General features: G+C 45.4%; 3 protein-coding genes across 7 annotated transcripts; 1 reads left to right on the top strand and 2 right to left on the bottom strand.

Annotated features, from left to right (window-relative positions):
• Positions 1-8760: 8760 nt before the first annotated feature.
• CD99L2 (CD99 molecule like 2) lies at positions 8761-21329 on the top strand (the record flags this gene model as incomplete). The annotated part of the gene is given in 12 exon segments (XM_079541805.1): positions 8761-8867; positions 8869-9032; positions 14423-14479; positions 15305-15352; positions 16016-16111; positions 16233-16313; positions 16869-16961; positions 18331-18393; positions 19198-19224; positions 19301-19420; positions 20848-20913; positions 21265-21329. Coding segments are annotated over 12 exon segments (987 nt in total).
• A 6680-nt stretch (positions 21330-28009) lies between these two features.
• On the bottom strand, positions 28010-59536 carry MTMR1 (myotubularin related protein 1; the record flags this gene model as incomplete). Of its 5 annotated transcripts, none has more annotated exons than XM_079541796.1 (17): positions 28010-28174; positions 37623-37799; positions 39163-39276; positions 43275-43367; positions 43872-44078; positions 46509-46694; positions 47177-47365; positions 47977-48126; positions 48681-48764; positions 49355-49456; positions 49830-49937; positions 50130-50224; positions 51064-51139; positions 52218-52271; positions 54354-54377; positions 56763-56868; positions 59418-59536. In XM_079541796.1, the coding sequence occupies 17 exons, from the start codon at positions 59534-59536 to the stop codon at positions 28010-28012; spliced, it is 2049 nt and encodes a 682-aa protein (XP_079397922.1). The 5 variants fall into 5 exon arrangements, with proteins under 5 accessions (XP_079397922.1, XP_079397923.1, XP_079397924.1 ...); XM_079541797.1 differs by having other exon boundaries at positions 52221-52271; XM_079541798.1 differs by lacking the exon at positions 52218-52271.
• Positions 59537-62656: 3120 nt separating this feature from the next.
• MTM1 (myotubularin 1) lies at positions 62657-89055 on the bottom strand (the record flags this gene model as incomplete). The annotated part of the gene is made up of 14 exons (XM_079541708.1): positions 62657-62824; positions 64965-65141; positions 65481-65594; positions 66067-66159; positions 69479-69685; positions 70632-70817; positions 74910-75098; positions 76722-76871; positions 77974-78057; positions 84213-84314; positions 85279-85389; positions 86377-86471; positions 87990-88062; positions 88993-89055. 14 exons carry the CDS (start codon positions 89053-89055, stop codon positions 62657-62659), a joined length of 1812 nt encoding a protein of 603 aa, XP_079397834.1.
• Between the last annotated feature and the right edge of the window lie 55124 nt (positions 89056-144179).

Below are 144179 nucleotides of genomic sequence, written 5' to 3'. Positions count from 1 at the left end.
TCTTGTTCATCACTGGTGAAAATGTGCAACTAATGGTGGTGACTATGTTGAGTAACAGTGTTTTGTTGCTGAGAATTTGCTCTATCAAACAGTGTTATTGTGCACTTTGTGTCTGTTGTAGTTTCCATGGGAATAAATAGGAGGCATCACTTTCAGAGTGACCTACATACAACAGACAAACTCCTCCACTGGGAGGTTGCTAACCAGTGTCCCAGGAAATGCTTGTTCTGATTGATGAGTGCAGACGTGATGCTGCCCCATAAATCTCTGTCATCTCAGCTTCCTCTTCTCCATCACAGGAGGATCTCTCTCCTTTACTCCCTTCCTCCCATGTGGAGCAGAAACATAATATCACAGCTAAAGTGACCCCAGGTACATACTGAGTACAGGCAAGATGCAACTTTGAAAGTCACTGGTTAATTCATCTTTCAAAAGCAGACATTTTCTGATTTGCTCCCATCCCTCAGATAAGAAAGCTGGGGTTTATAAGCTGTTCCACATGGCTTTCCCTGAGAGTGACCAAAACATCTACATTGACACGTATGCCTGTGTTATAGGCAGAGTTAAAACATCTCTGTAATTACAGCTGATTATTGTATAACTATGTTTTTGTTGCTCATAACTTCATCTATAATTAATTGTTTGGGCTGAAAATTTACCCATCTGGGTTTGGCCTCAGGCTAAAGCTTTTCATTTCAGCTGAAATGGCTCAAGTCTTTCCCAAGAATATGACTGAGGAAAAAAATTCTTGTTTTTCTGTGCTAAAAGGGCTTTTTTTGTCATTTACTGAAATCCCCTCATACTCCACGCTTCTGGAAGCATTACCTTGAAACAGTGGCAGACTTGGCTGCTGTGAAATACATATCTTCCCATGTTCCCAAGGGAAAAGAAAAGATCAGAATTTGGCTGTTTTCAGCCTCGGACTCCTCTCTCTTTACATGTATGTTTTTATATACATATATAGACCCACATACACACACATCCATATAGATGGACCCGTGTTTGCTGTTAACGTGCAGAGCAGCGCAGCAGCTGCTGTGATGTCCTTGGTGCTGAGCAAGCTCCATGCCCGCTGTGCCAGGCACTCTGTGAAAACATGTGGCACCTGGCAGGGCCTGGGACACTCCTGTGGCAGCAAATGCTCCCTTCCACTGCAGGGCCTGCAGTACCTCGCCAGAAGAGAGCTAGGAGATTGTTAAGCTGAGTTCTCAGCACATATAACTAACCCTTGAACAAAGAGATGAAGCTGGCTGGACTTTATTGCAGAGAAAGCTAGATATGGCAGGAGGTCAGAGGAACGAGATGGTAATAGCAATGCACAGAGAGAATCTAAAGAGAGAGGAAAGTCTTTTAATTTAGGTGAACAAATCCTGCACTTAACTGCACTCTGCTGATCCCTTCCTTGCACTCCTCTGTGATGTATGGGGCACTTAGCCCAAGGCTTTCACTAATGCACTTTCAGTTCTGCTGAACATCCTCCTTCCTGCATAACCTTACCTCACGTGGGAAGCTACTTAGAGCTGAAGTCACTGAGAGCTGAGCTTGGAGCTGTGGCATCAGTATGGGAAGTGTCAACTCGCGGCACGAACCACTGATTGATCACCTGAGGCAAGGATTTGGTCAGCCCTGGCAGCACAGGCGAAGGCAATTCAGATGTGTGTCCAGAAGGGGTGGAGCTTGGCTGCACCTCTCCTAGACCCCATTTAAGGGCTGACTGCCCCTGGGGAAGGATCTCTTTCTGAAGATCCTTCCTTTTGGAGTTTTCTCCTGAAGCCTAGATCTTTGGATACATGTGAGCATTTCTTCTTTGGTTGTCTCTCTTCCATCATGATAATCTTTCCAACTGTAACACCTGTAAAGTATCATCTTAACTACTCTTCCATCTGTACATTTGCTGAGTGTACAGCATCTAACATCCTTCTACGGACTCCGAAAAGTGAAGTAAGGGTGTGAGCCTCGTGGGCTCTCCCTGTGCCCCACTGTGAGGATATGGATGCTGCACGTCGCTGAACAATGGGGCAGTAGCTACTCAAAGGAGCCTGCGATAAGCCTCCTGAGCAAGGTCTGAACAGTGCAATGAAGGTGACCCTGGGTGTACACAGAGCAGTGATAGCGAAATATCGAAGAGTTGTCACAAATCAGCTGCTGTCTACTCCTGCTAACCAAACAGAGAGAGGTGGAAGAAATGAGTTTGTGATCTTTCATTAAAAAGAGCGTGTCGTGACACAGCTCAAGGGGCCTGAGTGCAACCTGCACAAGCACCTTCACCAGGAGTCGCCTTCCTGGGGAATATCGGAAGCTGCAGTGTCACTGTGGGCAGAAGATGTTGCTGTGGCCCTGCAGAGCAGCACGCACGCAGACACCTCCTGTCACACAGGGAGCACGACAGTATCTCACTACAGAGCACATGCTTAAGCAACAAAGGAGAGGAAGCCTTGGAACACCAGAACAAAAGCCCACAAACTACATTCTTAAAACAGATACTGACTCAATGGAGTCCAGAGAAGCCATGAGGAAAAAAGAAAACTCGGAATTGAACTGCCTGGGAACTAACTTGAAAAGAGAAGTGTGCCCACTCCAACACTGAAATTAAGGCACTTGGTGACAACTCTCACTGCTCTGTGAGTGTGAGTCACTGCAAGTGAAAATGGTGCACAAATGAACACAGAGGCAACAGAAGTTCTGTGGTACTTACAAAGGAAAAAAACAGCCCTTCCCTCACGAGTGTAAATATTACACAGAATCCATCCCTTTGCAGCACAGACAGGGGCTTTGATGTAGCAAATGCTCCCACCAGGGACTGCGCCGGCTCTGGGGCAATGGGGACGGCAGGCTCTGCATCTGGAAAGCAGCAGGCTCAGTGCAGAGCTGTCCTAAGGAATCACAGCAGGCAGAAACCTATCAGGTAGCATGTTATAGTCCTGACGCAACCAACAGCGAGGGGCCCAGCACAGGCCAGGCTGCAGAAAGACGCCAAGGAGAGCAGAGCCGCAGGGAGCGCAGCTCCAACACCTGCATGGCACTGCCAGCCCCCCGCCTGGCTGAGCGGCCTCTGTGCTGTCAGCCATGGGGCAGCTCAGACACGTGGATCCGGGCTGGCAGCGCTCTGCACAGGGCCCAGGAGGTGGTATTCTGGGGTTCCTCCCTCCCTTGGAGCAGCAATAGCACGCAGTGTTGTTCTGCAGCCTCTCCCAGGCTGACCCATCAGCTCATGGCACAGCACAGCTGTCTGAGCAGGTCTTGTTTCTTCCCACCCACCTTCCCCTCACCTGTAAAACAGCACTAACAATATTTACTCTTCCACACAGTTGGCTCAGGACTGGGGAATGAGAACCCAATTATCACCAGTGCTGCCCCCCAAAGAGCAGCTTCATGTCCTGGCTGGGATGGAAACAGAACAAGGCCCCAACGACGGGCTCAGCTCCCAGAGCCCCGCTGCAGGAGATGGCACACATTTTGCCCTACAGTTGAAAGGTCTGAATGGGAGAGGAGCAGCTTCCTGACCACGTATCAGCTCACCCACAGTGAATTAGCACAACATTTCGTGCGTGGTTTCCAAGTGGGCCGACTGAAGGCACCTTCCTGTCCAGCTGCCGTGTGCCGCTGGCTCTGCAGCTCACGCATGCTTATGTGCAGCAGGAAAACCATTTCTAAACAATAAAATTGGCTTCCAGGACTTCTCCACTCCCCTGGGTCCCTCCAACAACGTTTGTGGGCTCTCACTACATTGTGTCACCCTCAGAGGGTTTTTTTTCCTGGTGTTGTGTGAAAGGCTGGAGCACAGCAGGAGAAAGTAATTAACTGAGCAGCCAGTAATTCCGCCATCAAATGAACAAAATGAAAGAGTAACAGAGACTTACACTTAGAGTCACCCCTAAGTGTTTCACATGACAACAGTAAGGAAAACACAGTCCAGACTGATGGCTTAATGTGCATAATATTCCAAAATCTGCAACACTCACTAACTTCTCAGTGGAAATAAAACCTTTGACATCAGAGGGAATACTGTCTGGGCACACAGTGAGGTTACTGACTGCTGGCAATGCAGGGCTGTGCTGATGGGCAGACCCCTGGCACCAAGATCACACCTGCCCAAGCAATGGCACAGTGGGGGAACAGGCACACGTGGGAGCTGATGATGCACAGAGGACAAAACTGAGGTCACACATCGCCAGACCCAGATACATCCATGCACACACAGGCATGCTGTGCAGCACAGGGGCTCTCCTTGCTGCCAGCACAGCTCACACCTGCAGTCACCTTGTGCCCGATGTGTCAGACGCTCTGTGGGGCGTGGATGCTCTTCTCATGTGCATTCCCAGGGCACACATCCTGCTCTCCTGCAAGTCTGTAACGTCGCACCTAAAGTCAGTGAAGTGTTAAAGGCTATGGGGGGCGGGGGCTGTAGAACAAGCATTATGATTGCAGCAACAGCGAGAGGGAAAGGAAAAGAGTTAAACTAAAGAAGGAAAAAAATTCAAAACTATATGAGCATAAAATGCAATCACTTCAAGCATGTGTCAAAACAGTGTCAGCTCTTTTTCTATTCATTAAGTCGGCATTTAAACACCCACCAGCTCCTCTTGCTGCTCAGCTGGGGCTCAGCTCCTCCCGGCCCGGCGTGCCGCAGGGCTCCATGCACACTGCCTGCAGGTGGGACAGCGGCAGCATGGGGAGCAGCTCCCATCGCTGTGGGGCCGGGGCTGGGAGACGGTCCTGTTTTCAGATGATGCATAATAGCAATCCTTGTATGCCCCCCACGGGCTTATAAAATGCAACGACCACCAAAGCTCAGAGTTAGAGCCATCACAGGTTCACAGAACCTATGCAGGTAACATGGGGTGTGCAGCCAGCACCGGACACCACCTCCAGCACTGGTTGGTTCTGCTAGTGGTGTTACAGCACCAGACACAGAAGTGCTTTTCCAGAGGGCTTTGAAGCTGTTACAAAATGTAATGTAAAATCACTGCCAAGTTGCAAAATGTTATGGCAGGTTAGGAAGAAAAAAACAAAATATAACTGTAAGAACGACCCCAAACTTTTTGGATTCAATATGCTTTGGTTTCCTTATTTAAAATAATCTCTATTCACTTTATGGAACTTTTCTATTAAAAGTAGAATGACTAGCAAGCAAGCAAATCCTTCCAGAAAAGAGGTGACACTGTACAAGATGGAGTGTGTATTAGGCTGAGAGCACAGTAATTTTCTAGTGACGTATGTACATGAAAGTCTGTCCATTTTCTTGAGGTTCTGGCCTCAAAGACCCTTCCCAGGGGAGGTGCGTGCCCAATTCAGCTACATTAAAGGTCTCCTTTAGGTTCAGGGACCAAGCAGACACAGCCTTCCTTCTTCCCAAGTGCCAGCGGTCAGGCTGTGCCAACAGAACCACCTTCCCCACCTTCCAGTGCCCTCTGCACCAACACGCTGACCTGCCACACAGGTCACCCTGTCCCACACAAGGGAAGGAACAAGTCAGCACCTCAGCTGCTGGCATTCCAGTCCTGCCCAAATGTTGCCACACTTCTTGGCCCAAATAAGGCTGCATTGTGCCCCATTTTATTGTGGCAAGTAATGCTGCATGCTCTCAGCAATAGGAACCAAGGTTTTGGTGAAAGGTAGTTTGTTTGTCTGAGGCTTTTTTTTTTTTCCTCCTTTATAAAATAAAATAAAATCTCACTGTTAGTAACTATGAGCATTCCTTGCCAGTCCTCAGTCAGCCAAAAAACACATGGGGTCCTTCTGAAAAAATCTCTGTTCTGTGCATGAAGTTATTAACTGCTGGGAAAGGCAGAGAGTTCTTTTGCAGCTGTTCACCAACCGCTGGACATCACCTCACACTCTGTCACCCCTCTGTGTTCTGCAGACTGCTGGAGTCTGAGAAAACGCGGAGAGCTTGGCCAGAGCAGTTACGCTGCTTCTCGAGACGTGTTTTCTTTGGGTTCGGCCCCAGGTTCTCAGGCAGCACTGTGAGTCCCTAGTGGAAAATTAAAAAAAAAAAAAAAGAAAGAGAGAAAACAGCAGGTTGTGCTGCTTTTCAGGAACCCGGAGAACAAACAGGAGTCTCTACTGCGCTGGCAGATGATGAGAGCTGACTGCAGCGCTGGACTGTTCCTCCACATGAGTCACTGAAGAAGCAAGACCCAGCCTTGCCACCAGCCTGCAGCCCCATGGCCCGGCCCCACACCCAGCTAGGGACAGGCTGTGGGCTGCAGGGTGCATCCTGTGTGCCCCACACAGAGACAGATCCATCTGGGCTGGGTCCCATTGGTGACACCCGGGTGCACCTGTGCCACAGCCTTGGTGGCTCCTGGGACCTTTTCATCAGGCCCACAGGCTGTCCCAGCAATCTGGTTACCAGAAGTGCATGCAGACTTGCACCAAGCAGCTGGTCTAACATCCCAGGTCAGGCCAGAATTATTTTTCTCCCTTTAATTTTATGATTCAACATTTTTATTCTAGAACCATGCCCCCATGCTCAGGGATCAGCAGGTACCTTCCATCAGCACACACCCCGTATCCAGCAGCCCTGGCCAGCCTCAGCACAGAACACCTCACACCACATCCCCCCAGCTGCCCTGCTCATTCCTTGACATGGGGCAGCGCCATCCCCCCGGCCCACCCCCGAGCAGGGGCAGCCAGGTTGGCAACCAGAGATGCATCTGATGCATCTGCAGAGTGCAGGTGCCCCAGGAGACTGTCCCAAATAAACACGCGCTCAGAGAATTGCCATCCCAGCACTACTCACACTTCTTTAAGAGTGTGGCTAAAGCATTTGGTTTACACAGGGTAAAGACATTTGCAGCAGCAGTTCCACACAATAGGGAATATTCATAACCACTCTGAGCACCTACTGGAAGTGCCTGGGGCCTCTGTACCATCAGGAGACTCCTTAGGGTGAGACTTAGAGCACTGCAGTTGCCAATCGCCTCTCACCTTTTGGTACAGCTGTAGTCTGTGCATCTCCTGCAGGCAGAGCAGTGACAAAACAAGCCAGTACCAACAGCCCCACACACCTGCTCTGCAGAGCCAGGCTGCAGGCTGTCAACCCCAAACTAGCAAAAGAAAGAGTTGTACTTCACAGGATCATAGAATTGTTTGAGTTGGAAGGGACCTTTAAAGGCCACCTCATTCAACTCCCCTACAACAAACAGGGACACCTAAGGCTCCATCAGGTGCTCAGAGCCCAGTTCAGCCCCATGTCTGATGAGGCACCACCATCTCTCTGGGTGAGAGTTGGCCTGTGCCAGCACCTCACCACACTTAGTGTAAAAGCCTTTATCCTTATATCCAATCTAAATCTCCCCTCTTTTAGTTCAAAACCATTTCCCCTGGTCCTGTCACAGCAGACATTTGTCACAGCTCCGTGTCTCTCCTGTGCTGAGCACTCCCCATCTGGACGCAGCGCTCCAGGTGAGGTCTCACAGCACGGAGCAGAAGGGCAGATCCCCTCCTCGCCCTGCTGGCTGTGCTGCTCTGGATGCTCCCAGGATCCATTTGGCTTTCTGGGTGTGAGGGCACAGTGCTGCTCATTCCAGCTGCCATCCACCAGCACCCCAGGTCCTCTTCAGCAGGGCTGTGCTCCATCCTTACACCCCCCAGCTTGCCCTGGTAGTGAGGGTTGCCATGACCCAGGTGCCAGACCTTGCACTTGACTTTGTTGAACCTCATAAGGTTATCCTGGGCCCACTGCTCAGCCTGTCTGAGTTTGTCTGCATGGCATCCTGTCCCTCAGGCATGTTGGCTGTGCTGCACAGCTTGGTGTCATCTGCAAACTTTCTGAGGGCACACCGTTGAGATATTAAAGAGTATCAGGCCCAGCACTGACCCCTGAGGGACACTACTCATCACTGATCTCCATCCAGATATTGAGCCATGGACCAGCACTCTTTAGGTCCAACCTCACAACCAGACCTTTGTCCATCAAACACTCCACCTGTCAAATCCATATCTTTCCAATTTGGAGAAAAAGATGTTACGGGGAACAAAGTCAAAGACCTTACTGAAGCCTGATAGGTGACATCAGTGGCTCTTCCCTTCTCCACTGATGCAGTTACTCCACTAGGTTGGCCAGGCAGGGTCTGACCTGGGAGAAGCCCCGTTAGCTGTCCTTTATCATGTCCCACTTTTCCATGTACCTCATTTGCAAACAGTATCCTAAAGCAACAGTGTTGCAGACAAAAGGTGGTTGCGGGTGGAAATGTGATTGTGGCTGTGAAATTGCTCGTGTAAAATTGTGTATGGTATTTTCACTTTCCATTACTGCTAACCGTGCAGCAGGGCTGTGCATTGCTACATGACAGCTCTGCTTTTAAAGCAGCAGTGAAATTGGTGCTTGTTATGTGTCCATCACTTACCAACGGCGACTGACTGGGGCCTGTGCGGGGCTCCCGCATCTAACAAGTTGCACATTTCACACCTCCTATTTTATCTGTGTACATTTTGCAAGGAACAGATCCTGAATCAGATTTTTACTTGCCCCAGAAGTTATTTTCCCTGCTGAGCATTTTCCCTTCCTTTTAAACACATTTTTGCTCAGAAACCAAAGCACGTTGAGATGACAGGACTTCCGAGGCAGCACGAAGAGCTGGGCAGCGCCCGTTAAGGCACCGTGGGACGGAGTACCGTCCCCCTGCGGGTCCTCCTGCTCGCTGCCAGCGCCCTCGCAAGGATCCCAGCTTCAAGCCAGTTCAGAAAGAAGCGAGGGCCCGAGGTTGGAGGAACGACCGCAGCGAGCCAACGACACGCGACGTTTGCACTGTAATGTCACTGCGGACGGTCACCCGCATCGGTGCGCGCTCCAGCTCTCGGGGCCGCGAGCCACCGCAGCCGCCGCCGGGCTCCCAACCCCGCTCCGAACGGCGCGGCCCCGCGCCCGGCACCACGCCAGCGGCCGGGATCGGCCCCGCCCCGCCCCGCCCCGCCCCGCCCGGCGGAGGCAGCGGCTGCGCCCCGCGGCAGACGCGCAGCGCCCCGAGCCATGGCCGTCCGCCGCCTGCTGGGGCTGCTGGCCGCCGCCGCACTGCTGGGCGCAGGTAGGGCGCGGCGGGATCGGGCGGCGCGGGGCTCCGCGGCGCGGTCGGAGCGCGGTGGCGGCCGCTCCCGGCCCGGGGGCCGTGGCCGCGCCGGGCCTGGGCCGGAATGGGGGCCGGACGCCCGCCTTCCCGCTGTCGGGGCCCGGTGGGACGCGAGAAAGCCGGAGCCGGAGGCTTCGCGGCAGCCTGCGGGGCCGCGGGGAGCCGGGGTGGTGCCGCCGGGCAGCGCGATCTGCGCGGGGGAACCCGCGTCCTTTTTTTGGGGATAGATATCAATGCAAAGCTTACCGCAACTCTCGTTTCCTTATTCCAGAGACAAGTTATTCTAAAAGGCTTTTTTTTTGTTTTTGTTTTTACATTGTTCTTTTAAATAGAAAGAAAAAAAAAAAAGAGCCCTTTTAAAGGCTGTGCCGATAAGACAGCCGGCGGCGATGTGCGAGGCCGCAGAAGAGAGGGCCCTGCGCTCCGCCCAGCCCCGACGTGCTGCGGGACGCGGGGCTGCAGCCGGCAGGGAGCTGGCAGTGGCGGCCCGCCGCCTGTCTGCTCGCCGCGCTGTCCGTGCGCCGTAGCGCAGCGCTCGGTGCCGGTGTGACACAGCGCTGCGGGGCCGGGCCTCGCGTCCCGTTTTGAGATTAAAGCGGCAAACCCGCGATTAGTCAGCAGTGAGGCTGCCGGCGTTCCGCGCTGCCCGCGGCCCGGCCGAACGAAAATGCCTCTCTGTGCCACCCCCAGGTGCTAGGCTGCAGGTCCGGCTCCTAAACGTTTCCGGGCCGCTGCGCATCAGCACGATCTCCGCTGCGAGGTTCCCCAGCCGCCGTCGGCGCCCGGCTCCGCGTGGACAAAGCAGCGCTCACGGCTGCCGGGGCTCCGCGGCCCCGACCCTCGCCTGGGGCTGGCGGCGGCCGAGGGGAGGGCGAGGGCGGCGGTGCGGGGCGGTGCCGTTCTGCGGGGCTCCGGCCCGGCACTGCGGGTTCTCGCTTTCTCGTCCCGCCTTTCCGGGGCAGCGCCGGAATCCCAGCGCCCGGCTGCGGGATCGCGGACAGAGCTATGGGCTGAAAAGCAGCTGGACGGGTTCTGCTCTGCAGAGCTTTACCAGAGCCAGGGCTTTGCTGGCGCGGTGCTTTAGTGCAGAGATCCGTGGCTTTTCCAGAAAGCAGGGAGGCTTGAGCTGTTCAGGTTTGGCCTAGTGCTTGTCTAGGTGTTGCAGAACGCAGCTGAACAGAGGCTGCCCGCACTGCTGGGCCTCTTCTAAGTCTCCTGTCCATAAGCCTGCATGGATAGCACTGACGTGCTGTCATGGAAAGGTGGCACATCTGATCGCTGAGGTCACTGCACCCACGGAGAGCACGAGGTTATCCCTGGCAGACCTGTCAGAAAGGACATGCACAGATAAGAAAAACCTGGAGAGAATCTGATTGCAGGTGAGCGGTGGCTTGGCACATCAGTGGAGCTGCAGCACGGGCTGGCGGTGTTCTGCATCCCACCCTGCATCTCACACAGCCTTCAGTGCCCCCTCACGGCCCCAGAGCTGGTGATCATGGCTAAAGTGTTGCACCCACCTGTGGGGACAGTCGGGGTGGGAGCGTGGCGCAGCGTGGCTCCGCTGTCGTGCAAAGTGTTTACGTTTGCAAACAGCATTGGTTATAAGACGTGGTTATGTTACTGAATTTATCATTGGTAGATATCGGTAGCATTGCGTTTAAGGAATAATTTTTACCTTGATGGTCTTTGGCAAAGTGGGAGAAGCTTTTGTTAGAAGTTATCTCTGATCTTGGAACAAATCTGTGTTAATTAAATGTGCTGTGCCCAGATATTTGTGAGCGGAGCTTTGGACGCAGTTGATTTCCGTACCCCTGTCTGCAATTTTAGAGCTTTTCTTCTCTGAGCCCAGTGACAGCGTGCTCAGAAGTGGCCATCTAACTTTTGGTTAGTTTCTCTATACAAAATTGTCATTTTTTCCCTGGCATCTGTTGCCCGAGTGGACAGCAGCACTGAGCTGAAGGAACTGTCAGCCGTGCTCTGCTTGAAGACCAGTTTGTTTCTTCTTAGAAAAATATCTCCTGGAGGTTTGAGACTCCAGTGTTGTGGTTAGCTCGGGGAAACCAGGCCTTGGTCGTGCTCTTTGCTTCCACAGTTCAGGCTGAGAGAGGTGAGAGGCTCAGTGCTGCACTTCTTGTGGCTCAGTGAGCCTGTTTGCATATAGCTCAATCATTTCCTGCCCCATGAATAGCAAACCGCTCTGGTTACGTAGGTGGCGTCTGTGGCAGTAGGTGACTAAACCAGGTCCTCCACATTTCCTCATCTAGAGAAGTAGTTCATGTCAGGCTTAAACAACTGCATTCTGTTCCCTTAAAACCATGGAAGACGGAGCAGCAGCAGGACAGAGGGGATGCTGTGGAGGGAGGCAGATGGAATTAGGGGGCAGGAAGGCAGTGGGAGAGACTGGGTCTGGAATAACACCTGCCATGTCCCCAGCACTGAGGCAGGGACGTGTCTCACAGGTGCAAGAGCAGGCTCATTGCTCTCTACAGCTCCCTGGAAGGAGAGTGTGATGAGGTAGGGGTTGGCCTCTGCTCCCAGTATCAGTGATAGGATGATTGGGAATGGCCTCAAGTTGTGCCAGGGGAGATTGATGTTGTACTGAGGGACGTGGTTTAGTGGGAAATACTGGTGGTAGATGGACAGTTGGACTGGACAACCTTGTAGGTCTTTTCTGACCTTGGTGATTCTGTGATTCTGTGATGCTGAAGGCTGTGCCCCTCTCTCTGTGTCCCATCTGCCAGCATCATCCGAATCAGTTTCCAGAAGCAATCCACTTCCCCCGGCACAACAAGGCAGGAGCAGTTCCATGTGAGGGACTGGCTTGTTCTCCACGTAATTCCCTGTTTACCTACTTTAACTACAGCACCTCCTCTTGGTCTCTATCTGATGAGAGCAGTCTCCCAGCAGGGAATCAGGTGTTGTTTAATATCCTGCTTTGGTTTTATTCGGGCTCCTGCATCCCTGGCTTTGCCATCCCTTATTCTGTGTCAGACTAGGAATGAACAACTCTGGTGCCACAATTTGTCATCTGGTTGGTGAGCAGGCACCTCTGCCCCTGGGCAAACCTGGAGTCATTGCTGTGTGTGTAAGCAGAAATCAGATCGGTGATCTGAGCACTGAGCACAGCCTGTGGTGACCCACTGTGCCAGGGGAAATGTGTGGGCAGCCCTGTGGTTTGTGCCCTGTGTGCAGAGGAAGAGGAACTCTCTGTGTTTCCTGAGCATCACTAGGAATGGCAAATGCCTGAGCTGGGTCCGTGCTTCCTGCAGGTGCTGGGGTGATGATTCCTGCTGCCTCTGCCCTGGGAGGCAGGTTTGGGAATGGGCAAAGCACAGCGTGTGTCAGGAGCCCCACGCCACTGGCTTCAGAGCGATGAGCCTGAATCGGCACGGACAGCTTGCTGTCCACTCACAGTGTGGTGATGGCAGGGAGCCCTGGGGCTGTCTGACCTTAAGCGTGGGCTGGGTGCTGCAGCTCCCATGGGGTCTGCAGGTCCCGCTGCCCCTATGGGTGCTGGTGGTGCACCAGCAGGTGGGACGCAGCCTCTATCAGCCTCTCTGCAAAGAGAAAGTCTTCATTATGCAAATTCTCATCTTAAAGCTTTATTCATGTGCTTCCTGTCAGGCTTTCCTTTAATCTCAAGAGCAAGATTGCTTGGAATTACCATACTCTTGTTAATTGCATGAAAAAAAAAAAAAATTACAGCAGAGGTTGTTTTTGCCTCAATCAGTAGTGATTCTGATTAGTACTTCTGGAAATCAGAATGCTTCCCTGGGTGCGGAGGCTCGGCCGCAGCAGGCACGGGGCAGCGGGGCAGCAGGGCAGCAGGGCACATCTCCCCTCAGCCCCCTCCGTGGGCTCCCGGCTCCTCGGGCGGCCGCAGGGCCGGTGCTGCACGGGGCGGTGCTGAGCCGCGCTGGGAGCGGAGGGCGGCACGCTTCTTGTGGCGCAGCCGGTGCGCTGCGCGTGAGCTGCGGTGCTGTGCGCTGAGCTCTGCCAGGCTGCGAGGCTTAATTAGATCGTATGTAATCGTATGGACGAAAAGGCTGACGAGCACAGCCGTACGCTCGAGCTGCCTGCCGCAGAAACAATGAAGGAGGACACACGGGGGTGCGATGCTCTCTGCCCCCAGCCTGCAGCCGGCTGTGATGGAAGCACCCGGCCCAGCTCGGGACACCGCAGTGCCCGGCCCTGCCCGGCCCGGCAGCGCTGCCCTTTGGGAGCTGATGTTTCGGGTCGCCGCATGGAAGGAAAGTACGGCAAACAGGCCCTGTGCCCGCTTTCCCTGCCGGCCAGCAGCCGCGGGATGCCCGGGCGGGTCGTGACAACGACACAGAGCCCGCGCACGGGGCTGGGGCTGCGGTGCACCGAGTGCGCCGCGTCCCGTGGGGAGGCTCACGGCAGCACGGGGACGCTCGTCGGGGCGGGCCTTGCCCTGCTGCCGCCTGGGATTCCCTGGAGCACGGCTCGGCTCCCGGAGCTGCCGGGCCGCACGCAGGGCATCGCGTCGCAGCTCAGGCGCCGCTTTCCGTGAAAGTTTTCGGCCGACTCGCGGCTGGCAGCCTTCTGGTGGGCGCTGCCTCGCGGCTGCCATTGTCCTTGTCGGGAGGGCCGTAAATGTATTCATGAAGCGCGCCGGAGCTCAGGTGGCGGCAGCTAAATCCATTTAGTGATAGGAATGAGAGGAAAGCCATTTTAATGTTCTCTCGCAGCGCCGCAGCGCTTAGCAAACCCAAAGGATATTAATTACTCAGCATGCTCCGAGATGTAAAAGCATGAATTTATCAAGACAAATACATTCAGAACGAGGGTAAGTCAACAGTAATTAACGCGGTGCAGGAAGAGGAGGAGCGGCAGGGCAGGCCGGGCTGGGCGCTGGCGGAGCTGCGTGCCCCTCTCGGGGGCGTCGAGGCAGCGGCGTTCCCACATCGCGTCCCGCTGCCGTGGGGCTGCCTGGCGCAGCTCTGCCTGTTCACCGAGTTTGTTTGCACCGAGTCTGAAGTCTGCACAGTGCTCAGCAAACGCACAACTGCAGCTGTGGGTGAGTGGCAGCCAGAGAGATGAATTGGTGGGCGCCGCTTGACAAGTTTAAGCGTGGCGTGTGTTTTTATACCGTATCCATTAGGGCAGACAAATGGAAAATCCAAAGCTGACTGCTCTGCAATCCAACAGTCACGGGTTTGGGTTTGGGTTGCTGATGTCTTCCTCGTCGCTGGTGATGGGTCACATTTAGCAAAAAGCCCTCTAAAACCAAAGCACTTTGAGCACAGGCACCTGGCCAGGCTGCGTGTGGAGGTGACTGACGTCGTGTGCAGTGAGTAACTCCTGTGCTGCTTCTTTGTCCGCAGGTTGTGGGGATGACCCAGGGGAATTCAGCCTAGAAGATGCCCTCGGCCCCGTATGGCGTAAGTCAAATTCATTCACCCCTTACAAAATAAGGGAAAAATAAGAAGTAATAGGTGCAACGTGTCCACTGGGATCTCTCGGCAAGGTGGCAGAGGATGCAGTCTGGCCCCAGTCCCCTGGCAGAGCTGCCTGCGCCCACGGGAGCCGCTTGTGAGCCCCGTGCCTGCTGCTCTGTCCCAGGGCGCAGATCGCAGGGGCTTGGCAGCACATGGGTGCAGCAGAAGCACTCCAGCATTCAGATGGAAATTAATAGGAATGGAGCGGCCACAACTCTTGCTCATAATTTATTCATATACTTCATAAAGCTAACCACTGTTAATGGATAATGGTTTGCGGGGAAAATAAAAATTACAACAAAATAAATAAAACCACCTCCCGAAGCCGATGGCAGCTTGTTTTGCCCTGCGAGCAGTCAGGCCCTGAGCACTGGGGCGTCTGCAGAACTGCTCCAACAGATGGGGAGCTCCGGTATGCGGCACAGTGCTGGGAGCTGCTGTCAGTGCAGTGGCTGGTGGGCAGGGGCTAGCCAAGCATCAGCAGCTTGCTGCTGCTTCCTCTCTGCTCTGTCTCCTGGAGTTGTCCCCTGGAGGAGTTCTCTGCTTGGCATCTGCCCCAGCCAAGCTCTGGGCTGGACCTGCATGGGGCTCCCCTGGGCTCCCACTCTGTGCAGTTGCAGCTGTGTCACAGGGACAAAGGCAGGACACAGAGCTCTGGCTGTGATGCTGGTGGACTCATCCACCAACTCCTAGCCTTGTGTTCTCGGGGCAGAGGTAGTGTTTCTGGTGATGCCCATGGCTAACATGTTACTCCTCTTTCTATCACAGCCACACCTAAGAGACCCAGTAAACCGGCCGGTGGGACAGGAGGGAGAGGTGAGATGTTCTTGGCACGTGTTGTTTCAGCGAGTGTCGGCCGTGTACTATTGGCAGCAGCTTGGGTGCCAGAATCTTGGTTGGCGGTGAACCACCTTTTGGTTGGCAATAGGCTGTGCTGCAGTGGCTGCTTTTGCTGCCTGAGCTTCCCCTGCCTGCACTGCTTGATGGTGCTTTCTCCACCATCACAGTGCAGCCGCTGTGTCCCTTGTGTCTTCTCTCTCCATTGGCAATGCTGCACACCTGTAAATGCACTATTGAGGTTTCTGTCTGTTTTGAAGGCAGCCAACATGAGAACATTTATGGCCACAGCTGAGTTCTGCACGCTTTGCAGTATTGTAATGGATTTGACACAGGTCACGGCCGAGCTGCACCGGCTGGCTTTGATCCTGGGGAAGAGCTTTTGCTCCAGGACGTCCCTGGCTTTCACCAAACAGTGCCAGGCATTTTCCCATCCAGGGAAAACCACCTCCGATGGTGGGGGGTCGGATCCCTGGCTGCGCGGATCCCTGGCTGCCTGGATCCAAGCTCCGGCCGCACTGGAGGATGCTCATGCCCGGCCCTGGCCACGTATCCCTGCTCACACGCCGAGCAGTGCCATGTCCCGGGGGCTGCCCACACAGAGCCCCAGCACTCAGGCTCACCTGTCTGCTCTCTCTACAGACTTTGACCTAGCTGATTACTTCGACAACCCAGTGGAGCCCACCAACAAGCCTGCCAGGCCCACTGCCAGGCCCTTCCCACGGCCGGGGAAGCCAGGTGTGTCTCCCGGCCCGTGGCTGCTCTGTGGGAGCTGGGGCTGCGTACAGCCGGGCCCTTGTTGGGTGCACCTTTGGGAGGGTAACAGCATTTTGTTCTCTCCCCTCCGTGGCACTTTCAGACAATGGCTTTTGGGATGTCATCCGCACCACCACCACCAAGCGGCCAAAAACAACGCAGACCCCCCGCAAACAGAACCCAGGTGAGTGCAGCTGCCCAGCCACGCTGTGTCCAGCCCCACTTTGTTCAGGTGAGAGCTGCAGAGGCCCCAGAGTAACCGTGCCATGCAGGAGCGCAGACATACCTGTGGTGGTGGGCTGTGCTTTGTCAAAAAAGTGCTCCCAGGCTCAGCATCAACTTCAGGTGAGATGAAACTTATTTATGAGATAGCAAGCGGGTTGAGATGGTCAGGCTGGCTCCGTTCCACATTTTTAGCTGTTTTTTAGCAAAAGCAGTCTGAAGCTGTTCTGTTTGAGCTGAGCTCCTGACCTACTGCACTCCTGAGGGTGCCAGCTGCGTTCTGCAGAGACAGACACCTGCTGCAGGGCAGGGCAGTGCGGGACAGCCTGACTGCCAGTGGGCCCGTCCTGCTGCCTGCTCTCCCATCTGATCTGTCTGTTGTCAAGCACATGAGCCACTACACAGGGCGATTCCTGCATCTGCTGCAGCAGCAGCACTGGACAGGAGCGTTTCCTGGACTGATTACTTGTCAGCATCAAGGAGATTGCTAGAGCTGCTAACCCATCTTGTTTTACAGGGAAGAATCCTTTGGATCTGGACTTGGCTGATGCCCTTGGAGATAGGGACGATGCGAGGGATGGCAGGCAGCCGGCTGTGAGGCCGGAGGAAGGTACATAGGTTTCCCTCTCCCTGCTGTTCTCACTACTGTGTGTTTCTGGGCCCTGTGGGAGCCCCCCAGCACTGGAGGCTCACTGCGGGGCACCCCCCCCATTAAACGGTAGATCGCTGCCAGAAGCTGGGGGTGAGCAGAAGCGGATCATGCCTTGTCTGGGGCTGAGGGGGTTCTATTGCGTTCCCCTCGTCCCCGTGCCCAACGGCTGTTTTACTGAGTGCTGTTGGGGTTTGCAGTCATAGCCAAGATGTGAACCCAGGGCAGGCTCGGTCCTGGCACAGCACGTGCCGAGGGCCAGGGACTTTTTTTCCATCTCTGAAATGCTCCGGTGAATGCGTCATTTGTCTGCAAGGATTGCTCCCTTGAGCACTGCTGCTAGAAAACAGACTTTGCACGGGTAGTTTATGGATGTCGAGATGGCTGTATGCCCTCCTCACACTTGTAATTAATAGCCAGGTACTTTATTAGGCTGTACTAACTAGGTGACTTGTCTGCACTTTTGGGGTCTACACTCCGACTGGAAGGCAGGAGCTGTTGGGTGCTGGAATGCAGCACCGTGGCCAGCTGGCTCTGTGGCACATGGCCACACACTGCCCCAGCATCGCAGAGGGTTTCATCTCTGCAGGTTCTGTTCTTGCTTTTGTTTTGTTTCTTTAAAGTTTACACTCATTACTAAGCCCATAAACCACTTTTTTTTTTTTTTTTTTGGTGAGCTGGTGAGTGTCTCCCAGGCTGGAAGGGCAAAAGTTCAATGGCTCCATTAATGCCACTGCCGGCTCCCACTCCATGTTCCTCTTTTCTTTCAGGCAAGATGTAGTCAGTTATTACCTCTTTTATGAGCTTAAAAGAAGGTAATTTGGGGTTGAAGATTCTGCTAACTCTGTCATTGTGAGGGAGGGGATCTGCCCATTGACCCTGATCTGTTCTTGCTCATGGAGCAGCTGGAGCCACTGGTGGGAACATGCTGGGCCATGGTGCAGCTGCTCCTGCTGCACAAAATGCCCAGCAGAGCCCCTCAGAAAATCCACAGGGTTTGTAGGGGACACCGAGGGGAACACGGCAGCCTCAGCCTTCCTGTGGGCAGTACTGCTGGCAGCTGCTCTGCCAGCCACATGGTGCTTGGGAGGGTTCAGAACCCCCACAGCCCTATTCCCAGCCCCCCACGCTCCCTGGAAGCACCCATAGATGCTGTGACAGGGAGAGAAACCAGGCTCTCTGGCCCCTTGCACCCTGAGCAGACCTGCACTCTTTTTACTTCCCATTCCACTCGTTGCTTTCTGGTGGCTGCAGCACTCACCCCTTGGAGGGCAGCAGTAGGGATGATTTCTTTTTGCTCTCCAATCACAGTTTGTTGTTATTTTTCAAGGATTTTCGGACAGTGACCTGGAAGGCATTGTGGATGATGGCTACAGCCCTGACAAGAAGAAAGGTAGGGAGGGCCCACGGGCGGGTTGGTGCTGCCAGCATGGGGCAGAGATGGCCATGCTGCAGGGACCCTTGAGGGCATCTCCCCATGGCAGGGAGACCCCACAGTGGGTCTGAGGGGATTGGCAGGGACGCTTGCTGTCCTGGTAGCAGTGGTTGGCACTGGTGGCCCTGGGCCAGCCAGCCCACGCTACAGCTACCAGCAGATGCCAGGTTGTCCCTCAGCACCTGGCAGAAGGAGTACGGCTGTGGGGTTGGAATGGTGCTTCTTGGCCCTCATCCCCTGCTGTGCTGACCCCGTGGGGCTGTCACCCCGCTCCTCATGGACACTGTCCCTCCTCTCAGGATGCGACCGCTGGTTTCAGGAACAGGAAACAAGCTGCGCTTGGCTCAGCCTGCACAGAGAGCCATGGTATTAAATATTAAAGGCAGTCGAGTTAGAAATGGCGAACACCACCAGCCCGGTCGACATTTAATGAATCACCGTGCCAAGGACAAACCGCACTGAAGGCATTAATACAGTGCTGACCTGCTTCTGTAATGCGGGATTTAAGCAGCTAGCTCAGAGCTGCAGCTTCCAGCAGCAGCCATTTCTCCCAGCTCCAGCTGTGCGCAGTTGTCCCAGCGTCACATGCAGCTGCTCCGGTGTCACATATACACACCCCCATGTCACGTACAGGTATGGCAGCTCGCAGCTCAGGCAGCTGCCCCCTCTGATGGCACAAGGATGCCACACTGCGATGAGGAGCTCAGAGCGGGGTGGGGGTTGTGTGAGGGCCGGGCTGCTGACGGGTCTTTTCTCTCGCAGGATCTGGAGGCAACACTGACAGCCAAGGTAGGGCCATGGGGGCTGCGGGGGGAGCGGGGCCTGGGAACCTCCCCACCACTCAGCGCCTTTCTGTGCCCTGCAGACAACCGGGTGGAAACGGGCACCATCGCCGGCATTGCCAGTGCCCTGGCCATGGCACTTGTGGGGGCTGTCTCCAGCTACATATCCTACCAGCAGAAGAAGTTCTGCTTCAGCATCCAGCGTAAGGAGCCCCGGGTGGGGGTGGGAGAGCTGCCGGGTGGAGGATTGCAGAGTGGGACTTGGTGTGTGGGGACAGCCCTCCAAGTGAAGGCAAACCATGCATTGTCTGCCAGAGGGACTGAGAACGCATTGGCAGCGTTGGTTGTGGCATCCCACCCGGCTGCCCTCGATTCCAGTTTGTACTGAAGTTCTAGCACACCCGGCATGGCAGCACTCAGCAGCAGCTTTCAGACCACACTGTCTGCTGTCAGCCTCCAGCCTCCATCAGACTGCTCTGGCCATATGGGACTGGTGAAGGGTGAAGGAGTTATGCTTGGCTTTCCAGTTGATGAATCGATTGAGGCATGGGAACTAAGGAGTGTTGGTGGGTGTGATGTTGCTGCAGTTGCAGTGCTGTGGTGATCAGCACCTGCTCTTCTGCTCTGGGCCAGCCCCCAGCAGAAGTGTTCCCTGAGAGCCCCGGTGAGGTAACAGCTGTTTCGTACCCTCTCTGCGCCTGGCCTTTGGGAAGGGTCAGTGGGGAGGGCTGTGCACAGCGCTGTGGGGGACTTACAGGGGCACGTAGCCCTGCTGTGGATAAGGGTGGGTGCAGCCAAAGGGCAGAAGTGCAGGCAGCTGGGAAAGGCTGCCTTCAAAGAAATCCCATGAATTCTCGTGAGAACCTCGTGTGCTCTGGGGAAGGGTGTCTGGGGGCTGGAAATTTGGGTGGGAATCATGTTATTTTCCCAGTTGTGTCTCAACAAACAGGAGTGTTTTGGTAAATTAGATCAGCGGGGAGAGTCAAGTGAATGTGATGGAATGAAACTCCCTTGTATATTCCCTCCACTTAAATGATATTTTGGTAAGAATAAATAATTTTAAGAAAAGAGAGTAAAGGCTTTGATGAGGGGAAAGCTGAGATGCACAAAGTCCCAGAAAGGCAGCAGGAAATTAAAGTTAATTATAAAGGAGGATTAATTTAAGCCATCAGACACGGCATGCTGAGCTAATGTCAGGCCTTAGACTCCTTGCAATGCATGACAGCAATCTGCAAGCCGTCAGCCACTGCAGAAATGGCTTTTCTCTGAAGAAGCAGAATGGCACTGGGTGTTATCCCAGCAGCATGCGTGCCTGGGGACAGCAGTGGGCCCACTGTGTGCCCTTGCCTCACGGCCATGCCCTCCTTCCTGGGGCTGATGCAGGAGATTTGGCTGGAGCTCGCCCATCTGAGCCAACCTCTGTGGTGGCTCGAGAACACAGCACAGCTTTCTCAGCACCAGTCATGGTTTACCAATGTTGCTATTGCTGCTGTTAATGCAGAGGAGTTTGCAAAATTGTAGTCTTAGCTTTCAAAACAGACAGGCTCGTTACCACAGGTTTTAAGGCATCAAAGCAAACAATTTCTGCTTTCTAACCTCCCATCTCACTCTCTTTATTGTTGCTTCTCAGAGGGACTTAATGCCGAATACGTGAAAGGGGAGAACATGGAAGCTGTCGTAAGCGAGGAGCCGCAAGGTGAGGCCTGGCCACAAGGGCCATGGGGAGCTCTGGGAGCCGCCCGGTGGCTCTGGGAAGGCTCCGCTCGGGTTGTGCTGCAGCTTTTTGTGTAACAGCCACCGTGATGCTTTTCCTGCTTTATTACACACCAAGGGTGAGACACCAAGGCTCTCATCCTGCAAATGGCAGCAGTCGATGTTGAGCTCTGATGTTTTCAGCCACCAGAAGCGTGCTCCTTCCTTCAGCCGCAGATAAGGGAGGCTGCTGTAAAGGCTGAGGTTGGGTACAGCCGGGCGGCGTTTGGCACCTGTTGCTCGCACTCACTCAGCTGGGTGCTGTCGCACTAACGGCTTTGATTTTCCTCCCCAGTTAAGTACTCAGTGCTGGAAACGCAGTCGGCAGAACCGCCGAAACACGACGGTGCGAAGGCGTGAGGGCACGGCCCCCAGCCGCTCTGCTGGGAGGAACCCGCGGCAGCAAACACTGAGATCTCGCCTGCCTGTAATTTAGCTATTTATTTCATTTGAATCCAAAGCTGTTTGACGTGTCCTTAGGCTTGAACTGGCTTCTTACTGCTCTAGGCTTTAGGGTTAGGATGGCAGTATGTGTTTGTTTTTTGTAATATGTTTACATGGAAGGAATACTGCAGGTTTGACTGCAAGTTGTATTCAAACCAACAGCAGGTGCTTCAGCAGCAATCGCTGTGGGTAAAGGACGAGGTCTTTTGCAAGGACTGCTTACAGGTGTGAGGACAGCAAAGTGCCTGTTATTTGCAACCCAAAGCAAACCAGCCACCTCCCTCGTCAGTCTCCTGTGCCACAGTGCTGCTGCCAAGGCCTGCCCTCGCCGCCTTGGTGCTGCTTCCTCCTCCCTCCCCAGCCCTCTCGTACTGATGCCAAGATGTGGGGACAGGCACTTCGTGATGCGTTTTGCCAAAGCAATGGGAAGCAAAGTGGCTGCCTAGCGCAGAAGGAACTCCCAGTTTAGATGTAGCCCTGAAATACTTGCATTTTTTAAAATGTTTTGCAAATCCCAGATTGTGCAAATGTGCGTGGACTGCCAAAGCACTTCCTTTGATTCAGAGCTGTCAGGCAGATGTGACTGCCACAAGGCCTTGCCATGATCCAGGAGGTCCCTCTGGCTCCAGCCATTCTGACCTTGTATCCCACAGCAACCTTCGAAAGGAAACGGCCCAGCCACGTTTTAAGTACTTTGTAACAGCTACGCAGTTCTTTGTGCTCTTCTCAACACTTGCATTTTTAAAGCCTTACTCTAGCTCTAGCAGAACAACTGCAGCATTTTGTAAGGGAGACGAGTTCTAACGATACGTGGTGCCTCGCGTATCCAGAGCACTAATAGCAGTATTGTAGACTAACTGTCACTACTTCATTGTACAAAAGTGAGTGGGTTAGAAAAAATAGTTCTCAGCTGTTCTGAGACTGTAAGTCTCTGCTCCTGTGTAATGAGCAATAGCAAGAGAGAGAATGGCCTCATGCTGTGGCGGGGGAGGGTGAGGTTGGATGTTAGGAAATACTTCTCTGAGAGAGTGCTCAGGTGCTGGGTGGGCTGCCCAGGGAGTGGTGGAGTCACCGTCCCTGGCCGTGTTCAAGAAACGCGTAGATGCTGTACTGAGGGACATGGTTTAGTGGTGGTAGGTGGATGGTTGGACTGGGTGATCCTAGAGGTTTTCCAACCTTGGTGATTCTGTGATTCTAAGACAGATGCAGAACACACTCCCTGCATTTGTGTACTCAAAGTGTCAGATATTTTGGGGAAATGATGGTTGGAGAATTCTGCTGGGCACAGGCAGGAGCTCTGATGCTAGGAAAGCCATGTTCCCAGGCTCAGGCTGTGCTTGTCCCTTTCCCACACCATCACCTGGCTTTCCTCTCTTAGCTGAATGGGTTTGAAAGCTGTAGCATGAAAAATGCTTTTACAAAATGATTGTACAGGAGGTGTCACAACACTGTATTGATGAGCACTAGGAGTCATTTTAGATTAGATCAGGCAAATATAACCCCATTTCTCTTAGCTGCAGACTGTCTGCATGTTTCCATGACGCTCTGCACACCCAGTGGATGGGACAGGGGGTGCTTAGGATTGCTTACAGGCCATAACCTTTAGGAAGTGGTTACAGCAGGACACAGAAGAAACACACACGTAACTCACAAGTACTTCCTCAGTTTAACTGAGGAAAAACAGCCCTTTTAGAATCCAGAAGCAGACAGCACTTAAAAGTGCTTCTTTCCCTCAGGCCTTTCATACGACTTCAGTGAAAACGTACGCCTTAATGCAACTTCAAGGTTTGGGGTAGGTGGAAAAATGTAAACACGCAGTGAAAGGGATGACATTGTCAGAAGTTTACAGTAAGAGAATTAAAAATCTCTCTCTGGGACTTAGGATGGGAAAATACTGACAATACTGCAGATAAGAAAATCTTGTCCCCAAAGCCGTGATGTGCTGAGCGCCAGCTGAGGCTCCCCTGGCTTCATGCAGTCTGCTTCCTCCTCTGTCTGCCTGGCAGATGGGTGGGAGATGGGGGGAGCTCAGACCTCGCCCCTTACTTCAGGCATTACAGCGATGTAACGCCCAGCTGTATTTTCCTGGCAGTGAAGCAAGTGCTGAAAGAAGGGACGCAGCGCTCGCCTCTGTAGCCATCTTCATTTCACTGGTACCCATTCACTTTAATTCTGTGAACGTGGCATTTGTAAAATTCTTGCACTTTAATTCTGTGAACATGGCATGAACTTTCTTGTCCTGTACTTAAAGAGGCAGTGAAACAAGTGGAATACCAGGACATTATTTGTTTCCCCAAGTCCCAAAGCGTACACAGAGCTGACTTGAGAGCTCATGGGAGGTTTGCTGTGGGCTCTTTGCTCATGACATCTCACATCTCCAGCTTTGCTAAAGCTCTTTCTCACAGCATGGTTCAGAAAAGCTTTCACAATTACATAGAAAGCAGAACTGAAGGGACTTAACCAGCTCCTATCCCACTGTTTACCAATTGCTTGCATTTTCCTTTGGCTGTACCATAGCAGGTTCTTCATTTTAGAATACTGTGCCATTGACTCCTTCAGTTCAGAATACCCTGTTGTGAGTTTCAGATTCTTTGTGGTGCTTTAATAAACTCAGTCATTTTCTCGCGGCCTCATTAAGGAATCCCAGCAAAGTGCTGCTCTGCCCTTGTTCACTACTCATTTGTTGTAGCAGTGGAATTTCTCCACTGTACCATTTCAGATCCTGAAAAAGCAAAACGATGAGACAGGGTAAGGCCTTCACATTTGGTTCTGTAGTAAAAGTGAACAAATGAAGTTCAGAAACAAAATTCTTGTGAAAGTAGAGAGTTATATCTTGTGAGTGAAATCCTTATCCAAAAGCAAAGCATATTGCTGACTGCTGCAGAAGCAGTGTATAGCAAATGAAGGCTGAATGTTCTGCTGTGAGAAGACTTAATTCTGCCAACACTGACGTATGCATGTAAGGGTCAGCGGGGGGAAAAGATGAGAATCTGACTTTTGGAAAACATTAAAACAAACTGTCTACTAAGGCATTTTGGACATTGTTTTCTGTGTTGCAAGTCAACTGCAAATGGCACACCATAGCTTTCTATGCGTAACCTCTTCTACAACGACACTGGAGACTTCAGTAAGAAAACAGTGGAAGGAACACCCCTCCCAATGCATCCCAAAATGTCTTTGTGGGGAAACACGCATCATTAAGGGACCGTAATGCGATGGCAAAAGTTAAAGGACGTAAGCACACACGTGGTCATCCCTCTCCTCCTCAGGCCCCTGAGCTCAGGCACTGCAGTGCTCTGCTGACTGCACTCACTGCTGTCAGCCTGTTGCACCACTGCAGGTTTACATTTTCACAACCAGTGAACGGATCTCCAATGCAATGTAAACGAAGGTTCTGTGTAACAATGCGTTGCTTAGCCTGACAGGTTTCAAACCACCTCCTTCTCCCAACTCCTGGTAGAAATAAAATCCCTTCTTCCCAACTGCACATGGTTGGCCTGGCAGTCAAGAGCTGCCTGAGGTAGGATATCCAGATGGGATCTCTCAGCACAAGAGCAGCACTCCTTTTTGCATCTTCTGCTACGAGGTATCCTCAGCTGGGCAATATTCTGAATCGCCCGCTTTACCCTGTCCTCAAACCACCCAACTGCGAGCTGCTGATGGCTTATTTATTTCCAGTCCCGAGGAACCAGCCATTCCTGGCACTGCTAAATACAGCACGTGGCTTAATACAGCTTTTCTTTCAAACCAGGGGAGAAGTCACTTTCCTTGTTTCAAGCACTAACTGCTTGCAGGGGCTGCCTGTGCGGGGAACAAGAAGGGGTGGATAAGGCTGCTCACCAGCTTCAAAAGCCGCCTTCCATCTTTCTGACACCGAAACACTGACACTTATCTACAGAGGAGGAGGAAGTGTAATTAAGCCCTGAAACAGGACTAAAGTGGCAAAGTGTCTGATGCTGATGATGCACAGTTAACTTCACAAGCAAAAATTGTTTCAACTGTTTCACATGGCTTCAGTCTATTCTGGTATACCAGGCTGACATCGTTGGCTCTCTCAAGTGTGAAACTGAACTGCTTGCTGTCCTTCTGCACGTCCCCTTTACGAGGAGTCAAAAACAAACAAAGCAAAAGAAAATGCGGCCACTGAATTAGAGTTAGCAGTATGGGTGCATCAAGCAGGAAGCAGCATTCTGCTCTTACTGCAAACAGTCCAATGCTGCCTTATTGAAGATTAAAAAAAAAGATGGACACTGTTAAATCAATAGGAAAAAACATCTGAATATTGGGAAACAGACTGAGTACAGCCTACCGACCACCTCTGTGGTACAAAACCATGCTTTAGCTACCATGTCACCTATACAGAATTTCTGCAAATCACCACATTAAGTGTGTGCAAAACCACCTGTGCCATGTCCACATTACAGCAGGATCCTTGCCCACCCCTGCAGTCAGGCAGATGCCCCGAGCTGCACTGGGACCCACAGATGAACTGGCAGCAGCAGAGGTACGAGGGAGCCTTTGTGGCACAGCACAGTTCTCACACTGCAGTTCTAGGAACCCAAGCTTTTAAAATCTCACAATGCCTAAGCTAATCCGGTCAGCACTTCCACAATAATTACAGAGGAAACACTGTGACTACGAGCACCAATAAAGAGGAAAACTTCAAAAGATTTTCCTTAGTGCTGCATTTCAGAGATAAAATGCTTTGCTTTAATGTACAGTTAAAGCGTCAGGGAAATCTGAAGCATGGTAGTTCTGTTCAATCCCAGCTCAACATATCTTGGCAATGTAAAACTCACTGCTGCCATCACTTTAGCAGAACTTTTTTTTCTTTTCTTTTAAAAACAGAGAAACATTACTCACCTATTCATAAAAAGCATGAGGCTCGTTAGGAGATGCCACCTTGCAGCAGCCTGTACTCAGTTCCTGCAGGCAAATAGCTATTATAAAGTGCTGCATCACAGAAGGCACACCCAGCCCTGCATGGGAAACTTGGAGTACAGACAGTGCATCTGCCTTGCAGGTGGAGCTGCAGGCACTCACAGCTCACCGCCCTCATTTACTGCACGCTGCACATCTTAATGGCGAGAAACAGAGAAGTGCTGCCTCACATTAAGGGCAGAAGCACAACAGCACACAGCTATCACAGAGTAAAGCATTCCATTCCCATACAGAACGTCACATTCTTAACAGGGCTCAATTCCCAGCGGCAGAACTTGAAGCACAAATTGGAAAGCACACCTGCAGCGCTTCAGCACGTCAAGGAGAGGAACCAGAATCTCCCAAAACAGTGAGGAAAAGGAACAGGAAGATTTTCAGCATGCACCACTTCTGTGCCTTTCTACAGAGGCCATCTGTACACCTGTTAACGAGGCCACGGCACCGCTGTCTTGAAAAGCTGGATGTTACAGCTATCAAGTACCTGTACAAGTATTAATGCCTTTGGGTATTGCTGTTGGGAATCTGTATTTTAAATGAAGATTGAGATGCATTATTCACTTTACAGAAAAAAAATGCTAGCAAGAGTTTAAAAAACAGCCAGCTGGCTTTATTCCAAGCAAACCAATTAAGCTCATCTTATTTAAAAAACTTTGTCAAACAAAGTCATTACGAGTTAAGGTCTTTGAATGCGTTTGGGTAGGCAGGATCCGTTTTCTCAGAGCCTAAGAACATCAGCTGAACATCACACACACATATATGAACAGACATGCCTCTGCATTTTGTGTGTACAGTTTACAATAAAACACTGCTAACAACACGTGGAGCTATACAGATATACAATTTGCACAGCTGAGTGTCATTTCAACCCCCAGTGCTATTATTTGCTAGAAAACAAACCCGTACTTTGAACAAGACCTTGATGTGATTAAGTCCACCCCTCACTCAGGAGGCTGAAGCTGAACAATAAACTAAACCATCAAAAGACTTTATTGCAACTGGTACAAAAGGCATTAAAAAAACTAAAATACATGCTTCACCAAATATATTACATCATACACGTCAGCACGGTGTATTGGACGAACCCAGTTTATCTTCATCCACTTTTAATGGCATATTTAGTTGAAATGCAAAACTGACTACACTGGAAAACATTACTTTAAAATCCATTTCCAAGTGCATCAATTTCCTTAAAAAACACAATTGCTCTACCAAAAAAATATATATATTGTATTACCGTGTGAAATACAGAGCTCCCATTCAGAAAAACGTCCTCAGTATTCTGTGTAAGCATCGTGTCCATTTCATCTGATTCTCTCAAGCAGGCATGGTACCCTAGGCAGTGTGAGAGGCATCTTTCTGTCTGCTTAGCAGATGGATTCCCTTTTGAGGATGGTTAAATTGTTAGTTGCTCGAAATGAAGTTTAATTTCACAATTGACGATTTAAGTAGAGATGTCAAAACATGTGGGGACTGCCAACAATACAAGACATCACATCTACTGAAGCTCTTTTTGGCCTCATTGTAGTAATATCAGACACAGTAAGGCATGTAGATCACAGCTGTCACAAGCCACTCAATCCCTGCGTGGTGGGAAAACGTTCTGCCCCCCTTTGTATTACCTGGCTTGAACTGTTTCACACAGCTTTAGTTACACATCACACAGAAGTGTGCACTGGTGTGGCTGAATGGGACGGAGATGAACCTCTGTCAGAGGAGGAGGACAGGGACCGTGTAGCTGCTTCCCGCTGCAAATCTTCAACCTTCTTCTGCAGCTCAGTGCGGATGGCGAGCAGCTCCTTAAGGTTCTGATGGATTGGAACCTGTGGGTGAAGAAAGAAAGGTTTACTCTGATCCATAATAACAAATTATCTTCTCAAGTAATGCTTCCACTGTCCCCCATGGTAACACCACGGATGCAGCAGCTATGAATTTCAGTGTGTCAATATCTAGGGACAGTGGTTAGCCATCTGAAAGGGAACATTTTTGACAACTGTTCCTTCCTAACACCACACACCGTTGGCAGGAAGCCTGTTCAAAACACTGTTTGCAAACCGAGTGGTTGGGATACTAAAAAACACTCTGGTAAGTGTATCCCTATCCCTTACCACCACCACTTTCAGTTGAGCTTAACAATGCCTTCACAGAGAACTACTTCCCATGCCTGCTGGGACAGAACTCGCTAAGCAGAACTCACAAAGCTGGCTCCATAGGGAGCATCTCATTACTGTTCTAACCAGGCACCTTTCCAGGAGCCTGACCCCTCCAGCACGTTGGTGAGAAAAGCACAGCAGCCACGTGGATTGTGCTTGTGCTGGATCTCCTAAGTCACACACCAATACTCCTTTTGTACACGTGGCTCACATGGGTTTCTGCCTCTGCTTCTGACAGTGGCATCAAGAACACTGGAGACTCTGGCATCTGCAGCAGAGTTCTGTGTGGTTGTCAGGTTTCTCCAGTACATTAAAATCTGTTGCAGACAAAGGAAGACTCGAGTCATGTTGCTTTTTAACCAGCTGGATCTTTTTTCCTCAGACAAGCAGAGAGAGGCTTTCCCTCATTTCAAATGCCACAGAAAGGCCAAAAAAGTTTGTCCGTTGCTTTCAATTTCTCTTATCCTCCATCATCTCTGAATTGTTTACAGCTTTTGGAAGGCACAATATGGGAAAACAAATTCATTGGGCTGACAAGGTAATCATGGGAAGACGTAGCATTGGGAAACTTGCAGATTGCTAGACATAGCAGGTAAGTGACACGTCAGGTTTCTGGAACACCTTCACCCAACAGCAGGGCTGGCATGCACACCCCAGCAGGACATTCTCACACAGTGTTATGTGAAGAAAATCACAGAGGGTTTCTCACTATCAACACACAACTGAGTCACAACTCACAAGCCTTCCTTCCTCCTGCAAGCCTTGCCTACACTGCCCACAAGTTCTTTAGCCAGAGAGGCCACAAGTCCAAAGATGACAGCCTCCTTCACTAAGCAAACACAAAGCACCTCCTGGAGAAAGGCAATCTCATTCTTCTAAGGTGCTCTACAAAAAAACAAATACACCTGAAAATGTGACAACACCGAGCCCAGCTGTGAAGCTTCTCAAGATGCTGTGAAATGCACTACAGAGAAGACAAATAAGGGGTCTGGATAACAGCAGGGTCACCAGAGCTTTCCACTGCACAGTGCCCAGGCTCCCACAGAAGCATCTCCATACAGCTGCCTTTTGGGAACCAAAGCCACTGCAGAGCATGGCATGCTATGTACGTGCTCAGGGAGGCTCCGAGTGCCTGCACTGCTCGATCCTCCTGTGCTCCCCCACGACTTGATTCACATCTTCTGCCTCAGCTGAAGTGCTGCTCTCCCCAGGCTTACATCTCAAAGCGTGTGATCTTCAAGTAAGTTCTCTAAATAACAATAATGTTTTTAAAAGGCAGCACATATTTGAGTCACACAGGAAACCCTTCCATGCACAGGCTGAAAAATTATGCACTCAAAAAACTGAGTGTCAGAAAGAAGATTATTTTTCTGCACTTAATTCAGCTTCTCTGTACAGTTATATAAAATTGTTGCTTAGATAACATTAAAATACTATTTTCCTTCTTGTGTTCCTGCTTTATTCAGTGCAGAGTTTGATGCTGCTCCACCAGAGAGCAGCTCTTCAATGTTCAGGGTTTTTTGGTTTTTTGGTTTTTTTTTTTCTTTTTTTTTTTCTTTTTTTTTTTTTCCAGTTTCTGACCCCATCCTTTATTTATTCTTCTGAAATTAAAATGCCCTCTTCTCCTAATGGACTTTCCTGTCCTTTCATCTCGCAGTGAGAAACAAACAGTGCCCAGCAGGTCCACACACACCAGCATCCTTCGTGACACAGCCTAGGCTGCCCCAAAGAAAACTGTTCCACAGAATGCGTCAGATGGGCTGTGCAGAACATAATGTACCATCGTGACTTCACATACAGCATCTCTACCAAGAGTCAAGCTGAATGCTGTCACTTTCTCTTTTTCAAGTGGAGAAGTCTAGCTCTGGTTAGACTCCATACAGACTGCTTTGACTGCATACAGATTTCATACAGAAACTTCTATTTTCTCAGATGACGTTCCAGAAGCAGAACAGAAAGCAGAGAGCTTCACCTTGCTGAGCATCACCACTACTCATTCCTGCTCCCCATCAGTTGTAGCTCACTCACGTTTGTATCAAATCCATCTCCTCCTTTCTAACTGCATTTACTCTCGGCGCTTAAGAACGGACTGCGATGGCTGCAGCCTCAGCCCTCCACATCAGATGAATGTCTTTGAGGATACAATCAGCCACATTTCTGAAAGATTCTCCCTCTCAATTAAATCTCCTGCTTGCCCTAGAGATGGAGCATTTACAGAACAGCCCTTCGCCCCAACAAAAGGAAACCTGCCATACCAATATTTTCACATTTTTCTGAGCTGTACTCCCCTAAGAAACAAAGCCTTTGTGGATGAAGTTTACCAAGCAATTCAGGCAGACGCACATAGTTGATGACTCAGTACAAATCGTTTAAGTCTGGCAAAGCTGTAAGCAAGACAGAGTAGAGTCTGGAGGGGAAAAAAGGTCAGCTTGAAATATGGTCATATTTTAGGAAGAGCACGTTAGATTCAAACACTGCAAAATATGTCCACATAAACATCACCATGCCATTTCATGTGCTAGTACAAACACAAATCTTTTTCTCATGATTTCCAGAAAAAGATGTTGCTTTGCATTTAACAGCCTCACATGCACACTGCAACGCCATGTGGATGCACAGCCGCAGAACACAGTAAGATTTTACCCACTAAAATTCAGATACTTACCTCAATGTCTTGGAATAACATTTCAAATTCAGCGTAAAGAACCTTTCACACTTTCAGAGCATTTCTCAACAGCTAGCAATAACTTACTCATTAGCGATAGGGGTCCATGCTCGAATCACATATGCACGGGGTTAGAAAAGCGATACAGGCAGCCAAAGGACAGAAAACAGAAAATACACAAGTTGTGTACTGTGCTGCTTTTCAGTGGGTTTTTTTGTTTGTTTTTAAATAAGGAGCTGCATATTCTCCCAGATGTCTTTATGTCTGCTCCTGTAATTTCCCTTTCTTGAGAGAAAAAAAAGTTTACTTCCTTCCCACTGTTCCTCCAGTCTTACTCCCAAGCAAACCTGTTACTGCCGGCGTTTCCTCACCCCACCTTGTGCAAGTCCTTGTAGATAACTAACTCCCCACCTACAGCTTTGCCATCTCACACCATTCTATTACCGCACAGTTCCTCTTAAAGAAAGCTTTCTTCAGAAGGCAGCGGGTCCAAACATCTTCTCAATAATACCCTAATGGTCTGCAGGAACAAAGTTCATCTTTGCTAAAAGGGAGAGCAGCAGATTCTGCAAGACCAAGAGGCTCGGAGAAGGCTGCTTATTAGGCCTTATTATAAGGCCTTGTTATCACCTGATCTCTACAAACACATCCTCACACAGCACACGTCCTGCCTCCACGACAAGCTTTTATTACAGTCTTGTTAAGAAATCACGTCGCTGATTTGACAGATGGATTTGTTGGCAGTCTGAGAGCAGATTCACTGCATCCTCTTTCACTGTGCCTCTCAAATTAGGAGAGGGAGCTCCAAAGATGACCCTGGGCCCAGTACCCAGGTTTTGTGCTTTACTCTGTGGTATCTATGCTAGGCTTTCAGAAAGGCATGCAACCATTCCTTTGCAGCCTGTCCCCTCAGTAATGCTGCTAGGCAACAGCAGGCCACAAGGGCTGGCACCTAACCATCTGAGTTCCACTCCAGGTAAAAGAGCTGTTTCTGCAGAGCAGACGTTGTGAAAAGCAACACTGCCATTCACATCTAACACAGCAAGAAAAATCAACCAGGCAGGGACAACGGAGTGGACTTCAACATCCCTAAGCAGCGGGGAGAAGGGATGGATCCTCAGCAAGTCTGACCTTGCTCCACACATTTACCAAAACGCTGGTTCTGTAAAAGTCAGAGAGGTTACCTGCAGCACCTCAGGAAGACTTCATGCTGTTAGGGTTTTTTTTTTTTTTTAAATTATTATTTACTGCTGTAATACTGACTCAGGAACTAAAAAGAACACGACTGAGACTTTATGTTGTCCCCTTCCCTATCTCATTATCAACTTATATAATAAAAAAAGGAAAACAACTTATTTTCTTCAGCAAAGTTCTCAGCATTCCCTCACTTTTAGACAATTCACGTTCTTGCCCATTTCCACACTCTTCAAGTTCCCAGTTCCACTTTTCTGTACCAAGCCGTGACCAAGCTTTGGAGCTGACCCTGCTCCTCGCACGACCTGCTCACTTCTACCTACCTTCTGCTCTTGCACTCCTTCCTTGCCACTTAGTTCCTCTCCCTCCCCTTCCTCATCCAGGCCTGTTCTGGAGGTGCCTTCTCCCTGGCATGAGCATTCTCTTTCCCTGCTAAGCCCACACGTGATTCTCTCTCTGCAAGTGATACTTGCAGTACGTGGCATCCTCCACCCAAGCCAATGAAAACCAGCAAAACGCTGCAAAACAGAGTGAGCCAAGCAGAGCCCTTGACTCAGGAAGAACAGATTGTAGGTTCCCACTGACGTATGTTACTGGTATGAACTGGTTAAATGGGTGGATGTTTATTTTCCTCATTAGCTACAGTTTTATTGCTTGTTTCATACAAAACCAGATAGCTGCCTCTCCTACATCACACAGATAAGGTGCCTACTGCCTATCATGAGCTGAAAAATACTTAGACCAATACTGAGGAAACATCCTTTATTGCTTAAAACACCGCTGATATGAAACCATTTTTAATTGACCTGTGCACACTGAAGGCAGGCGTAGTGCTCAGAACACACCACTCTACATTTACAATAAATTACTCTGCCAGACAAGGTCTTGAAGGAAAGTGATTTGTGCTTTTTACATTTTTAAAATAATTATAGTCACACAGAAGTTACAATTACACTACACAATATACATGCTACAACACAACAACTGCCTATAGACACAGGGCAGCTTTATTTCCTAGTAGTTCCAAACCTTTTTCTTCATAGAATTACACAGTTCACTTTCAGTACTGGTTCTCAGGTTTTCATCTCCAAGTAACCCTTCAAGATCATGAAGTGCTTCTGGATAACAAAATTTGTCAACAGAAGGAGAAATACAAAAGAAATTATAATAGCTACTCACTTACTGTACTGCTAAGTCTTAATTGGATATCTACTGCATATCACTGCACTAGCTCAAGGACAGACATTCACATGAAAATTGTTCAACGTGAATGCATTTTGTCTTGTTCAGCGAGTATACTTTATCCATTTTAGCAACAGGGAAGAAAGGCTGCAGAGGAAAATGGTTACTTTAAATTCATTGCTTTTCTTGAGACTGTCAGTTTTTCCAAAAACCTACTCTGTGCACTGCACAGACAACAGCATCTTTCACTCAAGCTTTCAGTTCCTCTTCCTGACGAGCTGGAATTCTGACTTTCTTTTAAAACCTACTTAACAGTATACTCACAGGAAAAGTCAATCTCAAACAATGAAAACAGCAGTTTTCTATAATAATCAATACTTCCCTGCTTACTGTAAAGGTATGCTCCTGGGAGGCCAACCAAACTCCCAGGCCTCCTGGAAAAGCAATGACTAGTAAATAGAAATTACAAAGCCTACCATGCAAGAACAGGAAAGCACACTTGTCAAACTGTATAGATTTACAGGCACAGGAAACATGACACGCTATGGACTGATGCCATTATTTGTTTTAACCTACACCTCATTTAGCTTTGACATCTGAAGGATTAGAGTGATGTTTTAAGGACCTGCTCTTCAGAGCACGTTGGAAACTCCCCAGAATTAAGTTATTCATACCATGTTAATTTCTCCATCTCTGTGCATAACCTGATGCAGGACTCATTACAAAATAGCAGGTTTTTTTCCCCTCAAATAACTACAGATTCTTTCAGAACATAGGAAAGGCAGTTAAGTCTGTATTTTACTCTTATCAATTGAATGTGGAGGGCTCTACCTGCTGATCCAAGTTATGCACACAAATCAGCCTTGGCAAACCTTGGCTTGGACACGCAGATAGTGAGAAATGATCAGCACCAAGAGACACTTGTCTCATCAGAAGAAACTCTGTAGTAAATGCTGGCTTGAAATCCAGTTCCCCGGGGGGCTCTCAGCTAACTGACCCACGCAGCACCTCCTCTTCCTGCCATCTCCTGCCTCACTCTTCCATGCAAAGACAACAGGCTCAGAACCATGGGCTGTGGGCCAGCAATGCACTTCCAGAGCCGTAGGGTGGCTTTGTCCTGCCACCAAATTATCTTACAGACGTGTGTGAACTCTGCAAGTATTACAAGTGATGTCAACAACGTCAGCAGAGAGACCTGCAGGAAATATGTGTGAAGGCAGGTGGAACTGCTACAGACACTCTGGGGCCACGCTGTACGTCCTGTCCCTAAGTAGCAACACAAAGCACTTCATAATTATGTCTTCCATTTCAGTCTAAACTGATTTTCCAGTAACGCTCTGCATGTGCTAAAGAGCAAATAAGAGGCTAACGTTGTGCTTACTGACAGGTTCAGCTGACGTTTAATCACTTGAATGCTTAACAAAACTGATTCTTTTGCAATTCCTACATAGCATAAAGAAGGCAGCTATCACTGTAACCCATCTGCACGCTTTCCAGATCATTTCTGAATACACCACGCAAACTGTTATTCCTTTTTTTTTTTTTGAAGCCAGCCTTTAAGTAGGAACAGACCTCCCCTGGCAGCTGCAGGAAGCTCCAAGGCCTGCCCACAGCAGACAGGCCTATGTCACCAGCCAACCTGAGTTTCCAGTGCCCATCTTCAGTTAAGGATGGAACTCCACAGGCACAAAAAAAGAATGTATTTGAAAAACTGGGAAGCACTCCTAAAACATTCTCTCTAGCACAGAGGCCCCATTTCCAGGAGAACAGAACAGAACTTCAAGAAAAAACTGCAGGTGTAGAAAAACTAAAACAAAAAAATTAAAGCACGTTTAAGCTCCCTATTCCAAGGATTAAAATGCCATTTGCCAGAAGCCATACAAACAACTACACATGACTTAATGGGTGATGCAAATTGATGAACTAGAGTACAATCTTGTCCTCCCACCTTCCATAGCAAGACACAGCTTGAACTGAAAGGAACAGAACATTTACTCATGCACTGCACATAGGAATGGCAAAGAGCATACTAGCTTGCAATGCCACCCTTGCAGAACCTCCCTGAATTGCCCAGACAGACAACTAACTGACAGCTAGCAGCCTGAACTTCTCAGACTACAGTAAAGAGGTCTGAACAACCACATGGGAAAAGAAAGAGAAATAAATGGCACCAGTTGAAAAAATTCAAAAGCATCATACTATGTTATGGCCTGTAGAGTCACCTGTAAACCCAGCAATATGCACCCACAGAGCACTCAACTCTGTGTACAAAGATTGAAAGAGCTTATCCTCCCCGTCACACAGAAATACTCACTTCTCCAACCCAAGGAAAGGGCAAAGAAGAAAAAAACAAAGGAAAAAAAAACCCACTCATGCCTCTTCCCAGTCAATGAATTCAAATGCAACAGGACTAAAATCTAATTTTCTTGGGACAAGAAGTCAATAATGATGCAACACCTCCAAACTGAAACTGAGGAACACTTTATTTCACTTAGGAATTAGAATGACCTTGTTGAAGCAGAGTTTAGCATAAAAAGGAATCTGCAAAACCCACCCACATTTAACTTCAGATTTTCTAGGTGACTCAGTGCTCAGAACCCTCTGCAAGGAGGCTGTGTGCCACCTCATCGCAGAGCACCTCCTGCAACACAGCCATAGTCCTAACCTGGGGCTCTTCATGCAAGCAAGTACCATCAATAGTACCAATTAAGCCACCCGTACAACTCAGAAACGAGTATCACTCCATGCCATCTCTTTACCGAGCCGCTGACTGAGAGGCAGTGGGCACTGAGGCACACACGGCAGCAAGGCAGTTCTGGTATTTTCTTGTTATGTCCACTCTTCCCCACCACTTATCTCTTCTGCAGTTACTGACTTCCACGCGTGTTTACAAAGCCTGCTTTGCTCTCAGGACCTGAAGATCCCAATTAAATACAACTGACATCGCTGAAGGTCAATTCTACTAAAACGTGCGCAAACCACGCCAATGTTTTCCAGCAAACAGGTTCAGGGAAGGTGACGTTTTGCTAAAAAGCAGATGGCAATTTGACTTCAAAACTACAAAAACAAAAACAAAAGTTTCACATTGCTATAAATGGATACCTAACCAAGGGTTACATCAAGAAAACAGAGCAAGTGTGGGCAACAGGGAAGTGCAAAGGAAATACCTCAGTGAGGAAGCAAGCAACACATATTTCTCCAGTACCTCACAGGGTACTGCTCAGATGCTTGGATCTCTAACCGCGTGCTGTCCTTGAAACACGTCTTTTCAAACAGGCTCTGACTTGTGGGTGTCTAATAAATCTGAACCTCACATCTCTTGCTAACTGTGAGAAGATGAAAGCAGCTTTCAAACAGTCACTCATTGCAGGTAATTTATCATTAAGTCACTTGGGGATACCTTGAAATGTTACCTTAATAAAGAGACAGAGTAACATCCTCAGATACATTATGGTTGTGAAACAAACCTAATGTACACTCTCAGAATTCTGAAGATAAAACACAGCATTTTTCTGATGAGATTTAGAGATTTGTCTGAATAGGAGACATTACTTATAAGAACAAATACTGATGATTCAAGGAGTACATTTCAGGAGCATTTAATCTTTAGCATGCCAGCTTGAAAACAGGAAGGTCAGTGGAAAACAAATACCTGTAGGAAAGCTTAGAGTCTGCAAATGAGTTGGTATGTAGATCAATTCCTTTCAGAAATCACTGCTGCATTTTATAACGTAATTGCCAAACAGCAAAACATAATGAAACTACACAAGAAGGTTAATGCAACAGAAGCATTAAAAGTGCTGTAAAATATTACAGTAATCTTCTGACAAGAAAGAGCGCTTATGTCACCTTTCACAAGTCAGTGAAGTGGTACCACAACTATATTCTACTGGTAGCCTTAATGAACACTGAACATTTTACACAGTTTTAACATACCTGATGCCTTGTTTTAGAAAAAACATCTTTTTCCCCACCACCAACAGTCAAAGAATACTTTTCTTGAATGAAATGGACCTTACAAAAACCAGTAATTTTATCTCTGTACTTTCAGGGAAACACAAAAGTGGAACCTCATACCTGAGGCCGCATCCTCGGGTTCCATCTGACATAGTAGTTGACCCACAGTTCCAAATGGTTCAGACTGGCAACAGGATACAGGACGTGGTTCTCATAGTTTACATAGAAAGGATTTGTGAATTCATCTAACTGACTGTTTATGTAGGACCACAGCGATACAGTCTTAGTGCTCAACTCCTGAATTAAAAAAAATACAGAAAAATAAGTACATGGATTGCAAGGTGTTAAAATGTGAGGTCATTATCTAGACATCCCTATCTTTGTGAAGATTACCTGATATACTGCAATACTGCCCTCTGAGAACACTTGCTGGCCACTAAGTGTTAAAGCTTTATCAAAACTTTTGATATCCTGTTCCCTTCCAAGGCGAACTGAGAAGGGAGATTGAGGCATAATATTTCCAAAGACAATGAGTTCTGGCTGAGGAAGAGAAAGCTGTACTGGTCGTAACTTACTGCAGTGTCTGCAGCTCCTTAGATCTACAGTTATGTGTACATGTGACCGCTTCAAAAAGATTTACAAATAAGTCAGCTTTGAAAAGAAAATCAGTGAGGAGAGAACGCGATTTGAAAGATCCAAAATAGCACCTGTGGAAAACAGCACCTTCCTTCTCCCACTCAAACTATCTGCTCCCAGTATCTATTGGCACTGTGATTTAAAATTACTAGCTTTATTTGCACTTCTGAAAGTTCTATTATACTAAACATAATCAGCATAAACATGGTTAGATCAAGGTTTCAGAATGTGAGCCTCAGATTCATCTTGCAATTTTACACTTGTACAACGTAGTTAAGCATGTGCTTCTGCTACCTCTGTGTCTTAAGCTGCATTTCTTCATTGAGAACTGCACACAACTGATTTACTGAGAACGCCGTTGGGAAGTTCTGCATTCTCTGAGAATGTTATTCAGCTCCACCTTGTGGAGTCTGCGTGCAACTTTCTCCTCTATGGAAGCAGAGACAAACCTGAAAAACAACAGGTCTAACTGCCAAGGAAGAGCTACTTGTTCTGACACAAACATGAAGTGCCTCAAACGAAAAAAAGCCAGAAGTGTAGTTGGAATACTGAAAAAAGCTTTCTTTTTTTTAAAAAAAAAGAAAAAACCACAGCATGTTTTCCAAACTCAAAGCATTTCATGATGTCCTAACTCCATTCATTCTGGCATTTTAAACTCCCCCAGTCTCCAAGCACAGGATCCATACAATTATGTCCTGAAGTGACTAAAGCCATGCACAGGAGTTGCTCTGAAAATAGCAAAGAAATGTTAATAGCACTCGATAATAACTACATAAAACTGAACGCTGGCTAGAAATATGTGAAAGTCAATTTTTTAAAATCCTCAGAACTGCCAAGAGGTAACAGCCAAAGAAAAGTGGATGGGATCTCACTTAATAGGGCATTCATTATGTGTTCCATGGAATTACATCTGTAATGCCCTCAAAGACTATGCAGCAAATTTACCAAAAAACAGCTAAAGTGTTCTCAGGTCATATGTCCGAAGCATTTCCTACAAAACCAACATATGAAATTGATTATTTACCTCTTTTAACCTTTCTTTTTCGCAGTTGCATAAGAAAGTCCCAAATAGGCAGCTATAAAGGTGATCCAGAATGGTGATCAAAAACAACTCGTTGAATTCAAAGGCTGCAGGAAACTTAAATTTAAAAAAAAGAAAGGTAAAATTACTCTAAGCTGTATTTTAAGCATCATGGTAAGGAAGCAATTAACAAATAAGAAATAACTAAAAGATTCAGGTAAGATTATTTTCCTGTTTAGTGATTCTATTCAGGAAAACTAAGAGATTTCTTTAACTTCCACTGCAGTAATAAACTTCACCTGCAAACTTCTTCATATCCTCAGAGACAAACCCTACATTCATTATGCAAGTGCACAAGGATGCAAGCACAGAAGCATTAGCTAGTGTGAAACTGGGGACACAAAGCAACTCATTGTGAGGAGCCCTATCTAACAGCACGTGCTTTATTCCTCTATGATATTTAAGAGCTTTAGTTCTGCTTCTAACATGCAGTGAGCTGGATAATAAACACAAATGTACATAAAATACACTGGATATATATTTTAAACGTTTCTTACATTTTTTACCCAAATTATGTCATTTTTCTTCATCTCACACCTCAACTTTAGCATCAGCTACATATAATAATCTTTTAATCTCTCTTCTTTCTATATCAGAAAGTAAATTCTGGATATCCAAATTGAAAGAAGCGTTATTCCTGTGACACCACTGAACATTATATTCACAAGCAGAGGTTACCTGACACACTCTAGAACAAGCATATGGAAAATCTGAAAGCACAGTTTACTTAGAATGCATCTTAATCCGTAGTGCTTCAAAAGTCAGGAAGAAATCAGTACAGAAGTGCACGGGCTGCTATCTATTCAGATGGAAAACATCCTTCAATCACTTTATGATAGGACTGCATATGGCAACTGCTTCATATGTCAAAATAACTTTTTCTTCAGAATGACAAAGGTCTCAAATACAGACATGGAATGATGAACATTTAAGAGAACAAACAAACAAATTTAGACAACTCAAAAACAATTTTATAAGCATTTCTCCCCTTGCCATGAGAACGAGCATCTTAGGAGACTGATTTTTAGGAAAAACAAAAACATTTCTTTATTTCCACTAAAGGAGTGAATATTTTCACAAGTCTAGAATGCAACATTCACCACGAAGAACGTCCTCCTCTATGCAAAACTATCTAGCCAGAAATTCAGATGTGAAGAAGGCAGCAGCCTGGGTTCAGTCACGTGCCACTGAGCAACACCACTGCCTTGGCATCAGTTTGAGAACTACTTCTAAAAGAAAAGCATAACTAGGAGGAATAACCTAGCAGTCAGGACTGCGGATGGACTGGCTGATCCAGAAACTCCTCTTCAGTGCCACCTGTGATTTGCAACATGATATTCATGTTGAAAGTAAGGAGTTGAATAATGCACAACAATTGTGCTTGTATTTAAACCAGAAAGATCGATGTTTTAAGCAGTATTATTTTAAAATAAGATTGTTATTGCAGTGTTTGACTTAAATCCTTCTCCTTCTAAGGCTTCTCAAGCTAAGAGATACCAACTTTCAATTGAGTAAGGAAACCACCAATATGGTGACTTACAGAATAAACAGAGCCTTCTTTCTGACCCTGCTATGGATAAGGCACAGCTCAGCAGCGTGCAGTGCTCACAGCAGAGCTTCCTGTACAAACCAGCAGTTTGCTTGACTTTTTTTTTTTTTTTTTTTTTTTTTTTTAAATAAAACATACAGGATGTTAAATAAGATGCAATTTAAAATGATCAAATTCTCTTCTTCAGTCGCGTGCAGAAGTTATCACTAATACCCTCTCTTTCAAGAAATGCCGCTCTAACTCTTCTACAGTACAACAACATTAACAACACAGCTATCATTTAAACAAAACCTAGGAGTGCAACCTGCTAAGCAGATCTGCTGGACATAGCCAGCACCGCTCGGATCTCAACCTCCCACACCCAGAGCAGTGAGCACATACGTAACCCAAAAGTCACTGGCAAACGATCAAAATGACATTTGGAAGTAACTTTGAAGACAAGGCCTCTCCTAGAGGAGCTCTCCTTAACCAAAAGCACTTAATGAGCCTCGTCACATTAGTGCTCTGCCATGGCTCTGCCTGGACTAATCAGAGGCCGCCGACACGGCCGCTATTCCGACCCAGCGAAGCATATTCAGAATCCCATACATCAGTGGCTGCGCTCCAACTAATTTATTAATAAGTGATAGCACTTATTGAAACTCTGTCTTTGAATACAAGAGTTGCACTGTTGGAGCTGATGTTTCAAGACTGCAGAGCTTCTGTTACTGCCGCTGAAAAATCACTGACCTAAAAATTCTTTCCTCTGTAGTTCCAAGCCCATTAGCGTCTGTTTGAAGATTCAGGTGGAAAAATTCCCCAAATGAAAATTTACTTCTTGTCAAATCCACTAATTGAGAGAGAACATATGGGTCATTAAAATCTCCCACTTGATGCTTCTGGAAGGTTTGTTGTTCATTTTTCTCTTTTTATAAAGGAGGTACTTAAGAGAAGAATTCCGTTGCATAAAACGCCTGATGATGCCAAGTGATACCTGACTCAAAGAGATGCAAAACAAACGTGCTTTTCCATTCTGTGATCGATAAGCCAGTTCTGTACCACGGCTTTTAAACAAAGTTTAAATATTTTGCTGAACACGCTTATGACTGTGGAATTGGGCTGAACCAGGTTGACCGGGCAGGACACCATCAAGTGTATTACTGAAATGAATGCAAGAAGAACCTCCAGAAGCCGGTGGCATCTGATAACGAACACAATGCACCTTTTTAATCAACCTGAGATGTACCTTTCTTTTACGTGGGTACCATGCATTAAAGGTAGGAAGGTAATTGAGCTGCATTACTACCTGCCAATCTTGCAGGTGTTTTTCATTTTCATTAGGTAACACAGCCATTCCAACTTGAAATCATCTTTTTTTTTTTCTTTTCAATCTGCTATCAATGTATTTCTCTCAAACTCCCTAATAATGTATTAGTTGTCACGAAGATTGTAAAAATCTGGGAAAATATTAGGCTGTGAAAGACTAAGTTCCATTGTCTGAAGCTATCCAGAGGTCTGTATCCAAGCCCAAGTTAGAGATTCTCATGCTATGTTAAGTTGAATGTTTTAAGAACAAAATACTCAGAGCACAAAAGTAAATTTGCTTGCTTAGAGCCCATACCCAAGCATGAACCTGAACACACACCCCCACTGACACTTATTAGAGCTTTGGAACATGTCACATATGTTTGCCATGGATTCTGAAGCAAGAAACTTAACACCATGTCATAAGCAAGCAAGCTACACGAGGATGAAATAGAATCCTGGTTTTCCCAGGTGTATGTCAAGGCAATTGCAATCTTCACACATGTTCTCTAGGTGCTGAAGTCAACTAAAAAACAAATGGCACAAAACTTCCAAAGAATGATGCTTTCTATTTTGTTGTGCTGTAACTTCAATGACTTTCCAGTGTCACTGTTGTTCATGAACTTCCCAACAGTTTTTGGATCCAGGTTTTGAACAGATGTGGTATTGGCTAAGTGTTCCATAGCTTCCCCATTATTATTTTATCTCAACAAGAGGCAACCGAGCTGTAAATAGCAAGAAACGGAGGCAGAAAGGGAGAATACAAAAGCAGAGGTGGTGATCTTAATTACGCATCTCCCCAGGAGATTTCTGCTCTTACCAGGTGTTTAGAAGTCTCTCTTTTTGTAATTGTCATTAGCCTTTCTCCGAGAGAGGGGCAGAATTCCTCACTTATTTTTCTCTAGCCTTAATAAACAGCACATTAATGCTGAAATACAGATATAGAGAAAGTCTTCAAGCAACTCTGAACAAGGGCCCAGTACTGCAGCAGGAAGCTTTCCTAACGCACATCAAATACACCCTTTGGAAAGCACAGTGCACCATTTTCAAAGACCACGTTCACAAGAGCAACACTGAGGTGTTGTGGGAGTGCTCGCATTGTGTGGAACCAGACACTTATCTTCCTTGCCTCAAAACAATTCACGTGCTATGCAAACTTCAATACAATGTCTTTTACCGTAACACTAGTAAGACCTCAGAAATACATTCCTAAACACCTTACCTGCTTTGTCATTTGCCAAACACAGTCAATGAACTGAAGGAAAATGGGAGATCTGTCTGCATCGGCATGATCGTCACCTCCGTGCCCTACTCGCTGAAAGACAGAACGAATTTTCATTTCTGCCCAGTGTATTTACGGTGTTGTTTAAAGATGATACATTACAAAGATGAACAAGACAAACAAATTTTCCATAACGCCAACCTATGTTTTTCAACTGCTAAAAATACTGCCCAGTGTTTGCTTATGGACATGCTGCTGCTGTTCAGAGCTCTCCCAGTCGTTTCCTCCATCTTCCAAAGTGAAGCTGTTTATGGGATCAAACTGATAGGTATTCAGTGCAACTGAATCAGTGATGAAACTTCCATATCCACTTGCTTAAGTATGTATCACGTCTCCTGAAACACTCTCAGATGCCAGAAGTGTCACTACATTATGCTTCTAAAAAAAATTACAATCGAGATATTGTGCCCTAATTCCCTGCTAGCCCTTGAGTCGAATGAATACTGCAGAAACTGAAGAGCAAAGTGATGAGAAAACATACTACTCCAAATTAAAGAGCTGAAGGTGACAAATAACATGTGAACTCTTTCACCTTACCATTGCAAATCGGTGTCCAAAGCTTATCCATTCCTTTTCTATAAGAATTTCAAAGCCCTTGATAGTTCTGTAATAGCTGTCCAGCATAAGCATAGCAAGTGCAGTAAGCTGTGCTGTTCGATCCCAGCCATCGCTGCAATGTACCACCACAGAAGTTTTACCAGATTCAATTTTATCTGCAATTCTTACTGCTCCGGCAAGAAGCATCTTAAAGAAATGAAAACAGGCATATCAAATGTAAACCAAAACTCCACCGAAAAGCATGATTTTATATTTTTAAACATCACATATTTGAAATCCACAGATTAATTACACAGTTATCTGGACAACACTGTGTTACATCAGAGACTTTCAAACAGCAAGACACATACACCTGGAGGGACAAAAGCCAGCTCCCAAGCACAGGCACGCTGCTGTCCAGCACAGAGTTCTCCATTATCAGCAGCACATGGCAAGAGAAGTTAGCAACCCCTTTCACTAAATGAAAATTGAAATTCTTTATCAGTAGGAAAATAGACACAAACCCTGTAATCTACCCCAAAGACAAAAGGTTCAATGTGATCAAAGTTCATCTTCACAGGAAAGAATCACTCCTGTGTTCCTCAGCTTTCAGTTCTTAACTGCTGGCACCAGAGGAAGGGACAAACCACTGAGCTGATCTCAATCAAAACACAGCCCAAACAAAACCAGGGACCGCTGGCTGGGAGCCTGCCCTGATCTGCTGGTGCATGAAGCACACACAGCATGAGACCCACAAGCCATGAATAAGGCCATGAATAACCTGGGCTCAGAAGCACGCTGGGGGAACAAAGGAAGAGATGGCAGAGAACTGAAATTCACTTGTGTGAACTCTGTGTTTCTGTCTCCCACACAAATCCTTCCCTTGGTTGTCTGCTGCTGCTCTCCTGTTGTTTTTTCTTGTTTTTTTTTCCCTCTAACATACTTGAATAATCTCTCTCCTATGAAGGTTTGTCCCTAAAACACAGCCTATCATGGCACTGATAAATATGTGGGGAAGAGAAGCACCAGAATAGGACCCCAGAAAAATTCTCTGCATTCCAATGTGAGAAAACAGAAAATTGCTAAACATTTGCATTCTTCCCTTCCTGAGCACATGAAACATCTTCTGGGAAGAAGGAAAGCTAAGTTCAGTGCACAAGTGCACAAGGCCAGTCTTCAAAGCAATTGCAAGACCACGCTACACAGACAATCATCTTTTAAGGGAAAGGATGCCTGGTTGGAAATATCACAAAGCGCTACAAAAGCTTGTACAAGAGAACAGAGCTTGTAGACTGAACTAGTTAATTGCCATTTACTTCAACCATGAAGCTATGGAGATGTTAAAAGAGTTTGGTCTTCAACATAAGCAGGAAAATTATCTATAAAATATGCAGGTATGCAAGAGTTTGCTCTGTTATCCTTATATTACATAGGTGGTAAAGCTGTGGATCTGTTAATTGTTACAAGTCAAATGAATCAGGAAGAGAAGGTAAGCACCCACACCCACTTACTGCAGCAATGGCAGCTTTCAGGAAATCAGGTTGCAATTTATGCTGCCCACACGGTAACATGAAGTACTGTATAAGGGGCAAAGGCATGAAGACTGCCTCATGTTTACCTAATCTTCTAAGTAATGTAAGTTTTAAACTGCTAATGTCATCAGTGAAATGATGGTATCAAGGTTCATCTCTGATGCCATGCAAGCCCAGAGACCCCACTGAAAGCAGTAATAATGAAAGGTGATCAGTGCATAAAAATCCTCTTTTAAAACTTGATGATCACATTTAAAGCCAGGCTGATTATTAAAAAAATCTTTCCAGATACTCGAGATTCCCAAATCCCCTTGAAATAGTCACCTTCAAGCCAACAGTGGTCCAAAAAGAACATAAATTTGTTTAAATCTTGTACAATAATGTAAGCATTTGCTCCCTCTACTGGTTCTCCTGCAGCAGTTAGCAAGTACTAGCTACTGAATAACTGATTAATTCAAAGCATGTTTGCCATGAGTGACATTTGAGGCAACTGGTAAATGAGACAAATTCCACTCCACCCATATTCATCATAAACAGAGGAGTGAGTATGATAATGAAATCATCTATTCTAAAAGCATTTCAGAGGTTAATGAATCAGACTGTAGAACTGTGTGATTTATTTTAGTATTACATTAACTAATAGAGCAGATTATAGCTCAGTGCAACACAGACTGTGAACAGCCCAGGAAAATGTAGGTGTTCAACACACGAACACCAACACTACACTGAAGGAGGGAAGGATGAGCAAAGACTGCTGCATCTGTGTTTGAATTACTGCCAAGAGGACTTCACTGTAATCTGAAGTTCCCAGGGCAGTTTTCCAAGAAGAAGGGATAACCCTGGACTGCTCACAAACATTTTTTCTCAGGAAAATAAAACCCTGCCCAACACCAAATATGATACTGAGCCACAAGGAGTTAACTCACTACCTACCAATACACAGAGCCAGTTACTATGGAATGGATCAACTTCAGCTCAAATGCCAGGCTTTAAGTGACTCTTCAAAAAAATTACACTGATCAAAGATTGGAGACACTGTTCTAATAACATTTTCAGAAATGCAAGTAAATAACACCATTTAAAAACAATTTTTTCACACTTTTACCCTTATATATTCCAGCCAATGCGTGGAGTCCACGTTTGATAACCACCGAGTCTCGTCGATAGTAGGGTAAACTATTTCTTTAAGCTTACGCAGGGATTCCCTCATTACGTGTATGTTATGAATTTCCAGAAAGACCAACTCTGCGTTTGGGTAGGCACTTTCACTCTCATATCCTCCGCCTTTTGCCTGTCATACAAAAAGTAAAAGCAGACAAAGAAAAGAACATGCACAGGACTTCAGTATAAGGCTGAAAGAGTTGCTTCAGTTAGGTCTTCTTTGGAGAGAAAGGATAGTTCTAGCACTATTAAAAACACCTTCTTGCTTTTGCTTTCTCTGAGAAGTGCTAGGAGTATACTTTTTAGACTGAAGAAATCCTGCATTGTAGTGGGCTACATTTGCTAATACAGCTATGCAGTTTCCTCTTGTTATCACTGAAACCTTCGTCCTTCTGCTGGTGTTACTGCATCATTTCTCAGGAACATGCTCATGCTGCCTTCAACTCCAACATACTCCAAACCACTTACCTCCCTTCCCATGGTTCTAAATAAAGATCCCTGTTTAAATTTCTTTTCACATCGAATTCTCTGTACCTTCATATCCTTTGCTCAATCTTCAGCAATCTCTGGAATAAAGACTGAACACCACTACTGTTTATGGTACCAACCTACCTTGTTTGTATCTGCAACACTATTTTGTCTGGCATCAAAGATGATAAGTTTATGTGATTGAGCATTGGCATCCATAATTGTCTGCAAGTATTTTTCATCCTCTTTACAATGCTTATCATTCGGGCCTACCAATGGCTGGCTGCATCGTGTTATTGTTGCTTGGCTCTCCGGATGAATCCAGGATAACACCTGGGATAAAGCAAAACTCTTTAAGCTTACTGTACTAATGTAACAGCAGCGAGCCAGAGTGAATTAGACAACCACTGCCTGCATGGCAAGGAAGCTTCCTATGGGACATTAAGAAAAATTTCTTTACTGTGACAGTGGTGAAACACCAGAACAGGTTTTCACTGGGAGTCTACAGACCTGTACAGCACTTTGCAAAGTAGACCCACAGCATGAACACTGTCACCCCCTCACATATTTAAGAAGGACTTTTTCACTACCTGCAAAATGTATTTATTCTCAAGAAAACTGCCATGGCTGCAACACATTCCATACCAAATCAGAACACAAGTTAATAAACAAATTAGCTTCAAATAGTACTCCAGCCTAGAAGCATTAACTCCAAACAAAAACAGCACATTAAACAGCACAATAACCAAGCAAACTAAGACTCACATTTCAACTGCTTTCTTCAGCTCTAAACTCATGAATCCTAATTCTTCATTCTTTGCTCCCTTTTTAGAAAGGAAGCGGGCCAACTGATGTTAAATAAAAACACTGAAGAACTCTGATCATTTCTTAGAAGCTAGACAATACACAGAGCACTTCCATTTCCTTGTGCAAGTTTCACTTACTGGCACTCTGCCTTTTGCTCGAAATGCTGCCACTTTTGAGAGGTCATCATCTTTTACACTGGTTGGCACAACAAGAACAGAAGGATATGTATCACAAAGCTCATAGGTGCTGTTAATTTTTGATATTTTCCAACTCTCATTGGGCAAGCCCTGTAAGAAAGCAAAACATTTTTTCTATTTTTCAGGCTAGGTCTGTACTTACTTGTGCTCTGTAAGGAAAATGTTGACGTGCTACACTTAAAAAGAAAAGCATGCCTACATTTTTATCTAAAATGAGCTATAAATTTTAGGCCCTCAGATTTTATCATAAGTCAATACAATGAAAGACTTCCCTTTTTATTATCTTTAAAACTGCTATGCAAAACAACCATTTCAACAGACATTTCAATTTCAGGTAAAAGGTGATCATACAATGAAATATTAATGTTGCAACTGGGAAACCAGATTTACAGTGACAAAGTCAGGTTACTCCTTTGTTTAACCCTGCCTACTCACAAGCAAATCTTCACAGAGCCTGCATTTTCATAAAACATCACTTGGAAAACGTAGACCTAGCAATGCATGTTAACACAGATCAATGTGCTCTTTCTCTTTAGCAGGTGGTCAGCACTGTCAAAGTCAGGCCACTTGCTTTTACGATCTTAACATGAGACTGAGATAGTCTCTAGAGGTAGCAAAGATGAAAACTCTCCTATACAACTTACCTGCCTTTTGTATTCTGACATTGGATCGTATACTTTCCAACCATTGGCAGCAAACTTTTCTTTATAGCTGAATGCAAAAAGAGGCTAAAAATAACAAAACAGAGGTATAAATTACTATCTGATGGGCTGTAAGTACAATAAGCTCCAAAACACACAATCCTATTTCAAATGTCACATTTCTAGAACTCTTTGACAGCAGGTACAAACTTTACTGTCAAGAATGGACATTTTGCTAGAAAGTTAAAGACAGTTATTTCTTTCAGCACGTGCCACGTCATCAATAAAATCAAGAAAGAAAAGAGAATTAGTTACTTGCCTGTAATCATACAACAGACCAATGGCAAAGCCAGGGTGAGAAAACTCTTTTCCTACCTTCTAACCAGTTCCTTACCCACACAAGCAAACAGAAGTACATTCAACAGATAGCTAATAATTAAGCTAATAGTATTTTTTTTCCAAAAAGAGCTTTCATATTGAACTATCTACTGCAGAAAACAGGACTCCCTATATTCTTAATCACATTATTAGGAAAATCTAGAGAGTTTTTGTACAAATCTGTGTAGCTTGCCTGCTCTGTAACCGATGTTATAAATCAACACCCAGCACTTCCAGTTTTCCCACCTACACGTTTCAGAGAACAGAGCAGACACCTTTCTGTGCACCTTAAGACGTACCAGTCCATTAGAAACAGGGAACGCACGCGTTACAAGGTTTTCAAAAATCTCCAATCTGTTCTGCTCCTCCTGTTTATAGGCAAGCCGCAAGTTTCGCATATCCTGTCAAAAATAAGTCATGTCACTTTACCCTGTGGTAAATTTAAAAAGGTCACAAAATTATAAGTAACGCTCACTGACATCATTTGACCCGTGTCACAATGGAGTTTCATAACTGGATGACTACGGCTCTTGCGTTCTCTAGCGACTCCAATAGGAACAGCCATTTTTCCTTTGAATTCACTCTCAGGACAAAAGGCAGAAGTGTTGAAGGCTGCACAGTATCACAAGAGGAACTGAAATGTCTTATCTAAATGAAGCCAAGTTCAAATACAGGGAACTGAGCAGGCAGAAAGAGCACCTGTATGCTGATTCCTCTCTCAAGAAAACGAAATGAAAATACTTTCAAAATGAACGTATCTGTACCATGTCATACCTTGCATACTATTTCTATACCACATGAGTTGTCTCCATGGCTTTGTACTCCAATTTTTTCAACTCTACTTATCACTCCAAGAGGAACATCAACAACAAAAGGTGGATCCTGAAAGACACACGGAGCAAGTGAATTGTGTTACATTTGGTTTGGAACACAGTCTTGTATCATTCACGTATTTCATTAGGATCAACTACAATTCCTGTTCAATAGATCACTTAAAACAAATTCATCACTTTGAAATCTACTTCAGAAACACTTCCACCCAAAAGAAAATGCAGATAGACAGTGGACTCTTACCCTTTCAACACTTTTGATATACATCCTGAAGTCCGTCACCGTCAGCGTACCACTGACTGCTCCCATAAATGGACAGATGTACATAACGTCTTTAGCTGGAAAACAGACCAATTGAAGCTTTGTCTTACTATGACAGGCATTTACTCCATAAAAATCTATTTCTGTTGAAGAACAGCAAGATTTCTGTAATTCCACAATAAAGTAAGATTCAGATACTCGAATCGTAAGAAAGAGGAAAGCCTGCTCTACAAACGCTACCAGGACTAGAAGAACCTTGCTGTTCTCAACAAGGAAAAGAACTCCTCACTGCTTCCCAGCACCTCAGTGTTGTGTGTGTGTGGGGGGGGCTGGCAGGTAACAAAGTCTGGCATCATGCTGCTATGCTGAGCTGCAGGCAGCTCTGGTCCCTGCCTTGCGGTTAAAGTACCCCCACTCACCTCACAGCCTGCAAATGGTAGTTATTGAGAAGTATGAGACTTTACCTGAAAGACTGCACACAGTTTCCTAGGTAAGTACTGTACTATTAACACAGAGCTTGCCATCATCAGCCAAAGGGAAATAAATCTGACGTACAGCTGGAAATGAAGCTTTATGGAACTTTCTGTTCTTTGTTATCACGATTTAAAACTTTTCAACCTATGAAGTATTCTCAGCAGCTCCAAGCAGAAACACAACCTGTGTACCCAATTTGGAACAAAGTCACCCTTGAAACAGAATGATATCTCTAAATGGACAAAGTCATCTTCTTGAACTGATTACTTTCATGTTTACATTTGGATTTAAAAAACAAAGAAAAGGGATCTACACCGCGTCTCCTAATCCAAAATGGCAAGACATTAAAAGAACAAAACTCAAAGGGAAACAATATTCTATTTTTAAGTAAACAAACCAGTGGATTAATAGCATTCAGTGTGGCACTTGGTAGTGTGCTTACCAATAACTTTGATTGATTCGCCAGGAAAAAGCGGAGCCTCTTCCATCTGTGCCAGTTTGTTTCCATCTCGCAGCGCCTGGCAGAAACCCAAAACTGTGAGTAAATCTCTCTTTCCATCTGCACTGCATCGATATATTTTGATGCAAAGTGCTTTAACTACTAGATTACTGGAACACAAATAGTGCATCTTTTTTCACCAGGCACAATTGTATTAAACAGTACCGTATTAAGAGAGGCAATGTGTGCTGCTATAAATATTACACAGACATACGTTAGCAATACATTACTAACACAGCATTTATGCAGCGATTAGTTTCACGTGCTGGCTACATATAGCACAGGAAAATATGAACAACAGCAGCCCAAATTTGCAGCTAGCAATTTGTTAGTCTTTTGCTAAAAGCAGCTATTATTTTCTAATAGCAGTCAGAAACACCCTGACGTGCTCTTTTATGGAAGAGACCCACTAAGGGAGTTGCGGATCCAGAAAGTCAGATTAAGAAGTAAAAGTGAAATACAGAAGAACAATTAGTGATTTTAAAATAAGGGCTAGTTTACAGATTTATACAGTTTACAGGTAAGTGGCTTCATTGCTGAATGACACAAGATTGATCCTCTGGGTCCTTTGTTGGTAGCTAAGATTTACTACATTTTAATTAACAACACAGTGGTTTGTGGGACTCAAAGGGCTGCGTGAGAAAAGGAGCTCTTTCTTGTCAACATGATGAAACATCAAGGTTTAATTTTGTACATCTTGAGTGAGAATAAATATAATGGTAGCATTGGCCTGCCTCCAAACTAAACCAAAAAACTGCTGCAAGCCTGTATTAAGTAACTTCCAAAAACATTTAAATTGATGTTGGGTTTTTCATTTGCTGTTACTACCAGAGTTTTACGTGTGGCACCCAATCACAGGGACGACGACACGCAGACAAGGAGCTGACACCAACTCAGAGGTCAGCGTGCTGTCAGACGGGGCCTTAGGTGCAATGCTGGACCACATGCCATCAGATGAAGACCCTCCCTAGCACACACCAGACACACTGGTACTTTCTACAAATCCTCTGAAAACAAGAAATACGAGGTCTCAATGTACTGCACCAGCACACAGTACCTGGCTACACAGTTAATAATGAAAGATGAGTAAAACTTGCCACCTGATCAGCTTCTGCTTCAGAATGATAGCCATTGTGTCCATCCTGAATCTCCTGCATTGCATGAGGCAGCAGTAGGGCAAGAGAGAAGTAACAGGAAAAATCATGCACACAACAGGTGAAAGGACAGAATCTTTTCTAGTTTCCCCCTTTTTCCCCCTTTTTTCTTTCCTTAAAGAGACAGCATATACTTTAACCCCAGCTTTGATCTCCAGAGCTCCCCACTCCTGACACAAAACTCTTTCCACGCGACAATACGCATTCCAAGCTCCTGGGGCCACCCATTTACTATTACTTGGCACAACAGAATTCAGAGTTCACCCTCTTTTTCACTTAAGAAACCGGACTGGTACTCAAAAAAGTAAAGTATGTACTGTCTTTTTAAGACAAGCAACTTCACAGTGAAGAAAATGAAATCAAGGTATGCCACGTGCTTATAAATAGAAGAAATTGAGCACAGCTTGCAAGACTAGCATTAGGACAAAAGTCATGCAGCCTTTCGAGGAAAAAATAGTTCAAATAGAATTATTCAGTCAATGTTAGCAATACAATACTGTGTAAGCCATGTTTTCATTAACTTTCAGTTTCATGGTTTCACATTTATCCCCCAACTTCTGCACTGCTGTGAAGGTGACTCAGTAACTTTAAAGTTACAATTACTCCTCAGAGCAAAATAATGCAAACGAGTCACTTTTGTACATGAATGTACATACATTTCGCATCACACTGGCAGCAAAGCCTGAACACTACTTAGATCTCTTTAATAAACATCACGTCCCCCCGCGCTCCAGGCAGCAGCACAGATGTTACTGGGTCAAATGAAGGAATTGCTCTGACACGTTCTGCCAGAACTGTTCTTCCACGTCCTTTCAGCATCAACTAAGACAAGCTGTGTCTGTGCCATCCCAGTATTCCCAGCCCACGCGCAAACTCCTCACTTGTAAGACTGGAAATCCAGACTCAGTCTAAAGTTACAGAAGAAAAATCAAATTTTTCTTTTTACCAAAATATCTTCTGATAATCTGGACACTACAAGTGCTTAAAATGTTTTCACTAGTAAAAAAAAAACTTTGTAAGAGAAGAATTCCTGGCATCTAAGCATCGACCGAATTCTGGTAAATGGAAATTGCTTACATTCAACCATACAAACCTTGCCTCTGAAACTAAAGTAGGCAGAGGGATCCCTGAGAGAAAACTAGGAAAAGGACCAACAAAACACACCAACAGACTGTCAAGCAGTGAAGGACAGAGAAGCACAGCAGACCACTCCAGGATCAAAGCCCTTACAAAGGGCTACGAAAAACCAATGGAAAACAGTCCATTTTTGTTACTCATCCCACACCAATTATTTCAAGAGCCATCATTAAAAAAAAAAAATCAACTTGTGAGCTTTGACTAAACACATCATTTTCAATATGTAAACAAGGAATAAGACATCATTCAGACTTCATCTGTTGGTGCGAGACCAAACAAGAGCTCTTTGTCTGAATAAAAGCATAGACACATCTCATGAACAATGTCAGAACGCGGTCCAGATCATCCCTCACTCCATACACGCTACTGAGAGGGACAGGAAAACAATGAAGAATAGGCAAGACCTACAGAATCGTCATTAAAAAGATGCAGGTCGGTGCACCCGCATCCAACTTCCAACCCAACCTCCCACTCTACAACAGGACTGAGGCACTGAGGTAGCACACGTACAAAAGTATGAATGTGAATCTTCCTTAAGCAGGCTGGACAGAGATGCAACGCTTTCATCCACTAACACTCTGTAATGCAGACACTACCCCAGGGATGCTCATACTGCACTCAGCAGTCAGAAGCACGTAAGCCTCAGCTGCAAGCATCCGTTTTGTCACAATTAATGCGATAAAAATAAAGTTAGTGTTGCACGTTTGTAACGTAAATTAAATACGCTGCTTTCCCACACGTTGACTTTTATTGCTCATGGAAGCACAGCAACGGATATGAAGCATTTCAGTGGCAAAGCTGCTGCACTGCACAGAAACACGGCCTGAGTGATTCATAAAAACCATCAACGAAGTAAAGAGCACTCGACACACCAGGATGTCACACAGCACAAAGGACAAACAGGCAGGAGGCCGTTTTACTACTTGCCACAGGTAACCTTACCCGAATATCAGGCCTCCTGTACACCTGTTAGTTAAAATATAACATGTTATCCAACAAAAGCACAGCTTTGATTCATTAAAGATATTACAGTGTTCGACAGATTTTCAAGAGAACTCTACTTGCAAGCATATTCATTACAGTTGAATTTAAAAGCAAAACGAAAGAACCCTATGTACATATAGCAGCTCCAACTTTGCAGAATTATTTTGCTCTGAAAGTATGCCAGCCACTTCCATTGAGTGCTGAAACAAACGCCAAATTCTTATGAAAAATTTACTCCTAATCACTCTTTTAGTCAGTGCTACTGCGACAAGAGAAGAGCGAGCCCAGTAATCCTCCAAGGTGCAAATAACAAGCCTGCAGTAACAATGACGAAATACAATCCCCACATCTTTTGGATTCTAACGGCAAAACAGCTGCAGCTCTTCATTAGAAATCACAGAATGCCTTGGGTTGGAAGGGACCTCAAGGATCACGAAGCTCCAACCCCCCAGCCACACGCCGGGCCACCAACCTCCACATTTCACAGCAGCCCAGGCTGCCCAGGGCCCCATCCAACCTGGCCTTGAACACCTCCAGGGATGGACGGGCATCACAGCCTCTCTGGGCAGCTGTTCCAGCACCTCACCACTCTCACAGTCAGCTTATTTCTGAAGGCAGCTGCACCCAGCTGCTGCTACCTGTGTGACTTCCAAGCACAGCAGTGCCTCCTGCAGCAGCAGTGCCAGGCAGAGCCCCACACCACCCTGCAGCTCCCAGCTCACTCAGCACTCACCAGGTGGGACCGTTTCTTACTGTTGAACCAATGTCACCCACTTTTTTCCTAAAGATGAGAACTCTGTGCTCATTTTTTAACGCTGAATGTACAGCACCAGTTCTTCTGGATCGATGCTACCCACAGAGGTGTTAGCAGTGTTGACAAAGCACCTGCAGCACCACTGAACCTCCACAAATACTAAACACAAAGAAAAGCCTTTCCTAACGCACGGACAAGATTCAGGTCCTGAATTTAAACAAATAAATTCTAGGACAAAAAATTATAGGGGATTATGCACGAATAAGAGAGCTCAAATCACAGCAATGCAATAATGGCAAATACTTTTTTCTTTTTTTTTTCCCCTCCCACAGAAATTCTAAATACCAGAAGGCTTATTATTTTTTGTTCCTTTGTTTCAAGAAACAGTGATAAACACATCTAATCAGGCCTCAAAAGACTCAGTCCACTTAAGGTGAATTTGTAACAGAGAATGAAGCTACTCAGAACACAAAAGCACTCCTTACTCCAGAGGAATGCCATATAACTCAGAGATAAACTGAGCACCAAGCTTACACACTTGCATTTTACTACAAAGTCCTTCATCTGCATGGCACAGACAACTCTGCCAGCTGTAATGCAGTGTCCCACGGTGTTCTGCCCAAGATTTTACCCTTGACCTGAGAGCTGCCCATCCCTCATAAGGCTAAGGAGCTGACAGTGCCAGTGACACCAAGCCCTCTGAAGGGAGTTTTTAAACAGACTATGGTCAGAAATATCGTGGAATTCATCTTCAAGAGTGGGCAGATTCTCATCTGCAGTCACAGAATCTAAAATATACTGGTGCTGGACAGCAAACTTTTAAGCACAGAGTTTATTAGCAAATGACTTCAAATCTAGTTAAAAACAAGAACAGTAACATTTTCATCTGGTCATTTTACACCGATATCAAATTCTTCTAAATCTAGGACAAAAGCAAGAAGAACACTACACCAGATAGCAGCAGCCTGTCTTTGTTCACACAGGTGACTCGTCACATTCTCAAACAAGCTCAATTAACTGCCTCCATACTGGAAACAGCAAATGAGCACAAAAGAACAGGTGTAAAAAGCATAACGGAACCCATCAGGTAAGGTATGCTCTGCAATCATTAATGACAAAAACACTGCCAGGAAGGAAAAAAAAAAAAGGTGCTGTTTAGTTTCACATTAATTTCTCTCTCTTCGGTCAAATCCAATGAAAAATGATAATATTAATGTTCTTCGAACAGTAATGAAGACATATGCATTTATTTATTTCTGGTGAAATCCAGTGAGATCAGTTTGGTACTCCAAATGACACAAAGCAATTTCAGCCTACAAATTAATTCACTTTAGCTGTTTTTGTTGTTTTGTTTAATGTAGTAATCAAAAAGAAAGCCAAGTCATTCTTTGCGTTTCATTCAGAACAACTTTTTGTTCTCCTGCACGCTTCAATGCCACTGCTCCAACTATGGAGGAAGACATAGAACAGATTCAAAAGATTCCTATGCACAAACGAGACACTTCTAGTTGTGAAACATTCCGAGATCACAGAAGCACTCACCACCCAGCAAGGGCTTTCCTGACCACCCACTCTTATCCAGAACAAACGAACGCTGCTCAGGGCTCACTTACCCGGTAGTCTCTGGACACACCTTCCGAAGGGACAGCCCCAGAGATCTGACTGGAAATGGTTGCAGCTATCAGCTGTTTGCACCATTCAACGTGCGATCCCGTAGGGCTACAGAAACAGAACATTTCATGCTGTTTAACAATTACTCTGTTACAATCAAAAAGGTCAGCACAGTGGCAAGGCAGTACAGGAGCGGAACAGCAAAGGACCGGGGCAGATAAAATGGTGCTACAAAAGAAAAGTGCTCACTCAAAAGTGCTCACCCATCTCTGAAGATCTAGGCTCACACGACAGACTCCCCAAAGGAAGAATCTCCAACCAGAGAACCTTCTCCCAAGTGAGGTGCAGCCAGGCTCCACCCCTTCCTGCTGCACAGCTGAACTGCCTTCAACTGTGCTCCCAGGGCCGACCAGGTCCTCTCCCCAAGTGCTCCATCAGTGCTTCAGGCCGTGACTCAACACTTATCATACACATTCAAAATGTATATTGAGAATAGCAAGGCACAGCAATACAAAGCAAGGCCATACATGAGTGTTAACACTATACAAATCAGGTTTCTGTGTGGGCAGAACGCAATTATTTCAGCAAACAAAGGAGGTAAAAGAATGTCACTGGATGTTATCAGAGATGTAAAGCTGTCAGAGAGCCAAAAGCATGCATATGGGCCTCGGCCTTATAAAAACGTTGGCTTCCTTACCCAAGTACAGTTCTTTTTCCAACATCCACGCTTTTTTTTCTCAGAGCCATCCATGGAATGAATTGGATAACTAACAGGAAACTCCTCATACTCACCTTTACTGCTATTTCCCGATTGTTTAGTAAATCCTACTGAAAATGAAACCACTCTATGCTAGCATTTAAAACTGCAGACTACTGCAGTGTTGCATTCTATACTAACAGCGGACATAGAAAATACATGTTTCCTAAAGAGCAGTTTCTAATTTAGCCACATTTTTATATATTCATATAATAATCTCTAAATAATGTTAAAGACTGGCTTTCCCACTCTCAGATGTCTACAAGAACCCTACAGACAATGCATCTGAACAGTAGAACTGCACTGAACCTGAGATGATGCATTTGGAGAGCAGCTGCTGGAACCAGCGTGGCTTACAAGTTTCAGAATGCCAGCAGCAGGGAGCAGCTGCCAGCCATGGAGAGGTGCAGCAGCACTGCCCCAAAGCGGGCCTGCCCCACAGGAAGCCGGGGAGGCCGGGGAACCTGCATGCCACTGCAGGCTCAGCTCGTACAGGAGATAATTGCCACTCCTCCACACAGGTTCGCTAGGCACTTGTGCAGATACAAAGCTCATTCCCAAGTCAAACGTAAACCGAAATTTTAGATTCATTTTTGAAATTAATTCACAGTCTGAGCATTGTGTGACACAGAAGCAACCACTCTATACACATACCCAGCAGAACACACACACAGCTGGGATGTTTGGCAGGTGGGATGACAGCACAAGATTACAAAACCCTGCACAGCCAGAGGCCTTTCCTCACACTATCTGCTAGGGCAGGCAGGTGCATATAGCCAGAAATTAAAGATCTTTAAGAGCTTTTCTGACAAATCTTAGGAGCTGAGCTTCTTTATTTCACCTTCCTTCCCACCTCTTGATTTCTGCTATACCTCTTTAGGGTTAGCCTAAGCTTGTTTCCAAAGGAGCGTTTACTTGTTACTTCAGAAGATTTCTCAATGGCAGATCTGTGGCAGGCCCCGCTACGTCCGTGCTGGCAGAGCAGGTGTGCAGGTGCCCGGCTCTGGTGCGGCACAGCCCGGCAGTGCGGCTCAGTGCTGTGGGCAGAGCAGTGCCAGGTCACATCGTGCCTCACTGCGGTACGGCCATAGCCGCACTGAGACTGGTCCAGGGCTCAACAAGGGGGAGAGGAAAATCACAGAATGGCCCAGGTTGGAAGGGACCTCAAGGATCACAAATCTCCAACCCCCCGCCACAGGCAGGGCCACCAACCTCCACATTTCACAGCAGCCCAGGCTGCCCAGGGCCCCATCCAACCTGGCTTTGAACACCTCCAGGGATGGGGCATCCACAGCCCTTCTGGGCAGATAAAAAGAGTTGAGATAAGAAACATGAAAGCAAGGAACAACGGATGTGTACTTGAGTGACAGACTTCTTAGCAAGGATTTCCAGCTTTCCTAGAATGTCGAGGTTTCTCCTAAAAGAAAAGCAACGGAACACAGAGATGGAACCTCGGCACAATTCCTAACTTTTCTCTCCCTCATCCCGGGAATTCCATTTAGTCCCGCTCTGTTTCAGCCGAGCTCCGCGCCTACCCGCCCACCCACCGTGAAACAACGGCTGCCAAAGGAAAACCGCCTCAGGAAAGTTCCGCAGGTTCCCCAAATCCCAGCCAAAATCCCGCAGGCAGCCCCAGCCTTTCCGGCCCGATGACGCTGATCGCGACCAGCACCCAGCCGCGGGCACGGAACTTTGAGCGGGCCGGCGCGCGGAGGATGCGTTTGTTAGCGCGGAGACACGAACGTGAAGGCGCAGACTGGAAGCGCCGTCCGAGCGCCGGTCCCAGGCCCGGCGGCAGGAGAAGGGCCGGGAGGCCGCGGCCCGCGCACCGCATCGCACGGCACGGCAGGCCGCGGTGCCGGGGCTCGGAGTCGCAGCGCGCCGCCCGCCCGCCGCTCACCTGTCCAGCGTCTCGCCGCTGGCCTGCCGCGATGCGGCCCCCGCCGCCGCCCCCGCCCGCGCGGCCCGCCGGCTCGCGACTCCGCTCTCGGCCGCCGGCCCGGCCGCCGCCCGCTCCATAGTTCCGGCCGCCGGCGGGACGCCCCGCGCCGCCGGGATGGCGGCCTCCCTCCCGGCCCCGCCGCCTCAGCCCGGGCCCCGGCCGAGAGCTGTCACCCGGCGGCCGGGCTTACCCATAGGCCTCCGCGGCGCCGCGAGGGCGGGCGGCGGCCCCGCGCGGAGCGGGAAGGCGGCGCCGGGCGGAGCGGGGCAGGCTGGGCCGAGGAGGCGAGCGGGCGGAAAGAGAAACCCTTATTGCTTTTCTTCTCCGCGCACGTACGGAGCAGACGGAGCCCAGGATCTCCTCCCGCCCCGCCGCGGCTCCGTCGGCGCCTAGGATCAAAAGCGTGACGTGAAGGCAGAGTGAAGGAACAACAGCGCACGAAGCGAGCCGAAGGCAGAGCTCAGACGTACTTCCAGCGGAGGTAGTGGGCAAATTGTCCGCAGGTTCACTCATAACGGCGATGCTGCGATGGACGAGGCACGCAGCAAAGCAAGAAAGCATTCTGCAGTGACTTCCAGTACAAACCAGGGTGACAAAAAGTAGAACAAAAACAAGGACCAGAGCTCAGAGCGGCATTTCACAGAGCTGGGATCGTAGCTGCTGCCCCTTTACAGCCCAGCTCTCCTCCCCAGCAGGCAGTCGTTGCCCAGCTCCTGTCCTCAGGAGCTTCCCGCTGCCCGGCCCAGGCTCGCACAGCTGCAGCAGGAAGGTAACAGGCAGCTGCCTCGCAAAGCCGAGCAGCACGCAGCCGTACACACAGGTGGATCTGCTGGCGTCACTCGGCAGAATGACAGCCCGTTCAGCTCGTTTAAATGGAAAGGAGCTTCCTGTTAGCACTGATCCATTTCTGAGCTTACATTCACCACAGTTCTCGAGTAGTATTTTCCAGAAGGTATTGGATTAAAAACATCCTTATGTTTGTGTAATTAATGTTACCATGACAAAACAGAATTAAGTAGCAGTATCTTATCTGCAAACTTAAAATAAAAAAGCCCAAATACAGCTATGCTAGAGATCTTCTAAAAATGGCATTCAACCAAACCAGTCATGTGAATAATCGAATATATGTAATGAACAAAGTGCATAAAGATCCCTTCCGTTGTATCACACTTCCCCACAGGCAACAGGTTATCATGTAGTGTTTACACAGTAAAATTGTATTTTCCAAACTTACCCACACTGCTCAGAGATGTCACCAACATATTCAACTCAAGTACAGAAACATTAAACATTCTAATAAAATTAGCTTTATCTATATGTATCTGAGTACATACACAAACTACAAGTAAAAGGCAAAGATACCAGAGTATGCATAGCTTTCAAAAGTGTATCTCAACTGAGTATCTTCCTTCATCTGAAATAAACGTATCGCGTCCATCTCAACAAGCCAAGCTTTGGGATCATGGCATTTCATGTTATTTTGGAAACACAGTGAAAGATACGGAAGGGAGAATGAAATTTAGAGGACAAAAATCATCATATGCATTTAGAACACACACATGCAGTATGCTCTGAGATTCCCTGAACAAAAAGTGCAACTCAGTGTATATACTGAAGCAAATCAAGAGGCAGTACACCTTTATTCCTTTGAAAAAATACTGTTCCTAAAAATACTCAGATGTCCTCTAAAGTTTGACTCTATGGAATTATCGCTTTAAACTTACTCTTCATATGCAAAATATTTACACATTATAATCTCGCAGAATTTCTAATAAACTATATTATGTATACTTACACAAAACTTAATTTATATATAATACTATTATATCCTGCTGATCAAAACCCACCGCATGTACAATAATTTACAGTGACAGAAGCCTCAAGCATCAGGACATCTCATTTAAAACAACAATATCAGAGTCCTCCACAAATTCAGAATTGCAAAATTTCCTGGATTGCTTGAATATCATTAAACTTATGAGAATATGCAAAATCCTAATTAAATATCAAGTAGCAAGGTCTGTCTGTCATAAGAAATGCTTGCAACTATTAAAAAATACCTGAAAAGAACAAGTTAAAGGTTTACAAAATGCCTCTGAAATGAAGACCAAAAACTAGAACTCAGGGGAAGGTTCAGTGTAAGGGCACGCACTATATGCAAATCTCGTATACTGAAGTCCTTTAAATATTTAAGAATAAATTCATTAAACAAAAGTTAAATATACACTGAACGGCAAACTATACATTTACAAGTTTTCAACAGTATTCAGAACTGATGTATTTTCTTTTTTTTGCCTACTTTGGTATAAAAGCTCCTCTGAACAGGCACATTTATTTTTATAAGACGTACTCAAGCTTCAACACGATGGCTGTTGCTGGATATTTAAGTAATGTCCCTGTGGATCTGTTTTTAATTATATAAACCTTATTTAGAAATGTTTTGTCCTGTATTAATCCAAAAAGCCAATACAGCCAACAGTGATAATTTGTAATATACTGCAATGCTCAGCAGTTAACCCAAACAGGACCTCTCAGAATCCAGAGCAACTGTCATCTGTTAAAAAAATACAATAAAAAAATAATTTCTTTTAATACCTACGGGGCTATCTGCACTGTTTAATTAAAAGTATATCCTTCCATCTTTTCATTTATTTTGAGGCAGGAAAATCTGGATTTCTCACACAGCCAGAGCATTTTAAACTTTAACTTCTCTCTGAAATCTTGCCACGTAATTTATTTCTGGCTCACGAAGTCCTCAGCCGTATTCCTCGCAGGAATGGACACATGGCTGCTTCCACACGGTGTGAATATTCCTCTTTGTGTTAGTGTGCTTTATTCACAATATCCAAGACTGAGCATGAATTCCCTTGCAGGAAGAACAGACCTACAGCATAATAAATTAAAGCATTCTTACGAAAACAATAAATCAATTTCATTTCAAACTGTACCAGGCTTTCCAGAATAACTCTAAAGTACTCCATAACTACAAGTTGATTATTCCTGTTCCCAGCTTACAGGTTCCGAAAGGCACGTAATGGAAGAGCTGCTTTTGTTTTGAAGTCCTCCTCAAATGAAGACAGTCTAAAATACTTTGTTAGGACAATCTAACGTAAGGCATTAAAATACTCTTCTTTATACTCTAGATCTATGTTAAGCACCACTTGCTGTTACAATATAGAAAGAAGCCAGCGTTTTCTTCAGAACTGTGTTTGTACTTGGGACATCATTTGTGAGGGAGACGTTGATGAGGCCGATGAGTTGGATATCTTAGAGTTATTTGTGATCTGTAGTTCTTCAAGTCTCCTCATATAATCATCTCGCAATGCAAGGAGCTCCATGTAACGCTGCTCCACTGGATTCGGCTGCTAGGAAGAGATCTGTGTTAGCCCTTTATCACTGTAGTCCAAGTACATCTACACAAGATGCTCTAATATTTGTCTTCTTGGATTACCAACCTATTTTATTTCTATAACACAAGAGCCCTCTGGGTTCAAACTGTTTTCATCCAAAGGAAAAATCTAGCTCTTCCTCAATAAAAATTGGTCAGAATTTCCCAGCAATTACTATCTAATAGGGTGTGTTTATATGGACATGATTATCCTCTCCACAGCTTTTCCCTTCTTGACTTAAAAGGTTTTAGATTGCAGAGTTTAAATGTTTTGTCTTCCCCAAAAAAAATAGTTAGCCAGACTGAAGATCTTTGGCTCTGCTGATCAGATGAAGATGAAATCTTCAGTTTATGTAATTACCCTCACTGTTAAAGTTTACTTCAGTGCTTAAATAGTAACTTTGCAACTGTGTGTAAATGAATAAAGGCATAACTTTGTGACTTCTCAGAGCACACCACACTGCTCACAGCCAGAGTACCTTAACGATACCTATTTTAGCTTAGCTTACTTCACACAATGCTCAAAGCAGATACAGGGCCTGAGCTTACTTTGTTCTAGCTACCAGTGAAGGGGTTGCAACCGTTTCTCAATTAACCTCTCAGAGTAATTAACAACAAAGTTGCAGAAGCAAATTTAAATATACTACCAGTTCAAAATCAGCTGAATCACTGAGTCTCACACACAGCATTCCCATGGCCCTCAGATAAGGGAGGTTATAAATACTGAAGCAGATGTGGAAGTATGATCAATGACTGAATCTAGCTAGTAGCAGGATGAGAGACGTAGGATTAATGATGCTGCTTGTGGCAGACCAGACTCTTCAAAGACACAAGTCTGATCCCCCAGCACGCTTCTGTCACAGCACTAACACGGTCATCTCAAAAACTGATTTATGCCACACATCCACTACTCAAGATACTTAACATGAAGCATAAGTTTCACGTGCAAAAGAATCATAGAGGTCTGCATTTCTACCAGGAAGCTACTTCCAAAAGCCATTCCTGAATAAAGGCAGAGAATTTCAAAGTAGATTTAGAAAGTAGATTTACAGCTAATTTGCACGCCCCATAATTCTTCACATTCTAAATTTGATCTCTGGATTCACTTTTTACAAAATGCCTTCATCCTCTGCAGCAAGCAACAGAAGGTTTAAATGAGAACTTGAAATTAAAACTGGCGACATACTTATAACAAAATATAGCATACTGTCTGGCTCTCTTATAGCCTCTGGAGTGCAGTAAATAATACAGATCAGCTGCAGAAGAGGAACTGCATTGCTTGAAAACTCCTGATTCATTTCAGAATCTGGATAGTGAACTCTGCTTCTGTCAAAGAAATTGCCCATCTATCTTCTCCTGCTCAAAACTATGCAGCTTGTTGAGCAAGACAACTAAGTCTCTGTATGCTATCTTTATATGCCACACTGCCTAGATTTTTAGTGAGATTGTAACAAAGATTGAGCATTCATATATCAAGAACAAACTTACACATAATTTGATAAAAGTGTTCCTAATCTGATTCCCTTGTAAAATTATCAATAATAGCTTTTCTTCTGTGTTTACACAGTGTGGTTGATGTTGGGTGAAAGTTTCAGCAAAAGATAAACCAAAACTTATCGAAGTCATTAATACAGGCAGCAGTTTTAGAAGACTAACTGAAAAGGTCATCTTACTCTGTAAAAGGCTCCGTATGCTCTGCCAGAAAAGGGAGAAAGAATTGGCAAATGCAATGAAGCATACTTGAGATGCCAACACTTCTACTCCCCAGGGTTCAGTAAGCCCTAGGTCTTGTCATTCACCCTCCAGTAACATCTAATGCCATTAAGAATGTACTCCCCAAGGAAAGGGGACAGGAAGAATTTGAAGATGACTTGATACTAAGCAGTGAAATCAGCTCCATGTTCTGAGACGAGTTGGGTGATTAAAAAAACAACAAAAAACCCCACCACTTAAATCAGCATTTTCATCTTTTTTCCTCCTCCTGCCCTTACAAATAGCATGTTAGGAAAAAAAAAAAGAAGAGCAGATAACAGATACTATTCTACATATCAATTTTAGCACAAAAATCTACTTCCAGAGTCTTCAAACATTTTGTATTTTTCAGACAATTTGCTTACTTGTTGCCGGATCCTTGGGTTCCACCTGATGTAGTAACTGACCCAGAGCTCCAGGTGACGCATGCTGGCTACTGGATAGAGGGCTCGATTTAGCTCTTTGCTATAAAAAGGATTGGTGTACTTAGATTTTTCACTATTTATCAAAGACCATAATGATAACGTTTTCTCAGTCACTTTCTGAAAAGAAATCGAAATAAGAATTGTAAACATTTGCACAGAATCAGGAAAACCAAAAGAAGCCACAGTTACAGCCTAAAAATAACATTTATGATTTACTTAGAGGCACAGTAAGGTAAGAATATTTCTAATACAATAGAACAGTTTTTCACAAGTATTACAGTGACAGCATTTGAGCTACCAAAGCCAAGGCATTTACCATGCAACTATTCTGCAATGGGAAAAAGGCCACTTCAAGAACACTAACATACAAGGAATATAACAAAATACAGTCAGCATTTTTGTCATCGTCTAGAGACAATGCAGCAATGCAATGAAACAATCAGTGGTACGACTGACCTCTTTTTCTCTAACAGACTCACTGTTGTACAAGAAAGTCCCAAAGCGGCAGCTGTACAAGTGATCCAGGATTGTAATCAGCAACTGTTCATTGAATTCAAAGGCTGTAGGAAACTAATAACAGAAAAAGCCAATTTATTCTTTTGTTGCAAAAGCAGAGAATGTTAAGAAACTAAAGAAGGCATTTAGAAGTCTGAATACATTTAAGAAAAATTAAAGATAATGCTTTCATTACTACATAGCAGAATAAGTGTTCAGAAGTGGTGAACCTGCTTAAGCTAGCCATTAAGACCTATGCACTCAAAGTTCTAGTTGCTGTTGTTTTCCAAAAAGAATACCAGTATCTCCAGTAGCACTCCTTGCATGCGTGGACAGTGCCTGATATCAAGCAGCACAAGCACAGCTTATATAACCACTTGTAGAAATAGGCAAGAGAGGTGGCCTGGCTTAAAAGCAAATATGCTATTTCTAATAGGGCAGAGAGGTACGCTGTCCTCTTGAAATACTTTTTGATCGTATAAAGATCTGAGTTTTGAATTCAGGAATCACTTAACAGCCTCACCACCTGCAGAATGGCATAACATACCTGCTTAGACATCTGCCACACACAGTCAATAAACTGCAGAAAGATGGGCGATCTGTCTGCATCAGCATGGTTTTTATCCCCGTGTCCTATTCTCTGAAATGAAGCAATGGAGCCTCTTGTTAACCAAAACAGCACATTTTATGGCCGATACACAATTGTTTCTTATTTTACAACAGAATAGAACCACTTCTGTAACAGAGCAACCTGTTTTCAGCATTAGTTATCATATCATGGAGGAGAGACTGGGGGAACTACTGCAAAGTTATTGCAAAGATGTCCTGTTGTTAAAAAACAAAGTGCTAGTTAATGGAAAAACAGGATTATTCATCCTTAAAGCATTCTCTGGAGAACCTGTATCATAGGAACTATCTACACTATCTTCCCTGCCCATCTCCACACTTGAATCTGATGATAAAACCTGAGACAGATAGGGAACAGAACGGAGCTCAAAAAAATGTTCATATTCTTGACAGAAATTAATGCACATTTTACAAATTTGGATAAGCCACCTTATTCTGAGAAAGCATCCAGTGTAACAATCAAAGGAATTCTCCTCACAGACAAAAAATAGTAAGTTTTGTAAAAGCTATTTCCTTTCTTTTCACATTTAATAGTTGAAAACGGATTGGGATTCAAGGGAAACAGATTCTGCAACTCCTCTAATTCTACTTGAGCACACTTGCCTGGAGAATACCAAGGAAGAGCATGTGTGTTGAACTACGATGCAGTCAATCTGCCTGTAAGATAGCAGGCAGAATATGTCCTGAGGGCACAAATTGTAATGGTTTCATCACTTTTCTCTGTAACATCTAATGATGTGCAAGACAACTTGAAATAACAGAGCTGAATGGCTGGAAATGGAGGGAAACCGAGAGATTGCGGCCAGAGTTAGTCAAGAGTAGTAAGTTACCAGAATAGCACTATAGGCAAACACACAGACAGGTCCTCCTTGCCCTCCAGTTTTCACAGTTTAAATTAAGTGGTATCTATTAGCAGTCTTACATGTTCAGTAAGGAAAGTCCACGTCAGTGGGAAGTTTGAGGATCTTGCTAAGGATTGGTATGGGCCTGAGTACCTTGTTTGTAATTTATTTCATATCTCATAATTCTTGTAATAGAATTCATAATTAGAACAATGTCGTTCCAGTTTGCAAGTTACGTTGCAAGCTGGATCCTGCAGTACATTCACTATACACAGGAAAGCTGCAGTAGGGGATCCTTTTCCCACAGCACAACTACTTATGTGATAGAAAATATCATCAGGAATTAAGTAGTCAGCATCCAAACTGCAACTCTGGTAACAGGAAACCTTCTATCAGCTAACTTGTTTTAGTCACTGAAATACCCAGTTCTCACTATTGATCTCAGTTCTAACAACTACTGAACAATGCACAGCATGCATAAACAAAGTATCTCCTGTTTGCATTATGAGTCTATTCCACAGACACTCCAAAAAAGAAACACATACATAGTAGCCAAATAGAAGTTTATAAGCTATTATTAACGATAAGCCTAATGTCTCAAAATATATAATATACCAAATATATATCAAAATACATACCAAATCAAAATATGCAGTACTGCCACAAAACAGCACATGGGTAGGGGAGTTGCTTTAACCATTTCCAAAGAGTACTACTTCAGTCAGCAAGTTGAGAAAAGAAACCAATTCGATTACTGTTAGCAGAGCCAGGCTATTGAAACCACCCTCGTTCTGCCAGTTAGTCAGACATGAAGCAGAAGACTGAGCTAGTTACTTGGAAGGAGTCTAAGAGTCCTACTTAAGCAGTAGAAGAAAAACATTTTCTGTTGAGAGACAGACTGCTCTGATTACCCAAACTAAAATTAACACCTTAATACAGAATCCTAGGTGATTCAAGTTTACCCATAATGGTGAAATACACTTTTTTAAGCTTAGCATTAAATCATAACAATATGCACTAAGCTACAAATCCCCTAGTGACACAGTGTAACTTTATCTGCATTATGGCTAATATTTTACAGCGATAAAACATAACTAGAATAAAAAAACAGGCCAGTGCTTCCTGAGGCTACACCAAAGCAGAACACTTCAAAGGTTTACCTAACATCACCAGAAGATGCAGGTAAGTAGGTACAAAACTGGATTACAGCTGATACTCACAATAACCAAAATGCAAGTTTCCTAAAGCCTCGAGTTTCTAAAGCACCTTTAGAACAACAGATCAAAAACAGCTGCAACTTTTAAGCGTGCTTAGATGCTTGAAGTGATTCATGCTCAGTAGCAATACGTGAATTTTCAAATGACTGAGACACTCCTGTAAGCGTAAAGTGGGCATGAAACGTACCCAGACGTATATTTTTCCATTTCTTGATTTTTATTTTTTTTTTTTTAAGATTGCCCATTTTCCTCATTTTAGCCACAATAAGTAATACCTGTAGAATATCCCACAGGACAAAATCATTTGTGTAAACCAATTCTACCGAGGGTGTGGAAACTTCTCACTTGGAATTACAAGGCTCAGAACCACCAAGTTACACCTACCAACTCATGCTTCCTGTCTGTGTAACACGGCACATTTCCCCTGGCCAGCCATTTTGCTTCTCCAGCTCCCTCATAAAGATCTCCTGCTGATAAGGTTAGCAGCCAAATTTCAGAAGTTCTGCTAAGAGGCTGAAGAGTTTCCTAGCACACTGGTGCCCCAGACTTTGCATTACACACAGGCTGAATTCCTGCAGCTACAATTCCCCCGTATCTTTTAAATACCCAGAAAAAGACAGAACAGAACTAGAGTTGACATACCCAGTGACAACCTTTTAAGATCTATTATGACAACTGCTAGAACATTTGAGAAGTATTGAAAACATCACCCAATGCATTGCTCAGAGTTGTTCATCTGCCTCCCACGACATTTACGGTAGTCCACATATGGGAGAAGCAGGGGTAGCGAAAGGAAAAGAGCCTCGAATCCCAACCCAATTTTATTTTTTTCTGAAATGGCTGGGAGGCCACCATAGAATCATAATATCTCCAGCCGGAGGGGACCCACAGGGATCATCAAGTTTAACTCCTGGCCTAACCCAAAATTCAAACCCTATGTCTGAGAGTGTCATCCAGACTTTGTGAACTCCAGGAGGTTTGCCAAACATTGCTCTGGGGAACCCACTCCATTTATCTGCATTCTAGTTTTCTCTGCTCGATGAACACAGTAACACGAGCAATTCTGCATTTTTCAAAGGCTGCACGTGAATGATTAGAACCAAACAGGTCCAAACAAAAAAAGCTCTGTTCATTTTTACTTAGATACATTTTAAGTCAGAACCTCCCAAAATGAGAAGAGTTATCCAACCTTGCCACGAGGAGTAGTCTAACATTGGAAACATCATATAATGTTAATGTAGCACGGCCCTTGCAATCATATTCCAGTTCTTACCGATGCGAATTTGTGTCCAAAGCTTATCCACTCCTTCTGCACCAGAACTTCAAAGCCTTCAATTGTTCTGTAGTAGCTGTCTAACATCAACATGGCCAGCGATGTCAGCTGTGCTGTTCGGTCCCAGCCATCACTGCAGTGAACCAGCACAGAGCTCCTTCCTGAGGATACCTTGTCTGCCACTTGAATAGCTCCTGTCAAGACGAGCTAACAAAGAGGAACAGGCGCCAAACAATAAAGGAGATCAGCGTTATCATTCTAACAAAAGCAAATTGATTTCTTTTTATCTGCAGAGTATCTACATTGATACTGTTTCCATTGAAAGACCTACAGAGCATGGTGTAATTAACTGGAAAAGAATCTTCTAGGAGATAAAGTAAATTTATTATATAAAAATAGAGGAACAAATTGGTTCCCTAATGCCTTAGTAAGATCTAATTTATCTCACAGGAAATTCTTAAGAAATGGGACAGAAAACAGTAACCTTGATAAACTGAAGAACATAAGCTTCTTTTTTAAAAGAAGGAGAGGATTTTCCATTGGAATTATTCTCTAAAAATTTTGTATTTCATTTGGCTCTTCCCTTTGAACTAAATCACTGAAGTATCTCAATTGTTAGAAAAAGGCACTTCTACCCTTCTAATAGGCTTATTTTCCAAATATTAACTTAAAATGAAAATGTTAAGTAGGATTCATTACATAATGCTCTAATAATTCTGCACAGCTGTACTTGATGTAAAAAGTTCAAAGTTCAATTAGTAACTGAGTACTTCATTTAGCTAAAAGAATACAGAAGATTTCCAAATAAATTCAGTTAGTTTTATCCTTTATTACCAACAAAATAAATCAGTTCTCACTTGCACAGACAATCAGACTGACAATGCATTCTTTTAATTATTAAAGACTAACGTCTGACATGAGGCTGATAAAAGTTAATCTTCCCTTACCGTTGGTAAGTTATTAGACCACGTAACATACTTTAAGACGAAGTGGGCCAAAATGATACAAAATTCAATAGCAAGCCAAAATTGAGTAATGCTGGTTTTTGTAGTTCAAGTAGTCTTGGTAGAAAACACACACTATTTCAAGATTTAATACCAAGACAGATACATTGTGTTTGGACAAGCATTTCAAAGAAACAGCTAACAATCACCTTTATATGTTCTAACCAGTGGGTTGATTCCAGACTTGACAACCAGTGTGACTCTTCCACATTAGGATAAACAATGTCTTTCAACTTCTTCAGAGATTCCCTCATGACATGAATATTATGAATGTCCAAGAAGAAAAGCTCCGCGTTGGGATATGCATCTTCACTTTCGTATCCCCCCCCTGTCGCCTAAAAACAAGAGATGTTAAATTAACTTCAGTCATACACACACTGTTGTAGCTGTATTTTAACAGAGGAACTATGGATGGATACTTTGTTGCCTAACTAGAAAATGAAGTATAATTTCACTTAGTTGCTTGCTTGCTTAAAACATCAGTCTCAGTTGAAAGTCCTGGAGGAAGAAATGCTGCAGAAAACATAATGCTTCCATTCCTGCAAAAGGACAAAATGTAAGCATACAGTAGATGACCAGAAGGGCATTCAAACTACCCTCAATCCCTTCAAAACCTCAGGGAGTAACCCTGAAAAGGGAAGCTGTTCATACCATTGGGCCTGGAAGCCTCTGAATAAGATTGAACTGGGCAGGTTAAGTACAGTGGGCTGGTGTTGCATCAGCCATGACTCAGAGAGCTTTCAGAATAAAAGGCATCTGTACCTTCCTTATTACTTTTAAGACTCACTGTGGTAAACAGGTTCTCCTTGACAAACATTACAACGTCAATAGTTTTTCTTCATTTCTGTTTACTTTTCCCACAAGAGATTAAGCAAACTTATGATTCTGAATACAAAAGAAATCAACTTTCTTCCCTGGCAAATTATAAAGGTTAAATTAAAATGTAGAGTACATCACACAAAGCTGCAGTTACTTGTAACATACCACATCAGCACTTCCTGGGAATAAAAGTGCTGATATCTTTGTTTCTATGCTAAATAGACAGAAATTCAACCAAAAGGATTTTTCTACTTCTGTATACCAGTAATTTAAACAAGAGCAAATCTTACATGTTGCAGTGCAAATTTGCTATAAAAAAAATAAACCTTCATTGTGCTTACACTGTCTAGTTATTAAATACTGAAGTTGAACTGATACTGAAATACATGAAAACAGTAAGAAGTTTGGCCAAGTAGAATTTTAGAGTTTACTTGAGATTAAGTATAAGTTAAATTTAAGAATTAAGTTTAAGAATATTAGCATCAGCCTTTAAGAAGTAAAAATGTTGAGGTTTACTTTAAAGTAACTTTCCTAGCATCATTTTCTATTACTACATGTTACATCGTTAGGAAACTGAAGAATCACAAAATCAAAAAGAAGTCTATTATACTGCTGCTTTCTCAAAGCATTTCTTCACCACCATAGCAGAGGATGCACGTGGTGACAAAGGAAGGACAAAAACCACACTTATTTTAGGACAATACCACAGATGAGATCTTCTGAGGGTAGCTGCAAAATCAAAGTGTTTCCTACAGGCAGGAAACACATGCCATGCCATTAATTGTGGTAAATAATTACTGTGTTTATAAGCCATTACTGCCTCCAATTTCACATCAGACAACAACCTAAAGTACAGTGCAGCCTTTTCCCATTAGTACCACCTACATTTCTATTCAGTCACATCACCCTCTCTTCAACACTCTCTATCTCCTTCCTCAGGTGCATGGCTATTCTCAGAGTTACCAGGCTCTTGCTAAAGGAAGCGATAACTATTTATCTCTTTCCTTTGAGCATCCTGAAGCACAAGTATAGAACGACTGTAATTTTAGCATTAGGACTGCAGCAATTCCTCCTTACTATTCAATTCTGACTAGCAATGTACTGAGAAGACAAATGCATAAATACTGCACAGCAAGATTTTGCTGAGACTAATGTTCACAGCTAATGAAAGAGATGGCTTTTTTCCAGTCCAGATCAACACAGCCTTACACTTTAAGTCATTGTCTCTCAGATCCAGAAATGCACCCTACAAATTTTAGCGCTAATATATAATGTTTCATACTCAGCTATATCAGGAGTTTTAGTTAAAACACATGGGTGAAATATACAGACCACTTTGAAAAGCTGAAAACTACGCACAAATCTTCAATAAGAAGCATAAATGTAGAAAGCTTGGCCATAAAACGTCTTTGAAGCAACCAGAGTAAGCGTTTAAGTTTCTCTAAGAACTGGAGAAAGAAAAGTTAATTACAAGAAGTGACATTCCTTCCACAAGGCAAACGGTTACCAGGCTCTAACCAGAAGGGTGATGCTTTGTTCAACCCCAAAAATTCACTATTCAGAACACAATGCCATTTGTTGAGTAAAACACAAGCAACTGACACACCCTCAAAACATAACCTATCAATTTAAAATCTGGCTAACAACCCTAGGAAAGAACATATCATACATTCTTTCAGAAGAAAAACAAGCCTCATTAGTTACTGAAGGAACCGTATCCTCAATTACAGAGGAGAGAGCTGTAAAAGTATATATTTGTGTTTGAGTAATAGAGCAAAATCTAAAATTATTGTTCTTCTATAATTGTAAGCAAGTTAACATTTACTGCATACAAGCCTCCTAGAAACAAACAAGTTCCCTTCCTAATATTCTGAGTACAGACACTGAAGATTCATTCCACTTCATTAATATTTATTTTGTGCTGGAAAAAAAACCTATTCAGAAGCTAGAATTCCTTCTCTCCCAAATAAGCAAACTCACTGTTTCACTGAGATCTCAAGCCTTCCTGAGCTCACCTGTCTCATGCTTTTGCTGCACAGAATCACAGTTCACTAGTAAGTACCAGAGCTTGTTCTCTTCACTTGCAACTGAAGCTTATTGGGTAACAGACTACTGTAGAATCATAGAACAGCTTGGGTTGGAAGGGACAAAGATGATCCATTTCCGGCTTCCTGCAGACGGAGTTGCAGACCACTCATCCAGGCACCAGCTCAGGCAGCCCAGGGCTCACCTGGCCTTGGACACCTCCAGGGATGGGCACCCACAGCTCTGGGTAGCAGTGCCAGGGATCTGCCACCCTCTGAGTAGAGAATTTCCTCCTAGTACCTAATTTAAATTCCCTTCTTTTAGCTTAAACCCATTCCTCCATGTCCTAATACTATCAGACTGTGTAAAAAGTCACTTTCTCTCTCCTGTTTATAAGCTTTTTAAGTACTGGAAAACTGTGAGGAGGTCTCCCTGGAGCCCTCTCTTCTCCATCATGAACAAGCCCAGCTCCTGCAGCCTGCCCTCACAAAAGAGGTGCACCTGCCCTCTGAGCACCTTTGTGGCCTTCCTCTGGGCCCTCTCCAAGAGCTAAAGCTGGCCTGGACACAGTGCTGCAGACGGCCTCAGGAGTGCAGAGAAGAGGGGACCATCACCTCCCTTGCCCTGCTGCTGCCTCTCTGCTGCTGCAGACTAGGGTACTACTGGCATTCTGGGCTGCAGGCACACATTGCTGGATCTTGCTGAGTCTTGCACCCAGTAGGACACCTAAGTTATAGTCAAGGACTTCAAGAAGTCCTTCAAGACTATCACAGTACCTGAGAGAAAAGCAGGTGCATCGACATACAAAGAAAGAGAAATAAATCTGTGCCTTTCACTTCCACAGCTTAACTATAGTTTCTATATAAACACGGAGCACGATTATGCCTGCAGTGCTTTATGGCAAATACAACACTGACTGGCATTATCTGATCATGCCTGAACAATCCAGACCTCACCAGGGTGGGGTAGGAGGGCTGGAGAAAATAAGTTACAGGTTAAATAAGTTTAATTCTGATCCCATTTAGGATTTGATTACAGATTTGAACAGACAATCATTTTGTCAAATGGAAGTACTTTTTGTAATTGCACTTATCAACAGGTACCAGGTACCTATAAAAGAATCCAAGTGCTCAGGATGGGCTCAGGATTATGCCCATCTTTACAATCTTTAGATTGTAAACCAAACGTTAATGATCATTTTCTCTTTATTTGCTGCATGCTTGGGTAAGTCTGAAGTGGTTTGTGCAATGGTTAAGAAGAACCAAACAAAAGGATGCCTACCAATGAAATTTGCTTTACATACAGCTTTTTCAGGATAGAATTTACTCAGACGATACAAGGCTATGCTTGACTAATAGCACAGGGTAGAGCATCCTGAAATCCATATATGGTCTTAAAACCCTACTCATGACCTACTTTAGGCACTCACGTTCTTTTGTGGTCTCAAGCCTCATTATTTTGATTATGTAAATTTATCTACAGTAAGATTTCCGCTGTTTTGAAAAACCTCTCCAAAGAAAACTTGAAACTAAGTCCCCACTGCATCCTCCTTCACAAGTAAGGCTACTGCGCAATCTGATTACCTTGTTTGCAACTGCATTGACATTGGGTCTAGCATCATAGATGGTCAGCTTTGAGATCTGCCCGTTAGCCTCTCTGATGATATCAAGGTACCTTTCGTCGTCTTTATTTCGCTTCCCACTCATTCCAACCAGGGGTTGACTGCAGCGCATGATAACAGCTTGATTCTCTGGATGAATCCATGATAGAACCTAGTTACATCCCCAGAAACATATTAGAAGAAATAAATTTCACTACAAGCTCTAACTTAAAAATCACATTCCTTAAATATAGGTAATATAAAAGTTAACTGGTCGTATTTTGTTTCTTCAAAAGTTAGTTCCCAAACATCTCTAATTTCCCCAACTTTCATAAAATTTAATACAATCTAAAAGAGCTCATTCTTCTACATATTTAACTTTTACTGAAGTTAAATGCATTAGATTTTACAAGCACATTTTTCCTATGCGTTTTAACTTGTGCAATTAATTCTGAGGCCTTCTGGCAGTAGTTTGAATGTTTCCCATTGTCCTTGAGGTGTATTTTGTTCCTCAGCCCCCTTTACAAAGAGGAGATTCTGAGGCACAGTGCCTGCTGCCTTCACTGCTTTGCAGCCCTACGAACAGATTCTAACCATGCAAGAAATTAAAGATGGGCATTCTAAGAAGTGGGCAACAGTTTACCTTCATGAGCTATGAAGAAAGAATATTCTCACCCAATCTGACCAAGTTTAAAGGGTAAAAGAACATGAGAGGAAAAAAAAAAAAAATCTTTCAGAAGCATTCACTCCTGAAATAATCTTCAGTTACACGTCTAGAAACAAAATGTGTGAGGATTAACATGATTGTAGACTTCCTGACAAGAGTAAAATTATTACTAGCAAGGAAATTATTCTGACTGTAAGTGCTAAAAGCCCTGACATGCATTTGAGATAGAGATGATCAACAGCTAGGTTTTAAGAACTATATACATATACCATATACACATACACAAAATTAAATAGTGTACTTTACCATCTATAATCCGTGTATATGTGTAACATATATGCACATATATACAGTAAAAATGTATTATAATCCTAGCTTGTCAGCAAATACAATCCAATAAGTATTCACTATTTTTGTTTTGTTTGATATTAACTGAGATTCAAGACAGCTTTCTGGTAGCGGGAACTTAAAGCCTCTTGCATGTTTGTCAAATTGAAACATTAGATAGAAGAGACTGTAAAAAAAAAAAAAAATAGAATATTGTCTACAGTTCTGTAAAAAGCTGCTGTAAAAAATTCTTGTTTCTCAAAGTATTTTAGAACAGAAACATACCTAAAGAGTCAAATGGGTTTACCTTACATTCTACAGCCCACATTAAAATTAGACAGGACTAAGAAGCCCAAGAACTCACTACAGAGACTATGCATGAGGTTTTGTTTTAGGGCTGACCACTGGAACTTTAAATGCCATGCACTGCTTATCCATGGGAAGGATAACATTTGCTGTCCAAGAGCATCCAACAATAGCAATAAGCAGTACAGATGACTATCCTAGGCTCACAGCTCATTAAGAAAAAGGAATCTGCAACACCGGCAGCTGTTACTGGACAAGTCAAGTGAAAACCAATGAAGGTGGAATGCATGACTGTCGTGGGGGATAACAGAAATGGGTCTTGGCCATCACATCAGCTCCAAGTAGTAAAAACCAAACCATCAGCCAATCAAAGCTACTTTACTGTAATCATTTCCAAAGAAACATTCTCTGCGTCGTGTTCAGCCAAATGCTGTTTGGCTGCGTGCTTACAACTAGCTATGCTGCAGACAGTTTCATCATGCAATTAATACTCACCGGAATTCTATTTCGGGATCTAAACGCGGCAACTTTCTTGAGGTCATCATCCGTTGCATTGTACGGCACCACGAGGAGGGATGGATATGTGTCACACAGCCCATAATGTTCGTTAATAAAGGTTACCCGCCATCGTTCATTAGGGAGTCCCTAGAAGGGAACAAAGCTCTTCAACATGTATTCGACTGCACAACTAACGATCTGTCCTCGAACTTCATGATGTTCCTGCAGCCACATGGTGGCAACAAGCTCCCAGTGTAACCCAACTATGGCACTGCTTCAAAACAATACATGGGGCTAGGGAAAGAAAATTACTTTCTCTTCTCCCTCAAAGTACTGGCTTTCTATTTCGGCTGCTGAAAAGAGATTATGGCCCTGAAAAGAGGGAGGGAAGAAGTCTGATCTCAGTCCTTTCTTCCTTGTAGTCTGACACTACCCTCAATTAAAAAAAACAAAGAACAGTAGGAAGGCTGCCCTGAATGTAAGAAATAACAACATTTAGTCAGTCTGCTCAGTAAGCAGACTGCAAACAGCACTCAGGAAATTGAGAAAGACTGATCAGCTCACCTCATATGCACATATAATGGAGTTTGGGCAGGCATTTGTATTTTCACTTTGAGATTTTGGGCCTCTACCTTGAACCAAATAGATCACATGAAAGCTTGGATATGCCTTATCCCATTAAAAATCGTAGAGAAAAATGAAAAGAAAGGACATCCTTACTGTAGTATTTAAAGCAAAAAAAAAAAAAAGATCCAATAGTAAGACTACTGCACGAGTTAAACAAAATTAAATGTCATCCTGTTTTGCTAATGTTTTTCCACAACCATTTTAAGAGCAAGGCAGAATACTCACAGGCATAAATCACTTATTTAAGCAACGCTATTTCTGTAAAGATTTTTTAAAATTATTATTATTATACTCTGGAAGAATCAGATAAAAATCAAACTTCTACTCAGGACACTTCAGCTGCATACTTTCACTTTCACCCCCCACTCCCCCTCCAACATGCTTAACAGAGGCACACTGTAAGTAGTATTAATGCAACTTCTTTCCAAGAGCAAACCCTGATCTTCCTATGAGATTCTAATTTCATTTTAATCCTAACTCTTCCAGCATTTTGTTTCTTGCATTTCTACTTTCTCCAATTCTCAGCTCCCCCTGCTCCAGAAGAGCAATCCAGAAAAAATAACTCTTCTATGCTAGGTTTCTGATATGAAAGGACCAGGCAAACGTGGCTTAAATAACTCACTTGTCTCCTGTATTCAGACATCGGATTGTACACCATCCATCCATTTTCAGAGAACTTTTCTTCATTTGCAAAGGCAAAAAAAAGCTGCAGGATGCAAAAGAAGCTTATTACACCAAACTGACTGAAGATGACAAAGGCTCATCATCAGTTACACTCTAATGTCCACCATGAAACATGACCAACTTCCTTACCAACCTCACTCTACCCCACTTGAATTTGAAACAAAAGACCACAAAGCCAAAAGCAAGAAATAAGAAAGAATGCAAACACATTAATGAAATACGAGTTAGTCTCTTCCTCATATTTCATATCCTCTGTAAATAAAACGCCATCTTCTCATCAAGATTTCTCCAACAGGCACAGATGCAATTACTAATGAAAGTATTAGGTACTAACTTGAAAGCAGCAAGCATTTTACACTCCATCTCCAAGCGACTCTTACTATCTGAAATCTCATTTGCTGTAACACTCCATGAAGATTAAAAAGGTGCCAGTGAAACTGAAACCAAGTATGTTGGTGGTTCCACCTACTTTCACTTTTCTCTTGCTGTTGCCACTCTCCAGTCTCTTTATAAAGCACAGCATCGTTACTCAGGATTCTAACAACTTCCTCATAACTTGGAGCTCATTTCTCCTTCTCCCAAGCAGGCTGCACTATCTAACTAATCCTTTTTTGCTTGGCTTGTTTTTACAGCTTATCATGAAAACCAAAGCAGTGTTTATTCTAGGAATCTCCCTCACTGGAAAAAAAAATATTTTCATAGCTTATGAATTCTTTGGATGCCAACTGGAGCATGAAACTAAGATGTTGCACAACACAGCAGAAAAGCATTTGCTGTCCCGAGCTAACAGAGAAACACACAAAGCATTCAAGAGCCCCTCATAATTTGCACCCACACAGCTGAAAGTCTCCTGGCTACTCAAAGACATTAACAGAAGGAACTGAATGCTGAACATCCCAGAACTCTATCATTTGCACAGCAGCTGACCTGAACAGACAAGAAGTACAAGAAACATAGCAAAAAGAAGCAGAAAGAGCCAAGTGGTTTTAAGGTGCCATGATCACATCTTCATGCAAAGCTTCACAAATGCACCACAGGTGCACATGCAGGTTTCTTTAGATTTTATGAAGGCAGTAGCAATGGCTTACAGCAATTCTCATTAGCCTACTGTTTAAACAGTACACAGTTTTAATCCAAACATAAAACAATCCCTCTGAAGTAAGTTTTCCCCTTGTATTGCAAGCCAGCAAGCATTTTAACAGGAAATTACTGTGAACAAGAGAGTTTATCCTGCTAAAATTCTAAAATAAACCACTGTTTTATAGCAAATGCACTCCCTGGCAAGTTTCTAAAAGTGAACACAGCATTCTGAATTTGAGTCTTCTCTGATTTAAAGATTGTTTGTAAGTGAATATTAGATCCCTCTGGTTAACTACCCTGTTATCAAGTGGGCTGGAAGCAGAGATAAAGAAAGGAAAAGAGTAGACATTGATTGCATCAGAGAAAATACTTCATTAAAAGAAAGCAAACAGAAAAACTGCAAAAAAAAATTATCTGCAAACCAGAAATACAGCAATACAGGAGTAATGCTATCTACAGCTGTAATGCAACTCATTAACCTACTGTTAATAAATAGTTCCAGGAAAGAACCATCTTGTCCTCCCCAAAGGAATTTGCTACATCCCAAATAGGAACTATGCTAAGAATTCACCAAGAAACCAAAGAGACCAAGGAGAAACTTACAAAGAAAACAGAAAAACTGGAATAACAACAGATGACTAAAAGATGTCTCAAAGGCATGCATGTATTTTAAGTTGCTACTCACTGTGAATTTCTCAGTGACAATTCACAAATTACCCTGCTTAATCCCCGATACATACAACACGTGTTAATTACAGTACACTACAATGGCTCTTACACAAGAGATTGTACAAAAAAAAAAAAAAAAAAAAAAAAGAAAATCAAGAAACTAGCAGCAGCTAAATTTATGAGTGTTCTACTGATCTTTATACAATAAAAGAGAAGAACAAGAGTTAAACGTGGGAAGATGAGTTTTTTCCCCTCCCTATTTCTAATTTACCAGTTTACGCTTTTCATAAATAAACCACAAGGCTTTAGCTTAGTGAAAAAGCTGATGGTTTCTCAGTGTGTTTGAAAACAAAGGTACCATCGTCCTCGACTTCAGCATGTCATTACTGCAACTCAGCTGGCTGCATTCTACCTGCATGAGCATGAAAACTAAGATGCTGTAGTGTTTACACACTTAACATCATTTCTGAGAAATGGTAACCTTACCATTATTACACTGAGACTGTGTGAGACATTCAGAATGAAGCCTCAAAAGACATTTTTTAGTGCTCTATCAAACAGGCCCCTGTCCCAGGTCTCACTGCTACCTCAAAATCATCCTTACAGACCCAATAAGAACACAATCTGACTCTCAGGTGCTTGGAAGTTACCAGGAGAATTAGTTATGTCCAGAGCAAGAGCTGGAAGTCACACAGACATCTATGGTGCCTCTCATCAAAACCAGCAATCCCACAGAACTCACAAGGTTAGAAATCAATACATGTTGTGTAGGCATTACCATTGTGTATAATCTCATTTAAAAAGGTGATGTAGCTTCAAGATAAGATCAGGAAGTGAAGCAGCTGCTATTCAGAAACAGAACGACAGAGGCTAAATATATCTCACCTTCTGTAGGGTACTACAGACGCATAACACTGCTTTATGGTCGTTTTGTTTGTTGTGTTTTAAAATGTTTAAAACCACTATTTCAGCAAGGATTTTCTTCTAGTTATCATAACATTGCAAATGCACAATAGGTCTATGAACAGCATCTGTTTGCTCCACATCAACTAGGCTGTGAGTCAGATGAGCTACCAGATATTACAGTTAGTGAACCCAGCCTAAAACGGGAGAGCCGAGAACAAGCTTCTGCGAGTAAGCACGAAGGACAACACTGAGATTAACAAACAGTTGAGTGGAGACTTGTCATTTATTATAGGCTTTCAAACACTTTTCAGCTTTTGGGGTGGTAAAAGAGCAAAACCTTGAAATTAATAAGCACATACCATTCAGAAATAATGTTTCAGGCTGTATTTACCTACCATTTGGATAAGCAGCAGACAATATAAGGAAAACAGAGCAATCAAAATCTTTACTTTCCTAACGATACTTCCTTTCCGCTGCAGAGATGCATAAGCATGAACAGTGCTAAACCAGTCAAAGACCTGGGATACAGTTCTACAACGTGGTCTGAGCAGAACTACCAGCTTAACACTGCTTAAAAAAAACAAATAAACATAGGATTTTTTTTTCCCCCCTTCCTGTGCCCTGTACCACCTCTCTCCTTCCTCGCACTGGTTCTGACACATTCTAATTACAAACCAGGTCTCCTCAAATTATTAAAAATGGCACAAAGCTAACTCAGAAAACAGAACATTCTGTTCTGGATAAGAGAACTACACTGGCTTACTTTGTGATTATACAACTGTCAGCATGACCTAAAAGGAAGAACCAACTGCAGGGCTCGAAGGCAGAGCACAGAACACCAGAAAAAAGCAAGACCTCAGCATTTTGGTAGCAGACAGCTGCCATCCTCACCCAGCTGTCACGTGAAGCCACAGCACTATCTTTGTACATCTCTCTGATGCCTGCAGAGCCACAAATTGTTAGCAAACATCCAAAGCAGAAGGCAGACACACACAGCCCAGACGCTCATTCAGCCAGCAAAACCTTGCTTTAAACCAGCCACAGAAAGAGACAGTCCCATCCTCCCTGCACATCGCATCCATCTGCAAAAGAACGCCTACAGATGTCCTCGCTCCCCACCCCCATCCTCAGGCTAAGCTAACAAGGCTGAGGAAATGACTCAGGGTAAAGCTTTTATTTTTTCCTCCTTGTTTGACTTTTGTTCATCTCAGTTCCCTATCTGCTTCATCCTGCAGCCTCAGAAACTCGCACAGACTAAAATGCGGCAGGAATGAACAACCATGCAGAAACACTCATCTTTGGCAGGATCAACTTCAACTATTTGCTGAAACATGGTGAAAGCACACCAAAAATATCAAACACTGCTTAGCTCATTGTAAAGTCTAAGGTTTATTCACAGTGTCACGTTACTAAATAGAGAGTTACTACACATCACCACACGTTACTCACTACCTCCACAGGACAGGAAACACTGATATTTTCAATGACAAAGCCTATCCTAAGTCCACATTTTACCACCATGTTATTCCAAACCCTGTAGTTGGGTTGGGCCACAGAAAACAACTCCACGAAGGACACTCCTAACCCAGCTACAAGTTAAATCGTCCACACTCTCCTCATGGAAACTGACATAGGTCAATTCCAAGACTGAGATTAAGTGATATGTCAGTAGACACTTTAAAGGACGTTAAAAAAAAAATATTAAAAAGACTCATTTATGAAGCAAACTCTTTGCAAGTTCAAAGCTTCATTTCAAAGTCATGATTCAACGCAAGTCCATCTAAGCATAACACTAATTACTCACCAATCAAGACAAACTAGGTTGTCCACAGCTGTAACTTAAAGAATATCCTGCTTACTGTAAAAAGCAGTGGCATAAAGTGTGGGTTGCCATGCAGTGTGAAGACAATGAAGCTTTCCATTTCAGCTTGGAAAGCAGGATGAGGAGTCTGGTGGGATACACAAAACAGACACTGAGATCCTCTGACTACTTGGGCCCCCTGCTTCAATCCCAAATCCAAATCCACTTTCTCAACAGCACTTAGCTCTCTTCCTCAAAACAAAACAGAAAGGCACTCTGCCTCTCATGCTTCAAGCTGCCAAAAGGCACAAGAGTATTGAAAAGATGAACTAAGCTATGAATTGGTTTTATTCTCATACACAGGACTTTTTTTTTTTTGTTCATACTGCTTTAGCCACTACCTATACATTTTAACAAGTGAAACCAGATAACTGATTAATGCTATTACAGAACTTGAGAAAATAACAGACTGACAGACTAGATCTAAAGATCAGCAGACAGAGCACACCTGTGATGTATGTTCAATACATAGGGCTTGATGGCAGATCACTGCCATGCCAAAACACATCTCCAACAAACAACCTGAAAGTCCAGATCAAACAAACTGTCTTATTTCTCACTTTCTAACACATGATAATTTTTATTTAAGAACACAAATTGCTTCAAGGTTAAATAATTCACCCATAAGAACAAATAGCATTAATTACACCAAAATGAACAGCACTGCTCTCTGCTACCTTGCAGCTCACTGAAGACACCAATTGTAAATGGAAGCACAGAACACAAGCATAAAGCTTTGTATTTCTCTTTTAAAGATACAGTTAGATGTACACAAAGTTACTGACCACACATGCTTGAATAATTGATTTATTTTTGCAACATATAAAATGCTGGAAACAATGAAGAACCTTTTCAGACCATCAGATATCAAGAAGTCAGTCAGTCATACAGGCCAACACCACAAGTATTTTGCAACATTTATACAGAATTATCCATTAATTCACGTGCATCTTAGGAGAAGGAACCGAGATTGTTGCTGCATCTTCATAAGTCAACAATTCCCTGAGAAAAGTTCTTCAAAATTTGAAGTATGACACTCCAATATTTTGTTAAGGGAGCTCTTATACAATTATTCTAAATATAAGCATCCCAATAAAATGTAAGCTGAATTTCACATTTAACATTTAGCATAATTTCAGCATTTACAATTTAGCATAAAGAATGTCAAAATGATCTACCAAGCAAAGAAACAGAAGCTAAGGGTTAGCTAAACATCACTGCTGCTCAACTACTTCTAGAGGACATGTTTGGTTATGGGTTGTTTTCTTCCCCTCAATGAATCTCCACAACTCCATGACTGCATTAGCTGTCCAGTTCATCAATAGCTGCTAACAAAGCAGGTGTTGCTTTACCATGTCTTTTTCTGAAAAAGATTTCCTTACTAGGGAGGACAACATGTGGGCTCTAAGCAATGATACATACATGAACCAGAGGTGCTCAGCAGTTTACCTGAAGCACATTATAAAGTATCCATAATTTTAAAGATATACAGATGTAAGTGTTCTAAATGTGCAAAACAAAATAACTAACTCTCTATACTGACACCAGATCTTGTTGTTGTTCTTAAGCAGTTGTGACATCCATTAGTAGGCCAATTGTTAAAGTTAATTGGCAACAATCCTACATTAAGATGATTCAGTAGTATAAGTAATACAACTTACCAGGTTATGTGACTGGGGAAAAGCATGTTTTGTGAGGACTTCAAATATATCTCTTCTACTGTGCCCTTCTTGCTTTAATGCAAAGCGCAAATTTCTCATATCCTAAAACAAAGGCATTAGCTTTTAAGAGAGCCAAGGCAGTAAGATACTCCTATCTGATGGACAAATGTTGTATCACACACTAAATAAGATTCAGAATCTGCTTGCAACACCCCTCAAACTGCTGCGAAAGCTCAGGTTTTTTTCTCTTATCGCACAAAACAAAGGTGAGCTTAAGAATTCTACAATGTGGCATCAATTCTGTATGGTGCACACACTGCTGTGGCATAAAGCCACCCAAAGTGACTCCATATGATTCACTAAAAAAAAAAAAAAAAAAAAAAAAAAAAAAAAAAAAAAAAACACCACACACAACAACCCATAGGCTACTGAATGCTTGCAGGATGGGAGTTACCCAATGTTTTCCAAGTGAAAATTTGCCAGTGATTGCTCTAGACTACACTGCCCCAAGTTGCTTGCTTCTGAAGGTAGCAATGAGAAGACAATCTGTACATTAACTACAGAGAAAAAAAGTGAGTGTGTGTACATACCCCATTTGCAAGTCAAATAAAAGACCCTGATTCACCCACTGCAAACTCCCCCCAACTTTATTTTTTTTTTATGGCAACAATTTTTTTTTTTTTTTTTTTTTTTTTTGCAAGAATAAGGAAATAGAGAAATCCATTACATCTGCTCTTCAGTTTTTGCTTAGAAAACCTGCTTGAGGTGACTTCAAAGACTTTATTTTTTAATTACTTTTAGATCCTATGAAATAATTAAGTGGTGCAGGAATAATACCTTAACACTGCTGTGCAAAACCTTTTGTCAAACAGCAGTTAGGAAATGAAGACCAATCCCTCCCTCACACGCAGAGGCCACAGCCTTTTATACAAAGGTACTTCCCTGTCCAGTTCTATTTCTAAATTCAGCTGTGAGGAATACACAGTTCTCATTCCTGTAAGTAGGTAAACAGCGAGAAAAGGAATTTGTAGATTTCATTTCCCAGTGAACTATTGAAAAGTCTTACTTTACACGTTATATCTAATCCATAAGAATTCTCTCCTCTGCTTGAAGCTCCTCCCATTTTTTCAATCCTTGAAATCACACCCAGTGGAACATCCAATACCACAACTGGATCCTGCAATGAAAGTTTGGGTAAGGAGAGGATTAATCTGAGAAGACAACTTAGGCAAAATGTTCTTATGCATACCACAGTAGAACAAAATACACACAGCAAGCAAAAGTACGTTTCTGGGTCTGATCAAGTCTCCTCTTCCAACATATTACAAAGTCTTTATGGTCTACAGCCTTGAGCATCACTTCCATAGCCTGTACAATTGGATATTTCATGCCATAAGGCAGAGTACGCAGGAGAAAATGTGGCAGCACCCAAAAAGATGTCATCTGTTACATACTTCTGACTCCCTCTGCTTGCTATGCCTGCTCCACTGACATACAGAACAAAGCAGTACAAAATGAAGAAATCACTAAAGAAAAGTGAGTTGTAACCACAATGATCTCACTTCAGTAATCCTATAAATGTGTGCTGTTTTGTTTCTTTAATGAGTTATGGAAATAGACAACAAGCACGTTTTCTTTTCTGATGCTGCTTATTGAACACACTACTACTCCTACCACCCACATGATGTTCTTGCAACAGCAAGGACAACCAAAACTGCAGTTTACTGACAGCCATTTCAAGAAGTAGTGCACATCACTGGTTGCTGCCTTTGCTCTGTCACAGAGCAAGCATGAAGGGAACAGTTACCAAAAAAAGCTCCAACAGACAAGGAGCTCCCAGTTCACTAAGTGCTTAAACTGTAGTTTCACCATGAAAAAAATCATATTTACAACATACTCAACTTCAAAGAGCTTCCATTTCTGTAAGGATTTCTCAGTGGCACAAAGGCAATTACTGCTCAGCCATTAAACAATTACAACATAGTTATTACAAATGTTACGGACCATTTCAAGCAAAAAGCCTCCTGTGCAATTCAAGCATACGTGTGCCAAAGCGAAAGCAAATGAACTGGCCACAAAGTAAATCAAAGGCAGCAAAGGGGTTGAAGAAAAGAGACTTTAAAATTCACTCATCCCTCAGAAGTAATTGTGGCATATTACTCACGTTTTCCACACTTCTTAGGTACAGCCTATAGTTTGTGATGTATACTCTTCCTTTAACGGGGCCATTAAAAGGACACATGTAAATAACATCCTTGTCTGTAAGAAATGCAGCATTTCTTAAACATTGGGAGAAGAAAAAAATCAAATCTAAGCAAAACATCAATTAAACAGCAGTAAAATAAAGACAGATGTACTCATAAAAGTCATTCTAAAGAAAGCTGAATGAATTAAAGTAATAAATCTGACTTTTATCCACTGAAATTATTAAAAAAAATGTTTCTTATAAAGTTTCTTATAAGAAACTTGCCCCAGATCATCCAGTAGGTTTCATTAGCTTTCCCCAGCTATACTGGTGTTCTTATTGGCACTGTGTAGGAAAGGGCAGGACACAGAGTGACGAGATCTTAATCTTCCCTGTGACCAACTGAACTTGTTTCTTCACCACCCCAGAACAAATACACTCTTTCATTGACCATCACACCTTTCAGTGCCCCCTAACCAATCCTCCTGCATTACAGTATGTAGTTCATGCTGTGACATGTTTAGGAACTCCATCCTGAAGAGAACCATTACATTTCAATTTGAGGCAATCAATTGCAGCAGGGCCACCTGCACTTTCAGCAAGGATGGTTTAACAGTGAGCACCAACACATACTACTCAAAAAAAACCAACAAACCATATTTAACTGAAGTCTTCCATTAAAGCCTTCATGAAGCAATGCAAACAACCTGTTTCCCCTTGTCCACTCATTTCTTTAACTCACACTGCTTACCTGCCTTCCCCAACAAGCACCATCCTTCCAGTGTTCTCCCCCAAAGCAGAGATAATTGTCACAAGGATCATATCAAACATTCTTCTTTCAGCCACATCCTCATGCCTTCCCAACTTTCCTCATTAAACACACAGGTACTTCCTTTGAATCACTACTTTGGTTTCCTCTCAGCCAGACTGGCTTACAAATTAACAGAACAAATACTTGGGTTGGAGGGAAGGAGCAGTTTTGCAAGTAAGAGATGTCTTTTAGTTGGATTCTCATTCCTAACAGCAAACTTCCATGAGTGTAAGGCTGTAGCCCAGGAAGAGCCTGTATCAAGTAAGGAACCACAGCCCTTAATACATTAATCTTTTTCATGTCACAATACCACGTGGCAGTGCAAACAAGTGTGCAGTAGTTAAGTGCACACCATGCTGTGTGAAGGAAGCACTGTGCTGTACCTGCAGTAGTCACAGCTGGGGCTACAGCTGCACACCACCGCACAAGATATCAGTGCAGTATTGTGTGGCATGTATGTGTGGCATCTTTTGACTCCAGAAGAGATGGATTATGTCATGAGATATTACCTGGTCCACATACAAAATAATGATACATGTTGACTTAGAATTTCTTTGCGTTAGAGAACCTACTGCAGTATATGGAAACAAAGTCTTCAAAGTCTTCAAAAATTACTATTTGCAAAGCGTGATAAAAATCCTCTGAACTGATTACTTGAAAAAACTAATTCATGACATTATAACATAGCTTCAGCCCCAGTCCAAACCATTCCAGATTATGGGAAGAAGCCACCAAGACACACACACCCATACCAGACTCTCAAGCCCATACGGCCTCATACCTGTAACTCTAGTCTCTCCTGGCAGACGGGGTATTTCTTCACTTTTTTCCCAGTTGGCTCCATCTTTTAGAGTCTAAAGAAAGAGAAGTAGAACAGTACATCATAATCTATTTACAATTATTACAACTTCCAGATTAAAAAAAAATCTGGAATTTCTGCATAGGAAAGAAAAGCCTTACCCACAGTAGAAACTGACAAGCTGAACCAAAAGAGGAACACACCCCTATCCTCAACTGCAACTAATAATTATTTAAAGCTTGAATAGCTCTGTCAGATCAGCGAGTTTTAGTCTCTTATTCTAAAGAAACAGTTAAACCTATCTGCAGAACATAGGAATTAGACATCTATACCATTATTTCTCTATACATTTTCTATATATGATTTTCCAAGTCTGTTGGCTTAAAAATGAAATCACTTAAGCAACGTAATCACAACGAGCAGACAGAACGTAGTAGTTGTGAATTTGTTAATCATTCTTAAAGATCACTGAATTTGTTTTTGAAGAAATGTTTAAAAAGCTAAATAAAACTTAGTTTCTGTTTTCTTGCACGCAGCCACACCACAATAAAAGGCAAAGGGGAATGTCATTTAGCCTGCTTTAACATGAGCATTTCCCACTAAAGATCAACATTTAAAAAGGAGGCCAACCAAATGACTAGAAGTAACTGATCAGTTGCAATTCAGAATGTTTCTGCAGCATAGAATGGCCTAAAATTTGCAAGTATACCATAAAATATTTCAATGCAGAAAGCAAAGATAACAGTAAGTGTATTAGAATTGACTTTAAGGAGACTCATAACTAGCATTCCAGATTGTTTCACCCATCCACTCTGACAATATTTAAACCAGCTTACTTAACTTCATTAAAGCTTTAGCAAGAAAATTAAGTACATACAATCAAGAAAAACACCAAACAACATTTCAAGTATTCAGTTTTCCATCCACAATCTTCCATATTCAACCTCTGAGAACCCTGATGCAGAAAACATGAAGTTACACTTACTCTTTTAATTGAGGAGCTCTCCAAGGAGTGTGAATTATATTTAGGCGCTGATGATGAGGCCATACTGAGTATCTGATGAGAAAGCACAAATTGGAGAATTAAACTTCTTTTTAGAATACACACTGCTTACAGGAGATTGAGCCTTTGGACACCAAGAGCCCCCAGTAATATCTTGCAAGTTGGTATTCATTAAAAAATGAAATATCTATATATAGATATATAAAATGTCTCGTGATTCGAGGCCACTACTTAGAAGCACCCAAATCTAACAAGAAACTCATTAATAGTTCCAAAATCTGTTCCCATACACTCTGACTCAAGCAGGATGCTCCAATTCAGTTGTCTGTATACTATTATTAGTCAAGTCAACAAGCATTACCATGCATTAAGGTGCAGGATACACATGCAAGGAGATGCAATCCATGTGGAGCATTCGTACTGAGAGTTTTCACTTAGCAAAATGAAAGCATTTGAAAACAATCTCCCATTTCCTAAAGTGAAACTTCAGTGAGCCCAGCAGGAGGAGGAGAGTCCAGCCTTTGGGCAGAACAGCCACAACACCTTACCAAAAAATGGCTTTTTTAAAAGTGATATCAATTAGAGTTGCATAATACAGCATTAATCTTCTTTAGCATTTCCTGATACTGCACAGGAGATCTCTAAGACATGCATGGGGAAAATTCTCACAGCTGAAGTTACTCCCAACAGTACCTTCACCTCACATCACGCTTCCCATTCGTTAGGCACACTGTTCATCAAGCCAAAGTGACAAAGCACAGAACTTTTCAGAGCTACTATTTTGAGGGAGAGCAGCAGTAGGTGATTTCAGGCTACAATATCACAACCTTTCAGCCTAAAATAAGCCCCTTCTCTCCCTACTACGCAACAAACCTGGTTTGTACAGATTTCTGCACCAGAACAAACCAGCCTATGCTCCTTCCCGCATGGCAGCAGGTTCACAGTGACATTACAGCACTTCTGTGCATGCAATAGCAAAAGATGGTACTGCAAAAGATCCAAACAACCTTTGAAGGTAGTGCAACAATATGGGAACATTGTATTTTTAACATGAAGTGGTTGTTTTGTTCACATTCTAAGTGAAAAACAGCATGCGAGGCAAAGAGAGGAAGGCGCAGAAGTCAGCTGAGCACAGCAGCCCCAGTTCTTCCACAGCAATGCAGCTGTTCTACTGGAGCTACTGAAGCTGCACCAGCACTGTGCAGCAAGCCAGCATAAACAAGCCCTAGAGAAGTGCCTTGGGAAAGATGCGGCTGCCCTGAAGAGACGTGCACTGCAAAACAGTGACGCAGCCTGCAGCAGGGAGCTGGCAGCCCAGGCTCGCTGCCCACACAGAGATGCAGGTGGCAGCTCCGGCAGGGTGTGAGCTGAGCACTGTGGCACTGCTCAGCGCCTGGAGCCCAGCCCAACTGCCTGCTGCCATGTAACACTGCTTCCAACAGTGCCATCGCCGCTCACAAGGGAACAGAACAAAGTTTTAAAAGCCCTAAGCTGCCTTCTTTGCTTTCTTCAACATGTGCACTACACTTTGACCAAGCTGTGGCACTACATGCGGTGTGCGGTGCTTCCCCAGCATCATGCCTTGCCAGGTGTGCTCTAGGAACCACTGGTGCTGCATGCCATCCTTCCAACCTTTCCTTTGAGCACACTTTTCTGAGAGCGTGAACTCACTGACTCTCATTTCTTTTTTATTATAGTATTTCATTATTTCATTATAGTATTATAATCAATTACTCTGTTTTATTTCCAGTGCTTCAGTAATGTAAATTAGACTTATTCAAAGCTAATTAGAGTTGAATAAATATGCACTGGAGGTCAGTTATCTGTCAAAGTTGTTTCTATTAACCACTGAATATTCCATTTAAAAAAGTTCAGGTTAGTTCACTTGGTTCAGCAGCACGAACAGAAGAATTCTTGCAGCACTACTTAAGTTTCACTTTAAAGCCAATCACACTTTAAAAGCCCTAAAACTACACAGCATGTGCATAACTACATGCATCTGATTATTATTACTTTTAAGTAAACTACAGTCAGCTAATTTCACTCTTCTCTACGTGGCACCTGTGAGTCAGCACAGAGAACAGCACCCACATCTGGCCCTGGTGCAAGGTGTGCTGACACGGCGGTGGGAGGAGCTGGGCCCAGAAGCAGGTGAGCGCCCAGGGCTGGGGCCTCAGCCAGCACCTACACCCATGGGGTGCAAACTGATCAGGCAGAGCTCCAGGCGATGAATGACAAAATGCAACCAACTGAAAGTGAGGAGATTCCATCCTGATATAAAGCAGAAGAAAATAAAGGAAGGAAAAACAAAACAAAACGAAAGCAACACTTTCATGACCAAGGGGCTGGTAGGTATGGGAAATGTTGCTATGTCTAGGTGAGGACCCGAGGAAATGGCCAGAAGTTATACCAGAGGAGGTTTAGGTTAGATATTAGGAGAAACTTTTTCTCTCATAGGGTGGTCAGGCACTGGAATGGCTGCCCAGGGAGGTGGTGGAGTCGCCGTCCCTGGTGGTGTTCAAGAGGCGCCTGGATGAGGAGCTACGAGAGATGATTTAGTACCTTGTGGCACTGATAGGAATGGGAGGGTGGTTGGACTAGATGATCTTGCAGGTCGTTTCCAACCTTGTGATTCTGTCTACCTTCAGAGGTTCAAGAGCAAGCAGAAGAAAGCTGTAAGCAGTCAGGTCTGATCTCAAGGCTGTGATCTTGGCTTTGAACGAGACATCCCTGAAGTTCCAACCCAAACTACTCTGATTCTGCAATTTTCAAGCAACAACAAGATCAAGATCTCATTTTTAACTTCATGTCCATTGAAGGATACACCTACAAAGATGCACTCCTCTGTCTCCCAAGAGCAATCAAGTTTTCAAAAACATTTAAAATTAACATGAATTTTGTTTTTTAATATATATATATTTTTTTCTGCCAAGTTGTAGAAACCTTTTCTGGCCACCTGCCCAACGCTGCCAAGCACAATTCACAAGTGTCCTTCATTTAGCCTTACATCAGCAGCAGCTTTCTCATTATCACAGAGCAGCAGCAGTCCTTCCACACAAGAAAGTCCTGCACGTAGTTTTCCACTCAAACACATTTTATTGCCCAGTAACACCTGTTTATACACTTGCACAAAAGTGCAATTGCACATTTGCCAGCAGTTGAATAGAATTAAGTAACTCCATAAAATCAAAACCAAGTCAGACAACTTCGTAGATAATATCTGCTATTCAGGTGAGCGTCCTCCCTTCAATCTAGCACAGCAAGGGAACCAAGCCATTTTACTGGACTTGAACTAATAAACAAAGCTCTGTTAAAACTACCTGAACTCACTACAGTAACACTACCAAGAAATGCAGGCTCCAATCATCTTACAACAACAGCTAAGTTCCTTGGGATCTGTAATTCCATTAAAGAACACACTCACACTTGTGCTTCCTAAGGCTCATAGGAATGCAGGCACAACAACATTGGAAAGGTCACACACTGGAGGCCAGACTTTAAGAAGTCAGTTCAAGGGTCCAAATCTGTATGTGTATAAAGCATCAGATTGTGTTCAAAGGATACAATGCACATTTGTCATAGGATTAACATCACAAATATCTGAGGTCAAGTAAACTGCATCAAGTACATTACTGTGAGCACCACTTTCTGGGCATTTAATATTTCTGACCCTCCAGCAATGTACTAACACTCTGGAAAAAATGCTTTTAAAGTTTTTGATTAGTTGGAGCAACAAGTGTGACAAAACTGTGTGGAAGCAAGAGCTGGACTCAATGATCCTTGAGAGTCAAGCACTAGAAACAGCTGCGTTTCTTAGAATCAGGTTTCTCATTAAGGTAAAACCAAATGTTTGACAGAAGGTTTTTCAGAAGCATCACAGAATTGTAGGGGTTGGAAGGGACCTCCAGAGCTCATCAAGTCCAACCCCCTGCCAAAGCAGGTTTCCTACAGCAGGTCACACAGGTCGGCATCCAGGCAGGTCTTGAACATCTCCAGAGAAGGAGACTCCACCACCTCCCTGGGCAGCCTGTTCCAGTGCTCTGTCACCTCACCGTAAAGAAGTTCTTGCGCACATTGGTGCAGAACTTCCTATGCTGCAGTTTCCAGCCGTTTCCCCTTGTCCTGTCTCCACTCACCACTGAAAAGAGTCCAGCCTCACCATTCTGCCCCCCACACCTCAGATATTTATAGACCTGGATCAGGTCCCCTCTCAGTCTTCTTTTCTCCAGGCTGAACAGACCCAGTTCACTCAGCCTTTCTCCATAGCAGAGATGCTCCAGGCCCTTCACCATCTTTGTGGCCCTCCGCTGGACTCTTTCCAAGAGATCCCTGTTGTTTTTGTACTGGGGAGCCCAGAACTGGACATAGTACTCCAGATGAGGCCTTACCAGGGCAGAGCAGAGGGGGAGGATCACCTCCCTCGACCTGCTGGCCACGCTCTTTTTAATGCGCCCCATGATGCCATTGGCCCTCCTGGCCACAAGGGCACACTGCTGGCTCATGGCCGACCTGTCGTCCACCAGGACACCCAGGTCCCTCTCTGCAGAGCTCCTCCCCAGCAGCTCATCCCCCAGCCTGTACCACTGCATGCAATTATTCCTCCCCAGATGCCAGACTCCACACTTGCTTTTGTTAAACCTTGTCCGGTTTTTTTCTGCCCAGGTCTCGCTGAATGGCAGCACGGCCTTCAGGCGTGTCAGCCAATCCTCCCAACTTCATATCATCAGCAAACTTGCTGAGGGTAGCCACTATCCCCTCATCAAGATCACTGATGAAGATGCTGAACAAGACCGGACCCAGCACCGACCCCTGAGGAACACCGCTGGTTACAGGCCTCCAACCGGACTCTGCATCACCAACGATGACCCTCTGTGCTCTGCCAGTCAGCCAGTTCTCAACCCACCCCACTGTCCACTCATCTATCCAGCACTTCCTCAGCTTTGTGGGAGACAGTATCAAATGCCTTTCTAAAACCAAGATAGACTATATCCACTGCTCTCCCCCCACCCACCCAGCGACAACATCATAGAAGGCTACCAGGTTGGTCAAGCACGACCTCCCCCTGGTGAACCCATGCTGACTGCTCCTGATAACCTCCTTTTCTTCCAGTTGTCTGGAGATGGCATCCAGCACAGCTGTTCCATCACCTTTCCAGGGACAGAGGGGAGGCTGACAGGCCTGCAATTACCTGGATCTTCCTTCTTGCCCTTTTTGAAGACCACAGTGACACTGGCTATCCTCCAGTCTTCAGGCACCTCCCCCATTCTCCAAGACCTCCCAAAGATGACAGAGAGCAGTTCATCCTATACTGTCACACAAAGGTAACCATGGCACAAGGTAACAGCAGGGTTCTCATAAACCTTTTCCAGAGGAAGAAACTAGAAGAATCTGTGCACCTCAAAGGGCTCTCCTAATCACACAGATACAAAATTAACAAAGCCCCTTCACCAACTGCTGTTAAAGCAATTCAGAGAACAATTCAAGCACTTCCAGAAGAAGTGATATCAGTTACTATCAGGACACTCGAAGTGATCGAGACATGGAGTCACTCATTTAAGATCTGCAGTACATCTGCCAGTCTAGATAAAACTGAACTTACTTTCATGCCAAATCAGGAATCAGTTCAAAGAGAAGAAAAATAATATAGGATTAGTAAGCTTTTTCTTTTTAAACAGAACAAAAAAACCAGCTGTGTTTGAAGGAAGCATAAGTTAGCATGAACAAATAGAAAAAAGGCACCTGCACTCTCAATCAAGTGGAAAATGCAAAGCATGAAGAAACAGATTTATAATAACAAGGTACTCTGATACTGCTGTATGACAAAGTGCCCTCTGTACAACAGCTTACAAAGCTGGTATGAACACACTGCGTTGTTTCCCATGACAAAATTAGAAGCATGCAGTAAAGTCAATATCCTTAAAACAAAACATCTGTCAGAACCACAACTGCAGAGAACAAATACAATGCAACACACTGGTTGTCAGGAATAACATACAGAACAGTGCAGAACTGCAGGAATTAGTAAGACAGAAGCAAGGTTAAGAGAACCACAAAGTGAGGAGAAAAAAAACATGAGGCGTGCGAGAAGAAAGGAACAGAAATCCTTTAAAAAAATAAAAAATACATTGAAAAAGAAACAGTGCTGAAAGGTCAGAGTAGCAACAGCATCTAAGTTACCATACCAGAGTCACTGAAATAAGTATCAGCATCTTTAACATTCATTAATGAGCATTTAATCTAATGAAGTCAACAGCAGTCATTCATCTCATTGAAGGTTAATAAAGCTTTAGTATTAGATAAATACAAGAACACAGAAGTCACAAGAAAGCTCTGCAGCAACAAAGGCAGTTTGCCAGCCACCTGCTCTCCCTGCCCAAACAGCCTCAACCAACCATAGAAATGCTGCGAGATCAAAGTGCCAAAACCAAGCAACCAGGTCTGCAGAAGTAGCTGCATCTCCTCTGCACGCACTGAGCCAGGTATATCACAGTGCAAAGGAACTCAGCAATGGAAACAAAACAAGGTATCAGACATCCACAGAGCTGAACAAAGCCACACACAAAAAACGTGAGGCAGAGCATTCCAGTATCAAAATGAACATACTTAAATGTTAAAACCTAATGTTTCACTCAATAGCCATAAGTTATGTTCACATCTACTACTTGTCAGCAACAACTACCAGTTACTTGCTACACCACTTAATCAGAAAGAAAGGTCCACACGCATAAGGAAAACTGCCCTACCTGTGAGAAGAATCACTTCAACAGCAAGAGGCTCTCTTACACCACTTCAAACAGCATTTACAATTCCTTATTGTCAGAGTTCAAGGGCAGATCATATTTATCCCATGCATCAACAAAACCCCTTTGGACATCAAGTCATATGCTTCTATCCGGGCAGTCAGCACAGATTACCAGACCACAGAATCTCCTCTTTCTACTTCGCAGTCACAGAGATGGGGTGTAAAATCCTTCCTAGAGTAACCTTTCAGGAACAGTCTGCAGCCTTCACCCTTCCTTAGGATCCTACTGGTCGCAGAGGGATTGTGCCACTAGCAGTTCTCTCTCAGCGTCTAAGTGACGCTAATCTTCCCCTACCATAAGCACTCAGTAAGTCTGCATTGTCTAGGGAAAGCATCTGAGCTTTCAAGTCTCTTTGAAAGCATTCTCAATTCAAGCTGTAACTAGAACACAAAAAGCATGTCAGCGGTACGAGCCTCAGGGGATACCGTGTGTGTAGAACATACAGTAGTGCTTGCCCTCCTGCAAGGAAGTTTCTAAGACAGTTAATCAAATTCATCAGTAATGGAATATAAAAGATGGCTGCATTCTCCAGAAGGAAAAAAAAAAAAAAAAGCACTACTTAGGAAAAAAGCCCGAAATCTGGAGCTACCTGTTTGCTGGAAGCAAATGCTCCAGCAGGCTGCTCCACCTTTAAGAAAAACGCATTCCAGCATTGCTGATGTTGCCAGCTCTCTGCTAGAGAGTGAACAGCAAGCTGTAGTTCACACGGTGAAGTGCTACATTTCTGAAGAAACAGGAAAGGCTTCCTCTCCCTAAACAGCGTTTTCTAGTTCCCCATCACGCCCCATACCTACAAGGGGCAAGTCATTGTGCCACTACCCCCAAAGAAGTCAGCGTGAACAGCTGCGTAGGAAGAGAAGTCAATGACACAAGTGACTACTAACCCTGGAGACAAAGCAGCAGCATGCCAGCTGCCTGCACACTCCTGTTCTATAGGCATCACTACACCAGGCAGTTTGGAACACATCTGAATGAAGACCTTGGACAAACAAAAAATAACACCCTGCCAATTTAGTTACACAAATGGCAGCATTTGGCAAAAAAGTTTGCCCTAGCATTTTCCTAAAGACAAATTTTGTTTAAAAAAAATAATATCATGTAGCTTGCACAAGCAAGTCAGGTACTGAATTGCTGGAGAAAGCAAGCAAGCAAGCTGTAATTCTGTCTTGATATTTTTCCTACCTCCATTTGAAGGCTTTCTTTATTGTCTTCACCTCTCCCAGAATTAAATTCCCATTCTAGTTTCAAAATAATTCATGACTTTCAGCAAGACCTCAACACACAAGTTCAAAACATCACTTTTTCCAATTATCAACCCAATTGCTTCCTCCTTTCACATTATACCAAAAGCACAGCTTAAGGTGAAAACCCTGACTTCTTTCTGGCAAAAATGCCAGCCAGGATAATTACAAGCTCTCTCACAGAAAGATGATACAGTAGGCAGAAGCCATCAGGGACACTAAGGGACGCTAAGTAACTTCCTGCAGATGGACTTTGATCTGTTCGTCAGATACTTCTCATGCTTTATATCACAGCAACAAGGAAAAACAGCACCTACTTTGTTGTAATAAATAGAATTATTAGCTAAAGCTTGTTTCTAGCATCTGTTGGAGGTGTGTTCCTCATAAGATATGCCAGCAATTACTTTTGCCCTCTCTTGTTCATTGCTTTTCCTGTATTTGTTCTATGGGTAACACCTTCCATTTGCTGTGATTTGTCTGCTTTCCTGACTTGCTCTTAATATTCATTCTGGTGACTGAAGCAGAGGTTCAGTTACGTGAGCATATCAGAGAAAGCAGTAGTTTTCCTTATATCCACGAGCCCTGTACAATAAGCAGCTTTTAAATCACGATAGATTATGCGGCAGGACAGAAGCGAATGGTTTTTAGGAACCATTTGTCACATTACCTCTAGAATCAACATTACATCTGTAGGATACTGATGTCAGGAGGCTGATCCGCGGCTTTCTAAACCTACCCAAACTATTTTCTCTACTTTGCATCCCCTGCAGGAAATGTATACCTCCCACACTGTCGAAAGCTGATGCAGTTGACAGGAATGCCTATGGGATAGAAAACAGCTTCAGAGTTTTTTGTTAAGGAAATCTTCAGCTGCTCTCTGCTCATTCCCCTTGAAAGATATCCCCTTGGGCCACTATAGCTCCACTGCTAAAGATTTAACTGGTGATATGGGGGTTGGTCTCGATGATCTCTAGAGGTCCCTTCCAACCCCTACAATTCTGATTCCACAGGAGAAATTGAAAATTTTACTGTTGTACATTGATACACTCTATTAAAATACAATGGAGGAAAGCCTGAAAAAGGGGATGTCATTCTAACCAACCTCCCTTTGAGAACACGTACAACAACTGACGCATCAAAGTCCTTGTCTTCTGCCTGCTGTGCCCAGTTCCCTCTTCCACTACATGGATTCCTTCTCTGAATACTGCACATAACACTACAGAGAAGGTGCTACTCTGAGCTCATCCCTGTTTGAAAAGAAGTAGGCTAAGGCCTTGGATGAAGCCACTCAGAAACAGTTCTTTGCCTCACTCCCAAAAAAGGGAAAAATTGGGAGCCCCTGCCTAAGTTATCCCTCAGGCAGCACCACAGTTTTGGGCGCGCTCTTTCAAGCAGCAGGCTGGAGCTTTGCTGATACAGAAAGATGGATACTTTCATATTTCACACCTGCCTCTGTATGTTAAGCATTAATGGTTCCAGTCACAGAGCAGACAGCCTCTGGCATACAGCCCTTCCATTCATCATCTGCAACCACACAGCAAAGATTTATTTTGAAAAGCACACATCCTCTCTTACAAAAAGCGTAACCTGCTCTTCTTGCAAACACTTTTGTTTTTAGTTTCCCAGAAGCTTCCATGTTTAGTAAGTCATTTCAGTTGTAGAAAACAGAGGCGCTCGCCTCAGTGTGGGATGAAAGGGCAACACAGCAGTCATCCTTCAACTTTCAAACATTTGACTTTGTGCTGCAGCTGACCCTTGACAGGAATGCGACAGGTATGAAGGCACTGTTAGAGCTGGCAGAGTACTCCATCTGACACTGCTTTTAAAATAACGTCAGAAAGGAAAAAAAAAAAAAACACAACAAAGCCAGAACAGTTGCCACTAAAACATTCTGGAGAAAGCAAGCAAACAGTTCTAGTGCTTTTTCAGTTTTCTCTTGTGTCAGTAAGTTTGGCATCAAGTTGTTGGAACTGAGAAGAGCTTCTGAATCTTTAAGATAGACAGCTCTGAAATGCCTCTAATGGGTAAATACTACAAAGACTTTTAACCAACCTTATGTTCACTAGACATTTTTGAGCATCTTATTGCACACTCTTAAGCATTTCCTCTGTCATCTGTTTCCAATGAATACTGGCATTTGTTTCTTTTCCCAAATACATTCTGGAAAGAATTTCACATGAAAGGTGACGTAGAATTAGGGGGAATCAGAAGAAACAAACTATGAAGTAAAATTTATTTCTACACAATTCAAGTTCTTAGCAGAAATCAATGTTGTCTCCTTTAAAGGAGCACCCAGACTGTTAAAGATTTACAGTTAGCTCTCATGAAACCAGCCTTGCATTCTATGTTGATACTAGTCTGGTCAACACCGTAACTCTGTGGATCAGGAATACTTTAGCACTTGCTTGCTCAAGCATGGTGATGTTACAGCCCCTGCCTTCCAAATGAAGCTTCCAAGAGCAGCAATTGCTGACCAAGCACAGAAAGATAAACAGTGAAAAAAGGGAAAACTCTGCCCTTCATTAAAAGCACCTCTTCATCTTATCTCTTGTGATTTCTGCCACACAATGAAACTACATACAGCCCCGAAAGTGCTTTTAAGCTTGATGCACTTGCTAGCTTTGTTAGTAATTGTACATCTGAACCTCTTTTTAACCACAAAGAATGCTACCAGGATAGAGATTTGTACAGTGATAATGTACAAAAGCATGAGATTAGCCCCCTTCAAATCTTGTTAGACAAACGCATGACTGCTAGTGAGCCACGAGCACAGCACTGCCCCAAGACAGGAACCACGCGGGACGTCCACGGTGCTTTTTAAACATATGCAGTCCTGATTAGCGTTTCTCAAGAGAGGCCAATACTCGCTCTAGAGAACAACCACTGAATAGCTCTCAACACCTATACGATCTCAGCAGTTGCTTCACATGTTACCCTACGCAGGCTCAAGAAAACGGTGGCTTTCTGTACAAAAAAACAGGTGAGACCTTTCCTGCCACCTCAGTGACACGAGCACCTCAAATACACACACAGGTATATTTCTCTGACTTCCTCCTGCAGCACGCAGATCAGCAAGCAAAAGCAACCCGTCATCTCCGGAGCCATTCCTTACACTGAACCAGCTGGCAACACTCGCTGTGCACTGGAAGCCACACGCGCCAGAACAACCCTTCAGTCAGTCATAAACAGACCGCAGAGCGGCTCACGAGTCTGCGACCGCACACGGGGCACTCGGCACGTTTTCATATCGCGACAAAGACGACGGTTGCGGTTCAAATGTACCTCAGAGCTAAGTCACGGCGCCGGGCCGCGGGGAGCCGCGTGCGGCCACAGGTGAGCCCTGAAAGAGGAGGCGAGGCGGGCCGAGCCCTGCGGGAGGGCGGCGGGCCGGAGAAGGCCGAGCCGAGCCCCTGCAAGCGGGCACCGAGGGAGGCGGGGCGGCGAGGGGCCGGCACCGGAGGGGCTGGGAACGCGAGGCCGGGACGGGCCCGGCCTTGGTCGCCGCGCTGCCCGGCGCACAACCCGCCGACTCACCGCGGCGCGGCCGCCGTCGCCGTCACGGGCCCGAGTGCGGCGCAGAGCGCGGCCCGCCCACCGCGAGCCCGCCCCGCCGGGCAGGGCCATGCTGCCGCGCGGGTGCTGCCGGGAGATGTAGGTCTTAGGGAGCCGTGGGGGCTGCCGGGAGATGTAGTCGCGGAGGGCGGCGCTCGCGAGAGGGGCCGGTGGCTGGCAAGTGTCGGCTGAGGCCGCGCTCTGCGGGGCTGGCGGGAAGCGCGTCCTGTGTGGAGGCGACGGCGGTGTCGATGGGCGGCTGTTGGCGGTCACGGGCACAGCCGTCACACCGGCCTGCTGGCTGCAGTGCGGAACTGCGAGCTGTGACAAGCGGGAGCGAGCAGTGGGCGGAAGGAGAAGGACTCCTCGCCTTTGTGCAGGCAGTCCTGTCTGCTGTCCTCTAGGACGTCCCGACCTCACCCTTTTAAGAAAAAAATACAAAATTCACTGATGCGATGTTGAAGCTTTGCTCTGATTGATTCCTAAATCAATGTATTGGTTGCAGATCACAGAATCACAGAATGGCCCGGGTTGGAATGGACCTCAAGGACGATGAAGCTCCAACCCCCCAGCCACAGGCAGGGCCACCAACCTCCACATTTCACAGCAGCCCAGGCTGCCCAGGGCCCCATCCAACCTGGCCTTGAACACCTCCAGGGATGGACGGGGCATCCACAGCTTCTCTGGGCAGCTGTTCCAGCACCTCACCACTCTCATAGTAAGGAACATATATATATGCATATATATAGGTACACATCTGATTGTCCAGATAAATGCAAGTGTGTACTCGCAGATCCTTACTGGATCATTCTTTCAGGGTTTCCTTCAGGTCACATTTTAAAGTTTTTCTCTGACAATATAAAAAGTTTGTTTTTGCATTACTCAATGCTGACTCCTGGAACCCAGTTTTGTGTCCCAGTTTGTTTCCAGACTGGTTCCATCCCTTGCTGCAGCCTTGTGCCCATGTGGCCTTCAGTGATTGCATCCATTGCTCCACATTAATCTGTCAGATCAAATATTCCCTACCCTTGCCCCGTGACACTGTTTTCCTCCTTCCCCGCTCTTCCGTTTGTAACCCATCTACAAACACATTTCTGAAAGCCTTCTTTCATGCCTTCCAACTTTCAGGAGGTGGTAACCAGGCCTTTCCTTGTGGATTGTTTCTCTTGTCTATCTTTTATCCCCAGATAACACGTGCCACAGCCACAGTGCAAACAACAATTTCCACTCAGTTCTGCCTCTTTAATGCACACTGGTGTGCTAAACTCTTGGTTTGGGTCACTATTACCATGTTAAAGTGGCAATTTCACCTACTGGATGCAGCCATGAGGGCCTCACAAGCCCCACGTCCACATGGTCAGGTGCTTGTAAGGTGTGAGCTGAATCTGACCAGTGATTCACCCGATGGCTATGTGGATCTGCAGGAGCATACGTTATTTAACTTTTGGGACACTTTTTGGCTGTCTCTGCAATTCTGAGCCTGTTTCTCATGTATTGCAGCATATGGTGCCTGGTCATAATCAGCCCAGACAGCATGCAAGTACTCCAACCTCCACCCAATCCCTGGACCATCTGGATAAGAACTGGTTAATTGAGAACTCTAATGTCATTTTAAGCTCAGCACAGTTAAATAGTGCTGTGTCTTCTTCCACAAGAACTCAATCTATTACACTATTATCTGCCTGTATGTAATCATCTTTGACTCAGACCTTTTTGTAGTCCTTTCTATTTTAGACTATGTCAAAATCTGTCCATATAGCTAAAATTCCCATCTTCTCAAATCTCAGTTGCTGCAATATCATTTCCTTTGGCCTTGGAAAATATAACCTTGTCTTGCTCATACCCACTGAGAATGCAGCTACAAAGGCCATTTTTCTTAGTCTGTCATTTTTACCAAATTATTTCTCTCTTTTCCTCTCTCCACTGGCTCAGCCTGCTCTATCATGTTGATTCTTACTAAGGTGTTTTTAGTTTGAAAGGCCTGATAGCCTTCACCTTGCTTGCCATCTCCATTCGCTTCTGAGGTCTTACTGCAGCTCCCTTCGGCTCATGATGCCAGTTTTCACAGCCCACCTGTAACACGTTTAAACATCTGCCTCCAAGTGTTCTTTTGGCCGCCTTTGATTTCCAGGGATCCTCCAAACAGCCACAAAGTTACTGATCATTTGTCTTCAAAACATTACTAAAAACTTCTCTTTCTTGTAATGTCTAATGCACAGAGTCACAATTCCTTGTGCTGCCTCTCCTGTCCGTATTCCTCTTTTCTCCCATTTCTTTGACTGTAAAGCACTTCAGGGCAGGAATCATTTGTGTTTACTCTGATCCACAACAGGGCTGTGTAGCACTAAGATAAATACAATAACAAATAATAAACATAACAAATACTCATACAGAATGGAGATGCCAGAGAAAACCTAGGTATTATGAGGCTGATGATGTGCAGTTTGGGAGCACAACCGTACCTGATAATAGTATTAACAGATTTTCCCACTATTCTGGAGAGAAGAGGGACAAAAATAAATGGAAGTGGGGATTCTTCATCTTTAAATCAAGCCTGTAAGTCAAAGTAAAGATGATTTATATCCATCTACCTAGCAAAAATTTTCACTTAGTGATAGTTGTTGTGACAAAAAAAAAAAAACAAAAACCAGACAATGTGGTATTAAATGTATATATTTTTGTCCATATGTACACGTGTACATTTTTCCCCCATTTGTAAGTTAGATATTAGAAACTTTAGTGTACATCAGTGGTTTTTTTGCTGCACCACTTATACCCTTTGTTTCCTTTTACTGTCCTTTGTTTGCTAACTTGATGTTTATTTTTGTCTCTGCTAAATAAAGACTGCCAGATTTAATTATTTTAAGCTGTACTTTAAGACCTCTTTAACCTATTTCTTTCTAGCTTTTCCCTCAATTAGCCTAATCATTTCTTTATCAAGTAACACATTACCAAATAAAACACCCTAAAGCACCCTAAAAAACATCTGCCCTGTGCTGCTTGACTCACAGCAGTAAGGTGAGTTATATAAGTGGCCTGTTGTATTTCTGGATCCTGCAACTCCCAAGGCTGGAAATAGCAATTATATTTTGGGAAGCGTTTTCAGAGGCACCTCCTGAATTGCATACTTGCTATTGTTATTGTGAAGGCGGGCAGACGCCAGTTTTCAGGCACCCAGGTTTTGCATGCACAGTACTGCTGATGCCAAAGGCTGCACATGACAACGGGAAGATGTGTGCACGTGTACCTGCGTGCACACAACACACACACACACGCACACACATGGTGTGGCTAGTAGATAGACTTCTGTTAGATGCTAATTTTTTTACTTCAAAGGCAGAGAGAAATAATATCAGGCGCTTGTTGATTATATACACAGGTTAAATAAAGATCACACACCTCCTTCACGCAAATATTAGAAGCAGTCAGTATATTTTATTTGAAAAGTAGCTGCATTTCAGAAGAAGGCAAACTCATTTTCAGATACATCATATCTGATTTTCATAGTAAGTAAAAGGTTTTAAAAGCAATGGAATGAATTTGGTTGAAAGGAACCAAGCAAATGGAAGTTAGTAATATCCACCGAATTACCAGAACTATTAGTAGAATTAATTTTAGCACCATTAGAGCACTGTCCTAAATTAAGAGAAATAGAAGAAAATCCTCTTAAATTAAATAGCACACAAAGGAATAAGCTTCCAGTGCACTTAAACGTAAATTGCAACAGAAAGTGACCTGCTAAGTGTAAAAAAGAGTAAATATAGCTCATAAAACAGAAATACCCTTCAGACTAATACCTGATAAGTGCTTTGCTTTGGTCTGAGCAGAACTGAATTTCTCTGAAGGGCTGAGGTTTCATTCAAATCCCAAAAGAATTCAAGTGATGCAGGGCAGCTGAAACAGCAGCAGCCAAGTGGTGAAAGTTAAAATACCTTGTAAAACTATCTCACAGTTGCATCAGTTTTATCGGTGTAAAAAACCCTCTTCCCTTCTGTTCCTGACAAGGTTCACACATGTACCACTTCAACTACAGCAGCACCGAATCCCTTAGAATTCAGCATGTGAGAGTTATTTTAAGCATTATTTTACGTATGTCAATTAACACTACGCAGGCTGTCAGAACAGAGTTAATCCGTACTCAATAAAGAAATAGTCTTTGTTTCAGAGTGCAAAAGTCCCAGCAGCTGATAGAATCATAGAATCATAGAATGGCTCCTGTTGGAAGGGGCCTTAAAGATCATCCAATTAGAGCCCCTCGTTACAGGCTGGCTGCCCCCCGGCTCAGGCTGCCCAGGGCCCACCCAGCCCAGCTCTGGGTGCCTCCAGGGATGGGACCCACAGCTCTGGGTGCCAGGGCCTCACTGCCCTCTGCATAATGAATTTCCTCCTGGTATCTAATCTGAACTGCCCTCCCTTAGTTTAAAACCATTCCCCCTCGTCCTATCACTATCAGACTGTGTGAAAAGCCTCTGCTGTTTATAACCTCCCTTTAAGTATCAGAAGACCGCAATGAGGTCTCCCCAGAGTCTTCTCTTCTCTAAGCTGAACAAGCCCAGCTCCCTCAGCCTTTTTTCACAGGAGAGGTGTTCCAGCCCTCTGAGATCTCTGTGGCCCTCCAGCGGACCTGCTCCAGCAGCTCTGTCTCTCTGATTTTGGGGGCCCCAGGCCTGGACACAGTGCTCCAGATGGGACTTCATGAGGGCACAGCAGAGAGGGACAATCCCCTCCCTGCTGAAGAGCGCTGCTCTCAAGATGGACCCCTGGGAGACAGCACTGGTCACTGGGACAGAGAGCCGTTGACCACAACCTTCCGGCTGCAACCATCCAGTCAGTTCCCTACCCAATGAAGAGTCTACCCCTTCAGTTTATATCTTTCCAGTTTAAAGTTAAGAATGTAATGTGAGACCGTATCTGAGGCCTTCCAGAATTCCAGGTAGATGGTATCAGAGGAGGGTATCCTCCTTTCTCTTCTGATGCTGTCACTCCATCATGTAGGGCAACAAGATTGGTCAGGCAATCTGGGTCGGTCAGGAATCCACAAGCATTCACTGCTCACAGCAGCCTATTTTTGCGTTTCGTAAACGCAGTGCTGCCCCTCTCAGCAGCCATTCTCCTTAAAATAGGGGTTAGCTTCGAAATTCAGTCAAATTCCAGGCAGCAGACTGCAGAGGCTATACATGAAGAATCCTGAGGTCACAGGGCTCTGCAGGGAGCCTGTAGAAAGATGCGCAGTGGGAAAGCCCTTTTTCCTCTATAGAAACATGCATTTGTTTAGATCAGAATATATTTTTGCTTGATTTTCATGAAAGTATTTTATATCACATTGTTAACAGAAGTGGTTTCTTCTGGCTTCTCCAAAAACTCATGCTGAACTGACGCTGGTTTAATTCATATTTACCCCAGCTATGTTTTATAGGGAAAATGGATCTAATCTTGTTATTCTTAAGTGTTATTCTTTATAATAAAAAAGAAACCCTCAACCATAGTCAGTTTGCCTAAATGTATCACAGTGGGTGAGGAGAAATGGGTTTTCTGCTGCAATTTTCTCTCCTATTGTTAGAGGAAATTGCCACTTATTGGCAGGGTTAAAAACAATCTGGCACTCAAGGTGTTAGCAGGAATCCTCATGTGAGTGGTAGCTGCAGCCCACCAGACTGAGCTGTTCCACTTATGTGGCTGTGCTTATTCACAGCTATATGAGCAGGAGATAATTGCAGAATGAAACCATTAAGAAACTGATGTACTTTCCTTAACCTCAAGTGCGTAAATTACCAAAACCGTTCTCAAAATATTCAGCTCAGGTAAGTACCATCACCCCTCCCCAGGAACACTCAGCATAACTAAGCATGGCTGGAGTGCTAACCACCAGATAAGGCTGTAAAATGGGCAACATCAGTAAACTGTGAGGCCATTAAGCAATGGGAAGGGCCCCAAATTTGGCACTTACCCTTTTAGATGGTGCATTAAGGCCTCAGATAATCTGCTCTGACAGCTGCTAGGGCAGTAAGGGTTTTCCTGTTGACTTCCATGGGAACAAATATCATTCCTGTGATACTGAAAGAGCTGTGCTGCTGTGGATCAGCTTAGCTGCCCCATCAGTACATTTGGATGCATAGGAGAAAACAATTTTATTGTGAAGCAGAATGTCTTCACTTGTTCTAATGAGTGAAACAAAATCACTGAGACAAGCGTGGTCTTTGGAAGCCCTGAAAATCACATCAGATTCTGATATAGGTTGCTGCAGGCAATTAGCAAAGCTTCAAGCAGCCACCTGAAAGAAATAATGGCTTTCATTGGAGTTAACACAGTCATTTCTTCCATGAAGCTTCTTGTGAATAATTCTTGGTGGAAAAATTGTACATGATTTCTTTTCATTTATATTTTAATGCAATTTATTATACAACAGCGACCTCCATTCAAGGTTCAGAAGATCAGAGTACTTACAGTAATCTTCACAGCACTTTGTATCTCCAGCCACAGCTTACATTCACAGCATGAAAAGAATAAGAAATTAATGTACCAAATCAGAAAGTCTCTGTGTGGCAGTCTTAATCTTTGTGTTGAGTTATTATTTATTAGTAGCACTATGGTAGCATCTATCTATAGTGGCACTACAGCCACAGCCAGAGGCAAAACTCTTTTCAAGCTTGTTGTGGATGCCGACACCAGGAATAACAGACAATTAGAATGAAAACATTTGGGATCAGAGCTCAAGGTGCAATAAGACGAAAAGAGCCTCCCTGTCTGATTTTGTGCAAGGCCAAGGGTGATTGCAGGCGGTGTCTTGCTAAACTCTTGGGAACGTCAGCCATCCATAAGGAGCTCAAGAGGTATCAGGCATTTGAGCTTTTAAACCAGTCAACATGGAGATGCCTGCAAGCTGAAGCATCGGGTAAACGGTGAAGCATTTACATGAACTGGATAATGCTGGCAAAAGGGACACCTGTGTTGGTAGATCCACGTGTGGCTTAGCACATTTTAGTGGCTGGGAATGTAGGCATACAAAGGGGCATCTCGTGGAAAATTGTAAACCAAAAACTTTGGCAAAGATCTGTAGGTTTGAAGCGGAAATAAGACAGCACTCACTCTTCAAGACACAGAGTGGCACTTTCAGAGAGACTGTTGGCAGGGATGTTGGCCAAGAGGAATGAAACACTCAGGCTTTAGCTTACACCCATGTCCCTCTGGAAGGGAGAGGTGTGCCACATCCCAGGCTGCTGGCAATGAGCAAAGAGAAGAACTTGTGCAGAAGGTCAGGGAAACCAGTGGCTCACCCTCCACTGTCTACCTGTCGGGCTGCACTCCTCACGGCCAGGATGAGCCAGCCGGCTTTGAGGTTGGAAAATGAAGACGCAAAGGAACCTGACTCATGGTCAGATTTTGGCTGCTACAGGCTGTACTGAAACAGCCTTAGCTGACAACAGTCAGCTAATCCTCTGACTGCGAAACCAAGTCCGGGCGTGCGCACAGCAGCCAAAGGTAATACAGACCACTGGCCACGAGACACGGCTACCAGTTCTGCTTAAGTACACATGAAAAATCCTGCCGCTGTCTGTCTGCCTCATTAGGTACTTAAACGTCTTTGGGATTTGAGTCCTTAGCCTTTTGTGCTTCACAGTCCCCCACTGCTAAGTGCACATCATAATCTCCCTGAAAGGGCACGGGGAAATATATATATTTATAAAAGATTGTGAGACTTAAACAGGGGGTTAATGGGAGCCGCCTAGACAAACAGCGCAGCCAGCTAATAGGTGAGAGAGAATAAGAATTTATGGGCTGAGAAGAGGAAGGGAGCACAGGCCCTGGTCTGCGAGTTAATTCTGTTTCCTCCGCTGCCATACAAAGCAGGCAGGGACGACAAGGAGCAGTGTGTGAACTGGAAACAAAGTGTGCTTCTGCAGCTGGATGGAGTCAAGCACAGCACTATAGTAGCAAAGAAAAAAGAGATCTCACAACTTTATAGCTTAGGGCTGATTTGCCCTCAGGGGGTGAAAATAGGCTGCCTCACCCCCTGCCGCGGCCCGTTCTTGTCTGTCCCTGCCATTCATCAAAGGCAGCATGGCTGGGACGTGAAACCAAGCTGGGGCAGAACCTCACTGCCTTTGCTCCTTGAAAGTGGATTAAGGCAACATCAGAACAACCAAAGGATAGCACCCTTTTTTGATACAAATCCAACTTTGAACTTCAAGTGATCCTTCCTTCCTTCCTTCCTTCCTTCCTTCCTTCCTTCCTTCCTTCCTTCCTTCCTTCCTTCCTTCCTTCCTTCCTTCCTTCCTTCCTTCCTTCCTTCCTTCCTTCCTTCCTTCCTTCCTTCCTTCCTTCCTTCCTTCCTTCCTTCCTTCCTTCCTTCCTTCCTTCCTTCCTCCCTCCCTCCCTCCCTCCCTCCCTTCCTCCCTTCCTCCCTTCCTCCCTTCCTAGCTGTGCTACAAAATCCATTGAGCAAGCAGGGAGGGAGCACAGCAAATGTCTGTGATTAAGTGCAGCTCTCCTGGTTCAAGGCAGATATCTTCACTCAGGTGCCTTTCCCTAGCTCTGCTCAGCATCATACACAGGAGGCCTCTTGACGAGACAGAGCCTTCAGTTCTCCGTAACTCCTGCAGCTGCCAACTGGCACTCGGGTTTTACCTCACCTTAGAGAGATCCCTATTGGCATTTAAAACATACTGCCCTCTTTCAGACTCCTCTTCATATTTTTCAAATTTGCTATACATGTATAGCAGGGAACAGAGCTGAACTGAGCATTAAATTGCTATTAAGCGCCAAAACCCGAGCTCAGCTCACATAGGGAGGTGGGTAGATGTGGCAGGAACAAGTGTCCCTGTGGGGCTGTGCCACCTGCACAGCGTGCACAGCAGGCTGCGCCGCCCCACGCCTGCCTTCCCTGCGCTGGGCACCGCTCCAGGCCCTCTCCATGGGCCATGGGCACATCTGTGGCACCAACAGTGAGTGCCAGCCCCTGCCAGGTGCTCGCCCCGGCTCCTGGACTGGTATAAATCAGGGGTTGCCCCGCTGCAGGCAGTGGAATGGCTCCTGATTTACAACATCCTACATGAGAGAACTTGACCTTACACTTCAGCATCAGCACGGCTTCCTTTGTTGAAAGCTTCTTAAGCAAGACGTGTAATCAATCCTGGAGAGTCACCGTGCAGCACGGCTCAGGTTCTGCATAAGTCAGGGCTGGGCTGCACAGGGAAGTTGCCTGATGGGCTCCCATGGCTTCTGTTCCTAGGAGCTCTCTGGGTGCTTCTTTTTATAGGAATGAGTGTGTTTTTCTGTTTTTCCTTTGTAAAAAATGGGCTGGCTTAGGTTGATACAATCCACAAGGATTTTTCCATAGTAAGTACAGAATTTAAAGTCTGACTTACCTGTGCCACTAACCTTTCAGACAAATGAGCTCTTAGTGAGCTCAAGACTGTGGAAATTCTGCCCTTTATAGGTAGTTGATGTTATGTTAGAGCCCAAGAGGAAAAAGCTTACTGCTTTGCCTCTGTTTTCATGGCTGTAATTATGAGGGCAGCCTGGTGACGTAACTTGTTTGGGAAATAAATGACGGCTTTTAACAGTGGACGCTTCATTCCTGTGACTATTTTAGAAATCTAAACCCATTCTGCGCTTCCACAGCAGCAAATGCAGTGGGCCTGGGCTGCAGGCTGAGCTGACGTGTGTCCCCAGCTGTGCTCTGCTGCCGCAGCACACGCAGGGGGACCCTGCTGATGTGCTTAGTCTTACTGCCTTACTGCTGCACCACTGGTCTTGGTGATATGGAGCATGGAAGCAAAGGAAGGTCCAGACTTTGGGCATTTTCACACTTGAACAAGAGAAGAAAAAGGGATGGCGAAGTTCAAAGGTACTTTTTGCAGGATAAAAGCAGACAACTCATTGTGATGGAATCATTGCCTGTTACAGACTGCTGCGGATCAGCGGTGCAGGGCTTGTGCTGCAGCTGCTGAGGTTCCCCATGGCCAGTCTGTACATGGAGGCATCCTGCCCAGCCACAGCCACAGCTCACATAGGAGAAGAGCAGCCCAGGCTCATGCCACTGAGGTGCACTGATATCCATCACCCACAGAGGCACCGCAGATAATCACACAGCACTTACTGCAGAGTGTGGCACAGCTGCGACTCCTCACAGCACCCTGCTGAGACACGAGGGCTCAAGATGGAGAGCAGAGGAGCTCTGTCAGCTCCAACACCAGACAAAAAGAGTGCAAACAAGTGGGTGCACAACTCAGGTACAAGATAAACAGTGCTTCATAAACTCGGTGGGAAAGAGTTGGCTTCAGAAGACATTCCCACCCAGCATCTGTTACCCAAGCTCTGCACAACTGAAAGGTTCATTGCCCAAAACAAAATGAGGAATGGAAATAGGCTGTTTTTGTTATATTTCTTACTATCCTAAAGAAATGCCTGTGGACAGCAGTCCTCCCATCCCCCTGCGTGCTGTGCCGGCTCCAGGCCCACACTCAGAGCAGGGCATGGCTCACAGCAGAAAAGTTGCTGAAGCGCTGCCAAGTTCCATGGCCAAACAAACTCACCTTTGTCCCTGTCACAGACTTATTCAGAGGCATTCATCCCCTCACTGCTGTCTGCGAGCAGGCAGCCATTTCTTTCTCATTCATAGCCTCGCTGGCTTTATAGCTTAGTTTGGGCAACTGTTTGGTGGGGCCGATTTCTTTTGCTTGAAAAAATGGCTTCTCCCATCCTGGCCCTGCTTTCTCAAACACCCGCACCCCTCGTGGGACCAGGCTGTTTGGGAACAGACCAGCAGTGCGCTCCTGTCCGACCTCCAGCCCTACTCTCTTGTAGCTTCAGGAGCTCCTTCCTGTCCCTAGCTCTGGAGGAAAAGGTTCTGGAGAGGAAGGGTTCACACAGGCTGGGCTGACCTCACCCATCACCTTCCCCCAGCATGGATAACGTGAACGCAATCCCCCACGTGATGTCCTCCAGCACGCCAGGGATGAAGGGCAGCACTGCTCACTTTCCCCATCAGCCCTGGAAATCTGGGGTGGCTGCTGCTTCTGTTAGATGAGACAGTTCTAGATGCTATCTGCGCGTTCTTTTAAGGTTGTTAAAGCACACATATTTGTGCACGTAACTAAATTGACATCGTAGCATCTGGGGCAAATCAAATTAGTTCAAATACTGGCAGGTACAGAACGTTGTAGCTAAGAAATGAGCACATGAAATATACACAATTTTCCCCTGGCAGTTTATTATGGTATGAAGAAAAAAACATTCTGTGCTTGAAGCTGACGTTATATTACAAATGTATTGCGAAGTATGATGTGACTATTAAAATATGATTACACAAAGTATGAACATTTTAAGTTTACAGTACAGCGAATCTTTTATAAACAGACTCTTAAATATACATAGGACAGTATAGTAGCTGACAGAAAAACATCAAAAATTAACTATTCATGTTTATAGACTTTTCCCCTGAAAAAAGTCTCACATTAAAACAGAAATTATGAAAAGCCTTAAAACCAGGAACAAATCACCTGTACGCTACAAAAATACACGGCAGAGGTGTGCAAACCAGAACCGAAGGACACGGCGGCCAGGGAACCTTGGCGATGTCAGACCGGCATCGTCGCCTTACCCGCGTCACCACGTGCTGCCCCTCAGCCGGCTGCGGTGCACAGACACACAGACACACACACACACACACAGAAACACACACCCAGACACACACACACACACACACGCACATGCACCCCTGTCAACAGCCGCAGTGTCACAAGTGCACCCTCACTGCAGGACAACGGGAGGTGCACTGTCAATGCCAAGTCAGCACACCGGAGCGTACCGGGTGGAGGACTTCCCCTGATCCTGCAGCGGATCCCTGCCGGCAGGTTCCTGACTGTGCTGGGGGCCCCGGGCGGACCCACACCCCTCTGTGAGGCTGCAGGGTTGAGCTACGAGTCGATCAGCAGTTCCTTTCACATGTATTGGTTCGTTTTCAAAGCGACTTTTCCATCTTTGCTCTTGATGCGGGAGAACAGATGCCACTCTTGGTTTCTGCATAGTCTGGTTGCAACGACACCCCTAGTTCATGTGTTAAGTTATGTCAAAAACATAAGTATTTTATGCTGTAATACACAGTATTACTGAAACTAACAATATTATTTGCATATTTATAACAAGGTATAATGAAATCCCTATAATAAAACCAAAAGTTATGCTATAGATTTATTTACAAACAGACCAGCAAAGAAGTATAAATACTTCTACATTTAAGGTTTAGGAAAACATAATTTACAAAATATTCAAATATATACACTGATATGAAAAACTGCCAATATTAAACTTTGATGCAGGCAAAGAATTGGCTGAGTCTATTCACTCTGTACTGAAAGAAGTGGCAGCTCTCACGGGCCACGAGCCGCACCTGAAAGTCACACGTACGGTATTTACAAAGCGACTGCTTCCCTCCAAGCTACACGTGTCCGGAGCTCTGAGCGTGCTGCCCCAAAATGTCATCTATCATTGTCAGATTGTTCAACCACTCTTCGTCGTTGCTGCTGCTGCTCTTCATGAGCGAGTCAAGGAAGTCAGTATCAGCGCAGTTGGCGGGCAGGACGTTGCTGCTGTGCTGGGGCACGAAGTCGTACTGCGGCAGCTCGGCAGCTGCGCTCATCCTGCTGAAGGCGTCGGGCGGCTGCCCCGCAGAGGGGTAGCTTGGTGGGCCGAGGCCCGCGGGGGGATTGAGCTGGTTAAAGCTGGACACTCCCTGTGGCATCGATTTCATAACATTCATAGCTGGCAGCGGTCCCCTGGTTAAATTGTGTCTCAAGTTCTGATTACTCATCGAGCTCAAGCCCTGGCCAGGCTGTCCCATGCTTAGCTTTTGCATCTGTCTGACCTGCACTCCGGGAGCAATCTGATTAGGCGGCACTACAGCCTGCTGGGAGAACTGCTGACCCGATGCACTTGGTCGCACGTTCTGCTTGGAGAAAAGAGCGTTACTTGAGAACTGCTGCATGCTGGTATCCATTTGGCTTTGATTTGGCATTCTTGGCACCGCAGTCGGCGTCCACATCTGGGCAGAGGAGCTGGGATAGACGTTGGGGATTCTTGGCACACTCGGCTGTCTCATGTGCTGCTGAGCTGCCGAGTGATTCACCAAGGAGCCAGAATTAAAGCCAGCCATCGGCATGCCCGGCTGCACCGCTGCGTGGCTGTGTACGGTTTGGCACCCTGAGTTCATGGCCAGTGAGTTCTGGCTCGGCCGCAGCGGGATGTTAAAGTCGGAATTAGGTGGAAAAACTGCCTGCTGTTTGCCAGGGTTGTGTGGAATCATCACCATCGTTCCGCTGCTCTGGCTGGCAGTGACTGGGGTAATGCTGGTGCCCAAAGTGCTCTGGAGCATGGCTGGGTTCGATGGCAGCATGTGGTGGTTGGGCGGAGGGGCTGGCATTGGCTGGCTGCAGTCAGCAGGAATGGGCTGCTGCACAGCTGCACACAGAGAGACACGTTAGCTGGTGAGCACACCTTCACCCCGAAAACACGGCACATCCCTAATGGCTGCTTCTCCATGCTTAGCTTCTACCACTGGGCTCTGCGTGCTTTGTGACGAGTTATTACTGAAGCAATAAGGATGTGGGCAAATCTCATGATATATGATAAAATGGGAAATACTTTTATGGGAAATGTGGAGAATGATTAAACACTGAGTATTTAATCAGATCCTAAGCTCTGGCTCCTTGAAGCTTTGCAAAGCAAGCCACTTCCCCCCTTACCTTGAAACTGATTGATCTGTTGAGCTGCAAACAAATTCCTCTGCTCAGATGTTACTCCCAGCATGTTTTGTCTCTGCTTTTCCTGGAAAACAAGGGGAATAACAGTCAGGTTGCAATTTCCTGACAAACAGAAATGGCAGCAGACATTCGAAGTGCAGCCACTGTCATCACTAACAACCTTTCACACATCCCTCTGATGAGACTCGGCCCATACTTCATTTCATTCAGTTCATTTCAGAGCTGATCTTATTTGCTCACATGCCCCCTTCCTGCAGAGGTGTCCTTAAACAGCCCCGCATTTGGAAGTGCAGACTGTAGCAGAAGCAGGCAGCTCAAGGCCAAGGGGGAGGTGGACAAACACACAGACCCTCATGTTCACCAGCTTATGAGTGAAGTATGGCGCTGCCAGAGGCTGGAGAAATCCTGGTGTCTCCCCAGCGCCTCTTGGGCTGACTGCATGTGTTCGTGGGAGTACCTGACCCAGGGACAAAAGGTGCCCAAGAGCCTAGGAGTGAACAGAGTTGGCAGCAGCATTTCAGGGACACAATGCCAAACAGGAGGCTGCTGGTGGCCGCGACCCTGCCTGCAGAACAGCTCTCTGACGTGGACTGCCTGCGGTGCCAGCTGCCACTCCTCACCACAACACAGCAGTGAACCACAGGAAGCCCTGGATCCCAGAAGCTGCTCCCTGAGCAGAGCACTGCTGGCTTTCTCCAAGTGCCCTGATTCATCTCCCCAACTGTTTGACCCCAGAACCCACCACCACGCTCGTGTCCCTGCTGTGGACAGCAGCTGTGACTCAGGGAACTTCCCACGAATGGTGCAAGCTGAGGCCTTGCTGAACTTCTGTTGTGCCAGAGCAGCTCAGATAAGCTTGAAGCGAACTGATGACAATGAGGTACAGTTGTTTTTTGGAAGGGAATTTTATCAGTGAACAGGATAGTTGAGAGTTTTACTGAACTGCTTCTCACATCATTTCCCATCAAAGAAATGAGCCTTGAAACAAACCCAGCTCAGAAAGCCAGAGATACAAGCTCAGTGCTGCCTCACACAGCCCCCTGTGAGCTTCCCTCACCCTTGCTCCTTCACAAAGCACGTTTCAAGCCTTGTACTGGGACTTCTGTCTCCAATGAGAACAGCCAAGTCCAGTGGAACTGGGTTTATCATCTGCTCTGGGAGATCTCCAGAGAACCAAAGAGAAAGAGAAGGACGTGTCTCCTGGGCCTGACTCATACTTCAAGCCTCCCTTTTCTGCATCTTTCCTCCAGCTCTGAGTCTGACCAACACGACAGCAAGGATACAGAGATGACTGAATTCTTTCCTCGCACACGAATGGGTAGAGCTGAACTCAGGCTTGCTGAGCAGCACTTGGCCCTGGCCTCCTTTAGGGATAACAGCCTGGATGCACCACAGCCCTAGTCTGACTCAACCCAGCAATTCCTAGGTCACTCCTCGGTGTTTGCTGACTGGTGATTTTCCCATTCCAGTTAGTCCTGTCCTTCCAGTGAGGTGGATGGCACAGGAACCCACAGAAGCACTCAGCACTGTACCTGCATCAGCTGTCGTTTCATTATTTGCTGCTTCAGTAAATGGTTCCTCATGGTGTACCCATTCACCGCGGCTGGTGCCGGCACAGAGCCTCCACTTGGGACGGAGCCCGGCTCCTGAAGTCTGGCAACAAGTCCAGGATTCTGATCCTGCCAAGAAAGATGAAAAAAAGAAAATTAATCTCATCAGGGAGACAACAACAGGAGCCTTTCTCTTCTTGCTAATGCCCTCTTCTCCGGTCTTCATCTGTTCTGTGCCAAACACCTTGTGGGTTCACAAGGACCCACGTGGCACAGTGTGATAGCAAGCGCCAGGTGACTGCTCCGGCTTCTGGGGGTCAGCACAAGAAGAAATGAGGGAGGCAAAAGATGAACCTGAAGTTCTTTGTGACCAGCCCAGGGCTACGGGGCCGATTCACTACGATTACTGGACTCACGTGGCTGCCTAGCTGACAGAAGGGATGTGAGTAAAGCATCATATTTCCCACCAGTTCCCCACCTGTTACACTGAAAGACATAAGGAAAGCTGTATCAGGTAGGACTTGATAAATGGATATAAAGAAGAAACCTACAGTAACAGAAAACAGAAAACCAAAGGCTGAAGAATGGAAAAGGAAATGTCAGATCAGAGACCCTGAAAGACAAGGAAGAGCTGGACCTGAACTGAAATGCTTCCTGTGGGTTCTGTGGCGGGGCAATGAAGGAGGGAGCTACTTGTGAAAGGAGAGAACATACAAAAACACAGGGTCAGATCATGGCCAGGTACTAAACAGCTCTCTCAATTCCTGGCTGTATTGGCTTTCACCAGCTGAGGACTTGCCTTTAAAGAGCACTGTGGGGAATGAGAAAAAAAAAAAAGCATAAAAATGAACCATGAACACAACTCCAAAGGGCAGAAGAATTAAGAAAAAAAAAAAAAAAGTCAAAATATCTGACAAGCTGGCCAGTTGTCAGGGAAATACAAGAGAACAAGGGAAGACATCAAGGCCTCATCAAGGACAAGAAAGCAAGTGATCCTGCAAGTGCCATGCCCCAGCACAGCAGCACCAGTACATCCCCCTTCCTCCATTTTCACATCCAGCCTCTACATTATTTACGATGGTTTGTTATTATTGGCAGGGAGAAGTATGTATGTTATATCCAGCATCCTTAGCTAGGCAGCGCTTCCTTTGTTTTCAGAATGGAAGCCCACATCCTTTGTTTGAGAATCAATGTTATCAGGAGATAAGCAAGAAGAAAATGGTAGTTGCCTTTTGACATCTGACAATTAGAGGCATGCTCAGATGGAGAAAACAGGATACGAGCCATGTTTCAGGGTGGCCAAAAGAAAGCACTGCAAGACATTTATCAGCAGGCAGGCTCCTCGGGCCCGGGGTGCCTTTCCAGGCAGCTTCACCATGAGGAACGACCCAGCACCTTCCCAGACATTCTTTGTAAGGGCGATTACCAAGAAGGTCACTGAAATTACTCATTTTTATGGTACCTCCTTTTGTTGTAGCTCTTCGGTCTATTATGCAAAAGCACAATTGATGAAATGTAAATGCCTGGGAGATAATTTACTAAAAGACACAAACCTGCAGCTCATCACCGGTCTCATTATCATTCCTATTCATGGGCAGTCTCATAAGACTAGACTTTATTACTGGTGCTTTGCTTACAATCCTGCTGGACAACTCTCCTCCTCCCCCTTCCCTCCTACCCATTTTACTCCCTCTTCCACAGAAAAAGAGGGAGGGGAGGAAAAAAAGTAAATATGATTTACTACAGATGTAAATATGAGAGTTCATGTAAAGCCAGCATTCTGCTTTCATGTCAGACAGTATTCTGTAGCCACAGTTAAGCTCTGAATAATGCAGATTGCCTCTAGGGGAATATTTGAAAGTGCAGGGATTCAGTTTGTGTACTCTGCACATGAAAGACACCGAAATGTTCCTACCACCACAATCCCTGCCATCTATCCAATTTCCTCCCAACTTGTCTTGTTGCGTGCAGAGGGTCTGTGCTTACTGAAGCAAACGAGTTTAGTGCAGGGACAATCATTCTGATGTCTAGCTCAGGGCTATCGCATTAACAAGTCATTAACATTAAAGTCTCTTGCCTAATCATGTCCACCCCATTCTAATTCTTCCTAAACATCATCAAGAAAATAACGTTGATTTTTCCATATTATTAATGGCAAAGAAGTGTAAATCACATTACTGATTGCGGCTCCTGCGCTGTGGCAATACAGCGGCGTAATTGTATGGGATTTTCTGCAGCACCCTACAGCAATAACGACAATCGGCAAAGTTCATTTGCAAATGCAGAGAATGGGTTGCTGAGTTTTTCAGAGCAAAGTTGTATAACACTTAATTAGCGGATAAAGAAACAACCTATACATCTAAATGTTGCTTTTGGGGAAATTAGGACAAAATAGCATGGGTAGGAACACGAGGAATGAATTCAAAATCTTTCCATCTACAGTTCACATATAGGTTAATCTAAAAAAAACAACAAGTTCTCCCTTTTCGCCACTAGTGGGAACTACTGCATTCCCTTACAATAACAAATAACCGTGTAAACACTGACTAAGAATAGCTCTCGTGTAGTCCAAAGGACACTGCTATCTAGACCAAAGGTTAATGAACTCGAAGCATTTTTCCTCTTCAGCACTCCCCAAGAAACATCACTTTCCCATATTATGGCCCAGCCGAACACACCATAAACGTAGCTCAACTCCCTTTCAGAGTGTCCCATTTAAAAGCCACGAGGGGAGTGAAGAGAGGAGGGTTCCATTGTCCCAGTGGGGAAGGCTGGCAGCAGGAGCAAACACACGTCTGCAAAACATACGGGTCTGCACGCGGGCGTTGGTGGGGGTTGGTCACTTTTCCCTCCAGAAACTTGTAACAACCCATCAGATCGGCAGAATCCCCAGGCAATGGCAGGCACCCAGCGCTGGGTTTGACAGCACGTGCCGCTGCTGCTCGATGCACGGCCACACGGCAGGTCGGAGCTCCCGCACGGCGCTGAGGGCTTTCCAGTGTTCAAGAGTTGGGGATCCCACGTGCTCACCTCAAGAGCAAGGAGCAAAGAATCGGGCTGCAGGTTTGCAGGAATGCATACTGTCTGCATCTGTATTCAGGCACTGATGGTGACGGTGAAAGCAGCGGCACACACCAGCGAGAGCGGCCTGTCACAACAGCCCAGCGTGCGCAGGAGGGAACACTGCTAGACTGTGCGAAACGCACCTGCGAACGGCTGTGTCCAACTGTATGAGCGCGGGTCTGGTCCAAAAAAGCATTCGGGCACACAATGCAAACACTCCCACTGAGAACAACTGCCTATTGCTATGGGTCTGCATCCTTCCAACATCACTGGTGGGCTGTTCCACCCAGCCTCCACGCCCTCGCACAGGAGATGCACAACCGCCGTAAGGAAGCACGAAGATGAGCCATACCACGAGAGCACAGTGAATCAGCGCCGGTGCCTACCGCTCAGACAGACATCCAGCAACCACTTCTGTGGCTTCACTTAAGTGAGAATGAAGCAGTTTATGGCCCCTAATTCCTCTGAATCCTCATTAACAAACAGTCCAAAAAGGATTTAAAAGCAAGACTTTCTGAGGATCTGAGTTAGAGCTCTGATCACACTTTGGCAAATACGTAAAAATTCCTCTAATCTTTAATAAAGAGTGTTCATTGTTTTTTAAGACTGTGTGAAAACAGTAAACTCATTTATTATTATTAAATTTCCCCATCTGCTACATCTTACAGCGTAACTCTAAAGAATATAACCAAGAAATTCACATGTTCTACTGAGTTGAGCCCAGAGCAATTGGAAATGTACAGTTTATTTCTGCAGGGGCACGAAGGGGATTGCAGGCTCCTGGACAGTCATTTGTCCATGCTGAAGAGAGAGCTGTCGGCACCAAAATGGCTCATGTGCTTCATAAGGAATAAGCTGCCAGGTGAGACGGCTCTGCATTACGTTACAGACCCAGACAATAAAACCAAGCCGTGAATTTCAATAGTTAACAGATGGACTAATTAGAGACGGAGTTCTTTGTGGTTCCAACAGATAAGCAGGTCACAGCAAGGTTACCAAGAGACACCCGGCTTGGTGAATTGCAGGAGATATTTGCAGAGTAGGTGAAGAACTGTACTTCCCATATGAAAGTGTTACCAGCAGTGGAGGAACAGAAATGCTTCTAATAAAAGATTCATACAGTAGCTGCATTTAAAAAGTTTCTTCCGTTTCAAAAGGCATTACTGATTTGAGAAAGATTCCCTCCACGCTAAAGGGGGAATCCAGCTGACTCTAGTAATCACCTATCTTACAGCAGAAGGAAAAGAGCCACAGCACTGCAGAATAAAAGGAAAAGACAAAAGGGAATGGGTAGCTCAGGGTAGATGTTGGCTGCAGGTAAGAGGAGTGGAAAAACTGCTTTATGCTGTTGGATGTTTTGTGACCAAAGATAGCTTTAAGTCGAAGCGTTTACCAAGACATGACATGGAAAAAAATGAAATGAAATAGAATAAAATAATAATAAATAACAATTTAAAATAAATAATAAATAATCCTTTCAGTGGATCTGCACTCGCTGCAGGGGCAGATGCTCTCTAGGGGTGGGGTGAAGTTTCATTAACTGAGTTTTGTTCTGTATTTTAAGAACATCTGTTATGTGTAGAGAGTTCTGCACTCTGCTGAGGAAATGCAACCACTGGTTTCAGGCTCCCTCGCTCGTGCCCACAGTGGGTTTTCTCTCCTAAGGCCACAGCCACGACAGCCAGGTGCAAGCACTGCACAAAGACTGCCGAGGTAACTGCTGGAACGGCAGTGCGCTTCAAGCTGGCTCACCCACAGCATCGCATGGCTGTGAATGTTGCGTCTTGGGCCACAGGGAAGCCACAAATAGACTCTCAGCTGTCTAACGACCTGCTGTGGCTCCAGGCAAGCCGTGATGCCATCCACACCAAGGAGGACACCGGGCCCAGCTACAGACTCACATTTTGAATCTCTGTGGCCAAGGCACACAAACGAAGCAGGCGGGATGACCAGGTCACTGGGCAGAGCACTGTCTGTCAGATGCTACGCTTTGCTTCCCCCCGTTCTCGGGGCTCTGCATGCTTCTTGCTCGGCCACTTGCCTTTAACAAAACGCTCTGTTTGCTGTTCGGAAGTTTTCTTTCTTTTTCCCTCTATTCTGCCCACAGTTCAGAGATGCTCTTCAAGATAAAAATGAGCCTTTCAGTTCAAAAATGCTCCAAAGCTTTTTGTTTGCTTGTTTGTTTTAATAAAATGCATGGACACAGATAAAACAAGCTGTGCAGCCCAGCAGATCCTTTTCTACCCGTCTTTCACCCATTTCCTTCATACAGGAGCATGTGAAATGCTAGCAGACTCAGGTTTCTAAGACTATCCTGAGGCTATCAGGAAAAGACTTTGTTTGAAGGCTGTAAGTGACCCATAAGTATATGGTTTTGTTTTAAAAAGAAAATTCTTTTCAGCTTTTCTTTCTGCTCATTCACAAGCATGCACAGCTTCCTTGAAAGGCTGTTGTCCTCCACTTGGGACAGAGAAGCCCTCCACACCTGGCTGGCAGTTGCACCAGCAGCTCCTCCCTTCAGCAGCACAGAAGGAATCCCCATTTCCCTATGGCTGCTCTCCTTCACGCTATCAAAAACAGAACAAAACCAACAAAACCCCACCAGAGTACCCAAAGTACCTGTCAAAACACACCCAGATGTAAGATGGAAACCGAGTCCCCTCTTAAAAAAAGCAAAAACAAAAACAAATCAGTTAAAACTCCCGTGCAAATATCAAAAATATCAGAGCTGGTTTTGTTCAACAGAACACGCCACTGAACAAAAGCAGCAATCACAATAACAGAAAGTCAGAATAATCCCGAGTGAACTACTGCAGCTGCAATTTTCTCTTAGGTGGAAATGTACGCTGGAGCACGCGAGGTGAAATCAAGCACTGCAACACCCCAGCCTCACAGGCAGCATGGCAAACAGGAGCCTGAGGCACAACACGGGTCACAGAGTGGGCGCACAGGGCACACAGCTCCTCGGCAGCACGGGGCGAGCCTCCAGCACCCCCTGCAAGCAGATCCTTTGGCCCAGACCGACTGCTGGTTTTAGGCGTAGAGACCCAGAGGTACAGAGACAGGGGCTTTGTACGTGTCTGTGTAACATACAGTCAAGACACAAAACTGAACTCTGCAAAGATCAAAATATTTCTGTTTGGCTTGTACAGCTATCATGATTCTCCAACCCCTGACACCATGCTCTCGTTCTCATGGAGGGCAGCTTGCCTATAAATTCAATGAGATAATCTAAAACTGTATTCATCTCACCCAATTTTGGCCGGCAGTCCTTCTGCCTGTCTTTACAAGGTTGCATGAATTGCAGTGACAAACTACAGCATCTAGTGTCTGTAAAGTGGTTTGACTCGAGTCACCACAGTGCTCCGTCAAGGCGCGCTCCCTCACAGAGCATGGCTGAGATGCAAAGGGAGCTGGCTTAGCTCAGCACCCGCTGGGAGAAATGCATCGGCTGCATGGGGAATTCAAGGGCTGGAGAGAGAACAGGAATATCCCACCAAACAATAGTGAAGATTTCACTCTAACAAAGTCCAAGCCTGGAAATCTTGAGATCTTTGCTGGTTTCTGACGATACAAGTGAGTCCTTCACAAGCCCACTTCCACGGAGCACTGTGAGCTGCAGTGCGGTGCTCTGGGTCACACAAGGCATTGAATCGCTTCATTCCTCTGAGCTGAAGCTCCCGAAATTCCCTGCACCGGTTCAGGCTGCAGGGCAGCTGCTGAGCCCCGTGAGCCCGCCTGGCTGCATAACTGCACTTGGCAAAGCGCTCCGCCTGCAAACCTGCACAAAGCATCACTTCGCTTCCCAGCAGATGAAACCATTCACACCCCTGACGCGGTTATAATCAGGGCTGCCCAATCCGGCGCTAAAAGTTGCCCCACAACTTAGCAAACAAAATCCACTGAGCAGCAGTAAGCTGGAACAGTGGACACTAACAAGCCAGGAACAGGTGGTCCTCGTGATCCAAGTTTTAAAACCGCGTGAAAAAATACACAGGGTGACCTTGAGCACAGAGAACAAGGAGCGAGACCATTACTCTTTCAAATGGAAATTGTTATTAAAACACCCGAAGCCGAACTGCTGTAACCAAGTCGGCTCCATCTCCCCTTAAAAATTCCTTTTCTCCCCTTCCATTCAGATTGTATTTACAAACTGTGGATGTCTCATTTTTTTTCCTGTGTCATTTCATTATTACAGAGTTGAGCTCACTAGCCATCTGCAGCTTCATTTCATCAGGCTCCCATTTGTCCTTGGAACAAGGTCATCCGGGACAAGAACATAAAATGCTGCTTTCCTCGACTGACAGTTCTTTATGCCTTCCTGTAAATATTCCCCACTAATTTTAAATAATTTTACCACTTCATACTCCCCCTCACATGCACTGAAAAGGTTGATATGCACGCATATTAATAAGGATCTTGTCATTTAACCATTGCGCGACATATTAGAGGCAATTAGTGATGTTTATTTGCTGATAACGCAGGCATTTTGAACTCCAGCTCAAGGATCCTTGATAGCTTCATGTGACTTGTAGGGTATTAGCAATGGGTCAGAAGTTGGGACCCCCCCATTCAGCATTAGCATACGCTTGGGAGACTGCTTTGCATCAAGCAGAAGAAACCCAGCAGCCAGTGAGCAACAATGACGGCTGCTGTGCACCCTGCAGAGGGTAAAACATTACCAGGTGGTTGGAGGCTTGTCCATCGAAATCAAGAGACCGACTAGAAATGACTTTCAGATGCGTCACACCAAGTTGCAGGCTAAAACCAAACACGAACAGAACACAGAATTTCCGCTTGCATCAAATGTGACACGCCAGAAATTGTGGAGCACCTTCTCTGAAGCAGAGACTGCTGCTCCAGATGACAGCAAAGCCAACCCCTTCCCCCCAGAACAGCCAGGTAAATTAGTTTGAGAATTCTCATGAGTGCGATCATAAAGCGGCAGGAGATAACTGTGGGACTGAGACCAAGCAGTGGCAGTCAGGGATCCGCCTCAGCCCAGCGCCTGGCTGCAGCACAGCAGCAGCAGTGCCCCCAGCCCGCTTTGGGCACTCGGAAAATTCACCGCTGGGCTTACAGAGTGATTCTGAGATACGCTGTGCAGCATGCAGCCATCTGGTTCCTGAGTAATGGTGCGACAGCCTTTACTGTGTGCTCTGTGAGCCCCAGCAGCCCCACTCGGACAGATGTGCACATCCCAGAGGTCTGCCTGCAGGCGCACCTGCGCACGAGATGTGCACTGAGGCACGTGAGCCAGTGATGACCTCCCTTGCACAAGCAAACTTCCCTTTGGACTGACAGCAGTGGTTGGCTCATGAGGCTGTGAGCACGCAGCTTGTCAGAAGGAGATGCAGAAAATGTGATCATTAAAGGCACACTCCCAAACCACCCCTACAGGAGATGATCTCGAAAGGTGAGTTTGCTTCATGGCTTAGTCACAGGATAAAACCTGGCCCTATGGAGCAGGGCTCGCATGACCAGGTTTGGTTTCCAGTTCTACCATATGTAGCTCTTTCAGGTGCCTGCAGACAGGTCACTTCATTTCTCTCCATCTCAGCTTCCCCCAAAATGCATGAATGTTTCTCCCCAAACAGGATCAGCCCCTAGAGCAGCAGGGGCCGGGTTCCATGCCACGCTGCGGTCCGAGCTGCACTTTGCCCTCTCCCCAGTGAGGGCCTTGTTCTGGTTCCCACTGCAAACAAGATTTTGTCACGTCCTTTTTACGTCCACCCCTGGGTCCGGCCACAGCCAGCTGCACCTCAGAACAGCACTGAACCACACCAACATGTAATGGTCCCCTGGGGCCTCTGACCTGGCAGTGCAGCTCAGCAGAGCGCAGCCCGGCCACAGACCTGTGGCTCATCCCTGCAGCCCCACAGCTCACCCCTTACGTGCTGTGGGAGCAGTCCTGCAACGACCATGGGCACAGCTTGCTATGGCACGGTGAGAGCTTTCACCTCAGTGAGAACAGTCCCACTTTGCACTATGCCCTCTCCTGCATCTTTGACTTCAGTCTGCCTCCAGCCCTGTCACAGACCATTCTCTATCACTTACCAGGCAGGAGATCCTTTCAAATCAAAATTTATCCATGATGGAAAAAAACACTCAGGCACCTACAAACACCCTCTTCTCAGGTCCACCACCACCTCCCCGTAACTTTGTGCGTTTTGGTCACATAAGAGAGGAGTTTAGGAGATGCGCAGGTAGCAGCTGGCCCAGCAGGGCTCTGCTGTGAGGCAACAAGGAAGCACACAAAAGACAGCAGAAGGCTGGGGCTGGCCCATGCCCGGGCACTGCAGGGTGCTCGCGAGCATTTCCTCTGCAGAGACACTGCATGTCAACAGTTAACTTCCCTTTGTTCACATCCAAATGATTAAGGTTAGAAGCTTGCCTGGTGACATCAGCGGAGTTTAAACACGCTGGATATGGTCCAGGGAGCCAAAGTTATTGCTGACCCCATGGTTACTGATCCGCTCTGCAAGTAGCTGATGTCTGCTCTCACTTTATGAATTATTTAATGGGTTAAAGATTGGTCAGATCTCCTTTATGCAACATACAGCTATACAGTGGGCAGGAGGACATAAACATACATTAACAAGGTTAAAGTCATATACTGTAACTACACTGTCTGTTTTCAGCTTGCAGCTTTATTGACTTAATCATGCCGGCACTGCAGCCAACAAATCATTAAATCCATTCCATTCTTCTGCTGGTTCCCAACCACAAAAACAGAGGCAGGCAAACACAGAGCGAGGCTGCAGAGGGGGTGGAGAGCGGGGGGGTGAGGGGCAGGGAAGAACACTGGGATCACTATGGAGTGCTGCGCTGGCCCCTCACTGCCAGCACAAAGACACCAAATCTGTCTTTACGGACTAAGTGGTTTCATGGTTTAAAGTGACATACTCATTTGTTCCTGTTTTGCAACGATTACACAAAAGAAGAAGAAGGGGGCGGGGGGAGGGATGTAAAAGAGGAATAAAAAGCAAACAGAGTGTCCTCGCACCGTAATGGCGCGCCTGTGTCCTTGAGGAGCGAGCAGCAGGGCTGGCGCAACGAGGGCTGCACGCCTGCTGCACCCCAGGGGCTCGAGCTCGGCACCGCGCTCACTGCTAATCTGCAGTGAAATGCAGGCATAATTAAGAGTTCAGCGTAAAGGAGAAAAGACACGCAGCATTAAATCAGTCCTCCCGCTGCCCTCCAGGAGCAGCTCCAACCACTCCTCAGAACCAAAGAAGTACTCGCTGTCAGACCTAAGTAACAGCTCCACTTTAAGACCAAGGCTTCAGCTTTTGACCTGGTACTTTTCACATCCTCACTGAGGTCCCCAAGCAGAAGTGCTCGGATTGTCAGCAGGTGTCCTGCTGAAGTCAGCAGACTGACAAATTCCTGGCTCTACGTCAGGATAGCCAGGTTTGAAAAGCCTGTTCTGAACCTGGATCCTTACTGTCACTGCTGACATCTCCATTCATTTCTTGATGGAGATAATCCTCTCTGCCTCCATAAAGTGAAGATCGGGCTTGTGACCATCTGAGGAACCTGAAATTAAGTCTGTGTATCCAATGAGATGCATCCCAGAATCCCGTGAGCGTTGGCTCACACAGTCATCGAGCCACTCTTGATGATATCTGAAAAGTCATGGTGGCCAGTGAAGACTCCAGGGACTGGAAAAAAAAACATATCGCACCCACTTTTAAGAAGGGAAGAAAAAATGACCCAGGGAACTACTAATCTATCAGCCTCATCTGTGTGCTGGGGAAAATCATAGAGCAGATCCTCCTGGAAGCTGTGCTAAGGCACATTGAAGAGGGGGAGGTGATATGGGATAACCAGCACGACTTCACCAGCGGCACATCCTGCATGACCAACCTTGCTGCTTTTTATGATGGTGTAACTGTGTCAGTGGACAAAAAGAGATACTGATGTCACCTATCTGGACTTCAGTGAGGACTTTGACACGGTACCCCACAACATCCTTCTGTCCAAACTATATGGACAGACGATATGGATTTGATGGGTGGACTGTTCAGTGGATGAGGAACTGGTTGTGAGATCGTACCCAGAGAGTGGTGGTCCATGGCTCAATGTCCAGATGGAGATTGATGACGGTGGGACTGAGTGCCCACTCAGTGAGTTTGCAGATGACACCATGCTGTGTGGTGCAGCTAACGTGCCCAAGGGACGGGATGCCATCCAGAGAGACCCAGACAGGCTGAGCAGTGGGCCCAGGAGAACCTCATGAGGTTCAACTAAGCCAAGTGCAAGGTCTGGCACCTGGGTCATGGCAACCCTCACTACCAGGGCAAGCTGAGGGGTATAAGGATGGAGCACAGCCCTGCTCAAAAGGACCTGGGGTGCTGGTGGATGGCAGCTGGAATGAGCAGCACTGTGCCCTCACAGCCCAGAAAGCCAACTGGATCCTGGGAGCATCCAAAGCAGCACAGCCAGCAGGGCGAGGAGGGGATCTGCCCTTCTGCTCCGTGCTGTGAGACCTCACCTGGAGCGCTGCGTCCAGATGGGGAGTGCTCAGCACAGGAGAGACACGGAGCTGTTGGAGCGCATCCAGAGGAGGGCACAAAAACGATGTGAGGGATGGAACACCTCCCTGCGAGGACAGGCTGAGAGCTGGGCTGTGCAGCACGGAGAAGGGAAGGCTGTGGGGAGAGCTGAGAGCGGCCTGTGGGTATCTAGAGGGGCTGTGAGATGGAAGGGAACAGATTATTGAGCAGGGTCTGCTGTGACAGGACCAGGGGAAATGGTTTTGAACTAAAAGAGGGGAGATTAGACTGGATATAAGGAAGAAGTTTTTTATACTAAGGGTGGTGAGGTACTGGTACAGGTTGCTCAGAGATGGTGGTGGTTCCCTGTCCCCGGAGAGACTCAAGGTCAGGCTGGACCAAGCAGTGAGCACCTGATGAAGCTGTGGAAGTCCCTGCTTGCTGCAGGGGAGTTGGACCAGATGGCCTTTAAGGGTCCCTTCCAACTGAAACACTTCTGATTCTAAAATACAAGTGGCTTGTTTAGAGCTGGGAGAACAAACACTGTATCAGGATGCTGCACCTCTGATATAAGCAGGCTATAGAGGAGCCTGCATGAACTCTTGGAAACCTTGAGAGCACTTCTTACAGAGAATCTAGGTACAGACTGTTTGGAAGCTTTCTCCACTGAGTGAATGTGAAATAAATTCCTTTTTCTGGGAAAAACTCATCTGCAGCAGGATTCCTGGTTCACTTCTACCTAGTATGAAAACAAGGAGCAGACAATGAGCTCCTTTTCCTCACCTCCTTGTTAAAAGATGCTTAGAGCCCCCTGTAAGAATAACTCAGATTTTGGCATGAGACACACAACAGCAGATTTTTTCAAACACTGTTATTATTTGGTTTCACAGTTCTTTTCTTCAGACCCAAACAAGCCTTCTCAGTTAGAGTTCCGATCTTACCTTCTTCTGTTTACCAGTCTCCAGATAACTACCACCTCGAGACATCCCCTGCTTCCATGTATTGCAGCTAAACATATCATTACTTAGTGCAGGAGCCAGCCGGTATTGCTCTTGGAAAGAGCCTGTCCCCCAGCAGGTGCTGCTCGAGGCGGGGGAGGTGGAGGAGCACCATCAAAGGTAAGTGCTTCCCAGCCACCGCGCTGGAAAAACAGGACCGAAGTGAACATGTTTGCTAAGGCAGAACTCAGCTATTTCAGGTATCTTTATGACTTCCAGCAGCAGCACGACTTCGGTGCATCGAATCGCCACAGCTGCTGCTCCCAGAGATGCAGAGGGATGGCCCACGCAGCAGGCAATGCCAAGCCCCGGCTCACTGATAGAGCAGCTCCCCGCTGCACCTCCACACAGCGTGTCTGGGGCAAGTCACCCTCTGAAGAGCCCTGAAGAGCTCCCTGCCCCAGCCTGTCACAGAACCCACGTCTCACAGCTCCCGAACCAGTGCCGACCCACACTTCTGCCCTCGGTCTGTGTGCTGTGCCCGTGGAGCAGCTCTGGGTGCCGCAGGCTCACCCGGCTGTGCAGAGCTCCCACCTCCCCCTGTGCACACACAAGCCCGGCTACAGAAGTGGTAAAGCAAACGGTGGCAGTGCTTCTGAAGTGAGAGCTCTCTGCAGCCTCGGCACAAGATTTTCTAGTTGTTCTCTGCTCCCTGGTGCCATTGTGCACCCCAGCTGGCATTTCTTAATGACCGGAGCACCCATGTGTTCTTTGTAAACGATTACACCATATTCAAGGCAGGAGCAGAGTCCTCATGAAGCCAAGGCTCCAGCAGACTGCATAGGTGTTAAATGGTAAATCGTTACGCATTTTGTTTTAATTGCAGAGTTATTTATACCCTGGAATTCGTTATTAGCATAGGACAAAACAGAACCTACTGTTACCCACAATTAAAGGCACTATTATGGGACTGTATCAGCACGGATGGCCCTCCCTTTCTTTGGCAGCAGCACGAGGAAGGCTGTGAACCAGTGACTCCGTCCTGCAGCACAGAAGCAGCAGTCCCAGTGTTAGTCTTAGCCCATGCAGACCGCCCAGCCTCAGTCCTGCGTCACCTCCTCCTCCGGCCCCAAAGTCCTGGCACAAAGCAGGGCTGCATGCAGGAGCTGCTGCAGGGTATGAGCCCACCCTTCCCCAGCAGCGGCTCCTGCTGGTGGAGGGGCACACGGATATGGTGCATCTTGGACTTGGCTTGGGGTTGCATAATCATTCTTGTTCAAATTCAGGATTAACAGGTTATATTCTCATTTGCGAGATTCCTATCGGCACTGAGGGAGGTTTCTGATTTCACCAGCACTAATCAGGATGCCACAATGGATTTCCGGTCTCAGCAACGAGGCTCAAGAGCCTTTGTTGCCTGTGGAGCTGGTTTTAATTCAAATCTAACTGGCAGAGCTATTGCAGGCTGCACGCTGAACAGATTAAAAAATAAAAGTCACTTACATGCACCTTACTTCTGAATCCATTTCGTACAGACACAAATCCCCCTGACCACCACAGCACCCGGTTGCTTCTCTCCCTTCCAGGAGCAGTGCCCTCCACCCCTCAGCAAGGCGCCCATTACATGCCCAAAAAGAAACGTGCCAAAAACCTGCTCCAGTGCCCGCTCTGCTTCCGTTTGATGCCACGAAGGACGTCATGGAACACAGGCAGCAGGCAGGCTGGCATGCAGCGTGCAGTGGCGGTGTGGGGCTGTGAAGCTGCTGCCGTCCCCAGGCATGGCACCCAGCAGAGGAGGGGCAGCTGGCCTCAGGGGACAGACAAGAGCAAAAATGCTGGTGATGTAATTATAACTGGGAGGCCAAACAGGCTCCTGAGACGCAACATCTTTGCGGATAGAAAGAGGAAAGGCTCAATGACGACTGGCTTGAGCAGATGAGTAAATCAGACTGGGGTTATAGCCTTCTTGCTCTCCCCTGCCTCCGCCCCAAGGACTCTGTGAGTCACTGGAACTGGAGGAAAAATACACACGAAATTCTACAAGTGCAGGAATTAAAGAGACATTTACACAGCTCGCCTCTGGCACTCAATACCAGCTGCAGAATTGGGTTAGCTTGACATTGCTGCTGGAGGTGAAGAGAAGCAGGAAGGCTGGCTGAGCAGCAGCAGTGCCCTGCACTGCAGAGCAGGTGAGCTGCAGCTGGTGGGCATCTCCTTGCTAAAGCACCGAGACACACTTTCACATTTTAAAATCCGGGAGTGAAAGCAATTAAGAAAATCTCTGTGTCCTTCACAAACACGAGGTTCAGGCAATTTTGGGTTATGAGATGGATGCAAATCTGCAAGTCTGAGTGCCTGGGAACCTGTACACTTCTGCAAGGCTCTGAAAAGCTCTGCTGGGAACAGCTGGGTCAAGCGCACTTCGCTGTCAGGTGCTTCACAGGCACCACCACCAAAATGAGACCTGCAGGCTGCCTGTAACAGGCCGCCAACCTGGAGCGAGTTTGCAGCTCTGCACTGCCCACAGCTGTCCTTCCCTCCAGAAGGTTCCTTCCTTCCCTGTCCCACTGGATGCTTCACAACTGCAATACCCCGAAAGAGCATAAGGGAAAGGCAGTGTTCACAAGCACATGTCACAGCAAACCCAGAAGTAAGCAACAGATGACCAGGCTAAGCTGAAGAATCTTTTTTTCCTTAACGCTTTCCTTTCTCTCCCTGATTGCTGCGGGTGTTCAGACAAGGGCAGAGGCTGCAGCAGCGACTGGGGCCAGCTCTGGTGCATCTCCCGAGGGCAGGCAGGAGTCCTTAGTGCTGGATCTGCTTGGGGTCAGGCAGGAGGGAGGAGGGAGGGCAGGGGAGGGAGAAAGGAAGAACCAACAGCTGTGAACCCATTGCGGCCGATGCTGCCGCCCTGCCCAGCGCAGTGCATCATCCAACTCAGCCTGGTGCCTCGCTTCCGTGGGCTGCCTGCTGCCTGCGAGGCAGGAAAGGGGCTGTCTGCCTGCCCACTCGGTCTCACAAGCCCAAGGGGCCCTTCCCAGCCACAATTTCCAAAGGAAAGAGATCTTGGCTGGCGCTGTCTCTCTCTTTTTTTTTTTCTTTCTGAGAAAAGCGGGGCTGAAGGCGGCGGCGGCTGCTTTATAACCCCGTCCTGCCCCTCCTCAGCAAACAACCCAAGCAGAGTTTGAGCGTGAAAATGGGCTCCTCTGTGCAGCAGTTGTCTCGTAGCACAGTGAATCAATTAGTGGCTGATCATTATTGCGGTAACTCTATCTTTCACAAGCAAGATTTTATATACAGATAGACTAGGATGTTTTCTGCTCATTTCCTTCCTGTCATTCCCATCACGAACTACTGTTAAAAATACAATGCATTTGAAGCCTGTAATATTTGCAAGCCTGTGCTCCAGTTTCCCAGAGCTCAGCTGTTGTTTTCTGCACAGCAAAGGTAGGGAGAAACATCCCAACTAGAGAGGGCATAGGCAGAAGGTCATCTCATTTTCAGGCTCCTAATATAAGGGATTACTTTAATTCCGTATTCTGGCCAACTGTTTCCATTTATAATCTACAGTGCAGGATTCCTTCCAGCGTGTCTGTGGTGGTATTTGTTCTGTTATTTCTTCAGAAATTGGCAAAAATGTTTTGTTTGGAAAGCATTAGTGTAACAGTTTAGTACCCAGAGATAAGGAGAAAATAGGAGTACAGCTCAGCTCACCATTAAGTTTGGCATTAATCTAGATGGCAGCCAGGTGCCCTCCCCTCTACCAGAAGGGAAACAGTCAGAACTGTGTATTTCAAATGCACCCAGGCAGCATTCCATCTTATGAAAAGCCTTAATACGAGAAGAAAAACAAGAAATCACAGAGAGAGCAGGATTTTAACTCACTTCTAAACTGGAGGAAAGCTGCTCTATAAGCAGAAGCCTGGCAGTGCTACGTACTGCCACAACTTGCATGGAGTCACCCAAGTCAGGCTGTCCTTTCTAATCTTATTTCTTACAGAGTCTCTGATGAAGGCCACAGTCCTTTCTAAACTTTTTTTTTTTTTCCCCTCATATATATATATATATATATATATATATATATATATATATATGTATATAAAAATATATAAATAAGAAAATAAGAAATATTTATATAGGTAAGAAAAAATTCAGGACTGAACTGAGCATGAAATGGATTGTCCATTTCCCCCCTTCACTGTCATAATCTTTCTTTTAATAATAAAAGAAATGTTAAATCTTGTTAAATGGTTATTTGTTTTCTCAAATGGAAAATACAGCATAACTGAACACGGGAGCTTTTAGAAGAAGTCCAGAACCATGGGAGGACGGTGACATGTCTAGTGCCTTTTTTCAGTAAAAGAAAGATTTACTCCTTTTTCAGGGCCATCACACTGCCCATGGTGGTGTTATCAGTGGTTCTGTGTTCCTGCTGACCTTAAGTACTCTTACACCATTAAATACATAATATTTTCCGATAATAGAATGCCATTCACATCTCACTAACAATAACTCACTGTAATGAGATAAGAACCTCCACATCGAGTGAAGCTCTCCCCAGGAAATATGAGCACACTTTTGGGAACCACAGAATTGAGCTGATGACATCAGGATCCCCACACTGTATTCCTGGAGAACCCGTAACTCCTGTCAACATCGACTGGAATTTGAGAGGCGCACAGATTGCAAAATCAGATGTTAATCTGCAGAAAGCAGCACAGGTATGGGCAGCCTGCATTTTTGCTTTCAGCAAGCAAGAACCAACAAGACTGTTAATGACAGAAAGCAGCACAGGTTTCTAGCTGTGTGTATAAATAGGCTTTAAAAACAACTGTATTCCTTAAGTGAGTCATCACATCATAAAGAAAACTTTTACAAGAAATTTCACGTTGTTTACAAATTTCCCCTGCGTATTTTTTAATTCTTTCCTTCCCACTCGCGACCCAGGAAGGACAGCTGCAAGAGACAGAAACCTGACGCGCGCATTGCAAAACACCGAATCATCACTATTTACTGCGGGCACCTTCAGCTTGCAGGCTCCTGGCTTTTCCTGCAGTTGAAGCACAACCTAAAGCCAAGCACAGGCCTTGTGCCGAGCCACCAGGAGGGCACTCAGCCTCCGTATGGGCGCTGCGGGACGCGGGGATCCCAGCGTGGCACCCAGCGCAGCGCTGCTGCCGAGCTGAGGAGCAGACCTGCGGGAGAACGGCTTCATCCCGGCTCTAAACGAGCTCAGCGGGGAATCTATAAACAGCCAAGTCAATTGCCAGAATGTGCACTTTTCAACTTGGTTCTGCTCCTTTGATCAGGCTGAATTTTGAGCTGCAGCGATTAATGGGCTAACAGAGGAAGTCACGGGATACCTCTTGGGAGGAGGGGGAAAGGAGAAGAAGTGGCTCACCCTCACTCTGCATCTGTGCTGCTAAGCACTGCCTTTCCACGTAAAAAGCAGAAGTACTGCTGAAGGAAAGGAGGAGAAAAGGGGGCTGTCCAAAGTAAGTACCACTCGTACCATTCATGCACTGTTTAAGTGTGCCCTTTGGAGCAACTGTAAAAGAAAACAGACTGTCCCAACGCAAGTGCCTGGTAAACCACACTTCAATCCAGAAGAGTAACAGTTTACACTTAATAATGCCGGAGAGTAAAGGAAATGTTAAACACGTTCATTAGGCAGAGAGAAGCTTCCAAAAGCCCCGAGTCTTAAAGCAGTGAGAGAAATTGGTTTACAACAGGGACACATACTACTGTTACCCCAGAAGAGTATGTCCTCATCTTTCTGGGTGGGGAAGAAACATTCACAGTAGCAGCCCACAACCACAAAAGAAAAGGACAGCAAACAAGCCCCAGGTCAGATTTTTCCCCTCCTTTCCCTTTGCTATGCTGCGACCAATGCAGGGGCAGCTCGTCCTCCTGCTGCCCACAACTGGAAAACTGAAGCCCGGAGGGCTGCAAATAACCAGCAGGATGATGAAAACTTCAGCTTCTTTGAAGGCTGGGACATCCACAAAATGCTGGTATGATCCCCAAAGAGACAGCCAAAAATTATTCAAACGCAAGCTTGAACTAAGGCAGGCACAGGTCACCAAAGCTTCCAGCTCCTTTCTTCAGAGAAAGGCTTTCTTCAGAACTGCCATTGCCAATGATTGCTTTGCCCTTTGAGGCATCCTCTTCCTCCACCTCTGATCTTTGCTGAACACACAAAGACGAGCATACATGATTCACTTTGCTCTCAGAAATAATCCCGCAGTCGTCCTGGGATGACCTCCTGCTGGGTAAATTTAGGTGTGTGTGTTGAGGCTTTACAAGATCAAGCCATTCATGTACCGTGTCAGAGCAGGATATGGCACTGCCCCATCTGCTTCACAAGGCTCCCCCCTCCTTCAGTGGGTTCTTAACAACTCTCCAGTGGGGAAAAATACCTTGGCACAGGTTGTCCAGAACCTGCATTCAAATCTGCATCTGTCTGACGCTGATTTAAGGTATCTCGTTTCATTACTACAAGGAGAACTGCTAAATCATTATGCCGGTCAGCCAGAGAACACTATTTATGTTGCAGTAATGTATTTCCTATCTTGTTCTTTTCACATCCCCATATGCAAAGGGTTAAACTGTAATACAGGGTTACTTTTTGTTAATTGCCGGGAGAGCTTTTAAGAATTATGGACTGATATGATAATTTTTGCCTTTAGATATGCTGTGAAAGATTTAACCTAAAAACGTACAAGTAACAGTGATTAGCCTTCAAAGCCCTAAAAAAAGCTGCTCCGTTCTGACTGCGAGTTTCTATCAATTATTAGTGCAGGCTGCTTGAAATAGTCCAAAGTACTTGAGACAGAAATATTGCAACGCCGACACGGCAGACTGATACACTTCCTAAGCGGCCAGAGTTTTTGAAGACAGCTTGTAATAGCGTTTGGCTTTCAAATCTTAATGTTAACAGCTTTGACGAGACTGATTCTAATTTGTATTTAAGACCCATTACCTCTTCCTCTAAGCAATCTTCGTGAAACATCATTTGTTCTAGGGGGACATTTGCCATACAGAGCGTATCTCTAATGGCCGCTAATTCACCCTATTCTGCTTGCTCCTATATTAATCAGCAAACTGTGAATCATCCCAGTGTTTCCAGACTCGCAGATGTACGAGGGAACCGACGAAGCCAGTCCAGTTTCTCTCTCCATTCAGACACAGAGACAATATCAGTTCCTGTTTACAGCCACTGCTTTGTTTCCCCCACCCACACACTGAAATTTCTCCAAAACGCCCAGAGAAAAAGAGACTGAGTTCACTTTACCAGGAAAGTTATTTCTAGGTATCGCATCCGTACCAAAACACGTCTGTGCTGTTATTTCGCGTGCAGCGCTCGCTGCAGCAGGGCAGGAATGGCAGCGGAGCCGAGCAGGATGAGGTGGGCAGCTCTCATCACCCTGCCCCGCCGCCCGGCGGCACCACCTGATTTATTGCCCCCCGAAGGCTGCCTGATTCATCTGCCTGCTTTTTGTTCCAATCGCTAATTAGCCACGGGTGCGTCAGCCTTGAGAGCGTAGATGCAATTTTAGGCTGCTGCACGACAGTACCAAATGGAAACCTTCTCCCCCCCATCCCAAAAGGGAGGCACAACCAATGCTCTCTCAATATCCCCACAAAAGGTGCTAAAATTAACTTTTAATTTAGGCAGCGAATTTGAGAGAGTGAGAAGGCCATGGATTTGGGGAGGTGAGCACGTTTTCTGAACGCCATGCTGCGTTTAGCTGGAGGCGAGCCCCACAAACTGCAAAAATACAGACAATGAACAAATGAACCTTCCAGAAGCGGGGCACAAATTGGTGTTCAGATGCTCTGAGATTGATGGGAATTTGCAGGAGAGATGAAGCAAGATTTGGGTGTACAGTAGGGTCATGGAAACTGCTCCCTCACTGCTCTTCATCAGCACGCTGCGCTACGAACACCTTTTTGGTGCAGAGCGATGGGTGCACTGAAGCATAAGTGAGGGTGCAGGGAATGCATTGTAGCAACAGCTACAGCTGGGTCAGTGCAGGTGCTGGGGCCTGACCCAGCCACTGTGAGCCCACGAGTAAACCTACCAAGGCATCTGGGAAACCAGGGAGAGAGCAGCTGGCCCAGCTGGCAGGATCAGAGAGGTTTTGGTACACGTGGGTGCCAGAATTTGGTTTCACATCAAATGAATCAGACACTTAGCACAATAACACCACTTTCCCTGTATGTTTGACAGAAGAGCTTCTCTCCTACCCCCACTGCAGGGAAAAAGGAAAAAACTGTCTGTTGCTTAAATTGCATGTCCTGGGCATAAGGACAGACTATAAAAGCAGCCTGTTGTCATTCAGTGACCCGTCCTACGTTTCTCTGGGATGTCCCATTTCCATCTGCATGTTCATGGTGTGCTAAATACTGCTCTTTTCCTTCTCCACCAAAACAAGGGCGGCTGCCAAGTCAGCCTGCCCACACCCAGCACTTCATGGTCCCTCTGCTGGGAGCTAACTGGGGGCTAACTGGGAGAAACAACCCGTGCATTGAGCAGAGGTGCCAAAAGAAACTTGATTGCACACCAAAGAACAATGAAGACTAAGGCATGGATAGCAAGGCTCAGCTATGGCAGGGAAATGTCCTGAAAGAAGGCAGCATAGAAGGACGCATGCAATTTAACAGAATAACACAAAAGAGCAGCACGGTGAGGAGATCAGGCCTGATTTTTTCATCTTCTGCAGTTCTGAAAATACTGGGCTACTGCTGGCATAGCTGGCCAACACCCACATTTTTCCAAAAGCCTCCTCCTTACTTTCCAAGAGCCATCCAACGTCACTTAGTGGTGGGGGCGGGCAGGAGTTGGCTGTGCAATAGCCTCCGTTGGGCTCCCCTGGGAAGGGGAATCTTTGGGTTTGAGCAAAAAATACCAACACTGTTGCAACGGCACTGCTAAATATAAATTCAGAAATGACCGTTCAAGATGTTTTTACATATGCAGAGAGGTCAAACTCCAGGCTCAGCCTTACTGCCTGCTTGCTGCAATCCAGATTCATCACCAGCTTCCTTTATTCGTCCAGTCAAAGGCACTTAATTAGCTGAAGGGCTTGCTCCTTTGCCTTCAAAAGCTCTCCGCTACCTCAAAGGCTTTGCTCGAGTATTGTGCTATCACTGCCCTTTGAAATCAAATCCGTTTTTCTTCCCTGCAGCATTAGTTACAAAAATATATATATATATAAAAGTCTTTCCTGTGAAAAGAGAAGGAAAAGGAGAAAGAAGAGAAAAAACAAAAAGAGAAGAAACAAGAGAAGGATGAAAAAGGGGAAGATCAGTGGGAAAGACCAAGCAGAACTTCATTCACAGTTAGATAAGTGTGACGCTTAAAGACAAAGGGACGGGGATGGGAAGGGGCAGGGGAAAGACTGAAACTGCAGATGAAATCTGGGATTCCAGTCTTATTAATAATACAAGACATCACAGCTTGTTTTGTGTGATAGGAAAATGTACAACTTCTCAGAAATCCCCACTATGTTTTTCCTGTACATACCACAACTGAATGTACATTTCTATTCCTATATTAATAAAAGCTGAATTTCGCATTCCATCATATTTATTTAACCTTTAACACCTAAGCTCTGGGTCACTTTACTTTTATAACAGTGCACTTCTTCTGCAGCTTTGTTTCTATTTTAAGAGAGCCCATGCATAGAAGCAAGACTTTTTGTTCACTTTTTTTCCTCCTAGCATGTTTAATGAAGCTTGGGGGTTTTGGTGTTTCTGCAACCTGTGATTTACTCCACCAACTCAGATACTCTATTGCTTCTTTAACCACAGTTAAACAAACACTCTCAAGTCCCTTACAGAGTTCTCTTTTTTTTTAAAATCTTCATCACAGTATTCAATTCTCACATACAGTCAGCATACAGTAAAATACAGCTATTAATATTGCAAGACTTTTCTCTATGCTTCTTTCGCTGTAATTTTTTCCTTTTCCATAATTTTTGGTGATGGAGCTGAAACAAACATACCCTGCTCTGGCAGCCCGGTGTACAACTATCTGGATGTCAGCAGAAGTGTGGAGGGCTCTAAGAATAGCACATTTGGTTCCCACAGAGCAAGTGCAGCTCAGAAATGCGCAATGTGTCACAGCCAAACAATAGGTATTTCTTAGCCACGTCCCCCCAAGAAAACAAGCCTCTCCATCGGGTCTTGTCTGAAAGTGCGTCACAGAGCAGGGGGCAACGCAGCCCCCTCCCCAGGGCTCTGAAACTAACTCAGGCAGACTTGGGCATGGAAAACTCACAGCTCCCCAAAGGTTGAAATGCAGAGATCCCCAGCTCCTCTTCCTACAAGCAGGAGAACTCCTCTTTCCATTCACGAGGGCCCATTACTATTCTTACATGGCTTGGAACAAGAGAATGGCTCTTCTGAACTCAGAGATGTCATACCAGCATAGCTGGAGGCACAACTGAGCCCAGTATTTCCGACATGCCAAAAGAGAGGATCTGCAAGTACAAGCTGTATTTAGACATAAAATGCGGGAGATGCCCAGCTATTCAACCTGCCTGGGCAGATGCTGCCTTCACACACCCAGAGCCAGCCAGCAGAAAGTCAGAGGGCTGAGCTGCAGCCCAGAAAGCAGCAGGGACAGCTCGGGAGACTCCCTGGCACTTAATACCACCTTATATTGTGGATTTGTGAGTCCAGACCTCTGAGTGCAATTTCACTCAGCAAGCACCAGTAGTACATGAGTGCAATGAAAACTTGCACATATCCACAGGAGCGCTGTGAGTACCACCAGGCTTTGCAATATCACACAACGCAAACTGTTGGTGCCTAAATCAATATCAGTCAGCATCCAACGGCAAAGACACAGCGCTTCAGACGTGGAAGGATCACACGTTATCAGATTTGCCACTCGTCAAGGCAACCCAGGCTCTGGGATGCAGACGGATTACACTGAAGAGATACACCGTTATGTTCCACACGCTGCAGCTGGGATGCACCAGGAGGAAGCCAGCATCTGGGACGTGGAGCCTTGGCTTTAGTTTGCCTGAACAGAACAGCATACGGCTCACCCTGGGCTGGGGCACAGCCACAGCTCTCTCCCACGTGCTGCTCTCCCACGACAAGGGTCACGTTGTGTGGTTTACTGTTCTCCCTCCAACTGGCCACCGTCCACATTCTTCTGTAACGAGCTACACCTCTTGCTCAAAAGATGAGAGCACCTGGCCTTCTTTTGATAAATGTTAGTTACATTCCCAAACGTGCACACAGAGTAAGGGGACGACTTTCAAATGCCAACCAACATCCCAGGGAACTCTGCTGATTTTCTTTGAGTGGGTTTCCATCAGTGAGGCTAAAAAATGCAATTTTCCATCGGACAGTTACTGGTTATCGAAGATGCGGAAGTTGTCTCTCGTCTTCTGAATCTTGTGGTGTTTTAATGAAACAGCTGTTCTGTGATTGAGAAGCTGCATTTGTCACCAGCCTCAGGAGAAAGCTGGCACCGAGATTCCAAAAACCTCGAAGTGGGCTCTCAGCCGTGCTGCTGGACGCTGACCCCACAGCCACTGCTGCTACCACACATCACAGACCCAAACTGGTACAGGCCAGCCCCAAAATCTCAGTATGTTTCAATGTGGGTAGGAGATCTCTTGCAGACAAATAGCAGACCTACCTGCTAGATTCAAACAAACAGCAACTAACCCAGAATTTTAAGGTTTCACACCTCAAATATTTTCCAATTTTCTGTCCTTTCACTCCAAAAAATTCATTTTTTGCCATTTGCTTTTAATTCAGCAGCAGGATTCCACATCCTCCTATGAGATTTACAGTAAAACCATCAAAACACAGCAAAAAGTTCAGCTTCTGAACATGCACCATCCTTCTTAGGTGGCTCAGCACACTGTAAAACCAAAGCACAGTCATCTGGTGCATAATTAGTGCACCAGTCTTACTTGTAAAATGAGGGAGGCACCGGGAGCTTACCTAACTAATCTGAAATGAGATGCTCATTGCCTGTAATCACTGTCTTTATCATCCTTGATAATTACTGATAGGCACCAGATGATGCTACCTCTCTGACAGTGAGAAGCACCTGGAAACGCAGCACAGGCAGAGCAGTGGAAAAGCTGCTGAAAAGGGCTGGTTTTGGACAATCAAAGAGATTCACTGCAGGGGTTTGGAGGTGTAAGATAAAAACGAGGGCACAGGAAACCTCAGGAACATAGCAGGGACGTGGTGATGCCACAGATCCAGCGGTAGAGCCAGAGAAAAGATACACGCTCAAAGGTTATGGACGTGGGTCAAAACAGGTTGTGTCGTGGCAGTTTAACAACTTTGCAGCCATTGTCCGAAGTGCAGTAAGACACCATGAATATTTTTCACTCACACTGCCTCCAGTGTACAACCCCTGATCAGCGCTAAGTCACAAAGCTGCAGCAACTCACTCATTCGGCTGTGCATCCACTCTCTGGGATCCTGAGCCTTCCCAGCCATTCTGCCCTCAGCTGCTGGATCAAAGCAGAGGAGCACCGGGTTTACACAACTTTGAGTCGATCTCAGAGAGGCACAGTGGAAATGCACCTTGTTAATTTACCACTACGAAGCTGATGTTTATAACTAGCTGCTTATTTTTCATTGCTATCACAAAAAAAGTTACACACTAAGCCACCCGCACTGAAGAAATGTATCTCTAGAAGAGCTGAAGTCCTAGGAGGTAGGAAAGCACAGAAATTCAGGGTCTGCATTCCCCATCTAAGCACAGCTCTCTGGAACAGGTCCATGCAAGCTCTGAAGATCAGCCTCCAGATCACTGGGGCAGAAGCGTTTCAGCGCACCATGAGGAGTCAGTGTAAGCGTGCACACACGGCTGGGCTAAGGATTCTGCTGCCACAGTGCTGGTTCTGCCTAATTGAAGCTGGCTTTGGTGGCAGGGTTCCGTTTGTGTCCTAGCATTATTCTTCCTAGTGAAAAGACAGCCACTTATTGCTCATAGCTGAGCTCTCAGACTGAGCCCCCAGGCCTTTCCTTGCCCTGAAACACTCAGCAAATCTCTCTAATTTGGGGTAGCAGCAGATAGTGCTTTGCACCCCTCCTTGGGTCTCAGGGAGAAGGTTGCTGGAGAGAAACCAAAGCTGCTTCTCAATCTTGCCAGTCACATTTTTGCACATACAAGCTCAGTTGGTATTGCAGCTTAGCAAAGGGTGGGGAATGGCCCTCATCCAAAGCAGGGCATTGCTTCTGGCAAATGCTGGCAACAGGTATTTCAAGTCTGCCTCTTAGCTATTCAGATGCTGTACTGTTTGACCTGCTGTCCATCAAGGAGTCATATTTTAACTTCACTTCTCACCCCCCCGATCTTTTCTGGCCTCAGAAACACAACATAGAGATGAAATCAGCCAAGGGCATTAAGGGGAAAAAATAAAGAAAAAAAAAAGATGGAAAACAAATTACGGGAACATCTCTACAGCTTACAATATACCCAAGAACACAATCTGTACATTTAAAAATAACTTATTTCAGTAGTGAGAAGTGGGTTTTGCCTAATAGCACAACATTCTCCACTGGGCTAGAGGTGACATTGCATGATGGAATTAAAGTACATTTCAAGTGAAGACATAAACAAAGTTACTCCAGGACGTTGTCCATTCATACACCGTGCACAGCCCAGAAGTTTGACGACGTCACAGTTGAAACACAAAGGGAAGCAAAAAGAAGAAAACACGTAACTCAACGTTTGCACGTAAGCCCAGCAAGACCGAAGAAGCACACTCACCTGTCTGTTTTGAGATGGCAGCGTGGCAGACTGCATGTGTCTCTGCATCCGATGTGGCTGCATCAGCTGCCGGAACTGCTGCTGGAGGAACTGGCTGCTGTTAGCCTGCTGGGACTGCGGGGCGGCTGGAGACTGCTGCTGCTGCTGCTGGAGATAGTGAATGAGCGACTGCTGCCCTTGTCCTGCTGTCAGGGGTGACATCTTTTGGGTAGCTGACTCCGAGGCAAAGTGAGATAGTGGCTTGGTGTTGTTGAAAGAAAACTGGTCTTGGTTAACAGGGCTCTCATTCACCAGACCTGGCTGTAAGCTAGCAGATGGCTGTTGCATAATTATGTTCATATTTTTGGACTGGCTTGTAGTCATTGATTTAAAAAGTGAGTTCTGCATACTTGTGGGGTTGTTGTTGGGAGTGATATTAGAGATTAATGGACCTTGAGGACTGAAGGGCTGCTGATGCAGAGCGGGGCTTGACAGCTTCTCTGGCCTGTATGGTGGAGAAGGTCCAGTATTTGTGGAAGCCATGCTGGCAACCAAGTTGTTCTGTGGACTTTTAATGTTGCTGGCTGGTAAGCTGGCTGCTGTCAGGGCAGGCAGCATGGAGCTCTGTGGGCTGAAGGGCTGCTGGTTCAGAGCTGGACTGGAAAGCTTCTCAGATCCGTAGGGAGGAGAGGGGCCGTTGGAGGGGGTGCTGCTGGAAGTCATGCTTGAAAGCAGAGTGTTTTGAGGACTCTGAATGTTGTTTCCTGGTAAATTATTAGCAGGCATACCAGATACCATAACATTTTGAGGACTGAAAGGCTGATGGTGGGGGGATGATCCTGCCCTATAAGGAGGAGAGAGACCAGGAGGAGACATAGATGGCCAGCTAGGAGCCTGTACTTGTTGCTTTGTAGTAGACACCTGCTTGCTAGCTGCCAGCTGCTTTAGCTGCTGAGCATGCCAGTTGGAGCCAGGTATGTTGGGTAAGGGTACTGGAAGCATGGGTGGTGGCTGGTTCTTGCTCTGAGCTGCTGCAGAGATGGGTGATGCAGCAGGTTTGTTTGAGGGAGGAACCTGGAAGTTAGCTCCAGCAGATGATGGCCTCATCTGAGGAGATCCTCCACTGGTTGGGTTGCAGCCTGGGGAAAAGTCTTTGTTAGCAACATGGTTCTCCAAGTGGGAAGTCTGCGGGGAGGACTTTGGAGTGGTACTTATGCTTGGCTGAGAATGACTCAGGCCAAGTGGCTCCTCAGCCTTGCTGCCCAGAATCTTCTCCAGATCCAGGTCATTGGGAGAAGGATCAGGCATCTTTGTCAGCTCTTCCAACAGATCTTGCAGCTCCTGGTCCACAGACTGTAAGCTGTTTCCTTTCTCATCATAGTGGACAATGCTGTTACCTTGCCCTCCCACTGATCCCTTCTGATTTATTTCCGTGTTGGGTGGCACAGAAAATGGGGAGCCAATGCCACTACCATTCATGTGATTGTTTTCCAAGAGCACTGAATGACCTGTGACTGCCATGGAAGAAGTGCTGTGACTGCTGGAGAACGGAGAACTTTGCAGTTCTGGACACGCCACACTGGGATTGGTACCTTGGCCCATGGAAAGGGTTACATCATCGAGACAGAGTCTTTTACTGTCATTTGGGAAAATGACATCAGGCACACCACTGGAGGCAGGAGAGCTATCATCTTCCAGCTTTCTTTTAATGGATCCCTGTAACTGGGAAAATAAAAATGGAAAAAATGGTTACTGACCTTACACTAACGTGCTCTAAAGCTCCGAACTGCAACACTGGGTTGGAGATACTGAAAATTAAACCGCACAATTAAAAAACCAATCACGTGAGACAAATTCAATCAGGATTTAAGTGGGTGTGACTTCGCTGAAATCAGATGAGTTACAGTCAGACAAAGGCTCAATCTCACGTGCTGGCCCTAAGACAGGTGCTAAAGCTATAAAACACTGCCTGTCATCGGAACTGTAATAGAAGTTTTTAAAATCATTTCTGGTATCATCTCAA

Source organism: Tetrao urogallus (assembly GCF_951394365.1).
Source record: "Tetrao urogallus genome assembly, chromosome: 13".
NCBI classification, from domain to species: Eukaryota; Metazoa; Chordata; class Aves; order Galliformes; family Phasianidae; genus Tetrao; species Tetrao urogallus.
Note: the sequence above shows the minus strand (reverse complement) of the source record. Positions and strands in the feature narration are given on the sequence as shown.